Source organism: Myxocyprinus asiaticus, chromosome 38 (genome assembly GCF_019703515.2).
Source record: "Myxocyprinus asiaticus isolate MX2 ecotype Aquarium Trade chromosome 38, UBuf_Myxa_2, whole genome shotgun sequence".
Taxonomy (NCBI): domain Eukaryota; kingdom Metazoa; phylum Chordata; class Actinopteri; order Cypriniformes; family Catostomidae; genus Myxocyprinus; species Myxocyprinus asiaticus.
The window spans coordinates 40,586,553-40,730,731 of NC_059381.1; the positions used below are offsets into that span (position 1 = coordinate 40,586,553).

The 144,179-nt window shown below is 40.8% G+C and overlaps 1 protein-coding gene across 5 annotated transcripts; it reads left to right on the forward strand.

Moving 5' to 3' along the window:
- Nucleotides 1-13,793: 13,793 nt before the first annotated feature.
- On the forward strand, nucleotides 13,794-95,658 carry csf1rb (colony stimulating factor 1 receptor, b). 5 transcript variants are annotated; one of them, XM_051677948.1, is made up of 23 exons: nucleotides 13,794-13,929; nucleotides 16,409-16,531; nucleotides 18,917-19,177; nucleotides 27,735-28,019; nucleotides 28,131-28,264; nucleotides 29,841-30,003; nucleotides 30,105-30,300; nucleotides 30,706-30,827; nucleotides 30,914-31,022; nucleotides 31,131-31,324; nucleotides 31,421-31,533; nucleotides 31,619-31,745; nucleotides 31,862-31,963; nucleotides 44,788-44,898; nucleotides 69,159-69,321; nucleotides 82,353-82,432; nucleotides 82,509-82,615; nucleotides 89,395-89,436; nucleotides 92,753-92,875; nucleotides 93,628-93,739; nucleotides 93,893-93,992; nucleotides 94,094-94,199; nucleotides 94,883-95,658. In XM_051677948.1, exons 2-23 carry the CDS (start codon nucleotides 16,471-16,473, stop codon nucleotides 95,018-95,020), a joined length of 2,949 nt encoding a protein of 982 aa, XP_051533908.1. In that variant the 5' UTR covers nucleotides 13,794-13,929; nucleotides 16,409-16,470; the 3' UTR covers nucleotides 95,021-95,658. The 5 variants fall into 5 exon arrangements, with proteins under 5 accessions (XP_051533908.1, XP_051533909.1, XP_051533910.1 ...); XM_051677949.1 differs by having other exon boundaries at nucleotides 94,886-95,658; XM_051677950.1 differs by lacking the exon at nucleotides 89,395-89,436.
- The last annotated feature ends 48,521 nt before the right edge of the window (nucleotides 95,659-144,179 follow it).

The window sequence follows — 144,179 nt, forward strand, 5'->3', positions numbered from 1 at the left end:
ACATGCATACATTTGCATTCAGGCCAAGGGCCCATTGGCAGAGGTGGTGGACTTACCTCTTTCAAACTTCAGGAGTTGTGACTTAATTAAATGCGAAAAATGACTTAATTTGACTTTGACTTGAGGACCAAAAACTCAGAGCTTGACTTGGCGTGGATGACTCGACTTGACTTGAATTTTTTTCATGTTTTGTGCTTTTATTACTATTAATAAAATACTCTTAAATTAATACTGAGACAACAATGAATTGATACAAAAAAACAAAAAATGACCACGGGACCACTCATCCAAATTTTCTGTCATTTAAAATTCTCCATCATAATACAGGACTGAGCCTCGAGTGTCCATGCTTCTCATCTGAATCATGATAGGTGGTATACACTTGGACCCTGTTTACACCTGGTATAAGATGCATCTCAGGTGATCCGATCACATGTGGTCAGGCGAGACACATCGCAGTTTACAGCTGGTCTCTTGAATGCATCTCCTCCAATGGCAAAGCTTGGACCCAATTCAAACTTTTATCAGACATCACTTTAGCTAATTTTGTGTTTTATCGATTCAGATGTTCAACAGCACCCGTCGATTGTATGCACAATGTTGTTTAAAATCAAAATTCAGCTTTTCTGATAGATTTTTTACCACTGTGTTCACAAAGTGAGAACCATTATCTGAGGGTAATTTTTGGGGAATTCCCTCGTCAGGTGTTTAGCCACTGTCAGTGCATCTTGTCTCCTGCATGGAAAGCATTCAGGATATTTTGAAAACATGTCAATCACAACCAAGCAATATCGATAAACTTGAGCTGGTGTTAATTCAATCAAATCCATCATCAAATGTTCAAACGGCATCTCTGTTGTCGGGTGTGCAATCTGCAAGATGGCTGGCATCTTTCCAATATTCATTTGCATGCAAATAATGCATTTTGTGCTAAATTGGGCCACAAAAATTGAAAAGCCTGGTGCGTACCAGTATCTTTTAATCATATCAACCATACCTCCCTTAGATACATGGTCCGCACCATGCATCAACTTAGCCATAAATGGAAAAATTGATTTAGGTAAAGCTGGTTTATTTTCAGAGTCAATCCAAGTGTCTGTGGCAGAATGCATCCTGCAGTTTGCACGCCAGAGGATTAGTTCTTCCTCGGTAGCATTTTGCTGTAAAAGAGGTAAATTAGAGAAGTTAGTTAATGAGTCATCCAACAGGTCTGTCATCTGTTTCGAAACAATATCTAATACTGTAAGGCAATCATGGGGAATGCCGTTATCCACAGATGGTAAGAGTGCAGCCGGATCTAGAGTGTTGTAACGATGTTTAGTGACATTTTGTAAAGAGAAATAAATGTTCTGATATGTTAAGAATCTAGCATTAGACAAATGCATAGTGCATGCCGAAGTAATAATTTTATGCACATCATGTGGGACATAAACTTCCAACAGATGCATGGCAACCAAATCTGATGATGCTAATACAGCCTCTGTGGTGGCTGCTAAAGAATGAATGCATGGTGGTTGGCCACAAATAACCGGATCTAAACGTTTAGAAAAGTAAGCTAAAGGCTTAGATTTTTCACCATGCGATTGTGTTAACACAGCAGACAAGAACCCATTGTTCTCGTGTACATACGATATGAAAGGTTTACTATAGTCAGGATTTGCTAAACAGGGTGGAGTCAGTAAAGCAATTTTGAGCCTTTCAAAGGCAGAATCGGTCCATGTAACTAAATCCTGCATTTGTAGCGAATGCGTATGAGCCAAATCAGAAAGCAGTTGTGACAATACATCATAATCAAGTATCCAAGCTCGACAGTAATTCATCATACCAAAAAGGACATTACTTTTTTCTTTGTTCTCGGTTTAGGTAATGAGGAGATAGCACGAACACGGGATGGATCGATTTGACGGCCGTCATGAGAAATAATATGACCCAGATAATGTACTGATGTTCGTACCAATTGCAATTTGTCACGTGTACACTTATGCCATTTTCAGCTAAAAAGAGTAGCAAAGCCTTTGTGTCCTGCAAGCAGGCTTCTTCGCTAGGGCTTGTCAATAGCAAATCGTCGACATAAATGAAAAGTGCACTTCCAGCTGGAGTTTTGAAAGTTTCAATATTGCGCAACAATTGAGCCTTAAAAAAACGATGGGGAGTCGGTATACGCCTGTGGCATGACGTTCCACTGATATCTTTTATTTTTCAAGCAGAATGAAAACCAGCAACGGCTGTCCAGATGAACCAGAATCGATAAAAATACATTTGCCAAATCAATTACAGAAAAATAAGTGGAGTCTGGTGGAATTGTAGAAAGAATCTTTTTTTTTTTTTTTTTACTGCCAAAAGAGTACTAAAGACTGGGGAATGTGTACACAAAGAAATGGCACCTTTGTCCAAAAGAGAATCAATGATCTCAGTTAGACATTTTTCAGCTTCTTTAGAAAGCGGGTATTGAGCTCTATATAGTCTATGGTTTGATTTTGGAACCACCTGCAGGGGATGTGCATTTTTCATGCACCTGAGTCTTTAGCCCACAGACCTTGGGGTATGTCATCCAAAAACTAAAGTACATTGTTATTGCTGTCTGTTACTTCTCAACTATCATAATTTTTCTCTTGTCTGGAACTAACAACAGTAGCCATAATAAAATTTGGAATACGAGTAACTTGAAGTGAGGGTGAAAAATACATTTCACCTCTTTTTTCCCAAACTCAACATGCTAAAGCCTTCTATATAAAACTTCCCATGTTTTTCCATTCTCCTCCCTTTTTTGCCAGAGAAATATGGGGTGTGACTTCCTTGAAAAAGTTTTGTTGTTCATTTGAAAGCTGTACAGCAATACCTATGTATTTAACCCCCAGAAATATATCACCTAAAATCAAACATTCACTGAAAGTCCCAGGGAACCAATATTTTTCATACGACAAGTCTGGGCCCGTGTGGGAGAATAGACTGGTACAATGCAAAAATTCTGGTTACTCCCAATCAGTTAAATCCAATGTTGCATACAGCTGTTTATGAACATTGGGATCAGTTAAATTCCACAAATAAAAACAGCTGGAAATTATCTGTAGCGAGTAAAGGCCAATTTCAGTGCTTCTGATTTGCAAGCCATGGTCTGAGCAATCAATTTGAATATTCAGTCATCCTAACAGATCTCTGCCCATTAGATTCACTGGACAGTGCTCTGAGAGGAGGAACCTGTGTTTGAGTGATTTCCCAATTTTGCAACTATTGGTTCAGAAAAAATATTCAGTGAGTGGGAGACAGAGGCACCTATGGTTATGATCGAATCTGAGCTGTGTTTAAAAGGTAACTACCACAAACAGCTCAGTGTATGGGTCATTTTTCAAGTCATGGGTCAATTTTGGAGCTTGAATTATACATTGACTTTCATTTTCACATTGTTTACCAGTCCACTCTCCTTCCTCATCCTACTTTTGTTTCGAATTAATCACTGAGAATCTTAGGAGATTATATTCATGAATTTCCTGATTATCATCAGCTGCATTGTTCTGTGGACAACTTTTAGCGAAATGGCCATATTGGCTGCAAATAAAACAGGGCGCCCTTATCTCTACCTCGGCTGCTGCCTCGTCCTCGTCCCTGTCCTCCATGTCCAACACCTGAAATCAACTCACTGGGTCGTTGGCTCCGTCACTCAGCGTGAGCAACTGCTGTAACTAGGTGAGTGTCTAGTTTTCCGAGAAATCCACTCATCCAATTTTTTAGAGTGCTATTCAAATTTGGTCTAGTTGTCGTCAGTCACTCCACTGAGATGTTGGAGCCTGCCCATGGGATGCCAGGAAATGTGGTGGAAATTCACCTGTAAAATGTGTCAGGCCACTTCATTGGTAAAATTTAAGCAAAGCAAATCTTTATTCTTACTCACGAGCCCGGGTAGCCCTCCTACTACCAAAGTATACCTCAGAGAGCTACAAAGGTTAGTTCCAAAATACAGAATATTTATCCAACACAATCATGCATATTCATTTTTTAAAAGACAAAGAATCAACTAAATGATTGGTTAAATACAAAAAAGTAATTACCATAGAACCTCCTATCTTTCATCACCTTAGAAGGACAGGTTCCTGTCCTGAAATGCTATATTCTCAATCCACACTAGTCTTCCTCAGCACATTCCATAATAATAAGATGTTTTTCACTCTTCGGCTGTGTCCTCTGATAAGACACAGTTCTCTGCCTCCCTTTTTCTCTCTGACTTTCTCAGAGATGGCCATACAAAGAAACTTAAGTCGACTTAGCTACAAAAAGAGAAAACTATTTATCTAAGCATTTTAACATGTTTGGTTCATTTACAGAAAGCAATTTACAGTTAGTAAGAAATAATAGATAAGATGCGAAGCATAATGAGAATTAATAAAAATTAATTTTCCACACCTGTGACTATGGGTAAGTTTGTAATGGCATACTACCAAACTACTCTTACTATGTTGCTTTTAAATGAAGCGATCTGAGGAGCGTTTGAACAGTGGGTAAATTGGAATGTGTTAACTGATGTATTACATTCATACAAGCAGACAGAGGGTGTTCTCATACTGTAATCAATGAGGATCTATACCAGGATTCCCCAATTAGTTTTCACCAAGGGCCAAATTCTTTCAACAATACAAAGTCAAGGGCCACAGCCATCGATGTAATGATTATTTTTTTTTTTTTTAGTGCTGCTTCTATTATTATTATTATTGTTGTTTTTATTATTAAAAGAGTCACACATAAGTATTCTTATTGTTTTATTAGTTCTTTCAGTATTAGTAGCCTGTTTTATTTATTCAAATAATTATGAACATTTTGTTTGTATACAGATTCACAAAACTGTCATGGTCCTGTCACCTTGTCAGGTTGGGTTTCTGTCTGATGGGACCGTGGTATTTTTGTCCCTTTTCTGTCTCGTGTTTTGTGTACCTTCTTTGTGTGAATGCAAGGGTCCGGTTTTTAGTGACCGCCGTGTGTGAGTTACCGCCGTGCACTATCCAGTGACGTCACAGTCTGACGAGGACCATGGCATCATCGTCCTCTGTCTTGTGTTTCGTGTACATGCTTAGTGTGGGCGCACAGGTCCATTGTTGGTTACCGCCGTGCACCCTCCGGTGATGTCAAGGTCCTGTCACCTTGTCAGGTTGAGTTTTTGTCTGATGAGGACGATGGCATCATCTTTCCCTGTTTCTTTAGGTCAAAGCATGTTTATGTTTTGCCCTCATGTGTTTCAGGTGCGCTGGCATGCGGAATCAGTGTTTCCATGGGAACCCTGTTTATTTCCATGGGAATGCTGATCATGCCAACTTTCAGCTGCGAGCGGCACCTGCATCTTGTTTGTTTCCCGCATATTTAAATCCCCTCTTGTCATGTCAGGCACTGGATCGTTCAATGTGGTTTAACATTTATGTAGTTCAGTGTTGAATGTAGTCTAGCTTATGCTAATGTGTGTGCTGTCAAGCAACTAACCTTGCTCTCTGTGTCTAGTTAGGGCTGTCTCATGTATCTGTTGATTGCCTGTCTCTGCCCGCGCGTCGGGAGTGTGGTTACCTTCCAGCTTGCTGTACGACTGTCCTCGTCGCCCACAAATTGCCTGTCCTCGGCACCCACGAAGTGGGTAAAGAGAGATTGGTAAGCTTAACTTATCATTGAAATCTTGAAGAAAGATATTTTACATTGCAGAGAGGAGCGGATGGCTAGCTAACCTAAATATCAGTTTATTTCCGAGTATGTTTTCTGTCACGGTCATGCAAAAAGTTGCTGTATGTTTGGGAATGGCCGTTGAATCACTTTACATTTAGAGAGAAATGCTTGTTAAAAAGTAGTTAACTGACTCTAAGCCATGTCCAACCCAAACTGGGGCTCCTCTTGCTAACCATAACTAACGTTGCTGTACTTTCCCTTCACCTGTTGTTGTCTCGCTGTCAAACATGATGTGAGAAACCAATGGATGTGGTGTGAGTAAATTACCTCAGGAATTATTAAAAACCACATGGATCAATTATTGTCTAAATCCAAAAAATTGGGCTAAGAAATGCATGCTGGAAAGGCTTTAGAATCAATCATGTTAAAGCCTTTCTTTCTTTTCTTTCTTTTTCTGTTTGGATGGAAAATAACGATTAAATTAATAACTTGTTTTAAATAACTAAACAGTTTGATACGAACAGTATATGACTGTTCTTATCAAAAATCTTAAGAAGTGTGATAGGTCTACCCTTACTTTGTACATTGTTGTAGGAACTTTTGATTATTTTCTCAGTAGTTTTGAATCAATCATTCATATGAAAGATTTATATGTAAGATAGTTTCATATTGAAAGTTAACATTATAGTATGTATAACACTAACATTATGCACCAACTTTGATGTTGCATACCCCTCAAAAAATGTGTAGTAGTCACCCCCTGTGCACATCCCTGATCTTCCACAGACATACTGTATATAGCAGAAGTACATTGCCTGAAAATCTCAGTTTGGATTTAAATAAGCAGATACTTAAGATCCTATTATTGTATCGTTATTGCAGAGATTAGTATGTTTCAGCTGGCAACGAAGCCTTCTCATTTCTTAAACAACCATGTCGGAAGACATATCCTGTGGTCATGGAAAAGATGTTACTGTGTTTCAGAAGGGGCAAAATATTGGCCTGCATCAAGCAAAGAAAACAACTAAGGAGATTGCTGAAATCACTGGAATTGGGTTAAGAACTGTCCAACGTTTTATTAAAAACTGGAAGGATAGTGGTGAACCATCAGCTTTGCAGAAGAAATGTGGTCGAAAACAAATCTTGAATGATCATGATCAGAGATCACTAAAACGCTTGGTGAAGTCAAATCATAAAAAATTGACAGTAGAACTCATGGCTATGAATAATAGTTAAAGTAAAAGCATTTCCTTATGCACAATGTGACGAGAAGGATTGGGACTAAACAGCTGTGTGGCCACAAGAAAGCCACTTGTTAGTGAGGCTAATCAGAAAAAACGACTTCAATTTGTTAGGGAGCATAAAGACTGGACTGTGGAGCAATGGAAAAAGGTAATGTGGTCTGATGAGTCCAGATTTATCCTATTACAAAGCAATAGGCACGTCAGGGTAAAAAGGGAAGTGCATGAAGCGATGCAGCCATCATGCATAGTGCCCACTGTACAAGCCTCTGGAGGCAGTGTTATGATCTGGGGTTGCTTCAATTGGTCAGGTCTAGGCTCAGCAATTTTATGCGGCAATAAAATAAAATGAAGTCATCTGACTACCTTAATGTACTGAATGACCAGGTTATCCCATCAATGGATTTTTTCTTCCTTGATGGCACGGGCATATTCCAGGACGACAATGCCAAGATTCATCAGCCTCAAATTGTGAAAGAGTGGTTCAGGGAGCATGAGGTATCATTTTCACACATGAATTGGCCACCACAGAATCCTGACCTTAACCCCATTGAAAGTGCTGGGGTGGTTTGACTCTCCCGTCATCAATACAAGATCTCAGCCAAAAATGTATACAACTCTGGATGGAAATAAATGTTGTGACATTGCATAAGGTTGTCGAAACAATGCCACGATGAATGCACGCCGTAATCAAAGCTAAAGGTGGACCATATTTATAGGAGGTGGAAGGTGGAAATATTAGAGTATGCAACTTTTGTTTTGGCCAGGCAGTGTAGTAATAGTATGGGTAGTATGCCATTTTGAGGGGAGGGTCTCTAAAATCATGACGAAATACATAAATCACAATAGGTGTGTTTGACTTGAACAGCATCTCGATTTACCGATTGGCGAGATTTGCCAGTTGCAGTTGGGGAAGGAGTTGAAAAGAGAGCCGTCAAGCCGGAAACTTTTGTGCTTTCGTCATGTGCTGGAATGGCATCAGTCATGGCAGATCACGTGATGTTTGTTTTCTTTAGTGCAGATGAAGTGGAATTCAGATATATTATACAAAATTATCAGAAACTTTGTTCATTTGAAAGGGTTATGTGCTGTTTAATACTGTGCCTATTGTGTGCACGAGAAGAAAGTCCAATAAATGCCTATATTATTTTAATACCAATAAAAAAAAAAGTATTTTAAAAATGTTATAATGTTTTTTTTTATTTTTATTTTTTTTTTTGGAATAAACATGATATTACTATGATAAAAATAACATAACATGATATAAACATGATGTACTGTAATATTGGAACTACAGGTGTCCGAAACACCTTGGTAATGGCAAACTATAAACTAATATGGCAGAAGTAGTAAGAGTAGTATGTGTAGTATGCAATTGTGAACGCAGCCCATGAAACAGATGTCACCATTGTTATCGAAGATATCCAAGTAGGTATAGCTGCAGGCCGGAGGAAGTGCATACTAGACTGTAAGATTGTTTCATAAGCTGTGTATTCAATGGTTAAAAAATATATCCATTATATTAATACTGACTCTAGTTCTTGTCAAATCAGACAGAATTAAAGAAGTATGTTTCTGAGGAACAGATTTTACACAAACTTAAACTAACTGTGTTATTTAGAACCTATACCTAAAGTCTGTAAAATATTTTGTGTACATTTTCATATTTTTTTCAGCTCCCTAAAATATTTACCACTTTAATTTCTTAATGAGTGGTACTGGGGGCTAAAATGTTAATATAACATTTTTATAATGATGGGGATAAAATTGACAAAGTCAATTAAGGCTTATGTCTTAAGATGAAAACATTTATTAGTATTCTTGATCTTTTTATAGGTGTAATTAAACTTTTTTTTTTTCCAACTTCAGAGGCCAGTTATGTAGGCAGATGCAGACACGCTTCACTGAGCCGTGTTACATACCGTGTTGCAATATGTGTTAGCAAAATTTAACACTAATCACTCCAATGCAACACGTGACATCTGCGTTACATCTGTGTCTTGATTTCATCTTGATTTTAATGGAATAAATGGTAGAATCTTTAAGAAATCAAGATGTTAACATATTCAGTTAGACAAGTGAAGGATGCCAATAAACCAATTGAGACCATAAAACAATTGTTTTCTATGACTGTGCTGCCGCTTGGCATCTGTCAGTGGCGCCCAGATACGACTTCGGAGGCTGCCACGTACATAGTTTTCCATTAAATTACAATATGTTTGTCCCAAATTGTTATCAAGGGACATACTTACTTCACTCTAGGCTAGAAGATCCATTGTGTATAATCAAGTTTGAAGTTTGACAACTTTTATAAAGTATATATTGAAATAAAGTATAACAAATGCAGCAGTTTCTAATCTACATTTAAGCTTTTATACTTTTTTTCATACACCAACCTGCAAACTTATCGAGGCCACTGATTATTCTTTAAGTGCGAAAAACCTCTGCTACTTTTGCCTATCGTTCTGGATTTACTGTTGTGGACTGCCACCTAGTGGGAGTGCCAAGACACGACACACTTCAGTTGACTCTTGAGTAGCCTACAGAAATGGATGATGAAAAACTCATCAAGGAAGTGGGGAAATACCCTTAATTATATGCCACAAACCACACATTTTTCAAAGACATACTACAAAAATAAGGTGCGTGGAAAAAGTTTGCTGAGGTTACCAGATTTTTGTCGTCTTGACTATTAAGAGCCTAGGAGTCTAATGAAAAAAAAAAAAAGACTCAATGTAACACTGTAATAAGCCTATAATTGAAGTTAATAATGAAATTAGTGTAGCCTACACAAAAATATGTAGTAAGGGTTAGGCATCGTTGTTTTATTGAAAAAAAAAACAAAAAAAATTACACTGGTACAGCATAAGAAATGTTGACAATGCTAATTGTAATATTGGGCTACTGAATAATGCTAATAATGGATAAAAGCTAATAATGAATGAAGAAATTAGGTAAGAAGACATGAGATATCAAGGAAGTGATCAGTTCTTAAATCAATTAAATTTCCTAAAGAAATATTTACACTAACATTGTTGTGACCATTACACAATTTTATTCTGCCAAAAGACATGCTTCAGAGTTGAAATAAGAACAGAATTTGTTACTGACTATGTAGGCCTCCCTTGCGCCACAATTTCCACCTACAGTGGAAATGCTTTCCATTGATCCTGTTGGAGTATTGGTATTCAGCCGCCTCTCTACTTCCATGGGCTTGAGAAGAAAGTTGTGGAGGATGCACATTGACAAAATAAGGTTGTTTACTTTCTCAGGGTAAAGGTTGATCCTGCTATGCAGGATCCGCCAACGAGATAACAAAATGACAGATGCATTCTCCACCACATTGCGTGCTTGAGACAATCTGTAGTTGAACATGCGATGTTGTGTACTGAAGATAAATCCCGACCAGGGTAAGGCCGCATCAGTTAGGTTTTCAGTGGGGATGCTGCATTCCCAACAATGGTGAATGGCATGTTCCCCAGATGTTCTGCTCCTGCTAGTGGAAGATCACCTCCAACATTTTTGCATCTAGTGCCTGCGTAATGGCCGAGCCAGCAAAGACTCCCCAGTCGCTTGACCGCCCATAGTCCCCAATATGGACTAGACAGAAGCGATATTCAGCATCAACCACTGCCAGTAATACTACAGAGAATGTTTTTTTGTAGTTAAGTAAAGGCTGTCTGAATGTGGTGGGGCAAAGAGGAGAATATGCTTTCCATCGATCGCTCCTATGCAGTTAGGGAAAAGCCACCTAGCTGCAAACTTTGAGGCAATATTCCTCCACTCCTGCTTAGTAGGTCTTGCTAGATGTGTACCCATCATGTGGCTGTTAATTGCAGCACACGTGTACTTGATTGCTTAAGCCACGGTGCTTTCCCCCATACGATAGTGGAATGCAATCGTTCTGACAGAATTGCCTGTGACCAGATGTCTGTAAAACATAAATATTCATATTTAACATTAATATAAACATAATCTCTCCCTCTTCGCAGAAAATGAGTGCAGAATAAGATGGAAGTCAACAGGATTTAAAGGGGTCATGTCATGAGGAATAAAATGTTCCTTGATATTTTGACATATAAGAAGTCATTCTACTATAAAAACATACAGTAAATTTCAGAACTCATACTTAATCCCCAATGCAATAAAAGCATTTATTGAAACCAAGCTGCAAAAACGCCTTGTTTTCTACTTCTGTGACTCCCCTAAGTCACTAGGGGGCTCATTAACTCATGACTGCCTCTACAGATAAAAAAAACATCAACCCCTATTTTACATTATCACACCCTTGGCCCCACCCACTGGTGCTTTAGTTCAGAAACTGAGAGAGAGCAGGACAAACAGGCCTAGTGTGGCCTCTATTACTGAACACCAAAGGGGACCCATCTGGATATTTTTAATTAGTTTTGTATATAAACATGCACTAGACAGACGTCTTTGACTGTTGTCATGTATCTTGGGCATCTTTTAAAAGATGCCGTGTCAAGTTACAACTCTTAAAAGGAGAAGCCATTCGGTTTCATTCAGCTGCTGTGTCTCTTGTTGTTTTGAGCACAAACTTTTCTTTCATTTCTTTAATTTTTTTCGCTCTTCTGCACTAATTTTAATTGTTGGTGTATGTAAACATGCACTAGATGGACGTCTTTGACCATCTTGATGCATTTCCAGCAATGTTTATTTTAGTGCAGGATGATATTGGAAACTGGATGTGTGTGTGTCTAGTTCACACTGTGCTTTGGACTATGTATGTGCGTCATTTAGCGTGTCTTCAGCATATTTCAGCATGGATTGCATTACATGTAAACCCTGAAATTTAGTTTGATAAAGTTGTGGAGCATGCTCTTTCTCTTCTGTTTGAGTTTCAAATATGTCTGTATTTGAGGGGCTGCATGATATTAGCCAATCATAACAGTGAGCATTTACATTGAAGTTTAAAGGAGGTGCTTAGGCCATTTCAGATAGAGGGCCAGAGACAGGGTAGAAAATTATCATGTATTCCTTTCACTGTGAGGATGCCAGATTCCCCTTTATTTTGGACACCAATTCCCTCATTTACACTTTATTCCCCTTTTGAACATTTTGTTTATTATAATTTCTAATAAACGCCTCTCTGAGGCTTGACGTAACACCCACTATATCTGTCTCTTTCTCACCCCGCCACCATGGTGGAGAATGCAGGTACTTTTGTGGGCAGAGACGGCACAGTTGGGTAGCACCAGTGACATCACTTGCCCTCTGGTTCGCTGGTTAAATGGAAAGCCTGGAGCGGAGCAGAGAATCCAAGGGGACAGCCTCCCAACCACCAAAATCTTAGTGGCACTTAATAAGCATTTACGGTTGGTTGAGCCTGTCATGTTTAACCCGTTTTTTCTCTGTTTCCACCTGGGTGCGAGTGAGGGGGTGAGCTGGCCCGGAGAGGTTTCCCCTAAATACCCACTCTGACCATAGGGACTGGTTGAGGAAGTAGCATTCCTGTTTGGGTGACTAAAGTGTGTGCACCTCCAGCTCAGGCCAATGCTTTGGGGTGGGGGTTGGGGGGGCGAGCCGTCCTTCAGCCAGGCCCATGATGGGATATGGGCAGGAGAAGAGAAGAGGCACATAATTAATAAGCCTTGTTGGGGCAGCGGATGATGAGGCACACCTGAATTGGATGGAGCCTCATCAAAACTGCTATAAAAATGCAGAGCGCACCACTTCTATCTCCTTGTGTGCACACACTGGCGTCCTTGTAGATCCAGGAGCAGAGTGGGGAGGGTCCGGGCGAGTTAGATGCGTGCCGGACTCACACCCCTAGTGTGAATTAGATGCGACACTGGGGGATTGGAGCATGTGTCGTGGCTGATGGGCACGGATGCCGCTGCCCCACATGCCATGGACGATGGAGGGGAGCGCGTGCAGCCGCCGGACCCCACCCTGGATCCTACTCTGGACACTCCCCATTTTTTTGAGCTCTGTACCTCATGACCCTTTCTGAAAAAAACAACAACAAAAAAGACAGATATCGAGTCCTTGCAAGCTCCGATTGAACTAAAGAGACTATCCAAAACAAGGTGGGCCTGTCAGTATTCAGCCCTGTGGGCAATTAAAAAACTCTCACTGCAATTTGAGCAACTCTTACGGTCATAATCAGTCAGTCAAACGCCCAGCGAAAAATTGAAGCGAATGGAATTTATGCTCTCATTGACAGCCAATTCATGTTGCAGCTTATTTTATTTGAGGAGGTGTTTCAGGTCACAAAAGTTTTGTCTGATCACTTGCAGTTTCCAGAGCTGGACCTCGCATCTGCCACAGACCTTGTGCAGTCTGTCCTAGTTACTCTCTCGGAAAAGCGGATCGATATGGAACGACATATGGACCAGAGCACAGGCCCAGTGTGCAAAGGCTGGCATCACTACCCAGCTGCGTTCTGACAGGAGAGAGACGCAGCATCCACGCCACTTGCAAGATTTTGTTGTTGACACCCAGACAGGAGACCATCCACCTTCAAAAACCCCTGATAATATGCGTCAGCTGTTTTTCTACCCAGTCATTGGCCATCTTATCAATGAAATTAAATGCTGCTTTTTACCAGAATCATGTGATGTTTTAAAAGGGATATCTCCTTTGAACCCAACACAGAATTAATTCCTTCATTTGAAACGTCTGTCACCTGTGCCTTGGCACTATGGGATTACACACTAAAACTTGTCTGCTGAATTACACCAAGTGCGACGACTTCTGAACAGAAAAAAAGAACAGGGGGTGACTGCAAGTTCCACACTTGAATTTCTTTCCATACTCAGGCCATACTTAGAGGACTTCATCAATTTATACAGACTTCTGTGCATCTCTATTACACTTCCTGTCACATCATCATCATGTGAGTGCAGCTTTTCTTACTTGAGGCTTGTGAAAAACTACTGAAGAAATACCAGTGGAGACAATTGAAACAGCAACCTTGCAATGTTGCAATCAACTCCTCAAGAACGAAGGCCCTTGATGTGCAGGACATCATTGACCCATTTGCTATGAGACAACAATAGATGTATTGTCCTCTTGTAATCTGCTATTGGTGAGTAGACTGCTCAAATTGTTGTTTTACTATGGTAGCAGTCAGAGTACTATGTCATGTTGGCACTTTTTCTGTTCATGCTTTACTGCTGTAAAAATGCATGTTAGAATATTGCATTGAGTGAGCTGTTCTAACCATGTTGTGGCAACGTTTTACTGCCAATTGGTATAGAGGGTGAGGGACACTTGATGGTCAAAATGTTAACAGTAAATAGATAATATATGTAAGAACCTGCTGAATGAGTGTGTGTTTTCATAAATTGTATTGATTTGGCAGTATTATAGTTTACATTGGCAGTAGATAAGCCATATTACTAAAATTAGTAAAAAATTTGAGGCTATGGCCTGAGCTGGGCAAAGTGGAATACCATAGAGAAAAATCAATTTACGTGTGTTTTTATGAGCTGTATTTAAACAACGCTAGATGGCTGAAACTGCATGTTGTTTAGGTATGAGTTTATAGCTGCAGTTTACGCATTCAGTACCTACAATCCTGGAGCCGCCACTGCACCGTTCCCATTTTCATTCATAAAGTCTATACTTTAGTCAAAATGGCTTCACAGACTCACCATTGCATTGTTATTTTAGATAATTTTAAGATATCGCTCTATCCTTGTGCTCGTTGGATAATCAGCTGCACAATTAGACAAAACACAAGACATGCTGCATCAAGCATGTATGACATGCTGCTGCACAAACAGACATTACAAACAGTCCCCATGTAGCAGATCTAGGCATGTGCAGCTGGGGAGGTGGAGGGTTTCAGGGAAAACTCTCTGCGCGCTGCAGTGAAACCTGCTTATCTGCAAAACTGAACCATTTTCGTAATTGTAAGACAAAGAGAGTGACACAAGTTGATTGGCTACCCGCTTACAAGTCAAAGGACCAATCAGATTACCAACCAATTGGCTAAACATGTCACATGTGAATGAGCTGATTGGCTAACAGATAACAAGTTCAAAAAACCTATCAGCTTGCGCCACATAGAGTTGCATGGCTGAACTTTGGTCATTTATACAGTAGCAACATAGTTCTGTGAGACCAGTTGAACAACTCACAACACCGTTTATTTGCTGCTTCAGCTGCAGTCTGGACCTCTGCACAATAATTTACACCTGATTATTGAAACTGAAAAACATTAATAACCATTAAATGAAAACAATTAATGTTCTGCACTGTATGGTAAACTTGCCAGAGTTGAGGCAATTAAAAAATTGCTGCCACGTGGAGCACAGAGATTTTTGTTTACACTTTAAATTGTGTTAAAGTTATGAAAATAACCTGAAAGTATTGTCCTAATAACATTAAGATGTGGATTACCTATTGTTAATTCTGGAGAAAAACATACAATCAGAGTAATGATTCAGCTGCAGAAACTGTCATCTCTTTCAGATCAGTAATAGGGCACAATTGTCACAAAATCTGTTGCGACGACATAACATCGCTTCAAATAAAGTGTTTCTTGGGCCCTATTATATCCTTGTTATTATTTGGTTTCTTTCTAATTCATCTGGAATTTCCACTTACATTATGCTAACTGTTTAAAAATGAAGTGGCATTACTCAAATGCACCAAACAATTTCACAACTTTTTGGGGGAATAGAGGTTGGTTCTATAGGGTTGCTTTATTACAAACAAATATTTGTTTAATAGCCTGGATTTTGAAAATGCTTTTTGTGTCAAATTCATTAAATGTTATTTTCTGTAATGTCTTGCACTGATGTAATTTTTAAAAATGTACTCTGAAAACTAAGATAACAAACAAATAGTATTATGACAAACAGAAAAAGTAAATATAAGAACAATAAAAATAAAAGAGATAGTTTGCTATATGCTGGCCATTCTACAAGATTAAATTGTGTTGTGTGTGCATTTTGTACATATTTGGAAATGATACAGTGCGATTCATTATACATTATACTTTGGATTTTAGAATTCTGTGAAACCTTTATATAAACATAATAGTCATCTTCCCTGAAACTGTAAGAAATAGCAGCTATGTGTTCTGCTGGTTTTCTTTTTTTCCAAAATGTTGTTGCTTCATGTCTGATTAGCTAAAGGCACCGCATAAATCTATTAGATAAACACATAAATTAGACCATGATTTTTGAAATAAAGATTTGTTTGTTACTTAATATACAAAGTACCCTACAAAACAATTCAGTCCCATAACTACAGCAATTTTTTTTATTTATTCCAAGCAAATTTCTTCCAAGCTGTATTGTAAATGACAAAACCAGCAAATCACATGTAATACAATGATTTGGTTAAATATTTATTTACATTTTGGTCAAATATTATTGTTAATGTAGATAAATGCAAATAGTGCTTCATCCAAATTCAGTTTCATCTGGTGCATGGAAAAAACAAACTTTTCGTGACTAAATTAAAACTGCTTTCTCAATGAGCACAAAATGTAAAAGCCTAAAGAGGAAGTTAAAATACATGAGGTTTTTGTAAATTGTGTCATCACACCTCAGCCAGTTTCCCAGTCGTGTTCAGACAAGCAGACCTCAGTTTATACCAGCCAGAAGTAACAAAGATGAACAGAAGGATGCTCTGTCTTGCTCTTCTCATCGCTGTAGTGCCCTGTACTGCCAAAGGTATGTTAATTATTATCTCTTTACTAACATCTTTGATAGATGTATGCAATTAGACACCCTCTCCAGCATGAAATACTGTCTGAAATTAAATCAGATGTACCCCTGGTAGCCCTGATGCGCTCCAATGAAGGCTTAACTGCCAAAATGCATTGACTAGATTTTTAGCCTTTTTGTTTGCTTGCTTGTTTTGTTTGAAAAATATATTTGATCTTTGTTTGGCAAGTAATATATTTTTTTCAAAGATTTTTTATTTTTTATTTTTATTTTTTTTACTTTTTTTTTTTGAGTCAGTGTTATAAAGTACATTATAAATGATTTTTTTTTTTTTTTTTTTTTAAATATATAAAATATGATTTATAATCCTCTGTGGATAGCAATTTTAAAACATTGTTAAATGCAAAGGAATTGGCTATAAATGACTTTCTGTTGCACAGTGTCCAAAGCATTTTTCTTTTATCAGAAGGAACATTCTTTTGCATCACCATTCTGACATCTTTCATCAGTGCATTCAATGAAGCTAGACAGATTTTTTTTTAGTGCATTAACTAAATGTTATTTTACTTCATGTCAAAAGAGAATGAACCAAATGTGTGCATGGTAAGTAATATGTTAAGACAGGTGCATTAATTTAGTGGCTTTGAAGGCAACAGTATTGTCTGGCTTTGAACATCCAGTCCAACACAAAGCAGAAGTGAAAGTGGGAATGGGAAACAGACCACAGGGATGTGGCTGTGCAATGGGCCACCGGTGCAATGTGTTTCCTGAGGGACCCAATCAAAGGGGCTGCTTCTACAACACTTAAAACATTTTCCCCCTCATAAAAAGCCATTTCATGGCTTTCTCTCGTTTCCCCTTTTCTAAAGTTAAAAATAAAATTTGGGCCCCATCCTCAAAAATGTGACAAGACCCTGTGTTGTTGCAAAAACAGTGGTCCAAACATGTGTATTGCAATATCCGTTATTTCGCACTTCACAGTGGAAGTAGCCACAGTTAAACACTCCACTTTCAGTGATGTCCATCTTTAACATCACTAATCATAGGTAATTTTCCAATAATAAATATCCACTTGAAGTGTCTGTGAATTCATAATTGTCATTCAGATAATATGACGATGTTTGAGTAGAAATTTTGAAGCCTGCTATATGTGTACTCCCTTTAGCAAATGAAGAACTAATCAGCCCATATGGTATGACAATGAGTGATTTGGATAAGAAACTGATCCCCGAGGCCAGCGAGGGTCCATCACAGCCAACGTTATCTTCAGCATGCTGTGGATTAGACAAGCTAAAACATTCACTTTCCCAGCTCATCCAGGAAGAGCAGGAGAGCAGAGGCTGGTACAGTGAAATGGTCAAGGTCCTCAACCAGTTGGTCCAAGCAAACAAGGAGGTGGCTGGCGGTCAGGCAGAGGTCCTGAAGGTGCTTCGAGTCACGAGGGACCAGGAGGAGCAGCAGCTGATCCACCTGCAAAGCATGGCTCGACTCCAGAGTCTCCTAGTGGAGAACAACCAAGCTTTGCTGCTCCAAGTGTCTCGCATCACCACCACGGTGCAGGATGTGGCGAAGAGACAGCGCAAATAAATGCATTTTTATGAAATGTTATGCTTATATTAACACAAAGTCGCTGTCAATCATTATTAAAACAGATGAATAGGATTGATCTAGCAAAAAGAACCTCAACTAAAAAATGCATTGGCAACACAGCCTTACCTCTGAAGCATTTTGATGACAAGTTGTGCTTGTACTAACAAAGTTCCTCTCAAATATAATGAAAACATATATGAAGCAGATTGATCTAGTTAACCTAAGCTTAAAATCTTCATAAATTTGTACAGTTAATTAAATATGTTTCTGCGCTAAATTTACTCTTGTGTTTTTGTTATTCTCTCACATACTGTCAGGTAATCCAAAAATGTGCTTCATGTGATAACATCTAAAAATAACTTGTTTTATTAATATCAGAGATATTTAGTATTAATGAATCAATCTGACTTCATTAGGTAACCCCAAGGAAAGTAATTTTTAAGGGTCAGGTGGAAGTGAAAACTGCAAATTGTTAATTTTTACAGCATATATTGTATGACTCACAACTGAAAGCCTTTATAAATTGTTTTGTGGTATAAAAAAAGTTTATTGTTGGTTATGGCTCATCTATCTGTATTATTACCTGTTTTATGTGTTATTGACTAACAATGTATCCTTATTGAAATTACAATAAACGCAATAAATGACACTACCTTGTTTCAGCATCAAGAATAATTTAAATAAATAAATGCAATCAACCAGTCTCTCATCGTTTTCACATGAGCTGTTTCTCTTTCATCTCTTACTGGGTGTCTCTTGTTCTCTTCCACTTCTCTTTTGCTCTTCTGTGTGCTTGTGCAGATTTTCCTGCTCCAGTGATAAAACTGAACTCCACTCCACTCAAGCACTCTGAGGTGGTCTGGACAGCTAAAAGGCCTTTTAGTCTCAGATGTGATGGACAGGATGTTGTCACATGGAAGACCAGGCTCAGAGGACACCAGAGATTTGTCTCAAAAAATGTCCTCACTGTCAAAAACCCCAGCGCAGAGCACACAGGAACATACCGGTGCAGTTACAAGAACCAATCAGACCTTTACTCAGAAATCCACATATTTGTTACAGGTATGTGCATTATAAAATTGAGAATGATAATCTGGAGGTCAGCCCTAATAGAAGTAATGGAAAAAATACAGTCAGCTGGCCGATATCACAAAATAAATATAGTGACACTGAAGAGGTTTATTTTGCGAATAATGACCACTCGACAATATTCCACTTATTACACAGTGACTTAATGAATGAAAATGTAAGTGCAAATGAAATATTGATTTGAGTAATTTAAGAATTATTTTACAATGTGAGAAGACTGTGTGGTCTATGAAAGACATGAAATTAACATAGCCATGTGGGAGACAAAAAAAATCTGACCATATACTGCTGTCATTGACCGATCACAACTGATTATACTTAAAGGAATAGTTCACCCAAAAATGGAAATTCTCTCATCATTTACTCACCCTTATGCCATCCCAGATGTGTATGACTTTCTTATGAACACAAATGAAGATTTTTAGAAGAATTTCTCAGCTCTTTTGGTCCATACAATGCAAGTGAATGGGTGCCAAAATTTTTAAGCTCCAAAAATCACATAGGTCATCATAAAAGTAATCCATATGACTCCAGTGGTTAAATCCATGTCTTCAGAAGTGTTTTAATAGGTGTTTGTGAGAAACAGATCAATATTTTAGTCAATGTTTACTATAAATTTTACTCCCTGCTCAGTCAATCTCCACTTTAACTTTCGCTTTCACATTGCTCTTCTTGTGTTTTTGGTGATTCACATTCTTCATGCATACGCCCCCTACTGGGCAGGGAGAAGAATTTCTAGCAAAAATGGACTTAAATATTGAACTTTTTCTCACCCACACTTGTCATATCACTTCTAAAGATATAGATTTAACTACTGGAGTCTTATAGATTACTTTTATTCTGCCTTTATGTGCTTTTTGGATCATCAAAATTTTGCCACCCATTAACTTGCATTGTATGGACCTACAGAGCAGAGATATTCTTCTAAAAATCTTCATTTGTGTTCTGCTGAAGAAAGCCATACACGTCTGGGATGGCATGAGGGTGAGTAAATGATGAGATTTTAATTTTTGGGTAAACTATTCTTTTAAAGGACTAATTTGACTCTAAGAACAATGAATGGATTTATATTTCAACTTATCTGACATTTAATTAATATGGTAGTTTAAAAGCATCTACATAAGAAGTCTCCAGGTACCAGCTGAAATACTTTCATATGGCCCCACAAGTGTTAATGGTTTATTCTTAATTCCAGCCCACGCATCAGTTTTCACTTTCTGCATTTAGTTTGTATGTGTTGAGTTTGCTGGCTGGATAAAAACAAAAACAAAACATAAATAATGATCAGTGTAGTCTGATTCACGAACAAATTACTCTTTTGACCATAGCAGAAGAAAGCCGCTCACCACCACTCAATGCTATAGAGTTGCCACTTTGGGTGTGTTTGTAATATGTAAAGCCAGTGCGTATTGTCTATCATAGTTTTCAGTAAACAAGCAATAATATAATTTTATATATGAACATTTACAATTGGAAAAATAACAGCTTCATTTCCGAATGCCTAAAATATACAAACTGTATTGATTTATTACACTTTTGGTTACCCAGCCACAGTATTGCCACAATGAATGCAGGTAATCTTCATTTGAAGTCTGTCTAAAGTCAGAAATAATCATAATGATGTAATTTAAGCACTGAATCCAGCAGAAACATCAACATTATCATCAGATTTTGAAGTACTTATGACAGATGTCACTGCTTTCATCATCTCATAGTGATTGCCGTACGCCTGGCGTTTTCCTTTTCTATTTGCATAACGTTGCCTCAGCTTTTTTTAAGCCCTCGGCCACTCTCTACGCTTGTGAGTGAGACGCTCGGCTCCCATAGTAATTAACGACAACGACAGGGCATCACGTTTACCGGACCACAAACATCACAAACATTGTTTACCTGATTCAGCTGAGCTTTTGTGCAGGATATGCCAACCCTTGAAATAGTTTCACTGTTGCCTCATGTTCATTCTCATCTCAATTTACTGCTGAAACTCGCTATGTAGACTCTGCTCTGTATTACAGTACGTTCATACTACATCTCTGACTGTGTCACTTAATTGGCACTCAGCAACTCTAATGTATTAATAACATCAATGTAGGGAAAGATGATGGTATCATGGTTAGAGAAAAGTGTTCGGGGCGGCAGAAAAAATGCTGGTAGCCGCAAAAGTACGGGACTGTTTACCACGTTTAGACTGAATAATTACGTCTGACACACGTATGACTCCCCAAGAATCCCTACCAAAAATTCACAGAATAATTCAATATATTGATTAAAATGAGTGGTTTTGATATTTTAATGAATTGCAAGACAAGAGTAAGATGTTAGGCTCAATAATATTTAATTATATTATTATATATAAATCAAAGAAGAATTATATCTTACTATCAGTGTTGGACTGGCCACAGGGAGAACCAGGACTTTTCCCGGTGGGCCGGCCGCGAAACAGGGCTGAACACACCCTGAAACTGAAACGGACCACCATGTTATGCCGAATGGGCCGTGACTGGCTGAAGAGGGCCACAAAACAGCGCCGCGATATGCAGAAAAGGACAGCAACACCCCAAACCCACCCCCCTCAATTCGAACAATGTTTTTGAGTAATTTGTTATTTGAACCATTCTGTTTGGACCGTTCTAAGGAATCACTGTACCGCATGTCATCATCATAACTATTATTCAAGTCACTTCAAAATAAAAAGAGATTATTACAGTTATGATTTGTGAGACTTAATTCAGCAATCTATAGTTACTGACTGAGTGTTCATATGCTAACTTGAAGTAAGAATTACACATTCACAACAAATTAATAATAATAAATGATGAGGGGGGAAAAAACTGTACAAAAAACTAGCTGTGAGGTGAGTGGGGTTCAACCGGCCCTCGATGGAGAACTTCACCTAACTAGTGGCCCCCAGGTAATTTATTTTTAGTTTTTAACATTATATACAAAGCAAGGAATATGAACAATACAACAACAACAACAACGATAATAACTCAATTTAAGAAGAAAAAAAAAGGGTGGACTGGCATAAGCAAAGCATAGCCTAAAAAAAAAGGTTGCCACACAGCTCAGAAGAACGTATACCCTCCATTCGTATAACATGTAGCAGTTCATTCAACCAGGTTTTGAAGCAAGGGGAGTCAGATGATTTCCAGTTTAAGGGTGTGTAAACTACATTTGTAGTTCGGTTCTCTTGGTTATCTTGGTCCGGACCAAAAAAGAAAATGATACATTTAGTCCTGGTTCGCTCAGCATTCACACTGGCATTTTTAACACCGAAGCTAAAGATACAAAACAAAAAGCATAAGGATAAGGTCACAACCTGATTGGACAGCTTTTATGACATATATTTTGCAAAGGAACTTGCCAAACATCCAAAACAACGCTGGCTGCTTGTTTGGTGCGCACCAAGGTTCAGATGGCAACGTTCACACTTGTTCAAATGAACCGCACTAACAGAGCAAATGCACCAGAGTTCGTTTTAATCGAACCAAACCTGCCAAGTGTGAACACACCCTAAGAGTATTATCTTTTTTGCAAGGATCATACCCAGCAATAAGGATTGCTGTTGAGTACTTGGGAGAGTGGCCAAAGTAAGACCTTAAAATCACCAGGCCATGATCAGGCTTGATGTCCTTCTGAAAAACCTTTGAAAAATCAAATATGCTACTCCAAAAATTATACAGTTCAGGACAAAACCAAAACAAATGCGACAGAGAGCCCTCTGCCGCTTTACATCTGTCATATACTGGAGAAACAGAATTGTATATTTTACTCAGTTTAGTTTTGGAATAATAAAGTCTATGTACCACTTTAAATGGGATCAACCTATGTCTCGAGTTTACTGAACAGCATTGGATCCTGCCAAGACATTCATTCCAAGCCTCTTCAGACACTTCTAACACCAAAGTCCTTGGTCCAAGCATATTTTAGGTGATTTGTATTCACAGGCATCAAGAAAGCACTAAAAAAACGTGAAACCAAATGTCTAGAGCTTGGGTTTAAAAGAAAGCATTCATCCAATATGTTATTCTTTGGCTTATTGATAAATTGTGGGATGACTTCTTGGACATAATGCCTCACTTGTAAATATATAAAAAAAAAAAAAAAAAAAGGGAGACTAAATATCGACTGTAATTGGCCAAAGGACGCAAATTTACTATCTACATAGAGATCCACAGTGGATATTAAACCTTTATTTCTCCACACAAAAAACCCCAGATCCAATTGAGATGGCTTAAATAAGTGGTTGTGGGCGATATGAGTGTGAACAGTTATGTCAGGCAATTTAACATTTTACTTTATTTGGTTCAATATTTGTATTGAGTTTTTTAACAAAGTTATTTCCAATCAATTTTGATGAAGGCAACACTTTAGAAAAAAGTAGAACTTGAAGAGAAGATTTTGCCAGGGATATTGTTTCTACCTTAAGCCACAACGGATCATCTGTAGAGAAGGCTTCATTAGGAGTACCCTTCTGCCAGTTCTTTAGAGCCCTAGCATTTGCTGCCCAATGATACAATTTAAATACTGGGAGCCCTAGACCACCTGCATGTGTGGGTTTCTGTAAATACATTTTTGCTATGTGAGGAGTTTTGTAGGCCCAGACAAACAGCATGATAATTGAATCCAATAGCTTGAAAAAAGACACAGGTATATAAATAGGAAGATTTTGGAAAAGGCATTGTAACCATGGTAAGATAACCATTTTAATGGCATTTATTTTACCAACCATTGATAGGGGAAGTAATCTCAATCAAGCAATACTATCTTTTAGTTTATCTATAGGGCAAAGAGCGAAACTGGTTAGAACTTGTGCCGAGAGTGACATAAATTCACTCTTGGTCCAGTCGATAGTGTATTCGGATAGTTTGCCAAAGGCGTTAATTTAATTGAGCAGGTGGGGAATCGATTTGACTGGATCAGAGAGATATATTAAGAGGTCATCAGCATATAGACTGACCAGTGCCTCATTATTTCCGAACTCTATTCCATGTATATAAGGATGACTTCTAATCCCTACTGCAAATGGCTCCCAGGCAATATTGAAAAGGAGAGGAGACAGAGGATCACCTTGTCTGACTCCCCGATGCAACTCAGAAGGTTTAGATTTGTAAGTGTTTGTCAGGATAGATGCCAAGGGACATAAATTCAGGATTCTTACCCACTTGATAAAACGGTTTCCAAACCCAAAGCGTTCAAGCGCTTTTAACATGAATGGCCACTCTGTTTGATTGAAAGCCTTTTGAGCATCTAACGAAATGATCGCTGCTGGGGCTTCTTACCCATGGTCCCTATAAAGAAGCAACCGGACATTGCAAAAATAAAATCGACCAGGTATAAACCAAGTTTGGTCTGAATGTACTATTGCTGAAATATGCTTTTCCAATCTGTTAGCCAGCACTTTCATTATCACTTTTTTTTATTTATTTATTTTTATCAAAATTTAAGAGCGCTATAGGCCTATAATTACCTGGGTCAGTGTCATCTTTTCCTTTCTTTAAGAGTACAGAAATATTGGCTTTGTAAAATGAACTTGGAAGTGTATAATTTCTATAGGAGTCATTGACCATTCTCATTAGATAAGCAGCCAGTTTTAAGCTTTGTAGAATTCTCAGTCAAAGCCATCTAGACCTGGTGTTTTGCCGGACGGGAAGGACTTAATGGACCCCAGTATGTCAGCTTCAGAAAAGGAACTATCTAGCTCCTTCCTTGAGGTCTCACTTAATTGAGCGAGGTTGAGACTATTGAAAAACGTGTCATGATCTGCTTGACTGGCATTACAGTTTGAGTAAAATTCTCTAAAACATTCATTAATCTCTTTTGGATTCGTTACGATTTTAGTTGTCTTCGATTTGATTTTATGAATTGCTTGCTTTGCTTGCTCCCTTCTTAGCTGTCTCACCAATAATGTGTCTGGCTTATCGCCTAATTCAAAGTGCTTTTGTTTCAATTTAAGTAAAAGGCTCTCAATTACTTTACCTAGAATGGAATTGTATTCATATTTCAGCTTCAAGATCTTGTTATAGTCTTGTTGTGATCCAAATCTTCTATATGCCTGCTCGAATATTGGGAGTAGATTTTAAATTTCTAATAATCTTCTATGATTGCTCTTCTTTTTTGCTGCTTCAAAGGAAATAATATGACCCCTCATGATTACCTTAAGGGTTTTCCAAATGACTGAATCTGAGACTTGGCCATTATCATTAGACAAAAAAAAATTAGTCAAGCTTAGCCCCAATATATTTTTCAAAAGCTGGATCCTTATGTAGAAAAGGATTAAATCACCAGTGACAGCTCTGCTGCGGCAAGACATCCTTGAGTTGAAGCGAGATGGGACTGTGGTCAGAAATCAACATGTTGTGGTACTGAGTACCAACTATATTGGGTACAGGTTCAGAAGAAATCAATAATTGGTCAATCCTAGTATAGGATTTATGGACGTGAGAGTAAAATGAATACTCTTTATCTGTTGGGTGTTGCAGTCTCCAAATATCTACCATATTCCTGTCTTTAATCAACCTATTTAACATCTGTACAGAGGCTATAGTGAGAGGTGGCTTTGTGGACGATCGATCTAAATACAGGTCCAGATAGCAATTGAAGTCACCCCCAATAATAACATTTGCACACCCATATGGTATTATATCAAACATTTATTTTGAAAAAAATGGGTTCATCAGCATTTGGGCCATTTACGTTTAACATTGAGAGTTAATTCGTCCTGAAATCTTAACATATCTGCCATGGGAGTCAGCAATCATCGAATCAAGCTAAAATGAAGTACCCTTCCAAAAGAGAATTGCTACTCCCCTGGCTTTACTATTAAATGGTGCCTGATATACGTGGGATATCCAGTTCACCTTAAGCTTACATTCATGTCCAACAGCTATATGTGTTTCTTGAAGAAAGAGAATATCTGCTTTCAGCGATTTGAGATACGCAAACACTTTGCCCCTTTTAATGGGGTGACCAAGCCCTTTAACATTCCAAGATGCTAAAGTTAATGTAGTACTTCCTCTATCTGCTTCATCACTCCCTTTCATTTAACTATTGTTATATGAGATAAAACCACCATAAAAAAAAAAAAAAACATCACCTTTAACACAGTTAGAACTCCCTAATCCCTCACCAGTGCCTTAAATGACTTCCCCAAACGAAGCATTGTGGCTCCCACTAGCGACTAGACCTCTAAACACTCGAGGAAGTAGAATAACAACTTGTACTAGTGCTACCAACTAGTCTAATATTATAAAAGAAAGGAAAAAAAAAAAACATACAGAAAGAACAACTCCACATCCAAGCCTTATCTAGCAGAATGACATGAATGTACATTATATACAGCCACCAGAGTCCTATGCATCCAAAAAAAAATAAAGAAATACCAGTAATACCAGAATTTAATCCTGGTCCGTCACCGTGATTTATCTCAGTTCTTTATCCACATAAAGCTTGGCCTCCATGGGGGATGTGAACAACCTGGAAACTCCACTGTGGTTGATGCAAAGCTTAGCAAGAAAACGCAAAACATGTACCACCTTGAGCTCTTTCAATATCTGCATCATCTCGCTGATGGTTACCTCTGTGGTGTAATCCGGAAAAATGAGTACCTTGTGCCCATGGTAATCCAGCTGGTGCCCCCGTTGAAGTCATAGAATACGTTCTTTATCCTGATAGTAGTGAATTCGTGCAATAATTGCACGCGGCTTGGCTCTCTCTGAGGGCTTTGGCTGTGGAACCCGGTGTGCTCGATCAATGACTGGGGGATCAGAAAAGTCCTCGAAAAGTTGCTTAATCAAATCCGCCACAAACTCAGTCGTCGTCCTTTTTCAACTCCCTCCGGAATACCGACAAACCTAATGTTGTTGTGGCGTGATCGGCACTTGAGCTCGTTGAGTTTGAATTTAGGCATCTTGTTCTCCTTATGTAGGGTACTCTGAGAGGATTCCAGAGAGAGGATCTGAGCTTCATGATCCTTAGCCTGCCCCTCTACCATCTCGATTTTCTCACCCAGTTCCTGTTGCACTGTTTGCATAACTTGAAAAGTCACTTCAAGTTTATCAAATCTTTCATTAAGGCACTGAGAATCTTATCAGAAATCTTCTCTAACATCAGCGGCATTCCTTTTTCTTCCAATCATAGGCCATCCGCTCGATTAACCAGCGCCATATTGTCAATAGCACTGGCTGGCAACTGAGAAGATTTGGCACCTTGCTGCAGTTTTTTTGACGGCATTGACGAAAGTTGAAATTTTAACTAAAATATAGGACGCTATAGACTTTAAAATAACTTTTATCCCATTCAAAATGAATTAAAAGGCAATTAAGTTACAATTTTATTGACCTGGATGTGGAGAAGTTTGATGAACAGGTCTACCTCCTACTCTGCTCCATAGCGCCCCCAGATAATTTGAGTTTGACAATCCTGATCTACACTATGAATACAATGAATGCACAAAAGTAGGAATGCACACACAAAAATAATAATCAGTTATCTGTATCAGTTAAAAGTTCTGTATATTTCATTGATATAGATTCTGTCAGAGCCTTTACTACCCCTCAAATGCCAGTAATTATTACAAAAGAAGGCTCAAACTGCTTACTGGACTGCTTGGTAACAGAGCCAGCGGGTACTGAATTCTCACTCCAGATGATTAATGGATCTTCTGTTCCATCTGGGATGAATTATACTGTGGATCCCAAAAGTGGCATCCTTATACGAAACCTTCAGCCCAGCTATAGCGGCAACTATGTTTGTAGTGTGCAGATTCATGGAGTCCAAAAGATGTCTGAACTCTTCCAGATCACTGTCTTAAAAAGTGAGTTGTGACAAATCTTGTGCAATGTTTTTGATTCTTAGATTTTTTTAATTAAAAAAGAATTGTATGTTGTACCAGTTTAGCACAACCTATGCATTTTCTGTACTGCAGAAGCACAACAGCCACCATCTGTGTCACTTGCAGCAGATCAGTATGTGCGTATTGTTGGCGAAACACTGCAGATCCCTTGTTACACTGCAAACCAAGACCATTCATACAACATCTCCTGGAGTTCATCGAAAAAGGTGAAGAATTTGATCTAATTACAAGCATCAGACATCAAAGTTGGCATCTCAAGACCACATAAACAAGGCCTTGGTCTATCTCATTATTCTATGTCTTAGTCTGGGTCTCTGCTTGTGGTCTCTGGCAAGCAGTGGCAGTTCAAGACCATTTTAACTAGGGGAGGCAGGCTGTGGCTGGGTGTAGCCTACCTTTAGGGGGCATCTGTACAAGTTACTACAAGTCTGAAATTATGCAATGCAATTTTTGGAAGACAACCAAATATTTACCAAACAAATACTCTTGTGGGCATACACTTTTTCGGCAGTGCCATTCTTTCCAGAGCTGCACAAGCTGCTATTTGGTGAGAGTTCAGGTCTCTGGTGCTGCCACCTTTGTGGTGCTTGTTAAACCGGACACCAAGGTCTCTGCCAAGGAATCTGGCAGGTCTATGGGCAGCCCGGTGTATGTGTAGTGACATCCTTGGCTAAATTTGTCAGGAATTTGCTTGTCGCTTTCCTTGCCATTGTGAGTTAGGAAAGAGAGCGTGACACCTTCTTTGTGACACAGGATGGTTTTACACTATTTTTACTATTGAAGACGGCATAAAAAAAAAAAAGCGCGGCCAGTTTGCAATAGGCTTCAGATTGCCCCAAACATAAACCAGTCGAGCACAGACTCGTCACAAGAACCATCGCAATTTCGGTGGAAAAAAGATATTAGACAAGTGTTGTGCTGGGCCAAGTGGCCAGCTCAGACCCAATTTGTTGCCCTTTGTAGACGATACTCTGCATCTTGCAAGAGAGCTTGGATGCAGGACTTACTCCATTCACGCTTAAAGTGTACGTGCTGCCTTTGTCTGTGGGCAAACATCTTCAGTAAATTCCTGCATGGTGCTAGACGACTGAGGCCCTCTTGACCCGCTACCTGCTACGGTCTGGGACTTAGCGCTGGTACTTTACTTGCTTATGAGTCCCCTGTTTTAACCATTAGAACAGGGAAGCTTACGCTTCGGAAGATTAGGGTTAGGTTTAGTGGTAGGGGTTTGTATAGTGTGTCTGTAGGATTCTAAATAAACACAACAAACATGCTGCAGTGATGCCCCTTTACTGTTAGTATTTAATTAGTAGTGCAAATAGTATCTGCCACTGTTTGCACCAGGGTGCAAACCGCATCTGCCATTATTTGTACCTGGGGTGCAAATAATATTTGCCACTATTTGCACTGGGGTGTAAATGGCATCTACCTTAGAATCTGCCTTAAAATCATTCCTTAAGTCTGGGTGTGAGTTGCTTCATAACAGCTAAAGAAAATGTGTTAATACTAGTGATAAGTATAATTGCTGTGGAAAGAATTTCAAAACATTACCAAAAGTTTTCCATCTTCATACTTCTATCATACTTTTTCTATCAACACACAAAAAGAAAATAATAGAAAAAAGCCTAATTCAGAGTGCTGACAGGGAAAGACAAGTAGCAATATAATTTTAAATGGATTCATATTAAGGCTGAATTCAAAATATGCCAGATAGTTTTGAATACTTACAAAGACAATGTTTAGTTTAACATTATAATTTTTTTAATTTTTATTTTTTATTAGGTATTTAAACATGAAACAACCAGAGACGAAGAGTGTGACCACGTTTGCATTACTAGTGTTTTGACCATTCTTCAAGTTAACATGTCCGACACTGGGAATTTCACATGCACTAGCCAGAATGAAGCTGGAAAAAACAGCAGCACAACATCTCTCACAGTTGTAGGTAGGTTTCTTAATACTTTAGAGTAATATTCAGAAGATTTTTTTTCCCTAATGCTTTATTTAAACTTCAATTAAGCTTGTCATCTATGTGTCTTCTTTCAGATAAACCATATATTAAACTCAAACCTATCCTGCGCTCTGAATACAAGGTGAATGGGACAGATATTGAGGTGATGCAAGGGGAACTGGTTGAACTTAGTGTGCAAATTGAAGCTTATCCAGAAATCAAATGGATGTGTTGGAAAACTCCCAAATGTAACAACACATGCACCCATGCATTTCACAGGATTCTTAACAGGTTAAACAGCCTTATAGACTATTTTTGTCTGTGCTTAGAATTAAAGAGTGCAACAGTCTGGTTCTGGAAGTAAAAATCACATTAACTTTTTGATAGGGGAGTTGATTTTTAACTTATAAACCTTACAGACCTACCGTAAACTCAGAGGTTGTTAATCGTTTGTATATGCTTCTGTTGAAGCCATCATTCCATGTAATTTCAACTTCATTTTCACGTTTAATAGCGGAATTTGTGCTGAATAAACTACTTACTATATATTTTATGTGAATATTTTGAAAAAATGTAAAATATATTGTATCTATACTTTATATAATCAACAACTTTAAATCAATAGATTTATATATTTATATTTATATTTTTAAGTAGATTATGTGACACTGGCCATGTGTTTTTGATATTTGACAGTAACCACAATATATCCACTATCCTGCTGAGAAGAGTAAGAGCACAAGACTATGGTCACTACATCTTTGACTCCAGGAGTGCCAGTGTCAACGCCTCAATTATTTTTAGAGTTCACGTGTACCGTAAGTCCAACCATGTTATAGAGAAAAAAAGATCTCATAAATGCATGAAACCAATGTCTGATCATGGTTGTTCTTTCCCAATACAGAGAAACCCAATACTGTAATTAAGTGGGAAAATGGGATTTCAACTTGTGTTGCAACTGGTTATCCTACACCTAGAATTCAATGGTTCCAATGTAAAGAAGCCAGTGTTGTGTATGTGCTCTTTATATAAATTAGATCACAAATATGTATAGGTATATTTTACAATAAATGTGTGAAGATGCACTCTAATTTTCTTACTTTAAAATGATGGGGTGACAGGTGTAATTACAACAATACATCATCTGTGGAATTACTGGTGACCCAGTCAACTTTGGAGCACATCAAAGAGTTTGAACCAGTGCTGGTGGAGAGTGTGTTACCAATAACTAATGCAAATATTAATTTAACCTTTGGGTGTGTGGCTACAAACATTGCTGGAGAAGATCATGATACCTTCACCTTGAGAATTTCACGTAAGTCACTGAAAAAATTCAAATACCCTTGCAGTTCACCCACATTTAATGCATTTTTAAATGAGCTGTCATCTGACACATCTTTAATGTACATAGATGTTCCTGGAATTATATCAGCATGGTCAACTTCAGCGATGATCACAGCTATTCTCGTTGGAGCCTTCGCTGTGGTGACCCTATTGTTGCTTATCTTTTATAAGTATAAAGAGGTATCTATATTCAATTCAGTTGTTCTCCATTCACCACAAATGACAGTAAACAACAACTTTTCAATACCATGTTCTTTTTTTTCAGGCACACAAGTATGAAATACAGTGGAAAATCATTGAGGTGAACGATGGGAACAACTACACCTTCATTGACCCCTCCCAACTTCCATATGACAAAAAACTGGAGTTTCCTCGAAATAAGCTCAAGCTTGGTACTGTAGGCTTGCTCACAACAGTTTTTACATTTTCACAATGGTTTTGAATGATTACAAAATTTCTGTTATTTATCATAAGAAATAACCACTGCAACAAAAAATATTGATTGCAGGACAAGTTTTGGGAGCAGGAGCTTTTGGGAAGGTGGTGCAAGCAACTGCTTATGGGCTCAAAGACGAAAATGTTACTAGGGTGGCAGTGAAAATGCTCAAGTGTGAGTTCACTGCATATGATGACAAATTTGATGAATTTGGAGTGATTATATGTAAATTACACATATAGAATCTTTTCACTTAAGGTTGCAAAAGTTCAGTAATGAATTAGGAAACTATTTAATATGACAAAACTGCAACAGTATATTTGTCTTGTTTTTTAGTAAAATTTTCTAAACATCCTTAAAGCAAGGTAAATTTGCCTGATAAGCAAAACTGCACAAGATCAGGGGTGGTTCTGTTTATATTTAAACAAAACATCAATACATTATGACTGTATAATAATATTTAGCAAGGTAAAGTTTAATTTAAGTTGAATATTTATAAAATATTCCCTTGTGGTTCATAAGAGATCATCACAGTCCACACACTGTGCTAAAACGTCACTGGTGTTCAAGTGTTCAGTGCAACTGCCTTGCATGTTTTGTCTTAAACACTTAGTAAAAAAACAAAAAACATTTACACATTCTAAAGATTGTAAATTGTATGCATAACTTACACTTTAATTGAATTAATTCATTAAGGAATACTTGGACACCTCCAACGTTTTAGTGCAGCGGGTGGAATTTTTAGACGGTCCCTTACAAGTGCTAGTTCATGAAAGCCCATAGGAGCATATATAGGCATAATTCTCCAGCTACAACTAGCGTTGACCGTATGAGTTCAGTGTTTTATGCCTGTATGATATAGTCATATATTCTTTAACCTAATTGTGCTAATGATATACACTACCGGTCAAAAGTTTTGAAACACTGACAGAAATGTTTCTCATGATCTTAAAAATCTTTTGATCTGAAGGCGTATGCTTAAATGTTTTAAATTAGTTTTGTAGACAAAAATATAATTGTGCCACCATATTAATTGATTTCATTATAAAACTAAAATATATATTAAAAAAAAGTTTTTGAAATTGATGACTTTAAGTTACTTAAGTGAGTTAAGTTACTTTTATAGCACAATTTCCCACGTTATTATCACAAAACCGATCTGTATCTAATTTTCTGCCTTATTGAATGCACCTGATCCTAACTCATTAGAGATTGCTCTTATTTGGAAAGCATTCATTATACAATATTTTTTTGTGTGTGTCTGTCGGGTTTTCGTTTCTGGAACAACATACAATACACACTTGTTATTTATAATGAGGTATTTTTTTCCACTGTTTTTAATTTTATGTTTTGCACTGTACAATGCAAAAACAAGACAAATGTAGTGCAACAAGTTTGGCAAAACAAACAATGAAGCGACTCTGATGAAACAGCATACAGGAACAAAGTAACAGGTATAAAGAAACAGAAGCTAGTGTTATACAGGGCACACCGCACCAGCAATGGCAAATTTATTATGAATACCAGGGACTAGAAATGAAATGTTTTTCATTTCGGTTCATTCTGAGCAAAAATGTATTTATTTTTTGTTCCGGTTCAAAAGTTCTGCAGCCTCCTTTCCAAATGGTTACCAGTTAGAACAAAATTACAGTTAATAACGTTCTTTTTAAAATTACAGTACGCTGCACTGAGGGGTGGGTGAAATTCCAGTTGTAGCATTGCCAGTTCTCACAAGAAAAGCAAGCAATCTGGTCTTGAAAAACAAGCTCAATAAGCCACTTGCATCAAAATAAACAAACATTTGCGATTTTTCACAATATAAATCGTAACAAGCATACATTATATTAAGTCAAGTAATTTTTATTTGCAAAGCACCTTTCACAACACACATCGTTTCAAAGCAGCTTTACAGAACATCATGCATTAACAGAAAATGAAACTGTAATATATATAATGTCTTAGAGTCATCATTGTGTAGTTTGATAAAATACGATTGTGAATTGTGTTTAAAAATAAGTAATTATATAATAACTGTATTTAGAAACCCAGTGAGCAAGCCGAATGCGTCTGTGGCAAGGAACACAAAACTCCATAAGATGATGGTTAATGGACAAAAATAACTTTGGGAGAAACCAGGCTCACTGTGGAGCCAGTTCCCCTCTGGCTAACATCATGAATATAATGCCAATATTACTTAATTATGTATAGTGCAAGTCATGGTTTAACATTATCTAACTAAGTGTTAAGGGTCAGTATTTAAACAAAGATTTTGTAAGAACTGTAAGATTAATGACTAATGTCTTTGAAGTTAATCCTGGATTAACTGCAGAAGTTCACATAGATGCATTGTCCTTTGTTAGTTGGTTTTGTTGGCAATTAACTGATGCAGGCAGAGATCAGTGAGGTGCATCGCAGTTCAACCAGCCGGTAATTTTGGTGAGGTCTATCCTAAGTCCAAGGTTCAGGCAATGGCATATGATGTATCCCATGTCTTATGGTTTGAGTTGGCATCAGTTCATCCTCTGAAGTCCATCGTAATAGACTGAAGTGATGTTTGGCTGGCACCGGCTGCGTTTAGTCGTCATCACTCAGAGACACGTTGCAGTGGAGTCCAACATGAAGCAGAAATGAAACTGGATCCAGCTGGTTCTGGTGACCTCAGGATATGAATCCCAAGGTTGAGACAGGGATACAAATAGAATAATATTAGCATAGATGCCATTCAATTTATTGCAGAGTTATAGATCATGATCAGTGTTTCTGGTTCCGGCAGACCTAACTAAAGCAGCCTAATTGTGTGTTGAAGGATAAATTAGGTGTATGCCTGGCTAAATAGAGGAGTCTAGACTTAAACTGAATGAGTGCGTCTGCATCTCGAACAGTGTTAGGGAGACTGTTCCATAGTTTAGGAGCCAAATATGAAAAGGATCTACCTCCTTTTGTGGATTTTGATATTCTAGGAACTATTAACAGGCCAGAATTTTGTGATCGTAATGAACGTGATGGAATATAGCATGGTAGAAGGTCACTTAAGTACTGCGGAGCTAGACTAGTCAAAGCTTTGTATGTAGTTAACAGAATTTTAAAATTAATATGAAATTTAACAGGTAGCCAATGTAACGACGATAAAATGGGGTTAATATGATCATATTTCTTGGTTCTAGTCAGCACTCTGGCTTCTGCATTTTGAACCAATTGAAGTTTATTTATTGATCTTGCTGGACATCCTCCCAGTAATGCATTACAATAATCTAGTCTTGAGGTCTTGAACGCATGAATGAGTTTTTCAGCATCAGCAACAGAGAGCATGTGTCGTAATTTAGCAATATTTCTTAGGTGGAAGAATGCTGTTCTACAAACATTGGTAATTTGATTTTCAAAGGACAGACTGGTATCAAATATAACACCTAAGTTCTTTGTGTAACGCTCTTTATCCGACGGCACTCAAATCACCAGGCAGACACAAGGAACTGCGTTTCATGCGTTGTGTTTATTTCTGTAACACAAGGAGAAAATATTTCCTCTGGCGACACAGTGGGCATTTAGATGTATACACATGTATCTAAAAGAACAAAGAGAAATAAGAGATTCACCTGCATTTGAAAAGATGTTGTCAGCCATGTAACGCACATGATGAGCAAATTACATCTAAACTTCACAAAGCTGGTCATATACAATCACAGTCGACTAACGTATCGTTACACAATATCACTGAACTTTCAATGTAACATTATTTGTGAGATAAACATGTATTATGTTACAAAAAGAATCTCATTTTACCGGAGCACATTTTTACTTACCCCCTCTCAGCATGAGATACACTTCTCTGCCGGAGAAAGGAGAGTGGTTTCACAGATAAAAGGCAACCAACCCACTAATTACTTAATCTCGCCACCAGAGGTCCCACAACAATAATTAACTGAACAAAAACACAGCAATTTTGGTGAAAGTCATAACATTTACAGTAACATTTTTAACCCCGTTACATTTGCTGTAGAAGAGGATGTAACAGTACATCTATCTAGAGTCAAATTATATTTTAGCGGCTTGTTTTTAGAGGTTTTTGGTCCAATAATTAGTACCTCTGTTTTGTCGGAATTGAGTAGAAGAATATTAACAGTTGAGTACAATTTTAATTAAACCCGGCAGCATCAAATCTGTATTAATGCATCATATCTAACAATAATATAAAAAGAAATGTGTGTCCTTCAGGTTTAAAGCAAATGTTTAAATTTTTCAGGCAACATGAAGTGGTGTAGTTCAAAAAATATACTGTGACCTTTAGATTCATGAAAAAAATTATCTGAACAAAATTAACCATTTATAGCCGGTTTCCAGCATTTAAACATAACGTTTTCACTCCGGAATAATTGAAACTCACTTTGTTCCAGTTTTCGGTTATGTTCTGCTAAATATTTAGTTCTATTTCAGTTTTCGTTCCTTGAACCGTTTTTAGTCCCTGATGAATACATTTTAAAAACATAAAATTGGAACCCTTTTAAACCACCCCACTAAAGCCCAAATTAATGCCTTACCTTCAGTGAGAAAGGCTCTTACACACTAAGTTCACCACATCAATGCACTTGAACATAATAGTATATACAGATTAATACTGGTACTGTTGGGTACAGGTGCAGGAATAAATATAGCTGCGAGCAGCAATTAACGGGGTTCAAGCGGTTTGAGGCCTTTAAGCACATGCGTAAAAAGGTATTATGTTTTATTTAGCTAGCATGTAACCACCTAGATCATAGATGGAATAGACCATTTACAACCAATACAGGCAATTTACTATAGAAATACATGGTGTTTAAAGCTTTTTAAAGCTCATAGAGCCACCTATGGTCCGATCTCCATAAAAGTCTGCATGCTTGTTTAGAATCATATGTCACATGTGCTCAGCTAATTTCGTGAAGTTCTGAGTTTTTGTTTAGGAATTATGGGCTTATTTGTACACTTGTCCACGCCCATTTTCTAAATGACACTGTTATAGCTACCAAAGGGTAAAGGGTGTCCGATTTGTTTCAAATTTCTTACAGACCTCTAGGGCCAGGAGTCGAACAGGCTCACAGTTTTGTGCCGATTGGCCTCCGTTAACCTTGTCTAATAGGTGCTCAAACTTCATTGGCCGATGGCGGCCACGTTTTTGAGATATGCCAATGTCCTCATAGACAGTCATGGCACCTTGGACAAAGACACTGCGTGCCGATTTTCAACTCAATCAGACAAACGGTTGCGTAGTTAGAGCTGTTTTCATGTTTTTTTCCTGTTACAGCGCCACCAAGTGGCCAAACTCCGCATTTGTTTTTACTGTAACCTCAGATTGAGCTCATACACAAGTGTACTGAGTTTGGTGAAAATATCAGGTGATATATATTACTTGTGTTTTTTCACAACACTGCATTATATACAACCATTAACACCTACAAAAATCGTGGTAGCACCACCTAGGGGCCGATTTGTTTTAAACTTTGCACAACCCTCTCAAACCAAGAGTCAAATAGGTCCACCAAGTTTCGTTCTGATCGGTCATTGTTAACCTTGTGTAATAGCTGCTGAAATTTGATTGGCCGATGGCGGCCATGTTTTTCAACATACTTGAATGTCCATATAGACAATGATGGCAGCTGAGACAGTGTATGCACATTTTGAAGTCAATAGGATTAACGGTTTCATAGTTACAGCCAATTTCATGTTTTTTGGTTTTATAGCGCCACCATGTGACAAAACCGCGCCAACTTTTCTGGGCAACCAAAGATTGACCTCATGCCAAGTTTGGTGAAGATATCTCATTTCCTTCAAGAGTTGTAGCCATTTACGTAAAATTGGCCACTCCTACTTCCGATGTTTTTGCATACCGTGGCTACCTCGAGTCGAAAGTTCAAACTTTTTTTGATAACTTTTGATATTGAGACTCCATAGAATCGTTTGGCACTAGGTTGGTCCCGATCGGACGAAAAACCTAGGACTAGTTCACAAAAGTAGGTTTTATGAAAAATCCAAGATGGCGGAAAATTTTTATAGGCGGAAATGAAATCAGAGATAAACTTTTTGTTTGGTTTGAGCCAAGGATTCCAATGGTATAAAGCACTTGAGAACTACGACAAACAGAGTTATGAGCAGTTTCGCATTTTTGATTGCTGTAGCGCCTATTGACCATTATGGCCAAGTCGTGTTTCTGAGTAGCGAGCAATACTACTACCATCTGACCATGTTTCAAGTCTCTAGGCCTTAAGGTCTGCTCTGCCCAATCAGTTTTATGGTGGAATAATAATAATTATAATAATAATAAAAATCTTAACAATTACAATAGTGTTTCATCGCTAAGTGCTTGAACCCCTAAAAATCGTAATTACAATAGGGTTTCAGCGCTAAGCGCTTGAACCCCTAATACAAATCTTAACAATTACAGTAGGGTTTCAGCGCTAAGCGCTTGAACCACTAATAATAATAATAAAAATCTTAACAATTACAATAGGGTTTCAGCGCTAAGCGCTTGAACCCCTAAAAATCGCAACAATTACAATAGGGTTTCAGCGCTAAGCGCTTGAACCCCTAAAAAGCAAACGCACAACTAACCGGGAGAGAGAGAACAGAGTTGATCCTGCAGCTTCTTTTGCAAACAAAATGCAAGAATAGTTACAGGGAAATGCACTAAATAGTTTACAGGGAAGATAACAAACACAACGTCCTCTTTATGCACACCATTTATCAATCAAACACTTAACACGTGGTGCACCAATCACAAGGGAGACGAACACGTGCTCAATAACAGAGAATTGAGCTTAATATTAGCAACAGCATTCTCTAATAAGAGGCGCACACCAAGCGCACCCAAATCGCATAGAAACTGACAAACATAATAATGATTAAAAAAACATATTAAAGCCATCATATTGGTCACTTATAATTATGATGCATGCAACCTTTTTAAACTCATAGTAATTGAGATAGATAAATTTTAAAATTCACTTTTTACACTGGACCATTTAAAATGAACTAGTGAATTTAAAAATATGCTTAAAAATTCTTAAAAGAATCTTAAAGGAAATGGTGACCATTTACAAGACCTGTACATGCTGATTATATCCTACAGCTTAAATTCTAACCTAAAATATTGATGTAGCCTATCATTCATTTTACACAAGAATGTTACTGCATTAGTCATTCTAAAGAACAGCATGGCTTAAAGTTTGTAGGTAAAACCAGAATATTAGGGTGTTTTCACTAATTGAAACATTTGTCATGAGCCTGTTTGTTTATACAGTATATATTAAAATTACAATTTTAAAATGTTTACTCAAATTTGGTGAATCTTTGGTTGTCTTTAAAATATTGTATGTCCGCAAATATTAAAACAGCAAATTATATTTTTTATGTGAACATATAAAACATAATTTTGACCCCCAGTCAAAATGGTCTAAAACCACCCCTGCACAAGATACTAAGGTTTTTTTTTTTTCAGAGAATGTATCTTGAAGATGAGTCTATCTTGTGGCACATGCAGATTTTAAGCATAAACAAGTGAAAAGAAATTAAACAGTATCACAAGAATTTATCTTGTTTAAAGAAAAAAAAGTTTTGATATTTTTATTGGAAAACAAGAACAAACAATCAAGTCATTAAGAATATGATTTTTGCAGAGAAGTGAAAACTAGATTTGCATTCCCTGAAGTAAACAGCAGAGCTTACAAGCCAACAGTAGAACTGTGTTAGAGTTCCCTATCTGTCACTCACTTGACGTTGTGTCGATGTAGTGACACTAGGGGTCACTCTTAGGAGCCCGAGACACCTCTGGTCTTTGATAAAAGGCCAATGAAAATTGGTGAGTGGTATTTGCATACCACTCCCCCGGACATACGGGTATAAAAGGAGCTGGTATGAAACCACTCATTCAGATTTTCTGAGCCGAACGGTCGATGTTTACTGAGCTGACTGTTCATTCACCTCTGCTGGATCTGACAGCGCATTTCAGCAGCTTCTCCCTCCTCTGCACCGGTGCACTGCAGAGAAGGCCCCTGGGTGCTTCGGCAGAAAAAAAAGAGAGTATATTTTTCTAAAAGAGCATATTTCTCTAAAAAAGCGGCACACGCGGAATGTCTTTTTAAAGACGCATCTTTTTAAAGATGCCTTTCCGTTTGTGTATTATTCCTGATTGCGGTCGTTACCTCTCAACTTCGGACGGTCACGATCGCTGTCTTTCGTGTCTGGGCGCGACCCACGCGGAGACAGTGTTCGTGGATGGATCATGTACTTACTGCGAGAACATGACCATGGCAATGTTGCAGTCGCGGCTTGCTTTCTTTCGTAAGAAAGCAAGCCACCCCAGCGGCTCCCCGCCTCGGTCCTTCTACCTACGGATATGAGGCCAGTGCGGCTAGCACTGGGGGCGATTTGGGGACCCCAATGGGACCACCTCCGCCGGGTATTCCCTCACGGACCTCCCATTCCCAAGCATGCTCGTCTGCCCCGATCGGGCTTCCGGACAAGTCCGCCGGCTCGTCTCACAGCGAGTTCGACCTCTTGTTCAGAGCCCGCAAAGCTGATGAGCTCTCAAGCGCAGCACCGGAGAGCAGGCTCGTCCAGTCGGACGCAGAAGCCTCAGCTGAGCTCCCCCACTCGGGGACGGTTGCCTAGTCACAGGCTGATGTGGAAATGATGGACATGCTTTCCTGGGCGGCCGCGAGCGTCAGGCTAGAGTGGAACCCTCCGCTCTCCCCTGAACCCTTGTGGCTCCATGATTGGTTCCTGGGCTTGCGGCACCGCTCAAAGCAGCCACACCACGCTCCAGTACCTTTCTTCCCAGAAGTGCACGAGGAGCTGACAAAATCGTGGGAGGCACCTTTTACTGCCTGGTCCCAATCTTTCAGCTCCCCCGCCCTAACTACCCTTGATGGCGGGGTGGCCAGGGGCTATTCGGAGATTCCCCCTGTGGATAAGGCGCTCGCGGTGCACCTATGCCCACAGAGCGCCGCCACCTGGTGCAGACGCCCAAAGCTCCCGTCCAAGGCCAGTAGGTTCATGTCGTCCCTGATGGCCAAAGCCTACAGTGCCGCTGGACAAGTCACCTCCGCCCTGCACGCCATGGCTCTCCTGCAGGTCCACCAAGCCAAGGCAATAAAAGAACTGCAGGAGGATAGTTCCGCCCCAGCTCGGCAACCGACCTCGCTCTCCGGGTGACGAAGGTCATGGCACGGTCTCTCGGGCGGCAATGTCCACCTTAGTGGTCCAGGAGTGCCACCTTTGGCTCAACCTGGTCGAGATGGGTAAGGGAGACAAGGCACGGTTCCTTGCTGCCCCTGTCTCCCAGGTTGGCCTATTCGGCGACACCGTCGAGGACTTTGCCCAACAGTTCTCGACGGTGAAGCAGCAGACGGAGGCTATCTGGCACATCCTGCCCCGGCGCGGCTCAAGATCCCGCACCCTGCCTGCTCGTTGCAAAGGGCATCCCCCTGTGGTGACTGCACTGACTCCGCCACAGCCCATCCCTTCGGCCCGGCCCTGTCCTGGAGCCCACCACAGGAAGCAGATGCCACCCGTCTCACGGCCGGCTGCCAAGAACCCACGGAAGGCTTCGAAGTGCCCCTGAGATGGACGACCCGGGGACGACGAATCCCACCTTGGAGCTGGTAAGCAGACCACTCCATCCCCCAGTTGAGGGCCGGGAGGAGAATCATTTGTTGCTTTCTCATTTTATTTCGCCGCATGCCCAAGTGTCTGCGGTACCCAACAGTTCAGCAAAAGAGCGGTTTCCTTGTTCCCTGGGTCATATAACCGGTGTGCACGGCCGTCATCATGACCACTGTCCACCTTTTCATCCTTGCAGGGTTGGCGCTCCAGTGGCTGTCTCCCCGCCCCTGCGCAACCAACTGTGGCACAAATCCACCCCCGATGTGACAGTCTCGAGTCTCGGGTCGCGAGGATAGGCCTCTTCCTCCCCCATCGCAGGCTGTTCCGGGGGTGGTCACAAGGAGCCAGGTAAGTGCTTTGATGTCCCTAGACTCAGCATGGCCACAACATGGTGTGGCACCTCAGGCTCCGCCCCGCCGCAAGGCCCCACCTGCCGGTACGTCCGATGAGATTGTCCCTTTGGTCCCCCTCGCGCAGAGCTTGGATGCGTGGCTTGCGAATTCCAATCCGTCGCGATGGCTGATCCGGACCAGTTCACCAGGCATCCGCCCAGGTTCAGCGGTATCCACTTCACCTTGGTGAAGGACAAAAACGCTGCTACCTTGCGCGTGGAGATCACCACCCTCCTACGGAAGGGTGCGATAGAACCTGTCCCTCCGGCCGAGATGAAGAAGGGGTTTTACAGCCCCTACTTCATTGTATCGAAAAAAGGCGGTGGGTTGCAGCCAATCTTGGACCTGCTCTGGAATCACTGGCCCCTGGATGGGATGCGGAAGACCTAAGCAGTCTACCACCCATGGTGGTAGACACAATCACTCAGGCTAGGGCTCCCTCTACGAGGCACCTGTATGCCTTTGAGTGGCGTCTGTTCCCTAAGTGGTGTTCTTCCTGACGGGAAGACCCCCAGAGATGCGCAGTCAGATCGGTGCTTTCCTTCCTGCAGGAGAGGTTGGAAGGGCGGCTGTCCCCTTCCACCTTGAAGGTGTATGTAGCCACTATAGCGGCACACCATGACACAGTGGATGGTAAGTCCTTAGGGAAGCACGACCTGATCATCAGGTTCCTGAGAGGTGCCAGGAGGCTGAATCCCTCTAGACCGTGCCTCATTCCCTCATGGGAGCTCTCTGTAGTTCTTCAGGGTCTACAGAGAGCCCCCTTTGAGCCTTTGTAGTCAGCTGAGCTTAAGGCACTCTCCTTGAAGACTGCCCTCCTGACTGCGCTCACTTCCATCAAGAGGGTAGGAGACCTGCAAGCGTTCTCTGTCAGTGAAATGTGCCTGCATTTCGGTCCGGGCTACTCTCACTCTCTACTCTCAGGGGCGCCTCTCTAACAGACATTTACAGAGCAGCAGGCTGGGCAACACCCAAAACCTTTGTGAGGTTCTACAACTTCCGGGTGGAACCAGTTTTGTCCCGTGTAGTGGCATGCACAAGCAGGTAAGTCCGGGACAGCCAGCCAGGTGTATAGCTTGCACATAGCGCCTTTCACCTCCCCTGAGCTGAAGATGTGCACCATTAACTCCCAGTAGTGTTCACAAACTGTGTTCCCTAGTTGACTTCCTCCGAGCCCTGTGGCAGTCGAGTTTTCGGAGAGACTCGCTGCCGGCCCAGTACACGTGCTAACTAAATCCCTGTACTGGGGTAGGTGCTCCGCATGTGGCGGTTCCCCGTAGGTAACCCCATGCGACGTACTTCTTCCGCTAATTCGTTTCCCTGTTGGCAAACTGCATCTTCCTTGGGCAGAGGCCCCTCTGCTCCAGTCTCCATGCTTGTAGTAACTCCTCCCCCGTAGGGTAGGACCTAACATGGGACTTCTCCACATGGCATACTTCCAACATAGCTCGGCAAGACCATGTGACGTATTTCCACTTAAATACCCCCCCTCTCTCTGGGCGAGGTGTGGTCTCCGCAGTGTCCTCCCCTTGGGAGGGACACCCCCCAACTAGGCCTGGCTACTCTCACAGTCGGATAATCCCCCTTTTTTTTAGGGAGTGGAAAAAAAGAGGGGATAAGAGGCCACGACTGGGTTAGCCTGTCTCTATCTTTTGGGTAGTCGACTTGTCCCAAAGGGCTGTTCAACACTCATAACAGTGTTGGGGGAGGTTACGTGTCGGCCTGGTGCACTGGCTACGAGGAACACAGTGGTCTGCCGTCACACAACGCCAGTTCACGTAACACAGTTCAGCCAGTTGCAGCATTTTGTATAGGGACCCCTAGTGTCACTACATCGACACAACGTCGAGTGAGTGACAGATAGGGAATGTCCTGGTTACTTGCGTAACCTCCGTTCCCTGATGGAGGGAACGAGACGTTGTGTCCCTCCTGCCACAATGCTGAACTACCCGCTGAAATGGCCAGACCTTGCCTCGGCTCCTCAGCATAAAACCTGAATGAGTGGTTGCATACCAGCTCCTTTTATACCCGTATGTCCGGGGGAGCAGTATGCAAATACCACTTGCCAATTTTCATTGGCCTTTTATCAAAGACCAGAGGTGTCTCGGGCTCCCAAGAGTGACCCCTATTGTCACTACATTGACACAACGTCTCGTTCCCTCCATCAGGGAACGGAGGTTATGCAAGTAACCAGGACGTTTTGTCTGAATATTGTGTAAATGAAATGCTGCATCAGAGCAATCTTTCTGTTGTCAAGAATATGTCCTGTTCTCCGTCTGCATACTAGAATCAGTGAAAATGTTACACCTCATCAGCTATAGATTTTTAAATAGATTCAACAAAGACAAGACCAATCACAATTCAATATGCAAATAGATGTTTGAAAAAAAAGCAAAAAAAATCAGAATTCTGAATTGAAATATCACAATGAGGTCATCGCTGCAAATTAGATTTTGAAAGTCAATGGGAGATTTTTAAACTTTAATCTTACATTTCATATTATAAAGTTTACAAAAAAAAGCACAACCAAGACTAAAATGATCTACAAAATAAAGTTTGAATTGAAACTTCAAAGCATAAAAATAAACAACTGAAAAAGGAAGCATTAAAAGGTTTTTCCCTACCACAAGGCAACACTGGTTCAAAGGAGAACAGCAAGAACCAACTTAAAAACATGGACAGTGGTGTCTGCTGCCTGGTCAAAGCATTGCATTACTGATATATTACTGATTGAATTGTGGGCCTTTAATCATTTGTCTCGCTGAAATGTTATTCACTTTGACACTAATCCAATTAACTGACTTGTTAACCCAATTTATAAACAGATGTTTTTACCTGCTAATTCTATGTTTTATGTTATGTTTTTCTTCAGTTTATTTATATAAAAAAAGAAAACATGGTACAATGAAGAGTAAGTAAACAAATAGCAATATTAATAACAAAAACAGCAAATGCATTCTCTTCTGAACCACACAGCTAGTGCCTGCTTTGAAGAAAAAGAAGCACTCATGTCTGAACTGAAGATCTTAAGTTATATTGGACCACATGACAATATAGTCAATCTTCTGGGGGCGTGTACTCAGGAAGGTAAGTCAAAGTCAGCTTTATTGTCATATAAATTATTGTTATAGTGGAGAAAAATGAAATGTGGTTTCCAGGAAAGCTTATCAGTGTATACAACAAATAAAGCACTGTTTTTAGTGGTCTGAAGAGGCCACTGCCTTTTTTCTGTGACACAGCAGCAAAAGAGGTCAGTCTGCATGTGTACATAGACTAACAATTAAAAATATTGCTGATTGAACAAAAGAGCACGTTCTGTGCGAACAGCCCCTAAGGGGGCTTTCACACTGGCAGGTTAGTCTGAAACGTGGTTCGCATGAAAAATTTGTAATATTGTAATAAAACCAGGCCATCACTAAGGGGCAAAGGTGAACTTTCTTTCTGTAGGCCAACAATTACACTGCCAACACCTTTTATAATAACCTGGTAACAGGCATGGATTAACCACAGGGCCGATAGGGCTGTTGCCCACAGGCCTCTAAACCCAAGGAGCCTCAAGCTCTAAACCATTGTTTTTGCATGCATTAAATGTTTAATAAAAAGAAAAATATGCCTTAATGGCCTAAATATGTGCACGGTAACTTTTTTATGGTTAACCACAAGAGTTCACAAAAACAATGCAAGGTGGACACATGCATTTGTTATTTGACATTATTCTAAACAATTATGAAGCAATTTGGGTAAATATAAGAGGACTATTTTAAAGTCTGTTGTAAAAGCCACACTTCCTGCTGCCAGGTGGTGGCACTATGACTGTGACCAAAAATAGTCACATCCATGTGATTAGCCCCCAAGACTAAACATACATCTCAATTTTGTTCTAAATCACACATTGCACACAGAAGATATGAGATACTACCTCTTTCCCATTTTCCGCCATTAATTTAATGCCTCGCCATGGCAACACCGTTTGATATATCAAAGATCTGTTCACAATTTAGCATCTTTAATGTCTTGGCATAATATTGTCTAAATGTGGTCATGGTCTCATGAATCCCCTAGGAGGAGGATTTGGTTAGTACAAGAGAGAGAGAATAAAGTGGCGGCACCGAAGCTGGTTTTGCGATCGAGTTTATCACTCAGAGACGCGGTGAACGGCTCATAAACTATCCCGTGGTCTTTGGTTCTTTAATGGATAAACTCAGTGTGCCAGTCTCACCCACGATGGTGGAAATATACAACAGTCCAACGTGGTTTGACTACAACACAGCAAATCTCATTCGTGATAACAGTACGATACAGTAATACCTTGAGTATATTTAGCAGCAATGAGCGGACTCGGTGGTCTGTAAACTGTATAAGCAATAACCTTGATACACAAGAATAACACACTATGATAATCTATCTCTGCCCAGATGTTAACCTCTTACTTGAATCGCATGAGGACGTGGGTAGAATGTGTGTTCATCCATCGTTTGACTCCGACTCGGTTCCTTGAGGCTCGGGTGATGACGGGAGGCCGTTTCCTTGCTCTGTCGGCGGGTGGTACGGCTGCGGATTCTCGGCAGGCTGGCGGAGAAATCATCTAAGTCGACTCGGTTGAAGAGGGAAGAGAAATCTTCTTTCTTCACTTCTGCAGGCAAACGGATGAAGATGCGGATTGTTCGGCGGTCTCCTTCGGATCCGTTAGCATGTTCGGTGGAACACGGAGAAATCTCAACTTGTCCAGCGAGATTGTATGGCCACAGTTTCAAGTCATATGTTACTTCCTTGTGCAACGAGGCTACACCTGAGAGCAGCAATGAGCTGCGTCTACGCATGGCACGCAATGTTGCTGGAAGCAACGCCCAGAAGGATCTCAGAGGTTTTTCTACTCCCGATGATGTCATGGTTGAGGGCGCGTTCTGTCATGCACCTCATCCAATAGGAGTTGAGAGTTCGATCCTTTGGAATTTCACACATAGGTGTAAAGTGAGCAAGACTTCATGGGATTTGTAGTCTGTTTTGGACTCCCTTTGTTTGATTTTGGCGTGGTTGTTATCAGTAAGGTTTTATGACTGTGTGTAGGCCTCAGTCAGGCTTTACGACTGTGTAGGCCTACCTTTGTCTTATATCTGAATACATGAGGCCGAGCACCTGCTTGGTGAGAACTATATTTCTGTACCAAGTTTGATGACTATAGGTGAAAATGGGGGTTACAGAGGCCGTCTTATACACACCTTTTAAAGGGGTCACTACAGAGCCCCCCCGCAACTTTGGCCCAGTCCTAATGGTTGACGACTCTGAAGTGTGTGCAAAATTTCATGAAATTTTAAGCATGCCAAGTGCCACAAAAACATCCAAATATAGGAAGAAAGGAATAACAATTAATGCGTTGCTATGGCAACAGTTTAAAATATCAAGTATCCCTTTACATTATTTACACCAGCAGTGTCTTGACTTTATTCTAAAGAATTTTGAAGCAATTCATGTAAACACAAGAGGGCTATTTCAAAGTCTGTTAAAAGTGCCATACTTCCTGCTGCCAGTTAGTGGTGCTATAACCGTACCCCATAATAGCTGCATCAATGTGATCAGCCTCCATTACCAAACATACAGTGGAATTTTCATTAAAAAATCACACAATGCACACAGAAGATATAAGACACTTCCTGTTTACCCTTTTTCGCCATAAATGTATTGTTTCGCAATGGCAACACCGTTCAAAATATCAAAAATCCGTTTGCAATTTAGCATCTATAATGTCTTGGCATGATGTTGCACAAATTTGGTCTCAGTTGCATGAATCCCCTAGGAGGAATATTTAAAAGGTCACAGCCTGCGATTTTCAGAAAATCCAAAATGGCCGACTTCCTGTTGGGCGGAGCTATTGATTGTGAGAATGAAAGTTGTTTGGCTTGATTAGAACTATATATGTCTAAATTTTGGTGACTGTAGCTGAAAATGGGGGTGCTACAGAGCCCCCCTTACATGCCCATTTTCAAGGGGGTGCTACAGAGCCCCCCTTACATGCCCCCGCTGCAACTTTTCCCAGCCCTAAAGGCCAACTACTCTGATGTGTGTGCAAAATTTAAAGAGTTTTCATGCATGTTAGGTACCCCAAAAGAACCAAAAACCTTGAAATGAATAATAATAATAATAATAATTATAGCTGCAAGCAGCAATGATGGGCCCAAGCGCAACTGGTCCATTTCCATTTGCGCTATAAAGCCCCCCTATGTGTGAACTTTTACCCAGCCCTAATGGCCAAAGACTGTGATGTGTGTGCAAAATTTCATGAAATTTTAAGCATGCCAAGTGCCTCAAAAACACCCAAATATATGAAGAAAGGAATAATAACAATAAATGTGTTGCCATGGCAGCACTTAGTTTAACATCATTTTAACATCATTGCTTTGCCATGGCAACCCTGTTCGATATATCAAAATCTGTTCGCAATTTAGCATCTTAAATGTCTTGGCATAATGTTGTCTAAATATGGTGACAGTCTCATGAATCACCTAGGAGGAGTATTTAAAAGTTCAGAGACTGCAATATTAAAACATTTTTAAATGGCTGACTTCCTGTTGGGCAGACCTAATGACTATAATTATGAAAGACTTGATGAGAACTACATATGTACAAACTGTGGTGACAGTAGGTGAAAATGGAGGTGCTACAGAGGCTGTCTAACACACCCATTTTAAAGGGGGCACTATAGAGCCCCCTACATGCCCATGCGTGAACTTTTACCCAGCCCTAATGGCTAACGACTGTGATGTTTGTGCAAAATTTCATGAAATTTTAAGCATGCAAATTGCCTCAAAATACAAGAAAGGAATAATAACAATTAATTTGTTGCCATTGCAAAATTATTTAAGATATCAAATATCCCTTGACAATTTTAAATGCTGTTAAAAGTGCCATATTTTCTGCTGCCAGTTGGTGGCACTATGACCGTGACCCATAATAGCCACATCAATGTGATCAGCCTCCGTTACCAAACATACAGCTGAATTTTCATCAAAATCATACAATGCAGAAGATATAAGGTACTTCCTGTTTCACATTTTTTGCCCTTAATTTATTGCCTTGCCGTGGCAACACCGTTCAATATATCATAAATCAGTTATCAATTTTGCATCTTCAATGTCTTGGCATAATATTGCCTAAACTTGGTTACAATCACATGAATCTCCTAGGAGGAGTATTCAAACGTTCAGGGCCTGCAATTTTAAAAGAAAAATGCACATTCAATCCAAAATGGCCGACTTCCTGTTGGGCGGATCTAATGACTGTAATTTTGAAAGTTGTCCAGCTTTATGAAAACAAAATATGTAGCAAGTTTGGTGACCGTAAAAGAAACTAACCCCATCACTTTTGTCAAAAGGTGGCGCTATAGAGCTCCACAGCCACACCAATGTGTTAACTTTTGCCCAAGCCTAATGGCCGACAACTCTGTGTGTGCAAAATATCATTAAAATTCAAGCATGCCAAGTACCTCAAAAACGTGAATATACATAAAATGGAATAATGACATTTAATGTGTTGCCATGGCAACACTAGATATCAAGAATCCCTTCAGAATTTTACATCTGCAGTGTCTTGACATTATTCTAAAAACATTTGAAGCAATTCAGGTAAACATAAGAGGGATATTTCAAAGTCTGTTAAAAGTGCCACACTTCCTTCTGCCAGTTGGTGTCGCTACAACCGTGTAGCAAATTAGCTTAAAAGGGAATTATTTATAATTAATTATAACTGGTTATAATTAATAATAAATATTTAGATTAGATCTTAGAATTAACTGTAGCAGAATCGATATTACAATTACTTGATCTGTCCGTCCAGCGAGCAGACAATATAATTATTTATCAACTCTTGGAAGATTACTTTCCTGGCCAAGGAAAAATAGCCTTCCTACTTATACAGTGCTAGCAGTAGTTTAGCATGTAGCAAGGAGCAACATTCAGTGACTTTGAATTGTGAGTGGAACACAGAGACAATCAATTGTGAATATAAGGGATTTAATAAATGAAACTATAACTAACATACAAACAAACTAAGCAAAACATACATATATAGAATGAAGGAAAGTAAGGAAAAGAGAGAGAGAAGAGCAGAGAATGGCAGTATTTCACGTCAGTTAACCACAACCTAAATGAGAATCATCAGAGGCACAATTCACCTTAAAAGGGGTTCAAACTTAAACGCGCATCTAATCAGTTGTAAATGGTTACTTGCATTGGTTTGTTGCTGAATAAGAGTCTTGATGCGGTAGACGAGGTTCTCGACGATTTCTTTAGGAGTGAGTTGAAGAAGTCCACAGCAAATCCACAAAGTTACTTGAAGGTAAACACTGCCAAAAGGTTAAACTCAAGAGAGAGTTTTGGAGTGTGTTGGTCTCAAGAAGAAGAGTTTTGAGCGATGATTAGTCTGCACTCTGGAGTTTTGATAGCTCATTGCCGCACCCATTTTGTGGGTGGAGTGGCCAATCAGAGGCATGCATTTTGAGCGGGAGAAACATCCTTTGTCTCCGTTTATGGCCCATTCGCATTTTATTGCTGATCTGGACCGCTAGTGCAGCTTTTAATTCAAAACATAATAAGAATTGTTCGATGCATTTCACGATCACATGGTGTACATTATTGTGTGAGAAATAAAGGGAAGATCATTTTGATACCAAGAAGGTAACCTCCGGACGATATTAAAGCAGAGATACACTCATACACTTGAATATAGGCATTTAACGTCCAACTAATACAAGTAAAGGGTTTTAACTAAGTTAATATGATAGGGGAATATACATACAACACATGCATATAGCAGATACATTTATAACTGCTTACTATGGCCTAAATGGAGAAAATGTCTTTAGGTGTGTGTGTGACGTGTATTGGAATTACTGGAGACAGACAACTGCTCTGGTGCCTGGCACAAGGGGGTCACCCCCCTTTCTGTGGAATGTGTTTGAAGCTTGATGGAGACACTTCAGAGGAGACCTGTTTTAGCATCCTTTTGATAGTGATAAAGACCATCTGCAATTTAGCACCCATATAAATGTAAACGCGGAGGCCAGGTCAGTAATTTATATGCAAATGTCAAAAGGCTAAAAGGTTTTTTTTCAAACAAAGTGTAATTAGCCATCACTGATCTTACACAGACGTTACAGACTCCCCCTTTTTGGCTGAAGATGCTCTGAATTGAGACATCATCAGACAACAGTGGATCATGATGGTTAAATGGCAGGTGGGTGGTGAAGGCCGGATGGCAGGTGGATCCTGATGGTTAGATGGCAGGTGGATCATGAAGGTTAAAAGGCAGCAGTGCACCTGTTCATGGACATTTGCACCCCGTTGACTCTGTTAAACAGGACAAAGGCAAGGCTGAGTGTCAGGGTGTACCCAATTGCTGTGGCGAGGCTCGGCGCCCTCTAGGGCAAGTTCTGAACTCTGATTAGTGACAGGATAGATTGTGGGGGGTTTTCCCATCTTTTCAGAAGCAGTTCTTTGTTTGGCATAGGCCTTATGGCTTAAGTCTCGCAGCTGTTGGGTGGACATAGTCCGTGGGCAAGCCAGAACCCCCAAATGGTGACTCACTGTTGGGTGCAGGTTCCGGAGGAACAGAGTTTTGAAATTGAATTCTTCTTCCATTCCTGGCTCATTCCGTGCTCCGAAGTATGCTTGTCTGAGCCTGTTGTAGAAAGACTGCGTAGTTTCCTGTTCCATGGCCGTAATCAGCCCTTGCTCTGATTCTGGGTCAGAGAATTCTTTAATCAAAGCCTGCTGCAGTTGCTGGTAATCCACTTTGACTGTTTCTGGCTGTCGGTCTAGAAAGCTCCGGACTTCACGGCTGGCGGTGATTCTGAGCAGGTAGAGTCTATCTCGTGTGGTAACATTGGCAACAGTTTGCAAGTGAAAATCAATGTCTTTTAAATAGTCGTGCACATCGTGGCCTCCTGCAGGGCTTGGAGTGAAAGTGGGAATGTTTCTAGCCAGCTTATCCAATTCTTTAGATGACACACCGTGACTGGAAGACAGCCTTTGGAAAGGCTCCCACCCCCTTTCTGCTGCTGGGGGTTCTGGGATGCTGGCAGGTGATGTCTTGAGCAGTGGGCTCTCTTGTCTAGGAGGTATCAGTCTACTGGTTAGGGGAAATTCTGTGGTGTGCATTTCCCTTTCAGAGTCACTTTGCAGTCTATATGAATATTTAAGCTCTCGGTGAACTGTGTCACGTTCTTCTTTCAAATAGTCTCTTTGTTGGGCCAGGGCACTGACTTCAGCCCGGGCACTTTGCAGGTGGCCCTCACAGGCCTTGGCCCTGGCTTCTCTTTCTTTAAGTTCAGTCGCTGCTCTCCTCAGGAGAGCCTCAGCTTGCTGGAGTTTTTTACTCAGCTCCTCTCTGGTGTCCTTTTCCTGCTGCTCTCGTCATGCTGTATCTACACGGAGATCAGTCAGGGCGTTCTGGAGTCTCTCTACTTCCTCCTGCAGCTCTGGGTCCTTTTCGTCCGCTGTCCTGTGCTCGTGCTGAGTCTCCGAGGTTAGCTGGTCCAGTTGACTCTGAGCGCGCATCCAGTTTCTCTGAGCTTCCTCAGCCTGGAGCTTCAGCGCTGCTGCTTCCTGTTCCTGGCGGGAGATGCTTGCTTCACTCAGCTTTGCCTGGCCGAGGAGGTTATGGGCCAGTGACCCGACGATCTTGGCCAGCTCTTTGTGGCTGTAGTCCTGTGTCGGATCGTGGGCCATCAAGGTGCTCAGGTTGTCATCTAGCTGTTCCCGGCTCATGTTCTGCAGGTCCCCGGCGGCTTCGGGAATAAGGGTGCTAGTCAGGGCACTCAGCCAGGTCTCTAGTCGATCCCAGTGGGCATCAGGGCTGGATGATCGAGACATGTTGGCTCACTGGTGAAGAGAGAGAGGGAGAGAGAGAGAGGGAGAGAGGGAGAGAGGGGGAGGGACAGCACACAGGCCAATGCAAGTTCTTATAGCGTTAGCAGGCTACAATTATAGTAATTTTTATGTTCTATGCTCGGTCTGTTTGATGGATACAAACAGTTAACGGAGGGTAGACTTGGCACCTGTTTTCTCAGCCGTGAATGGCAAGGTGAGTCTAATTGTTGTGGGGCACCGGAAAGGATCTAACAAAAGATTGTTGACGGCGTGATCATCTAAAGACTTTGGCACCTTGGGTCGTCAATCTATTACTCGGCTTTCTCTGATGATTCTCAAAGGTTCGGTCTCTTAAAGGTTGAGGAGAAACCTGATTTTGGGGTTTCGCTAGTTGGAAGGGTCAGTATTCTATGGGTTAGGCTTAGTGATGGATCAAGATGATCCAGTCGGGATCCCATGGCAGCTCACTGTGATCCGCCGTGGGGGCCACCGTCGCTTCACCAACTAAGCACTAGAGGGAGTGTTACCTATAGGTGCACACAAATGGCTAGAATACAGAGATTAATTTTACATTTAAATTCAAACACTGTTTGAACTAAATTTAAAAGTGGGTGGCTAAGGCAAGAGAGAAAGAGGCCTGCATAATACAGAATGATAATAATAATAAAAAATAAAAAAAATATTAAAAATAAAAAAAAAAATTAAAAATTACAAAAAAAATTACAAAAAAAAAAAAATAAAAATTTTAAATTAAATTTTTTTTTTAAAATAAAAAAATAAAATTTAAAAATTAAAATAAGAAAATAAAAGGAGAAAAATAAAAGTTATGATAATAAATTAAATTAAAACAAACCAAGGAAGAATTGGAATAAGTTTTTTAAATGCAATGACAGGGCTAACCAAGGAAAACCCACCTACTGAGAATGGCCACAAGGTGGCGTGGGTGAGCCACCCAAGGTTCAGAGGAAAACAAAAGGGTAGAGGTGAAATTTGAGAAGTGCTAGACACTTAACTAAACTGCCCTCTAGTGTTAATCAAAGGTACTGTGATTAAATCTGAGCGCGTCTAGTGTGATTGCTCTCGCTCTAGCGGCTGATTTACTGCAACGATCACAAGTACAATGCAATTTGATCCGAACCGAATTTTAGTTTGTGCAAATTAACTGCACAAAGGTGTGTGGCAGGGTTTCTTCGCTGCCTGTTACACAATAACAATTATAACAACAGGATTTCTTCGCTGTTATTACACAAATTATCAATTATAACAACAGGATTTCTTCGCTGTTGTTACACAAATAATCAATTATAACAACAGGATTTCTTCGCTGTTATTACACAAATTATCAATTATGAACGACAGGATTTCTTCGCTGCCTGTTACACAATAACAATTATAACAACAGGATTTCTTCGCTGTTATTACACAAAATGATCAATTATGAACGACAGGATTTCTTCACTGCCTGTTACACAATAACAATTATAACAACAGGATTTCTTCGCTGTTATTACACAAATTATCAATTATGAACGAACAGGGTTTCTTCGCTGTTATTACACAAATTATCAATTATGAACGACAGGATTTCTTCGCTGCTTGTTACACAATAACAATTATAACAACAGGATTTCTTCGCTGTTATTACACAAATTATCAATTATAACAACAGGATTTCTTCGCTGTTATTACACAAATAATCAATTATAACAACAGGATTTCTTCGCTGTTATTACACAAATTATCAATTATGAACGACAGGATTTCTTCGCTGCCTGTTACACAATAACAATTATAACAACAGGATTTCTTCGCTGTTATTACACAAATTATCAATTATGAAAGACAAGATTTCTTCGCTGCCTGTTACACAATAACAATTATAACAACAGGATTTCTTCGCTGTTATTACACAAATTATCAATTATGAACGACAGGATTTCTTCGCTGTTGTTACACAAATTATCACTTGATCAAGGGTTTTAAAACTCTCATTTACATACCAATTAGATATGATTAGATTTGAATTAGGCACCCATTCGTACGTTAATGGTTAACCCGAGAGAGTCACGATCATCTAGTTGAATGAAATTTGCAACACAAATAACTTCAGTCTAGCGATACAATCACCTAAGGCCTTTAAAAGATGATAAGAGGAGCATCGCTCAAATCCATCTTTATCGCAATGAAGGAAGTTTTCTTCGTTCCAACAGGCGATTTTGATAATATTAAAATGTACTGCAAAGAGGTTTCTTCGTCTTTACAGAACGATTTTTAATATTATGAACTGCAGTTTACTTTTACAATTACAATTAACAGTGACTAAATGTTAGACAAATAGAGGCTGTTAAAAATACAGTACTGGAGGTGGCTTTAACCATCCAATCAAAAGAGTGAGTCCGCGTTGCGGCTTGTCTCACTCTGAGCGCGCATAATACAAAAACACAAATAAATTGATACTGAGTTTTGTCACAAACAAAGTTTGAATGTGCCCGCGGTTCTCCACCATTAATATATGTAGCAAATTAGCTTAAAAGGGAATTATTTATAATTAATTATAACTGCTTATAATTAATAATAAATATTTAGATTAGAACTTAGAATTAACTGTAGCAGAATCGATATTACAATTACTTGATCTGTCCGTCCAGCGAGCAGACAATATAATTATCAACTCTTGGAATATTACTTTCCTGGCCAAGGAGCAATAGCCTTCCTACTTATACAGTGTTAGCAGTAGTTTAGCATGTAGCAAGGAGCAACATTCAGTGACTTTGAATTGTGAGAGGAACACAGAGACAATCAATTGTGAATATAAGGGATTTAATAAATGAAACTATAACTAACATACAAACAAACTAAGCAAAACATACATATATAGAATGAAGGAAAGTAAGGAAAAGAGAGAGAGAAGAGCAGAGAATGGCAGTATTTCACGTCAGTTAACCACAACCTAAATGAGAATCATCAGAGGCACAATTCACCTTAAAAGGGGTTCAAACTTAAACGCGCATCTAATCAGTTGTAAATGGTTACTTGCATTGGTTTGTTGCTGAATAAGAGTCTTGATGTGGTAGACGAGGTTCTCGACGATTTCTTTAGGAGTGAGTTGAAGAAGTCCACAGGAAATCCACAAAGTTACTTGAAGGTAAACACTGCCAGAAGGTTAAACTCAAGAGGAGAGTTTTTGGAGTGTGTTGGTCTCAAGAAGAAGAGTTTTGAGCAATGATTAGTCTGCGTTCTGGAGTTTTACTAGTTCATTGCCGCACACATTTTGTGGGTGGAGTGGCCAATCAGAGGCATGCATTTTGAGTGGGAGAGACATCCTTTGTCTCCGTTTATGGCCCATTCGCATTTTATTGCTGATCTGGACCGCTAGTGCAGCTTTTAATTCAAAACATAGTAAGAATTGTTCGATGCATTTCACGATCACATGGTGTACATTATTGTGTGAGAAATAAAGGGAAGATCATTTTGATACCAAGAAGGTAACCTCCAGACGATATTAAAGCAGAGATACACTCATACACTTGAATATAGGCATTTAACGTCCAACTAATACAAGTAAAGGGTTTTAACTAAGTTAATATGATAGGGGAATATACATACAACACATGCATATAGCAGATACATTTATAACTGCTTACTATGGCCTAAAATAGAGAAAATGTCTTTAGGTGTGTGTGTGACGTGTATTGGAATTACTGGAGACAGACAACTGCTCTGGTGCCTAGCATGGGGGTCACCCATTATGGTGTGAGAAATAAAGAGAAGATCATTTTGATACCAAGAAGGTAACCTCCAGATGATATTAAAGCAGAGATACACTCATACACTTGAATATATGCGTTTAACGTCTAACTAATACAAGTAAAGGGTTTTAACCAAGTTAATATAATAGGGGAATATACATACAACACATGCATATAGCAGATACATTTATAACTGCTTACTATGGCCTAAATTGAGAAAATGTCTTTAGGTGTGTGTGTGACGTGTATTGGAATTACTGGAGACAGATAACTGCTCTGGTGCCTGGCACGGGGGGGGGTCACCCCCCTTTCTGTGGAATGTGTTTGAAGCTTGATGGAGACACTTCAGAGGAGACCTGTTTTAGCATCCTTTTGATAGTGATAAAGACCATCTGCAATTTAGCACCCATATAAATGTAAACACGGAGGCCAGGTCAGTAATTTATATGCAAATGTCAAAAGGCTAAAAGGTTTTTTTTCAACAAAGTGTAATTAGCCATCACTGATCTTACACAGACGTTACAACCGTGACCCACAATAGCCACATCCTTGTTATCATCTCCCATTACCAAACATGCAGCTCAATAGACCTTTTTCACAGACTGTTCAATATATAAAAAATCCATTCACAATTTAGCATCGTCAGTGTCTTGGCGTGATGTCGCTCACATTTGGTACCTGTAACATGAATCCCCTAGGTGGAGTATTTCAAATTCTAGAGCATGCATTTTTCAAACAATCCAAAATAGCTGACTTCCTGTTGGGCAGAACTTATGACTGTCAGTGCGAAAGTTGTCCGGCTTTATGAGATCTATATATGAACCAATTTTGGTGACTGTAGGTGAAAATGGGGGTGCTACAGAGCCCCCCATACATGCCCATTTTCAAGGGGGCACTACAGAGCCACCCCTGCACGCACCCCTACAACTTTGCCCAGCCCTAATGGCCGACGGCTCTGATGTGTGTGCAAACTTTCAAGAGTTTTCACGCAAGTTATGTACCCCAAAAGTACTGAAAACCTTAAAAAGAATCATAATAATAATCCTTAGAAGAACAATAGGGCCTCTGCACTTTCAGTGCTTGGACCCTAATTAGCAGGGAACAAAGTGCACAGTGAGCTAAGGGTCTAAATAGCACAACAGATTTTCAAATGATAAAATCACATTAAAGTCGAACACAAATATTCTCAGTCACTGACTGCAACATAGTAGGCCTTTTTATAACCAATGGAAAATGCGTAATTCTTCCAGGGCAGGTTTACATTTCTGTGAGGCAGCGAATGCTCATATTGTCATGTGAGTTACTGCTGCGGTTTATTAGCCTCTTCTTGATGGTTTGATTTTTCGATGATTTGGCATTGAACTTGTTCTATTATTGTTTGATTTTAGTTTGGTTCACAAGAGCAAAAGGGGAAAAAAGCTTTGGCTCACCTTTTATCAAGCACATAATAAAAGATAGATGCAGCGCAATGAATGATGAAACAGAACACATGTCTTGAGATGCATTTATAAATATTGAAGTTCCATTTAAAATGTTAAAAAAAATGCGGCGGTCCTGCGCGGGACACTGAAAAAAGCGAGATGCGGCACAATGATCAAAGACGTCCGTCCAGTGCGTTTACATAGAAAAACAATTGAAAAACAGTGCAGACGCATGTGTGAACAGCCCCAAACTCACCTACTTGAAACAAAAAATGACCCAAATCTGGCCCAAAAGCCAAAATCCAAACGTTTGTCAGGAATTGTCAGACTTAGATGAGGTTAAAGACCTCTACACATAGCCTAGAATAACCGAATAGTAATCTAGGTATTTGAATACAGGCGCGTCTAACAGTTAACCGAATTCCGACTATCTGTGCACATCCCTATTAATAATGCATGATTTTAATTTGGTTCATAATTCAGAAGTACATATAATTGGCCATGTAAGACATTGCTCATATTTTTCACTGTAATAAGTCCTACAAAGTTTTTCAAACTTTTCTTCTATTTGAAAAATCTGCCAAGCGTCCTGTAGAGCGTATAAGGTGAACATATTCACGTAAAAAGTGCCATGCAGTATAATTATAGCCTAATATATAGGCTATATATATATATATATATATATATATATATATATATATATATATATATATATATATATATATATATATATATATACAGTTGAAGTCAGAAGTTAACATACACCTTAGCCAAATACATTTTTTATTACAATTCCTGACATTTAATCGTAGAAAATATTCCCTGTCTTAGGTCAGTTAGGATCACTACTTTGTTTTAAGAATATGAAATGTCAGAATAATAGTAGAGAGAATTATTTATTTCAGCTTTTATTTCTTTCATCACATTCCCAGTGGGTTAGAAGTTTACATACACTTTGTTAGTATTTGGTAGCATTGTCTTTAAATTGTTTAACTTGGGTCAAACGTTTTGGGTAGCCTTCCACAAGATTCTCACAATAAGTTGCTGGAATTTTGGCCCATTCCTCCAGGCAAAACTGGTGTAAATGAGTCAGGTTTGTAGGCCTCCTTGCTCGCACATGCTTTTTCAGTTCTGCCCACAAATTTTCTATCGGATTGAGGTCAGGGCTTTGTGATGGCCACTCCAATACCTTGACTTTGTTGTCCTTAAGCCATTTTGCCACAACTTTGGAGGTCACTGTCCATTTGGAAGACCCATTTGCGACAAGCTTTTACTTCATGGCTGATGTCTTGAGATGTTGCTTCAATATATCCACATCATTTTCCTTCCTCATGATGCCATCTATTTTGTGAAGTGCACCATTCCCTCCTGCAGCAAAGCACCCCCACAACATGATGCTGCCACCCCCATGTTTCACAGTTGGGATGATGTTCTTTGGCTTGCAAGCCTCACCCTTTTTCCTCCAAACATGTTAGATGAGTGCTCAAGAATCATCTGTATGTCAAGCCAGAAAAATGTGAGTTTCACGCCACTAAGGTGCAATTCTTGGCCACATGCAAATGTATCCCAACAAGGTCAAGGCAGTCTGAGTGGCCCACTCCCACCTCAGTCAAGGAGGTCCAGCGGTTTCTCGGCTTCGCAAATTTTTATTTAAAATTCATCAAGAATTTCAGTTCTGTGGCAAAACCTCACTCAACACTCACCAAGGCAAGTAACACCCGTTTTCAGTGGAACCCTGAAGCCGAGGTCGCCTTCACCAATGTCATGTATTTATCTGTAATTCCAGTGTTGTCCACTAAATGTCCCTAGTTCTCGTTTTTTCCCTTTGTGTCTTGTTTTCCCGCCATTTCTGTTAATCATGTCATTTATGTTACCGGTGTCTTGTTATGTACTGTGTATTTAAGTTGCCTCGGTTCCCTTGTTTGTCACTTTGTTTTTGAATGTGCCAGCCTTCAGTTCCTAGTGTTGCTCTTTTGCCTACCTTGTTTCTACGTGGATTGTATTCTGAGTTTCTGTTGGATTTAGTAGATTTTTGGATATTTCTTTCCCTTGTGGATTATACTCTGTGAACATTTGCTTTTTTGTTCTCTACTTTGGATTTTCCTCTGTGCTTTTGCTGACTCTCTTTTTTGGAACATTTGAATTTTTCATGAAACTTTTGGATTAATTTTTACATGCTGTGTCCATCTCCCTTTCCGGGTCCACTTAACTGCTCCATAGCTCAATGGAAAGTCAGTTCCACTCCTGCACCGGAAACCCAAGTTTGAGTCTGGCTTGTGACAACTTGTCTACCAGTTTCCTCCAGCATCTTCACAAGGTCCTTTGCTGTTATTCTGGGATTGATTTTCACTTTTCACACCAAACTACGTTCATCTCTTGGAGACAGAATGTGTCTCCTTCCTGAGCGGTATGATGGCTGCATGGTCCCATGGTGTTTGATGCCGGCACGTCAAGCTCCTGGATAGTGACGAAGAGTTCACATTTTCCTCAGAAGAAGAGCGGGACTCTGACGATGAATGTTTTTTGCATTCAAAATGCAAAGGTAGTGTAGGTCTAAGTTTTTAAGTAAAGTCTTTATGTAAAGAAAATGTATAGTCAGATTACTTCTTTTAACTTAAACTTGATTTTGTGAATAAGCTACAAACAATACATTCAATCATTAAGTCTCCTCACATTCATTCTCTCTCAGGGGAGGGGTCTTTGTCTCCTCAGGTGGGAATCACATCAATATTCATGATCCTCCATGCCTCCTTGCATATGGCCTTTCTAACACTAAAAGTGTCTTACAAAAGTTAAATGACTATATTGTTTTGTATGAATGAGTGATCAGGATGGTTTTCACATCATTTTGTAGCAAAAACTCTAGGCTACAAGATTCTCAAAAGTCTTGTGAACAAATGTTTAGTATGTGTTATATGGCCTTATTTCAGTGACTTAAAATATTTGTTTTTTCAAAAACCATGCATAAACATTATTTTCTCAAAGATACAAACATGTACATGTTGCTCACATATTACTGTAGCACAGTTTGTGCTGAATACAGTGTTATCAAACTTTAGCCATTAATATATTTTTAACCAACTGAAAAAAGCACAAATGTCAAGGCATGTCAAAACTTCTCCAGGGCCCAAAACACCCTCAGACCCCAGAGGGTTAAAGGCACAGTTAACTTGGTGAATGTAAACTTCTGACCCACTAGAATTGTGATATAGTCAATTAGAAGTGAAACAATCTGTATGTAAACAATTGTTGGAAAAATGACTCGTGTCATGCACAAAGTAGATGTCCTAAACGACTTGCCAAAACTATAGTTTGCTAATATGAAATCTGTGGAGTGGTTAAAAAATGAGTTTTAATGACTTCAACTTAAGTATATGTAAACTTCTGACTTCAACTGTATATACACAGGATGGCAAAAGGTCCGGCAGTTTATTATTTCTTCATTTATTTTATTGAGTTTACTTGCATGCAGACATATAAATTGTAGTGTACTATAGGTTCGGTTTGAATAATTTTGATTTGCTTTTGTGTCTTTTCAATAATCTCTTGATTATTTTAGTGTACTGCACCCAGAGGGGCTGAGCTCAGCGTGAGTCGCGTGGCAAAAATAGGCTCAACGGCGAAACTATCCGCTCACTGCCACGTCTGGGACGCTTCACCTCACACTCACGCTTGCTGTGTAAACGGTGTCATCTGTTAATATGGGTGCCGAAACGAAAATGCGCCGCTCACGCCTCGCTCACAGAGGATGTGTGAACCCGCCGTTAGGGGCAAGTGGGGCTGAGCCGCACCAGAGGTGACGCTTTTGTGCAAAATGTGCATTATCATGAATTTATTTTAAGAAATGATATAATGATATTTCCTCATCTTAATAATAATGTTTTTTAATGTCCATTATACAAGAAAAAAGTAGAAACTATTTCAATAAATTCTATTACTATTGCGGTCTGTTGTGCTAAAGACATTTAATTGTTCTCATTTGCTATGCATGGGGCTTGCCCATTGTCCTCAATGTTAATCAACAGAGATCTGGAGAACGTCAAGCACATGTGCAATGAGACTTTAATGATGGCCTCAGGGGCTCTTTTGACTTTGCCCCTGAGCCAATCAAATGCTTTGATCATATTTATGACAAGCTGTTGACATGAGCTTCGGAGATGACTGCTCTTGAGTGCAGACCTGCATAGTGAACTTCATTGGTAAATTTTAAGAGCTAAATTTATTCTTATTTGTTGCTGGTTGGATTAGTTAAAGCGCACCACTCATCATTTCAATGACTTGCATGCCATTGCTTTGAGGAGTCGTGTTGTTGATGCATTGATTTATTTTAGATTGCAATAACTGCTAAATATTCAGAGTCTGTTAGTTTTGATTAGTTTTGTTATGTTGTTCATGCGAGATAATACGCACAGCCTTTGATGACTTGCCCATTTATGGTTTTCTTTCACTATCGCTTGAGCATTATGACAAGGATGTGTATGTTTTAGTGGTGTTTTGTGCTGAGATTAAATTATTAGGGATGTTTGTGTGTGGCATCATGTTCAGGTGGTGCTAGAAAAAAAATCTTTATCCTTCACTCTCTGTAAAATTTCTGTCATGATCTATTTTTATCCTTCATACTAGTTTTCATTTTAAAAGTACTAGAGCTTCATTCAGGGGTGTAGCATCCATTCTATTGGCATATTCATGGCAGTAGGCTAATATGGTCGATTTTTTGACTCAATGTGCTTAAGTGTTCTGAAACCAAGAGTTCTGGGGAACGTTCTAGGGTGAAACTTCTACCTGTCAATCAACCGCTGCACTGAAACAAAACTTTGCCAGTTAAAGCGCATACATACCTGCACAAGTTTACAGAACTTTTTCATTGTCCCTGTGTGGAGGTGAGGGCGTGGTCGAGCGCCCGTCTGGGGAGAGAGAGAGAAAGCGGTAAGGACATCCATCTGAGATTAATTGTGACTAATTACCATTTCTACAGTGTGTTCACAGTGAGAACTGTGGGAGATAAAAGATAGCCTAGTCCACAGAAAGAGGGAGAGAAACCCACTAGAGACTGTGTGTTCTAAAGAGTGTTTTGTTTGAATGCTGAAAAGCCAACCTTGATGTGTGTATAATGAAAAGCCACTTTGTTGTAAGCTGAAAAGTGATTGCTACATAACAAGAATTAAAAAGTTGTCTCACGTGGACTGTGGAAACCGACTCCCGCTTCCTCCTTAACCGCCATACAATGAACTTTGTTACACCCTGATTTGAACATAAAGTGCCACATGAGAAGCACATCTCTGAAGCTCAGTTAATACAGTTACTGCACTTAAATAACTGACAATTCTGCTCTGATACTGTATATATGGCTGAAATGATGTGCCACTTTTTTCTCACTTTCTTTTTGTTATTATGCATTTTTGCGCTTTGTTATCATGCATTGATGTATGCAGTAATTAAATCGGAGACCCTCTAGGCCTCTTCTCAAAATCCAAACACAAAAGAGACACATAAAACCAGGTGTTGATGGTGCCTGTTAATAAGTTTGGGCATAAGTAAAAGAAACAAGTTCAGGCAGCGGTGGCTCAGCAGTTAAGGCTTTGGGTTACTGACCAGAAGGTTGGGGGTTCAAGCCCCACCACCAAGATGTGACTGTTGGGCCCTTGAACTAGGCCTTTGACCCTATCTCCAGGGGTGCTGTATCATGGCTGACCCTGTGCTCTGACACAAGCTTAGCTGGGATATGTGAAAAAAAGAATTTCACTGTATATGTGCAAATGTATAATGTGTGACAAAATAAAGGCTTCTTAACTCATCGTAATACCAGGGAATAAACAGGGCACATGCATACAGCGGGAATGTGAGAAACAGAGTCAAAGTCAAAACTGGTGCACTAGGTTGAAATGTTTTTCTTGTTTCTTTTTTTTTTTATGTCAGGTTGACAGACAGCATTTGGAATTATCTGTCAATGTTTCAAAAATCTGTAAAATCGGGTTTAGTTATTGTTTGTGCCCCACCTGAAATTATGACCCTGAGATGCCACTGCTTTATACAGCTCTGGGGGAAAAAAAAGAGACCACTCCAAATGTTCAGTTTCTCTGGATTTACTATTTATAGGTATGTGTTTGAGTAAAATGAACATTTTTGTTTTATTCTATAAACTACTGACAACATTTCTCCCAAATTCCAAATAAAAATATTGTAGCATTTATTTGCAGAAAATGACAACTGTTCAAAATAACAAAAAAGATGCAGTGTTTTCAGACCTAGAATAATGCAAAGAAAACAAGTTCATATTAATTTATAAACAACACAATACTAATGTTTTAACTTAGAAAGAGTTCAGAAATCAATATTTGGTGGAGTAACCCTTTCAATCACAGCTTTCCACCAGTCTTTCACATTGCTGTAGGGTGACTTTATACCACTCCTGGCTCAAACATTCAAGCAGGAATTCAACAGACACTGGAATGGAATTGCTGCCATACATGTAGAGATGCTGATTTAAAAAACATTTGGAGTAGTCTCTTAATTTTTTCCAGAGCTGTATATGTATATATTATACATATACAGTGTATATATATATATATATATCGACCCGCATTGTGACAGAATCTGGAAGAGTGAGAAACCAGACCAATGCTGCAGGGGGCACCAGGAACAATCGCATTAGGATTTGTACCGCTGCAAATGTGCCCAGTATGAACACCACCTAGGTCTATCTCCGACAGATTGACAAACACAATTGCAAAATGGATTACTATGGAATATAGGCCAGTAATAGGCTTATGTTCAAAGATATGGAAATAAAACAAAATAATGACTTCTAAAGCCACTTTTATATTGTATATTTAAAGGAATAGTTTACCCCAAATTTAAAATTCTCTCATCATTTACTCACCCTCTTGCCATCCTACACTATATTGCCAAAAGTATTCGCTCACCCATCCAAATAATTGAATTCAGGTGTTCCAATCACTTCCATGGCCACAGGTGTATAAAATGAAGCACCTAGGCATGCAGACTGCTTCTACAAATATTTGTGAAAGCATGGGCCGCTCTCAGGAGCTCAGTGAATTCCAGCGTGGTACTGTGATAGGATGCCACCTGTGCAACAAGTCCAGTCGTGAAATTTCCTCGCTACTAAATATTCCACAGTCAACTGTCAGTGGTATTATAACAAAGTGGAAGCGATTGGGAATGACAGCAACTCAGCCACGAAGTGGTAGGCCACGTAAAATGACAGAGTGGGGTCAGCTGATGCTGAGGCGCAGAGGTCGCCAACTTTCTGCAGAGTCAATCACTACAGACCTCCAAAGTTCATGTGGCCTTCAGATTAGCTCAAGAACAGTGCGTAGAGAGCTTCATGGAATGGGTTTCCATGGCCGAGCAGCTGCATCCAAGCCATACATCACCAAGTGCAATGCAAAGTGTCGGATGCAGTGGTGTAAAGCACGCCGCCACTGGACTCTAGAGCAGTGGAGATGCATTCTCTGGAGTGACGAATCACGCTTCTCCATCTGGCAATCTGATGGACGAGTCTGGGTTTGGTGGTTGCCAGGAGAACGGTACTTGTCTGACTGCATCGTGCCAACTGTGAAGTTTGGTGGAGGGGTGATTATGGTGTGGGGTTGTTTTTCAGGAGCTGGGCTTGGCCCCTTAGTTCCAGTGAAAGGAACTCTGAATGCTTCAGCATACCAAGAGATTTTGGACAATTCCAAGCTCCCAACTTTGTGGGAACAGTTTGGGGATGGCCCCATCCTGTTCCAACATGACTGCGCACCAGTGCACAAAGCAAGGTCCATAAAGACATGGATGAGCGAGTTTGGTGTGGAAGAACTTGACTGGCCTGCACAGAGTCCTGACCTCAACCCGACAGAGCACCTTTGGGATGAGATTATGGGATTAGATCAAAGACTGCGAGCCAGACCTTCTCGTCCAACATCAGTGTCTGACCTCACAAATGCGCTTCTGGAAGAATGGTCAAAAATTCCCATAAACACACTCCTAAACCTTGTGGAAAGCCTTCCCAGAAGAGTTGAAGCTGTTATAGCTGCAAAGGGTGGGCCGATGTCATATTAAACCCTATGGATTAAGAATGGGATATCAATTAAGTTCATATGCGTCTAAAGGCAGATGAGCGAATACTTTTGGCAATATAGTGTAGATGTGTAAGGCTCTGCCACCTGCAAGGCTCAAACCAGCAAGCTTAAACTTAACAGCCCTAAAGATTTAGTCACTTCACCACACCACCAAACTACTTAAAGACTATTTGTGTAATTTTTTTAGATGTTAGAAATCTTCCTCATATCCCAGCCTTACAGAATAGTTCACCTAAAAATGATGATTCTATCATCATTTACCCACCCTTATGCCGTCTCAAACTTGTATGTCTTTCTTTTGTTCATGGAACACAAAGATATTTGAATGGATATATGATGTCTGTTTGTCCATACAATGCAAGTGAAAGGAGACCAGGGGCTGTATGTATAAAACGTCTCAGAAATCATCTTAAGAATAGCCTTAAGCTTTGACTTAAGTGTCAAAAAATTCTTAGCAAAGAGTAGGACTTGTGTTAAAAGTAGGAGTTTTTATAAAGGTGCTAAAAGCAACTTTCAGCAAAGTCTAAGACTGATTCTTAAGTGTTGACTGAGGTGACACTTAAGTGTTGTGAAATAAGGACAACAATGATGTTGACCCAAAATGGCCACCCTCAAACACTGAATAAGCCAATAGTGAGCCTTCAAGGGTAATATGTCCCAGCTGGTATGACACCATTCATTCATTCATGATTTAATACAACACATTATAAAACAATGTTTTGATAATAGGTTATTTTCTGTTGATTAATTATTTGATTAATCAAATGAGAAGCCAAATTTAATTTCATGTATTTTAAACATTAGTCCACATATTGCTGAATGTTGTCATCAAACAATGTGTAAATTGAAGGCAACAAAAAATCAAAATGCAAAATCTTGCAATATAATCACATATGCATTTCATATGATGAAATGATAATAAAACAAACTGTTGTAATCCCATTGCAGCTACATGTAAGATTTCTGTTAAACATGGTTCCATTTTGGCAGAAATTTGACATTCAACATATCAGCAATATTTCATCATAGCACACCATTTGGTTGAGTGGCATTGGCGCACACTCCATGAAGTAAGCCTATTTTTTGTTTAATTTATTTATTTTTTGGCCTATTTGAAGTAATAATGACTCGCTTGATGTTTTGTATAAGTTGTTTTGCAAAACAATGGAAACTTGCATGATTTTGAGTTTATAATATTTAGAAATAAGAATAAATCAGTAAAATGTAAGTTATGAGCTAGGGTTAAACGTCTCTCAAGTACATTAAACTGCAGAAGGAATCTGCACCTGAAACCCCACACAAAACTATGAGCTTATTAATTGTTTTATATAGTGTTTGTGTTTGGGCTTTTTTAGATGTAGCTCTGTACCATTTTTTAAATGTCTTTTTTCCCATAGAAACACATTTTCACTACTGTAAAGTGGTGTCACTGACGGAGGTTGCAGCTAATCATAATTGAATTCATTGTTGATTATTTTCATCATTGATTTTGATAATTTAAGTGATATTTAGATTTTATTAATTAGTTGTTTCAGCCCTCTGAAAGTTTAGGTATGTAGCCCATCACATTTTTCAAATGCTTAATTCAAAACAATGAGTTTCAATGTATTAATGAAAAAATGTGCTGCAATTAAAAAATTATATTGGTGGAATTCATTTCCCTCAAATACAAAACCCATTTGCCCAAATTCCACTTTCATAAGTCCAACACATTGTTCCTTTGTTGTAGAGTGTGTTGTCTCCATGGAACACAGTCATTGTGCTACTCCTAACTAGGTTAGGATACCTCTCCAGCACTCTTAAACAATTTAGGAGCTGAGACCATGTCTTAACACTTATGAACTTTTATGAATCGCACTTATTCTTAAGTCAAGGAATAAGAGTAAAATGACATCATTTTTAGAATTTTGACACACTTAAGACTCAAATTTTACTCTAAGTGGCTTTATACATACGGCCCCAAATTTTCAAGCTCCAAAAAGGAAGCGTAAATGTAATCCATACTGCAGTGGTTTAATCCATGTTTTTCTAATTGATTCAATCGATTTTGGGTGAGAACAGACCAAAATATAACTAATCTTTCACAATAAATATTGCCATAGCAGTCTCCTTGGTGACAGTCTAACTATGACTGCGGCATAGGTCTGGGCTCTATAGCAGCTTCAATTGGCCAACAACCACCCATTTAGGCAGGAACAGCCATGTAACTGACATGTAAAACAACCAATAACAATTGGTTTTGTCATCAAGGGGTGTTTAGGGGTGGGGTTATCGAAGATATATCATACCATAATAATAGAAAAAATTATTTATATAATTGTGCGCGAAGCACAGCACAGAAAACCTCATTATAGAGAATTTCACAGACATAACTTAGTAAACAAAGCAGAAAATGTTCTGCTTTACTTTCTGCTATGTGCCTCAAATGAAACTCTGAATATCTTTAAAAAATTTGATGTCAATAACCTGGAAAACTTGGGCAAATTCCGTGATTATTTCGTCCTCAAAAGTGCTCATTCTCTCAACGCAGAACCTTGTGAACACAACCCCTCTTCCAGGCTGACTGATAAAATGTTCCGTGTGCTTCTACTCGTGGAACTACCATCGAACCAGCCAATCAGATTTGCGCTGAGTTGATCAAGAAGGCGTTATCCAGTGTTCTGTGTTACAAGCATCAGACAGTTAGAGAATGGACTGTGGGTGGTCTGAAAGCGTGCCATCTGAGGCTGAGACTACCTTGGCAATGATGATTTCAAGCTCGATTGCACTTCCTAGCGGTGGCAAGATTGGACTATAAGTCAACTAATATAACACAACTATAAGTTGTAGGTTGATTTCACCTAGTGTAATCGTTAACACTGCTCTGTGGCACTATTAGAATTCTTCTGTTTGTTGGCTCGCCAAGCCCGACAAAATGACATTAGCTTAGCAGGACTATCTGTTATGCAACCAATGTAAGATGGGGGAAGTAATATGGAGTCTCAACTGTTAGCTTTCTAAAGCTACCTTGATTATGTGTGTAGTCAGAGGGACTCATGAGCAGTAAACCTTTTATTTTGGGTATGTCATTTACCCCGTTCCGCACCAAAGTGAGGGTGCCAGGTAACAGGTTAAATGATTATTTATGCAAATCCGTTTGATGATGCTTGTGTCACAAAACATATTCACTTCAGCTTTAAAATTAAAAAAAGCCAAAGCAATTTGTACTATAATTTTGATTTTGGTCTGACATAGGCCCAATGCTGATGATAACAGAGTACTGCTGCCACGGTGACCTCCTCAACTTCTTGCGACAAAGAGCAGAAACATTTGTGAACACTGTTTTAGGTGTTCAAAGTTTCCCAAAGGATTTAAACCTCTACAAGAATGTAGCAGTTCAAAGGAGCTGTTCTACAAGGTATGTTCATCTCAATCTTCTGTCCCGTGTAAGACAATTAACAGACATATTTTTATTTTTATTTTTTATTAACAGTAAAAGTTATTTTCTGTTATTGTTATGTTGGCTTGAACTCATCATCCTTTTTTTTTATACTTAAGGCTTATTAGGGTTTTTAAAAAATCAAATATGTTCTTCATGTGGTAACATCCATATTAACTGGTTTTATTCCAAATCTGACTAAATTTTCCTGAGGTTACACCAACACATTTACACACCTATTAGTTTACACCAACAAAAGTCATTTTGGGGTATTAAATCAAGTTAAAATAGATTATTGAGGTAGCAGTTGCAGGTTACCACTTTTTTCAGTGCATGTGTTTGCAGTCTGTATAGCCAATAGACTTATGTGCAAACAAATAGTATGCATCTTGGATCACTTTCATTGATCTCTATGAAGTTTAATATCAGTAAGATATCTAGTCTAACCAAAGACATTATTATTTATTTTATTAAATTCAGTAATATTTAATCATTTTTGGCACCTCAACAAGATTACATAGAATTTCTGTGTTTGCCAGTATTTCCCCACTATTTTTACAAAAACAAACTCCTAGACATACTGTATTAGCGGACGTTTCTGCCTTAATTTAGCACTTTTGGACCAGACAGCTCCAGTAAAAAAGCAATAAATTTCAATTCTACTTAATAACAATTTATCTACGTGCTAGTTTGGGAAATGTGTAACGCCATAAATTAAATAACATATATGTTAAATAAGATCTCTAAAGTGTAAGTTGCAACATTATCGGGAAACCCACAATAACAAAAATGTTAACCTAAAAAGTGTACTTCACGTGGTAACATCTAAATTAACTGGTTTTATTCAGTTCAAAAATATTAGTTAACATGTCTAGATCAGTTTGAGTACACTATATTCAGTGTTGGGGAGTAACAGAATACATGTAACGGGAATACTTTCAATAAAAATTAATGGTGGATCATAATTTCTTTTTTAGTAGCTGACACTATGGGAACTGCTCCCAGGAGTGACGATCTCTGAAGCCCTTATGGGATCACACAGATCTCATTGGCAGATGGTCCCTGGTGCTCCGCCCCTTATGCATGCATCTAAACAGGAGCACAGCAACATTTTTGTCAGAATTTTTTGAGTAAAGGGAGGAGCCATCTCTGTCACATAACAGTGAGAATTCAGTAGTGCGAAAAGTTACACAGTGTCCCCCTCCTTTCAGGAAACAAGGTTACAGTCGTAAACGAGACATTCCCAATAAGGTTGGTCAGTTCGACGCTGCGTTGAAGCAAACAAAGAGCTGATCAGACAGTCTAGATTGACTCGTTCGGGCAATATGTACATGCCCAACGGCCTTACAGGACAAAGCATATGCAGTCTCTTAGCATCATCTGACTCAAACAGAGGAGGAGAGAATGCTTACAAGGTGACAACCTGAGCTCTGAATGGAGTGACCAACTCTTTGGCACATAACCTTCCCTGGGCTTGAGGACAGCTTTAGACAAGCCCGGTCTGAACTTTAAAGCTGGTGTCACACTAGTAGACTAGACTCTGAACAACTCGATTTAGGTGGGGAGTGTCACACTAAGTGACTGTTGTTGCTGATCTTTCCTTCCTAGTTGGTAAGCCTGTCACACTTACCAGTTAAAATAGGAGGGAAGATGTTACACTTAACGACTGCCTTTGACTTTTCTCAATGCTTCACTGTCATGCCCCATTTTTGCAGCCAATCTACCTCAAGCTTTTGAATACACAATATTTTTCAATATTACTCCAAGAGTCTGCAGCATCTGCAATGTTAGGTTGTTTTTTAAAGACATGTTCTATTGAGAACACATGGCAAAAAAAATAGCATCCTTTTCTTTCACACATTTATTGTCACACTGTGCAAAGATCTCAGCACCAGTGTGTAATCTGGTAGAAAGTCTCTTCAAAACTTTCAACTAACTACTCAAAAGTATATTATAGTACCATGAACTAAAATAAAACAAAAGTACAAACTTGTAAGGTATGCATATTTATACATATTATTATATAAATGGAAACTACAATATATTCATATAATCTTAAGCTGTATACAAATATAAAGCTTATGTTTACGTTATATGAAATAATATAAGACCCAAGTACTAAATGTAAAAGATTTTACACATTTATTGTCATGCTATGCAAAGATCTGGGCAGCAGAAGTTTTTTCTTTTAATGGTCTGTCATGATATTTATTGGTCTGTCAAAGAGCAGTAAGCTTCTTCTCAAAATGCACCGTCCATGAGCACTTTCCAGATGCCATGCTTTTTTTTTTTTTAGAGAAAACAAATTGCTACCATCCTTCAGGAAAAAACACTCTTTTATGCATGAACTGCAATCATTGTTCACTGCCTTGGTGATGTGTACCCGCCCACCCACAGCATGTGATAATTTCATACAAGCCTGATGTGTTTTTTTTTTTTCAGTTTTCAAGCCATTAACTGAACAGGGAGTCCCAACGGTCAAGTGATTAACACATCCCACTGAGAGACTAATGCGTGCCCCATCTCCCTCTGCCTGGCCGGTGATTATGTTAATGAAGCTAACACCTGAAAATAATTGGAAAAATCAGCTAGTGAGATGCCGGCTTAAGCAAGAGTCTTTGACCAACAAGGTCTGAAGGTTCCCAACACATTTGACTGAAGCCGAAGCGAGTAGCAGCAAAATCTTCAGGGAGAGTATGCATAAGCTTACCGTGTCTAGTGGCTCAAATGGGAAACCCATAAGCACATTCAATAGCATCACTTGGTCCCATATCAGAACGGTAGGGGGTGAGAGGACCTCAGTCGTGTAGCTCCACTTACTGACCAAACTACGTTTTTCCACTGACAAACCACCCAGAGGGTTGTGGCCTGTTGTTATGAGAACAATATACACTTTAAGCGTGGATGGAGTATGGTGCCGAGCACTGGCTGCGACAACCCCTGAGTTTCAGACAAGCCCCATTTAGGGGCCAGACATGAAGTTTCCACAGCTCCAGCTGGAAATGCCAGATCGTGCCTAGAGCTTGCGAGAGCAGATCCCTCTTCAAGGTAATTTCCCAAGGGGAAGCATCCAACAACTCTACCAGCTCTGTATAAACCAATGGCAGTCGGGCCACTCAAGCGCAACCAACCACATGGTTTACTTGTTTTCCCTAACCTTGCACAGCAGTTGGTGTAGAAGGTGAGGGCAAGTCTGCCCCAAAATTCAGGTGACCGGAGACATGCATCACAAATATATTGACAGCACATCAGATAGCCAACCATAGCCAACATCTGTCGAGATAGCAAACCCCTTAACAATTTATGTTCATCCAATTGACTTTGAGGCCCAAATGCTCCAAGTGCATAAGCAACAGGTCCCTGTGCTTGCACACCAGTTCCTCCGATTGTGTTAAAAGCAACCAATCATTGCGGTAACTCAAAAGATGGACACCACTCAGCCTCAGCAGAGGGACCGCTGTATCAACACATATGGTAAATGTGCGGCAAGCCAGGGACAAGCCGAAGGGCAGGACTTTGAACTGGTATGCAGTCCCCTCAAAGGTGAAGCTCAAGAATGGCCTGTGGCAAGGGGCTATTTTTACATGAAAGTACACATTTTTCAGGTTTATTGACATGAACCAGTCAAACAGATGGACATAAGACAAAATGTCTGAGTAACCATCTTGAATGGAGACTTTTTGAGTGTCCAGTTCAAGCACCTCAAGTCCAGTATGGGCCACAGCCCACCATCCTTCATGAAGCGGCCTTAACGTCACTCGACCATGCCACAACTAGAGGATATACTGAGATCTCCCCAGTTGAAGAGGTAGTTGCAGCCTATTTGTGCCCCTTCTCTTCCAGGCTGGCGTGGAATTCTAAGCTGCCATCCGTTCAAGCCATGTAAGCTTACGTCTACATTAGTAGGTAAGATTTACACTGCAGTAGGCAGGGCTGGTTCGGCTTTGCACATCATGCCGGTCTTGCAGGCCAGCCAAACTGACCTACTGAAGGACATGAATGAGAGCAGCCCAGAGCCTTATCAAGAGGTGCGTCACGCCACGGATTTGAAACTCTGGCCCACCAAATAACTGTCCAAGCCATTGGCAGATCTATGGGGAGCCTGGTGTCCATCAAGCGTCATATCTGGCTTATGTTGTCAGAGCTATGATCCAGTGTTTGAAGAGTTTCTAGCCAGAGGGTAGCATTACAGCAGCCGTGTCAACCCTATGGGTTTATTTCATATGAGGCCTCTCCAGGGTTGGGTCAACTCGAGAGTCCCTTCTCACATGTGGCGACACTTTCATTTACGTCATTAGTGATGAGCTGCTGCTTAGCCGCGCTAGCTATTTGCAGAACACCCATATACTCTCAGGAGGGCATTGCACTCTACCCAGTGGTCAGTTGCAAAGTTGTCACGAAGGACGCATCCAACACAGGCTGGGGAACCCTGTTTGACGGTTGTCTGGCTTTCAGCACCTAGACAAATAAATCACTTGGAACTGCTTGCAGTACTTTTAGCTCTGAGAGCTTTCCAGTCAGACATGCAGGGCTTTCATGTTCTCATTGGTACTGACAATACTGACATTGTGGCATACATAAATCGCCAAGGAGGGGTGCAGCTATTCCTGATGTTGGATCTCAATATGTGCAGTGCACGTCCCAGGTCACCTGAACTGACTTTCAGACTTTTTTTTTTGTGTCAGGGCATCAAATTAGGAGAGTAGAAACTTCATCCTCATGGTTAATAGCTGCACCCCTCCTTGGCGATTTATGTACGCCACAACGGCAGTATTGTCAGTACCAATGGGAACATGAAAGCCCTGCATGTCTATAACTTAAATATTTCTTTCCTCTCTTCCTAGATTTTGGCTGCGAAGGTGGGTTATTCTTTCTTATGTTATTAATAATAATAATAATAATAACAGTTGAAAGTATAAAAAAAAACATAGAATTCAACATTTCAGACAAACTAAAACAAATCAATTAAAATGAAAGAGTACAAAGATAAAATATAAAAAACAATTAAAAGAAATGTAGGGAAAACAAAAGTAAAAAGATACAAACTGAATACATTGATAATTAATAATAATAATAAAAAAAAACATAGATCAATCAAATGCTAGTTTAAAAAGATGTCTTCAAATGCTTTTTAAAAATGTAAATGCTTGATGCTTGTCTAATTTCAACTGGTAAAACTCATAATGGCTAAAAGTAGCTTCACTAGATATATTAAGATTTACATTACAGTATGTAAGAAATTCTGTATTGGAAGACCTCAAACTGTGAGTTGGAACATAATTTGATAAACAGTCAGAAATGTATGACGGTGCTCAGGCATTAAGTGCTTTAAAAACCATTAAAAGAACCTTAAAATCAATCCTGTACTAAACAGGTAGCCAATGTAAATTAGCTAAAATTTGTGTAATGTTATCTCTGTTTTTGGATCTTGTAAGAACTCTGGCTGCAGTCTATCTATACAACTCTTAGGTAAGCCAGTATAAAGTGCATTACAATAGTCAATACGAGAAAAAATAAAAGCATGAATAAATTTTTTCTCATCATCAAATGAAACAAAGGTCGAATTCGTGCTATATTTCTAAGATGATAAAAACAGGTCTTCTTAACATAATTTATATGAGACTTAAAATTCAGATCACAATCTAGAATGACACCAAGGTTCTTCACCTCTGTTTTTGACTGCAAAGCCAGAGTACCTAGTGTAGTTTCAGTTCTTTCCCTCTCATGTTTTGAATCAACAATAAGAATCTCTGTTTAATGTTCATTTAAATGCAAAAAGTTTGTGTTAATCCATAAAAGGATGTTGGACAAATATTCAGACAATCTCTTTAATGCTTCTATTTCATTGGGCTCTACACAGATATATAATTGAGTGTTGTCAGCATAAAAATGATAGTTTACCTCATATTCATGAATAATGTTACCCAACGGCAGCATATACAATGTAAATAAAAGTGGTCCAATAATTGACCCTTGTGGAACACCATATAGTATGTCATGTTTAGTAGAGGTACTGCCACCTAATATAATAAAATAATGCCTCCCAGTAATGTATGATCTGATCCTATTTAAGACAGTGCCTGAAAACCTTTGAGGTTCTCAAGTCTGTTAAGCAGAGTACTGTGATCTACAGTATTCAAGGCTCCACTTAGGTCCAAAAGGACTAGGACTGATGCATTCCTCTCATCAGTACTCAGTCTAAGATCATTCACAACTTTTAACAATGCCATTTCAGTGCAATGACTGTTTCTGAAGCCCGACTGATACTTCTCACACAAATTGTGTTTATCTAAAAAGTGATTGAGCTGTTTAAATAAAAACATTTCTAAAATCTTGCTTAAAAATGTTACATTTTAAATTGGTCTAAAATTATTGAGAACAGTAGGATCCAGGTTGCTTTACTTAAGAAGTGGTTGCACAACAGCACATTTAAGGGCATTTGGAAAATTACCAGTTTCTAAGGAGCAATTTACAATATCAAGACCATCATCAATCAGGCAGTCTGCGACTTCTTTAAAAGATGTTGTGGGAAAAGGGTCAAAAGAGCACGTAGAGCATTTTAATTGTGATATTATTTGCAAAAGCTGCTCTTTATTAATTGTCCTGAAGACGTTCATTGTAAATTGAGGTGGATTTTCTTTTTCTTCAGGTGCAATGTTACTACAGTGCATAATATTGGATCTGATATGAGCTATTTTCTGATTGAAAGATAAAGCAAATTCATCACAATTCATCATACAGGGGGCTAAAGTAAAGAGGTGTGGTAATTTAAAAGGTGATCTATAGTAGAAAAAAGCACTCTGGGATTGATACTCTTCTCATTAATAATCTTGGAATAAAATGTCTGCAGTTCAGAATGTACAGCATTGGTGTAGTACCGAATCTGATTAATTAAAATTGGCAGAAAACTAAATTAACTGTTCACCGCGAAGAGACGGTCCGCTCTGCGGCATTCTCTCTTAAAGTGACAAGTGCGCTCATTTCTCCAAGGCATTTCTTTAGTTAAACTTTTCTTTTTTCTTTTTACTGGAGCTATAGCATCTAGAATTGATTTAAACAAAATATTGAATCTATTAACTTTTTTATGTACGGTAAGCATTTCATTGTATATTGACTGACTTTGGCAATGTTTGTAAATATGGTTTAACATGAATGTGTTAAGATAACGTTTCTTAATTATTCTCTCTGTGGGGGCCTTTACATTATCGACTAAAATGTAAAAAAATAAGCAGTACTGATCTGAGACTGAAAAGTCAATTGTATCATTTACAACAATAGGAATTCCGTGTGAAATATCAAGATTTAATGTATGCCCTAGATTGTGTGTTGTTCCACTGATATTGTAATGAGTGACTGCTGAGATGAGACGGGAGACGCTGGATCTAAATGCAGGCTTTTAATGAAGATGTTAATAGTGAAACAAACAGACATGAACTCATAAAGCAACAAAAAAAAAACTGAAAAAGAAATGCAAAACCAGAGGGTATATATACACACACAAGGGCTAATGAGGGAATGGAAAACGGGTGAGAACAATGAGGAACAGATGGCAGTGATGAGGGCAGTGCATGATGGGAAACGTAATCCGGGGGAAACACTTCAAAATAAGAGTCATAGGAAACACAAGGGAGACAGATTGTAACATAACCCCCCCTTTAAGGGGCGACTCCTGGCACCCTAAAGATAGCTGAGGAGGGCAGGAAGATACAGGTGAGGAAGGGGACCCGGAAAATGACCAGGTGGCCAGGGAGGAGACCCCAGGGTAGAGACTGGGTCCGGAGGTCTGGGAGGCGGCCTCAGGGCAGGGACTGGGTCGGGGGGTCTGGGAGGCAGCTATAGGGCCGGGACTGGGTCAGGAGGCCTGGGGCGTGGCCACAGGGCTGGGACTGGGTCAGGAGGCCTGGGGGGTGGCCACAGTGCAGGGACTGAGTCAGGTGGTGGAGCCGCAGGAGGAGGGGCGGGTAGAGCCGCTTAAATAGGAGTCTCTGGAGGAGCGGGCGGAACTGCTGGAGGAGTCGTCTCTGGGGGAGGGGGTGGAACCACTGGAGGAGGAGCCTCTGGGGGAGAGGGCAGAGCCGTGGAAGTCTCTGAGGGCGGAGCCATGGAAGACTCTGAGGGCAGAGCCAGGACAGGCTTGACGAAGGCAGGCGGAGCCAGGAGAGGTTCGACGAAAGAAGGCAGAGGAGGCTCGAGGGGATAGGCCATGGAAGGCGGAACCCTGGGAGGCTCGAGGGGCGAAGCCATGGAAGGCAGTGCCCTGGGAGGCTCGAGGGGAGAAGCCATGGAAGGCGGAGCCGTGGGAGGCTCGACGAGAGCTGGCAGCGACTGGGAACAGACCTCCGTGGTCGTGAGCACTGGCAGCGACTGGGGAACGACCTCCGTGGTCGTGAGCGCTGGCAGCGACTGGGGAACGACCTCTGTGGTCGTGAGCGCTGGCAGCGAATGGGGAATGACCTCCGTGGTCGTGAGTGCTCGCAGCGACTGGGGAATGACCTCTGTGGTCGTGAGCACTGGCAGTGACTGGGGAATGACCACCGTGGTCGTGAGCATGGGCAGAGACTTGGGAGAAGGTGTCCCTTTCCTTCTCCTCCTTTTCCGGACAGCTGGGAGCGTAGTCACGGGAGCAGGCGAGGCCACAGGCATTGGCTCTGGGACAGTTGAAGCTACAGGCATGGGCGCTGGCTCTTTGGCCGTGGAGGGCTTGGAGCAAAGAGCCATGGATGGCTTGGAGCAAGGAGCCATGGAGGGCTTGGATTTATATATATATATACACACACAAGGGCTAACGAGGGAATGGAAAACAGGTGAGAACAATGGGGAACAGATGGCAGTGATGAGGGCAGTGCATGATGGGAAACGTTGTGCGGGGGAAACACTTCAAAATAAGAGTCCTAGGAAACACGAGGGAGACAGACTGTGACAGATTTGTAAAAAATAATATCAATCGAGTTTAAAAGTTGTACAAATTCTGCTGCTTTGCAGTCAGTGCAGTCATCAACATGAATATTAAAATCACCAATAATAAGAATCTTGTCTTAATTAGTGACACACAAAGTTAAAGTTCAGAAAACTGATAAACACAGGAATTATGCTTAGGAGGGCGATATATATTTAATAACAGTATTGATGGATTTCCTGACAATTCCATCGCTAGATACTCAAAGTAACTAAAATCACCAAAAACAACTTCCTTACAGCACAAAGACTGGTTAAAAATAGCGGCTATCCCACCTATGTATAACCTGGAACAAACAGTCTAATTGTCGCTCAGATATAATATCATGGATAACAAAAGTTTTACTTCGTAGAGACCTCACGTTGAAATATGCCATATTTGGTTTATCTTCACTTTTCCGAGTACATGTGGAATTTGAGTCTTTCAACATTACATGTTTGAGATTCATCTTTCTCATATGGTTAGACATTTTAGTGTGATCATTTCTACAAGTGACAACAGTTTCAATATTACTGACGACAGTTTGATATCCCTGTCTCGTTATAACACTTTTCAAGATATTGTCACTTACAGGGATGCTTCTCACTTGTCACTAACAACCAAAGGCATTCATAAACTTGTCTGACAAATAGTGTGCACCAGTTTTCCTAGGATGCAGGCCATCAACGTGATAAAATCATGCTTGACCCCAGAAGTTATTAATAAAATCCAAGTTCTGCTTGTTGCACCATGTTGCATGCCAGATATTTAGTGCAAGAAGTCTACTAAAATATTCATTACCTCGTTTGTAGGTCGGCAATTGTCAAGAGATTAAAATCTGTGTATCCGATGTTGTTTCCCGCACAGTGTCAACCAGCGTGCTGAAGTCCTTCTTTAAAATTTCAGATTTTAAATTCAGATGAACAACAGCTGCCCCAAAATTCATGGCCTGATTCAAGACAGCAGGTATTTGGGCAGCAACATCAAGCACTCGTGCACCAGGAAAACAGTGATTTGTGCACCTTTCCATGTTTTGTGGCTACTTTCACATGCCAAATGATGGAACTGCCGATGATGACAGTATCTCGGGGTGGACACAGAGGGTGCAAGTCTGGAGAGCTGAGGGTATGGAGTGGCTTGTATCAATTGCTGGTGGCAAGATCGAACGTTGGTTTCCGATGTTGTTATAACCAGGGACCATTGTAGGATGGGGCAGGGATGAAGCAGTCTTGGGCCGTCTTAATCCGATGTGTTGTTTGATCGCTAGGGCTAAGACTCCTTGCATAGACGTTGATGCGGCTCCAGAGTCCTCACCGGATCCTGGTGCAATCACATGTCATGATGCATCAGCAACAACCCAGGTAGCCTCCAGCAGAATCTTCTGCTTACGGAGTCGGTCCTGCTTCTCCAACAGTCCCTGTATTTTTTTTCTCCAATGCCAACAGTTCAGTCTCGATCGAGCACATCTCGAAGTCATTTTCCTCATTTGAGCGCATCTCCATAGTTCATTTGTTTCCCTCAGCTTAGCCACATATTGTTGTATAAAATAGTAAAATGTCTGAAAAAATTAATAAAATATGATAATATAATGAAATAAAATACAATGAAATAAAATACATGATAAAACCAACTAAAAAGGAATAAGAAACAACTTAAAAATAAAGCGTTAAAATAGAATAAAAATAAAACATAGCAGGGATCAATGCTCAAGCCGCACCGTGCAGCATGCAGTCGTATTGCACACAAATTGCAATATGGAGTTAGGATGAAAATAAGGTGCATTTCAAACTGTTCTGAGACCAGTGCAGATGTGACCATATTATCTTTCTCTTCTGCATATGAAGATTTGTTATTTAATGGCTCACTACGCTCTCAGCTTGTGCCATTTTATGACCGTTCTGTCTCTTCCTTTCCCACTGTGTGTGAAGTAGAGCTGTATAGAATGTTTCACTACCCGAGACAGCTAGTGTCATTGTTAGGCTATACTACCATATGTGGTTATTTTTCCCCTCTTCCTTCCTATTTTTCAAAACAAAGGGGAGTTCTTTCAATGCTCTTTACTACCTTATTGGCTAGTAGGCATTGTGCACATTGTGCGTGCAAATCAGTAGCATGGCATTATGGTATTGGATACCCATAGCGTCAGCTAACTGATGCAGTGTCAAGGTGACCGACTTGAAAGGGAATGTCTCGCGTACGTTGTGTATGCTCGCCACATTCCTGGTTTCTCGCTGTTAAGAAACAGAGAGATGAGCTATCCACCCTTCAGTCGAAAAATCCTGATGAAATGGCACCGTGCTGCAGTCATATCATATCATACATCATATGTCCGTGATGATACGCAAACAGGGGGCAGAGTGCCAAGCCTATTCTAAAAGAGTTAAGTGATTGTCACTCCTGCAAAAAGCTCCCATAGCGTCAGCTAACAGCTACATCTCATCCGAAGGATGGTGCCTTTTTGCAGTATAGTGCAAAAAACTCTATACTGCAATTTGCATCACTATACTTGAAGGTTAGGACCCACACAGGCTGCAGAGTCTCCCCTGCTGGCCTCACTAACACCTCTTCAGAGATCTTTTGCTCTTCAGAGTTCCCATAGCGTCAGCTACTGACTCTATTTCAAAGTGACCGACTTGAAAGGGAACACTTTTTACAGTGCAGCCTATGTGGTTCTCATTCATTCTGACAAGCAGTTCAAGGAATAAATCTGATAAGCAACCAAAGCACTAATCCTTATTTCTTTTTTTCTTTTTCTTTTTTACTTTATTATTTTTTCTTGAGGTTCACTTATAATGTTAGTAAAAGATTTTGCACAAAACAGTAAATGACTTTTTCCCACCCTGTTTTCTATTTTCAATTACATTGGGGAGGGGATCCCCCTCGACTGTTTCGCTGCTTAAATATGGAACAATTGGCATCAATACGGGGTGTCCTGGCAAATACAAGACCGATGAGACAGCAGCCACTAGCGTGTACTACACAATTGTCGTTTGTTGCACTCCGTGCTATGAATTCTTCTTACATAATAAAATAATTTAATCTCACATCAATATTTTGTAAGCAATTGTGTATTTCTTTGGTAAGTAACCATGTAATAAACATGATCTGCTCTGCGTTAGAGACCTGATCATGGTTTATTTTCAGCCTCGTTTTATTTTGCAACAGAAATTGCTGTCAATACAGTTCCTTACAAATCAAACAAACACGGACAGAGGATACAGTAGTATTCAATTTGTCATTCACCAGCATTACTATCATAACGAGATAGCTGGCACTGCTCCAGCTTTCAATATACATTTCTTTGCAAAGCCTGAATCATAATTATTCTCAATAGAATCCTTAGAGAAATATGCTGAACAAAGGTTAGTCCTCATTCCTAAAGTTGGGATCCTTTAGAAGGCAGTACAGAGATGCAGTTTTTCCACAACCAGGAACACAACAAAATCTGCGGACCTTACTCAACATCTTTATATTTTTGTTGGTTAAAAGTAAACTATATTAGCAATAGTACCACTTATAGAGTTGAAGCACCTTAGCCACTCTTTCAGTTCATGGTGACGTATGTTGTGGAGGTGGGCATATTCACCACATTCATATGTCACTATTGGGCTGATTTAAAAACAAGTAGTTTTTGCAGGGTGGAAACAATAAATGCTCTTTTCAGAAAGGAGAGAATGTTTTGATTTCTGAAACTTACAGTATGTTTTATAATACAACGACCTCTTATCAAAATATCAAGGAAATATTGATTCCTCATGACATGACCCCTTTAACTGAGATTCCTACCTGCATTACATTATGCAAAGTTTGGTAATGTTTCACAATACTAAATTATATATTGATGGATAACTAAAGATTATCTGATTATTATCATTGGCATGCAACATAGTCAGCAGTGCCATATTACATCACCCATGCCATGCCACAACAGGCCCACTTTATAGATATCCCTCAGTCAATCAGTAGCATCCATCTGGCCAGCAAAGTAACAAAAGCTATAATATCTTTTGTAGAAGCTGTGAGTATTGGCTCCTTTATTGTCACTAATTTAAACTTTCTCTCTTTCTTGTGGCAGTAAAAATGGGGTCACTCACTCTGTCTCAGACAGCTACCAGGACGCACAATCAACACAACTGTCAAAAGATTTTAGTCAGGGTATGTGCTAAAAAGCTATCTTTGAAATGACCTGTTATGGAAATCCTTATAATTCTTGGACTTTCCTGACACTTAGGATCCTGTAACAGAGGAGGAGAGGACACATGGGCATTGGATAATATCGATTTGCTGAAGTTCTCCAAACAGGTGGCGCAGGGAATGGACTTCCTTGCCTCCAAAAATGTAACATTTCTTGGTTATGTATAGGCAATGTTTTATTACATATGTGTATTATGTCTTAAAAATGTTGTGGCAGCAAAAAGCAATAAAAAAGCAGCCAAAGTGCAGGACATATTTGTAAGCTTCAAGCGCAGAGGCACACCGCATACACAAGATAAATTCTGTGTCAAAATCAAATGTAGGGTTTTGCAAGTTTTGTGGTTTGCAGTACTGTCTAATTTGATCTGTAGGTCGGGTGAGTCAACGGCCCCGTGAGTAGCCTTCCGTTAAATACTGGACATTTTTGGCAACATTATTTGATATAATTGCATTTTTAATAAAGATGTTGTTTAATAATTTCCGAGGTAATTTTAATATGATCGCTTCTTTCTGTTAAATAGCGGCAGAACAGACAAAGGAAGGAAAGTGTTAGCAATTTTTTTGACTGATGAAAAAACAAGAAAGAAAAACGTCCTGGTTACTTTCGTAACCCCCGTTCCCTGATGGAGGGATTGAGACATTGTGTCGATGTAGTGACACTAGAGGTCACTCTTGGGAGCCCCAAACACCTCTGCTTTTTGAAAAAAGGCCAATGGGAATTGGCGAGTGGAATTTGCATGCCACTCCCCCGGACATATGGGTATAAAAGGAGCTGGTATACAACCACTCATTCAGGTTTTGTGCTGAGGAGCTGAGACAAGGTCCGAGCCATTTCAGCGGGTAGTTCAGTGTTGTGGCAAGAGGGACACATCGTCTCGTTCCCTCCATCAGGAAACGGAGGTTTACGAAAGTAACCAGGACGTTCCCTATCTGTCACTCACTCGATGTTGTGTCGATGTAGTGACCTAGGGGTCCCTATACAAAACACCACAACTAGCTGAACTGTGTTACGTGGACTGGCGGTGCGAGATGGGCAGACTGCTGTGTTTGAGTGGAAATACATCACATGGTCTTACAGAGTCTTTTCGGAAGTATGTCATGTGGAGAATTCACATGGTAGGTCCTACCCGAGGGGGGAGGAGTTTCTACAAACATGGTGACCGGGGGCAGAGGGGCCTCTGCCCAAGTAAGACGCAGTTTACTGACAGGGAAATGATTTAGCGGAAGATATCACATGGGGTCACCTACAGGGAACCAGCACATGTGGAGTGGGCACCGCGGGTGGTAGGCCACTTAGGTCTTCCACGTCCCGTCTGTAGCAAATTAGCTTAAAAAGGGAATCATTTATAATTAATTATAACTGGTTATAATTAATAATAAGTATTTAGATTAGATCTTAGAATTAACTGTAGCAGAATCGATATTACAATTACTTGATCTGTCCGTCCACCGAGCAGACAATATAATTATTTATCAATTCTAGGAAGATTACTTTCCTGGCCAAGGAACAATAGCCTTCCTACTTATACAGCGCTAGCAGTAGTTTAGCATGTAGCAAGGAGCAACATTCAGTGACTTTGAATTGTGAGAGGAACACAGAGACAATCAATTGTGAATATAAGGGATTTAATAAATGAAACTATAATTAACATACAAACAAACTAAGCAAAACATACATATATAGAATGAAGGAAAGTAAGGAAAGGAGAGAGAGAGAGAGCGAAGAAGGCAGTATTTCACCTCAGTTAACCACAACCTAAATGAGAATCATCAGAGGCACAATTCACCTTAAAAGGGGTTCAAACTTAAACGCGCATCTAATCAGTTGTAAATGGTTACTTGCATTGGTTTGTTGCTGAATAAGAGTCTTGATGCGGTAGACGAGGTTCTCGACGATTTCTTTAGGAGTGAGTTGAAGAAGTCCACAGGAAATCCACAAAGTTACTTGAAGGTAAACACTGCCAGAAGGTTAAACTCAAGAGGAGAGTTTTTGGAGTGTGTTGGTCTCAAGAAGAAGAGTTTTGAGCAATGATTAGTCTGCGTTCTGGAGTTTTACTAGTTCATTGCCGCACACATTTTGTGGGTGGAGTGGCCAATCAGAGGCATGCATTTTGAGCGGGAGAGACATCCTTTGTCTCCGTTTATGGCCCATTCGCATTTTATTGCTGATCTGGACCGCTAGTGCAGCTTTTAATTCAAAACATAGTAAGAATTGTTCGATGCATTTCACAATCACATGGTGTACATTATTGTGTGAGAAATAAAGAGAAGATCATTTTGATACCAAGAAGGTAACCTCCAGACGATATTAAAGCAGAGATACACTCATACACTTGAATATAGGCATTTAACGTCTAACTAATACAAGTAAAGTGTTTTAACTAAGTTAATATGATAGGGGAATATACATACAACACATGCATATAGCAGATACATTTATAACTGCTTACTATGGCCTAAATAGAGAAAATGTCTTTAGGTGTGTGTGTGACGTGTATTGGAATTACTGGAGACAGACAACTGCTCTGGTGCCTGGCACGGGGGGTCACCCCCTTTCTTTGGAATGTGTTTGAAGCTTGATGGAGACACTCCAGAGGCGACCTGTTTTAGCATCCTTTTGATAGTGATAACGACCATCTGCAATTTAGCACCCATATAAATGTAAACGCGGAGGCCAGGTCAGTAATTTATATGCAAATGTCAAAAGGCTAAAAGGTTTTTTTTCAAACAAAGTGTAATTAGCCATCACTGATCTTACACAGACGTTACACGTCCAAGGGCCAGACATGGAGATCCCAGAGGTCTGGTCATGGGAGCCAGATGGTGCCCGTCCCTGAGAAAGAAGGTCCTTCCTCAGGGGAATTCACCAGGGGGCTGTTGCGAGGAGCGTAAAGTCTGAGAACCACATCTGGGTGGGCCAGTAGGGTACTACAAGGACGACCTGCTCCTCGTCCTCCTTGACCTTGCACAGGGTCTGTGCAAGTAGGCTCACTGGGGGAAATGCATATTTGCGTAATCCTGGGGCCAGCTGTGTGCCAGCGTGTCTATACCGAGGGGTGCCTCGGTCAGGGTGTACCAAAGCAGGCAGTGGGAGGATTCCCAGGAAGCAAACAGGTCTACCTGTGCTCTACCGAATTGACTCCAAATCAGCTGGACCACCTGGGGGTGGAGTCTCCACTCTCCCCTGAGCATAGCCTGTTGTGACAGCATGTCCACCGTGGTGTTGAGGTTGCCCAGGATGTGAGTGGCTCGCAGCGACTTGAGGCACTGCTGACTCCAGAGGAGCAGACAGCGGGCGAGTTGTGACATGCAACGGGAGCACAGACCGCCTTGACGGTTGATGTACGCTACCATCGCCATGTTGTCCATCCAGACCAACACGTGCTAGCCCTGGATCAACTGCCGGAACCTCCGCAGGGCGAGCAGTACTGCCAACAACTCGAGGCAGTTGATGTGCCAATGCAGCCAGGGGCCAGTCCAGGAGCCGGTATCTGTGTGCCCGTTGCCTACGGTGCCCCAGCCCGTCTTGGAGGCGTCCGTCGTAACCACAACACGCCTGGAGACCTGCTCTAGTGGAACCCCTGCCCGTAGAAATGCAAGGTTGGTCCAAGGGCTGAAGAGGCGGTGACAGGTTGGCGTGACGACCACGCGATGTGTCCCGCAGTGCCATGCCCATCTCGGGACTCGAGTCTGAAGCCAGTGCTGAAGCGGTCTCATATGCATCAACCCGAGCGGTGTGGCCACCGCTGAGGATGCCATATGCCCCAGGAGCCTCTGAAAAAGTTATTTATGTCCGGGGGAGTGGCATGCAAATTCCACTCGCCAATTCCCATTGGCCTTTTTTCAAAAAGCAGAGGTGTTTGGGGCTCCCAAGAGTGACCCCTAGTGTCACTACATCGACACAACGTCGAGTGAGTGACAGATAGGGAACATTTAGTTGACCATTCTTAACCATCTTTACGTGGCTTCACTTTCTCTGCTGTGTGTATGTAGATGTGTGTTTATGTGTGTGTGTGTGTGTGTGAGAGAGAGAGAGAGCTCTGTGACCGTGAGAACAGGCACTTTTCAGTAAAGAAACAATGTAATTGTAACTAATGGTGGATAAAAATAATCATAACGGAAATATTGTGAGTGATGGATAATATTTATTTGTAGTGCATCTTCTGATTGAAACACGCAGTCTGTACCATGTGGTGGCCTTTTTTATATTTGTGACATAAATAGTTCTGGAAAATGTGTACCAGCTGACACATTTTTATAGGTATATAATTTTAACCGATATATCGATGTATGAGCGTAATCCCGGAACAGTGCACAAACACTCCAACCAATGAGGGGACAGTTTGCTTACATATGACTTTAACACAATTTTGGTCCGTTTTTAAATGTTACCTTGTGAAAGCGAATCAAACCAAGTACAAAATGCAAGATTGTTACAATTTTAGTCTCTGTTTCTGAAAAAAATCAAGCGAGCTACAAGTCTGAAAATGCCCTAAGAAATGTACAGTACATTGAAATCAGGGGTGGCGTTTGCATATTTGCCTAATTAAGATGTAGTTTGCTCGTCACTTCAGCCTGTGTCGGCCTCATTTTTCAAAAGCATCTTAAGCCCAAGTATATCATAGAAATGACCATAAGAATCATCTTAGAATTATGGACAGTTTCCCAAAGGTATCCTAACTTGAGTAAAAATGGTTGTAGATCTAGTGTTCTGTAGTGATGACATATGACTTATGCAGACACCTGCAGGACAATTGCGAAATTATGCCTCATCCAGTTTAGTTCAGTTAATGTCTTAAACTTTATGCACTTTATGCAGATGTATACAATGTGACCATGATATTTTAATTTTATTTATATTTAAATAGAATATAATTATATAGGTCAACTTATATCAGTGAACCTAAATAGGCCTATTTTGTTTAATCTAATATATAATAATATATAGTTTAAATTAATGCATAAAATAGATAAATGAAAGAAAAAAAAAGTTGTTGGTTGTGGTTTATCCAAGGGTTTTTGGCCACACCCTAGGTACAAAATTATAAAACGCCACCGATTGAAATGATCCGATATACTGTATCATGAGAGTTACAGCATTACTTGAGTTTTTGATTTATATATTTAATATAATTAGAGGAAACCTCGATTAACTTGGCCAGAATGGGTGCAGTCAATATTTTCACAGTTTAAGTAGATTTATAGCACAAATTATGACTTATGCTATTCGCAAATCCTAAAACAGAGAATATGATTGGTTGTATAATATCACATCCCTGCTGAAACTAATGTTCTGATTGGTTGCTCCACTGAGTCAGACTGTCTATCTTGCCAGTGTCTTCAGGTCAGCGCCCCCCGCCACTTTGTGCATTTACAGAGAATCTCTGTACAATTTTTAAAATAAGAAAAAACACAAATCACTCAGCGGTGCTGCCATAGCCGTGTTTTAAAAGTTAAGGGTCGAAAGCCAGCTTGTTGGTATGGCGGCCTTTGGTTACGTATCATTACCCAATTTAGGTGGGCATACGGTGTGTTATTGCGAATGCACTAGACTACACAACTGGTTTGTGCTCTGTGGTTCAGCTGGGTTGCATAGTTAACACTTTGTAACACAGTGTTTAGCTGTATGCAGGGCTTGACATTAACTATTTGGCTCACCGGGCACTGTTGCTAGTGGTGTTCCAAAGTCACTAGCAACTGAGCATTTTCACTAGCTCACAAAAAGTTAGTAAAAAGTAAAGATAACTGGAGACTGTAACTGCATGCATTTCTTTGAAAATTTAATTTTAACAAGAATGATATGAGTTTTGTGTGAAACCACGCTTCATTCGCCCCGCTCAGATGTGAATGTTAGTTAGAAGAGGGCTATTTAATTCTTATAAAGCACTGAATGCGAAATTAATACAATTAAATTTGAATCGGCAGCGGCTCGAGTCGCCTGACATTCACAGTATTTTCAGTGCAGGAAAACCCCTGAAAAAATCACCTGCCAAAGTGGTTAGTAAATGTGATCGGAGTAACCACCACAGCCGATTTTTACCCGCATTTGGCAAGTGTTAATGTCAAGCCCTGGCTGTAGGACTATGTGGAAGATTACTGCAAGAGGTCATTTGGTATGCAAAAAGTGGCGCCTCGCCTCTAGGGCTTCAACCTTCCAATTTACACATTAATTTAAATTATGGGAAACAATGAATCAGTTTAATGTATCTGCATCTTGTTTATTTTCATACACAGCCAATAGAAAAAGAGTGAAAAAGAGTTGCTCACTGTGGGTTTGTACGGCACTATTATATACTCTGTAAAGCTGATGTGGAACGATTTATATTGTAAAGTACTAAACAAATATGTTACATTTTAAATAATTACTTGAACTGGTCCTACTTTATATTAGGTGTCCTTAACCTACCTATTTACTATCATTAAAATACATTCAATACAAGTATTAATTGTGTAACTATATGTTGTTTTGCAAAATTCTTACAAGATACACATTTGCTGCTACTGAGGTTGAGGTAGGGGTAAGTTTAGGGGCATAGGGTTAGGGGTTCAGGGTAGGGGTTGAGGTTGAGGTTGAGGTAGGGTTAGGATCAGGGGTAAGGTTAACAGTGTAACTGCAGATGTAATTAAATGCAGGTCCTTTAAATGTAAGTACAATTCAACAACATATGTATATAATAAATACATTGTATCAAATGCTTAAATACATAGTAGTTAAAGACACCTAATATAAAGTGTGTCCCTTGAACTTGTTTAATCAATTTTTGCTTGGAATTACATAGATAATGATTCATGGACAGACCCCATTCAAATTCAGAATTTCCTTATCAACTAATAAATAGCTATACAGTTATATACCTTATGATTCAGCCATGCTACCTACTTTTTGGTGTGCCACCTTAAGATTTTTACTGTTCCCCACCCAGCAACCCCAGTTACATTTTCTTGAGGCACCACTGGATGCAAATGTACGTATATTTGATTTCATTCATTCTAAAAAAATAAAACAATAAACAAATATAATTAAAATTTTTATAAATATAAAAACATACTAAATATTGTTTGGCATTAATAACATCAACATATTTTCATTAGAAATATATATATATATTTCTAATATATACTGTATATGTGTGTGTCTGTGTGTGTGTGTGTGTGTGTGTGTGTGTGTGTGTGTGTACACTGGGAGGCCAAAAGTTTGGAATAATGTACAGATTTTGCTGTTTCGGAAGGATATTGGTACTTTTGTTCACCAAAGTGGCATTCAACTGATCACAAAGTATAGTCAGGACATTACTGATGTAAAAAACAGCACCAACACTATTTTGATCAAATCTAGACAGGCCCCATTTCCAGCAGCCATCACTCCAACACCTTATCCTTGAGTAATCATGCTAAACTGCTAATTTGGTACTAGAAAATCACTTGCCATTATATCGAACACAGTTGAAAGCTATTTGGTTCGTTAAATGAAGCTTAACATTGTCTTTGTGTTTGTTTTTGAGTTGCCACAGTATGCAATAGACCAGCATGTCTTAAGGTCAATATTAGGTCAAAAATTTCAAAAACAGAAACAGCTTTCTATAAGAAACTCGTCAGTCAATCATTGTTTTGAGGAATGAAGGCTATACCATGCTTGAAATTGCCAAAAAAAAAAAAAAAAAAAAAAAAAGATTTCATACAAAGTTGTACACTACAGTCTTCAAAGACAAAGGACAACTGGCTCTAACAAGGACAGAAAGAGATGTGGAAGGCCAGATGTACAACTTAACAAGAGGATAAGTGCATCAGAGTCTCTAGTTTGAAAAATAGACGCCTCACATGTCCTCAGCTGATTGCTTCATTGAATTCTACCCGCTCAACACCAGTTTCATGTACAACAGTAAAAAGAAGACTCAGGGGTGCAGGCCTTATTGGAAGAATTGCAAAGAAAAAGACACTTTTGAAACAGAAAAATAAAAAGAAAAGGTTAGAGTGGGCAAAGAAACAGACATTGGACAACAGATAATTGAAAAAGAGTGTTATGGATCTTAACCCCATTGAGCTTTTGTGGGATCAGCTAGACTGTAAGGTGCGTGAGAAGTGCCCGACAAGACAGCCACATCTATGGCAAGTGCTACAGGAAGCGTGGGGTGAAATGTCACCTGAGTATCTGAACAAACTGACAGCTAGAATGCCAAGGATCTGCAAAGCTGTCATTGCTGCACATGGAGGATTTTTTGATGAGAACTCTTTGAAGTAGTTTAAGAAGTTCTGAAAAAAAAAAAATTCAAATTGTAATAGTACATTTTCACGTTATTAATGTCCTGACTATACATTGTGATCAGTTGAATGCCACTTTGGTGAATAAAAGTACTAATATAATTCCATAAGAGCAAAATCTGTACATTATTCCAAACCTTTGGCCGCCAGTGTACAATTGAAGTCAGAGGTATATACTTAGGTTGAAGTCATTAAAACTCATTTTTTAACCACTCCACATATTTCATATTAGCAAGCTATAGTTTTGGCAAGTCTTTTAGGACATCTACTTTGTGCATGACAAAAGTACATTTTCCAACAATTGTTTAAAGACAGATTGTATCACTTTTAATTGACTATATCACAATTCCAGTAGGTCAGAAGTTTACATACACTTAATTGTGCCTTTAAGCAGCTTGTAAAATTCCAGAATATGATGTCAAGCCTTAAGACAATTAGCAAATTAGCTTCTGATAGAAGGTGTACTGAATTGGAGGTGTACCTGTGGATGTATTTTAAGGCCTACCTTCAAACTCAGTGCCTCTTTGCTTGACATCATAGGAAAATCAAAAGAAATCAGCCAACACCTCAGAAAAAAAAAATAATAATAATAATTTGGACCTCCACAAGTCTGGTTCATCATTGGGAGCAATTTTCAAATGCCTGAAGGTACCACATTCATCTGTACAAACAATAGTACGCAAGTATAAACACCATGGGACCACACAGCCATCATACCATTCAGGAAGGATTCTGTCTCCTAGAGGTGAACGTAGTTCGGTGCGAAAAGTGCAAATCAATCCCAGAACAACAGCAAAGGACCTTGTGAAGATCCTGGAGGAAACAGGTACACAAGTATCTATATCCGCAGTAAAACGAGTCCTATATTGACATAACCTGAAAGGCTGCTCAACAAGGAAGAAGCCACTGCTCCAAAATCACCATAAAAAAGCCAGACTACAGTTTGCAAGTGCACATGGGGACAAAGATATGACTTTTTGGAGAAATGTCCTCTGGTCTGATGAAACAAAAATTTAACTGTTTGGCCATAATGACTATCGTTATGTTTGGAGGAAAAAGGGTGAGGATTGCAAGCCGAAGAGCACCATCCCAACCGTGAAGCATGGGGGTGGCAGCATCATGTTGTGGGGGTGCTTTGCTGCAGGAGGGACTGGTGCACTTCACAAAATAGATGGCATCAGGAGGAAGGAAAATGATGTGGATATACTGAAGCAAAATCTCATGACATCAGCCAGGAAGTTAAAGCTTGGTCGCAAATGGGTCTTCCAAATGAACAGTGACCCCCAAACATACCTCCAAAGTTGTGGCAAAATGGCTTAAGGACAACAAAGTCAAGGTATTGGAGTGGCCATCACAAAGCGCTGACCTCATTCCGATAAAAAATCTGTGGGTAGAACTGAAAAAGCGTGTGCGAGCAAGGAGGCCTACAAACCTCACTCAGTTACACCAGTCTGGAGGAATGGGACAAAATTCCTGCATCCTATTATGAAGCTTGTGGAAGGCTACCCAAAACATTTGACCCAAGTTAAACAATTTAAAGGCAATGCTTCCAAATACTAACAAAGTGTATGTAAACTTCTAACCCACTGGGAATGTGATGAAAGAAATAAAAGCTGAAATAAATCATTCTCTATACTATTATTCTGATATTTCACATTCTTAAAATATAGTGATCCTAACTGACCTAAGACAGGGAATGATTTCTACAATTAAATGTCAGGAATTGTGAAAAACTGAGTTTAAATGTATTTGGCTAAGGTGTATGTAAACTTCTGGCTTCAACTGTATATATATTCTTCAAAAATGTACATTTTGTGTTTCACAAAAGAGAGAAGGTGATACAGGTTTGGAACAACATGAGGAAATGATAACAGAATTTACATGTTTGAGTGAACTATTCCTTTAAGGGTGGCAAGCCGTGGTCTACAGCATGACGGATTATGAGGGAGATATATTTATGTATTTATGTGAAGTTATTCTTGGTATACTATCATTTTATAATGAACACGTGTTTATTATTAGTGTATTCACAGAGATTTGGCTGCAAGGAACATTCTGGTGACTGACTGCCGTGTTGTCAAGATATGTGATTTTGGCCTTGCACGAGACATCATGAATGATTTAAATTATGTGGTAAAGGGGAATGTAAGTTACACTGAGCAGATTCATTTTCTCTTTATTCTATATTCTTTTTATGAACAGTTTAACAGTTAAGAATGTCATTGTGCACTCACATTTAACTTCATTATAATGTTCAGAAATTATCTCCTGAATTTATTAGTTTTCCCAACACTGTTAAAGACATTATTGAAACTCAGCCCATTTATTTAGGCTATAGTTTTTTTAAATAGCTTGATAAAAGTCAAACCCAGCAGTTAACAAAATGGAAGAAAACAATAACAGATCTGCTTTGATTATGTAATTTGTGGAAAGTGTTGTAGATTTTGGGCAATCAATTTAGTTGGACTTAAAACATGATTTGGTCAGCAACAGATGTCATTCAGATGGACTGACAGACCGAGCGGCATTGAACGAGACTCTAAACTCAAACACTGAGGGCCATTTTCGTACCCATGTTAGGGGCATGGCTAAACACTATGGCCCTGATTTACTAGGATCCCAAATAACGGGTACTAATTTGCTTGTGCAATCTTACCAAATTGCGTGTGGTGGCTGGTGTATTATGGGTGACTTACTGAGAAAAAACATTAACATTTAATCTTTTTTCACTTTTTTGTCTGCCTTGTCTCATTTTTTTCTGTTTTCAAATGATAGAAGTTTGTAAAAGTTTTTTCATTTTTTCCTTTCAATTGTATAACTTATTTCATAAAAAAATATTATTCTTACAGTATGTAACAGTTTATTTGTGTATATATTTTGTTGTATTGGTTCTGCAGGCACGACTCCCAGTAAAGTGGATGTCACCTGAGAGCATTTTTGAATGTGTTTACACAGTACAGAGTGATATCTGGTCATATGGCATCCTTTTGTGGGAGATATTTTCCCTGGGTAAGCCATCATGAACTTTTAAAAACCTATTAATAAAAGAAGTAAATGATTAAAATGAGCAGAAGATACATTTAAAAATAACAGAAATTTGATGGATTGAAATAGATGACTGTTCATGAAGGCATTATGGTGTTTTTGTTCTGTTTCATGTAGGTATGAGTCCTTACCCCAATGTTGTGATTGATGCACGATTCTACAAGAGGATTAAAGATGGTTATCACATGTCACAACCAGATTTTGCACCTCCTGAGATGTGAGTTTAAAGCATTTCTAAAGTAATGAGAGAAAAGAAACTAATAAATATACTGTATAAAGCAAATCAATAGCAAGTGACTTAACTTTAACCTCCTGTAGGTACACAATTATGAAAATGTGCTGGAGCCTGGACCCAACTCTGCGACCCACCTTTGACAACATCACAGAGCTTATTGCAAAGTTATTGCCAAAGCAAACCAGTCAGGTAACTCACTAGACCCATTTCAAAACATAAAAATATCAACAAATTATTTATAATCAAATTATATATACAAAACAGCTAGTTTAGTAAATAAATGCATTGTTAAAACATGGAGCCTCATTCATGACACATTGAGCAGAACTCATTTCTGTGAAAATTGTTTGTAAAAACCATTCTTTTGTAAATTATCATATTGTTTATGAATTGTTGTGAACTGTTTTACACAGAATTTTGATTTCCTTATGAATGAGGCTGACTGATTTATCATTAAAGCATAGTCCATTTTCAATCTTTCTTGTTAATCACAGTACCATATCAACAACTCCCCATTACATGCATGTTTCCCATTTCAATATACTACTCATATTAACAAGCATCAAGTCAGCAGAACAAAGTGCAGGACACTCGCACACATGTGTGATGGCTACGAGCACAGAGGCAAAACTCATACGTAGCTCTATGGGAAGACAAATTCTGTGTTTAATTGAATTTGGTCTGCACTTCCCACTGGGTCTCGCATATTTTGTGTTTGTTAAACTGAAAATGCACAATTAAACTCATTCTAATATAATTGTAGCAAAACTATAAATGAACCAAAATTCCAGCAACAACATGTTGTATCATTTAAAGTAACAAGGTATAAGTTCAATATTAATATTTAGAAAGTAAAAGCTTCTTATCTTCAGCAGGTCAGTGAGAACATGTATCAAGAGCTTCAGAGGGAACTGATGGCAAAACAGTCCAGCTCAGCCAAGGTCTGTCCAGAGTCACTCAGCAGAGAGGAGGTCCAGCCTTTAATGATGAGCAGTTTGACTGACATTTGAAAATGAGACAAGCCCTTAAAAAATGTGTTTAATTTTGTCATGTCTATATTCAGAACTAGAGCTAATAAAACAAGTAGAATTTGTAAATACTGCAATGTGTAATCTTTACATTGATTACTACACATGACATCATGTTTCTTTAATAGCAGATCCTTTAGATTTTTAACCAAACTATCACAGCTAACACATTATCAAGCTAACATCTTTCCCATTGTAACTCTAAGTATGTTTATTCTTCCTTATTTACCTCTTTTTGTGCATTTTGCATGCAGAAACTGTTTTCTTTTCATGCTTCACTGATTGTTGAAAGTGAATTAATATCTGTGATTGTCAGTTTTCATTGGTGTTAACTTGGAACTCCCTATTTTTAGTCCTATCTGAAATCAAGAGTAAACTACTGTACCATTGTAAATATTCAAATTCGACAAAGACAACATTACTAAATGAAGCTATGCAACCTAATACAGTACATGTGGTTAAAGTACAGTACAAATATTAAATGCAAACATGAAATATACAGGCTACCTAAACATGCTAATTATACAATGTAACAATGTACATTCATTTATATAATGCATGTTGTCCAAACAAATGTCCAAACAATAAACAAGTGTTTGAATAAAGGCAGTATATAACCACTCATTGTGTATTGTATAAATACACTAATCTAGCAAGTAAGTTCATTTTAATACACTTAAATATCTTCTAGATTAGTTTTCCCCTCCTTTGAAATATTTTGAAATGATTGGTTTGTTTATGTTCATTCCTTCTCATTTGTCTTGCCTTCATCTAGCACTGCCCTCCTTAGTATGATTATCATGTCCAGTTTATCTTAATATTAGTGGTATTAATAAATGATATATTATAATTATACATTAATTGCTAATGGCAACAGATTGTGGAGCAAGGTGAAATTCTGAAAAATAAAAATTTGCCCCTCAGCAGTGATGGAAAAAGTTCCATACTTAAGTAAAAGTACAGAGAGATACCAAATCAAATAACTTGTATTGTCACACAACCATATACACAAGTGTGATAGTGAGTGAAAGTCTTGGGTGCAGTTCCGAGCAACATAGTAGTCATGACAGTGATGAGACATATACCAATTTACAATAAACAGATTTACACATAACAATTTACATATCTAATATACACATAATTACACACAACACAATATACAAATAATAATATACAATGTACAGTATACAATACACACAATATAGAATACACATACACACAATATTGAACACACAATATTATACAATATAAATAGTATTTATACAATAAAAATAGTATATATAGTATATATAAAATATACAGTAGGTTGTATTGTACTGTATTGACATTCAGGCTGTCGGTTGATAGTCAGTTGCCAGTGTGTTGTTAAGAGAGAATATAATTTATGACAGTCCATTGTAAAATTAATAAAGTGCAGTGCTGATGTATATTGATTGTGAGAGATCAAGAGTTCAAAAGTCTGATTGCTTGGGGGAAGAAACTGTCATGAAGTCAGCTGGTGCGGGTCCTGATGCTGCGATACCGCTTGCCTGATGGTAGCAGTGAGAACAGCCCATGGCTTGGGTGGCTGGAGTCTCTGATGATCCTCCAAGCTTTTTTCACACACCGCCTGGTATATATGTCCTGGAGGGAGGGAAGCTCACCTCCGATGATGTGTCTGGCAGTTCACACCACCCTTTGCAGGGCTTGGCGGTTGTGGGTGGTGCTATTGTCGTACCAGGCAGTGATGCAGCCAGTCAGGATGCTCTCTACAGTGCTGGTGTAGAACCGTGTGAGGATGTGGTGGTTCATTCCAAACTTCCTCAGCCGTCTCAGGAAGAAGAGGTGCTGATGAGCCTTCTTCACAATGGCCTCAGTGTGGATGGACCATGTGAGTTCCTCAGTGATGTGGACACCGAGGAACTTGAAGGTGCTCCATTGATGGTGATGGGACTGTGCTCTCTGTCTTTTCTCCTGAAGTCCACCACAAGCTCCTTTGTCTTGCTGACATTGACGGAGAGGTTGTGCTCCTGACACCAGAGTGTCAGAGTGTGCGCGTCCTCTCTGTAGGCCGTTTCACCATTGTCAGTGATCAGACCTACCACCGTTGTATCATCAGCAAACTTAATGATGGCACTGGAGCTGTGTGTTGCCACACAATCATGTGTGTACAGGGAATACAGCAGTAGGCTGAGAACACAGCCCTGCAGGGCTCCAGTGTTGAGGGTCAGTGATGAGGATGAGTCCAGGATCCAGCTGCACAGCGAGCTGTTTAAGCCCAGAGCCCGGAGTTTCACATAAAGCTTGGAGGGCACTATGGTGTTGAATGCTGAGCTGTAGTCTACAAACAGCATTCTCACATAAGTGTTCCTTTTTTCCAGGTGGGAGAGAGCAGTGTGTATTGTAGATTCAATGGCATCATCAGTAGAGCGGTTGTTGCAGTAAGCAAACTGCAATGGGTCCAGTGATGGAGGCAGCACAGAGCAGATGTAATCTCTGATTAGTCTCTCAAAGCATTTGCTGATGATGGGGGTCAGAGCAACAGGATGCCAGTCATTTAAGCAAGTGATTTTATATTGCTTTGGTACAGGCACAGTGGTGGATGTTTTAAAGCATGTGGGGACCACAGACAAGGAGAGGGAAAGGTTGAAAATATCTGTAAAAACACCAGCCAGTTGGTTCGCGCACGCTCTGATGACATGGCCCGGAATGCCGTCATGACCCGCGGCTTTACGGATATTCACCCGTCGGAAGGATCGGGTACATCCGCTACAGAGACGGAGAGTGAACTAACCTCTGTAGCTTCGGCCGCTAGAGGTCTCTCCGTGAGGGCGGTGTTATTTCCCTCGAAACAAACATAAAAAGTATTTAGCTCATCCGGGAGAGAGGCAGCAGTGTACACGGCGGAGTTTTTATTCCCTTTAAAGTCTGTGATGATATTAATTCCCTGCCACATGCTTCTAGAGTTGGTGGTGTTAAACTGTCCTTCAATCTTGATCCTGTGCTGGCGTTTTGCTGCTCTGATAGTTCTGCAGAGGGCATAACTGGTTTGTTTATGCTTCTCTGCATTTCCGGAATTAAAAGCGGAGGTTCGTGCATTAAGAGCAGCGCGAACATCGCTATTAATCCATGGCTTCTGGTTGGGGTAAATCTGTATTGTTTTGGTCGGAACAACATCCTCTACGCCAATATATATACCATACCAATATACTGTAATACTTAATGCATTTAATGGAGTTCTAAATTAAAGTTCGGGAGGAGCTTGTCAAGTTAGCCCTGTCAATCACAATTTAAGTGCAAATAAGCAGCTGCTTACCTCACTCCCATGATGATTCTTCCTACATTTGTCCAATTTACCCAAGACATGCTTAATGGCTGCTTACTCAAAGCTCAAACTGTCACTAGCTGTTCACCTCATCAAACAAGTTGTTCCTCAACTCAAGCAGTGTTGCTGTCTAACATATTTTTTTATTTTTTTCAGCTTTAGCAAATGCTGCTTTTTACATTTCTTTTTTACATCTTTTTTAGATTTTACATATTTCTTATCCCAAAGCAGCCTGTAGTGAATGGCTTCCTCTGCACATGCCAGCTCTGGGCTTTATATCTGTGCTACGGTTACCTTTCTCTGTTCAGCCTGTCTCATACCTTTTCTCAGTAAATTTTCTCTCAAGTTACATTCTAATTTATCCCAGGGCGGCTTTCCCTCAAGCAGAAAATCACACTCCACCACACGCCCGTGCTCACACACACACTCTGAAGTTGGATTTTAGTGATGCACACAGCACTATTACAGTTAAAGAAGTAGCCCCTCTGCCTTGGGCACCAATCTCCTGCAACAAAATAAAATAAATGAAAATAACACAGCCAGTTATTACACCTGTTTATCTGGCCTATTGGACAGCACTTAAATCTCAGTGCAACTGCAGCAATTAGGGCCTGAATATGTAGACACATCGAAAATATAATAACATCAGTAAAGTACTACATTAGAAAAAAGAATGATTTCAAGATTTAAAGGAAATTAATAATCAAAATACTGGACACATGGAAAAGGACGACCGAGTGCATCGACACATACCAAGCAACTCGGAGGGTCCAAATTGACATATGACCAAAGCGTATAATAGTGTTCAGTAGATAAGATAGTATTGGGATAAATGGCTGCAAAGCTTAATGATACCTAAACACTCCTCATAGAGGAATGCAAAGCTTTACACAACTGGCACAGCTGAAATTAGACCAAATTGGCCCCAAAAAACAAAACAAACTAATAACAAACTAATTTGCATACCACTCCCCCAGACATACGGGTATAAAAGGAGCTGATATGCAACCACTCGTTCAGATTTTCTCTTCGGAGCCGAATGGTCGATGCTCACTGAGCTGAATTCCCATGGCTGTTCATTCACCTCTGCTGGATCTGATGGTGCATTTCAGTGGCTTCTCCCCCCTCTGCACTGGTGCACTGCAGAGAACACCCCTGGGCGCTTCGGAAGAAATAAAATAGTATATTCTAAAAAATAGTATATTTCTCTAAAAGAGCGGCACACACGGAACGTCTTTTTAAAGACGCGTCTTTTTAAAGATGCCATTCCATTTGGTTGTTATTCCTGGTTGCGGTCATTATCTCTCGCCTTCTGACGGCCACGATCACTGTCTTTCGTGTCTGGGTGCTGCCCACACGGAGACAGCGTTCGTGGATGGGTCATGTACTCATTGTGAGAACATGTCCATGGTAACGATGTGGTCGCGGCTTGCCTTTGTAAGAAAGCAAGCCATCCCAGAGGCTCCCCGCCTCGGTCCTTCTACCCACGGGTATGAGGCCAGCACGGCTAGCACTGGGGCGATTTGGGGACCCCAATGGGACCACCTCCACCGGGTATCCCCCCACGGACCTCCCATTCCCCAGCACGCTCGTCTGCCCCGATCGGGCTTCCGGATGAGTCCACCGGCTCATCTCACGACGAGTTCAACCTCTTATTCGGAGCCCACGAAGGTCAGACGTGGAAGCCTCAGCTGGGCTCATCCCTTCAGGTGCGGTCGCTCAGTCACAGGCTGACGCGGAGATGACGGACATGCTTTCCCGGGCAGCTGCAAGCGTTGGGCTAGAGTGGAACCCTCTGCTCTCCCCTGAACCCTCGCGGCTCGATGATTGGTTCCTGGGCTCGTGACGCCACTCACAGCCACGCCCCGCCCCAGTCCCTTTCTTCCCAGAAGTGCACGAGGAGCTGACAATGTCATGGGAGGCACCTTTTACTGCCCGGTCTCGATCTTTCAGCTCCCCTGCCTCACTACCCTCAATGGTGGGGCGGCCAAGGGCTATTCGGCAATCCCCCTGGTGGATAAGGCGCTCATGGTGCACCTATGCCCGCAGAGCGCCGCCATCTGGCGCAGGTACCCAAAGCTCCCGTCCAAGGCCTGTAGGTTTACGTCGTCCTTGACAGCCAAAGCCTATGGTGCCGCTGGACAAGCCACCACTGCCCTGCACCCCATGGCTCTCCTGCAAGTCCACCAAGCCAAGGCGCTAAAGGAACTGCACGAGGGTAGTTCTGCCCCAGGATTGATGCAGGAGCTGCGCTCGGCGTACGATGTCACTCTCCGGGCAACGAAGGTCACGGCGCGGTCTCTCGGGCGGGCGATGTCCACCTTGGTGGTCCAGGAGCACCATCTTTGGCTCAACCTGGTCGAGACGGGAGAGGCCGACAAGGCACGGTTCCTTGGCACCCCCATTTCCCAGGTTGGCCTGTTCAGTGACACCGTCGAGAACTTTGCCCAGCAGTTCTCAGTGGTGAAGCAGCAGACGGAAGCTATCCAGCACATCCTGCCCCAGCACGGCTCAAGATCCCGCACCCCGTCTGCTCGTCGCCAAGGGCGTCCCCCTGCGGTGACTGCACTGGCTCCACCGCAGCCCGCCCCTGCGGGCCGGCCCCGGCGTGGAGCCCACCGCAGGAAGCAGACACCACCCGTCTCACAGTCGGCCACCAAGAACCCGTGAAAGGCTTCGAAGTGCCCCTGAGACAGGCGACCCAGGGACGATGAAACCCGCTGCTCTGGAGATGGTAAGCAGACCACTCCATCCCCCGGTGGAGGACCAGGAGGAGAATATTTTTTTTTTTACCTTTGCATTTAATTGCGCCGCACGCCCAAGTGGCTGTGGTACCCAAGAGTTCAGCAAGAGCGGTTTCCTTGTTCCCTGGGTCACATACCCAGTGTGCACGGCCGTCATCACAACCACCGTCCAGCACTCCATTTTGGAAGGTTTGGCACTCCAGCGGCGGTCTCCCCGCCCCTGCATGCCCAGCTGTGGCACAAATCTGCCCCCAATGTGACAGTCTCCACGGGTCACGAGGACAGGCCTCTACCTCCCCCGTCCCAGGCTGTTCCGGGGGTGGTCACAAGGAGCCAGGTAAGTGCTTCGATGTCCCTGAACTCAGCATGGCCACGACACGGTGTGGCACCTCAGGCTCCGCCCCGCCGCGAGGCCCCACCCGCCAGTACGTCCGACGAGATTGTCCCCTTGGTCCCCCTCGCCCGGAACTTGGATGCGTGGCTTGCGCTTTCCAACCCGTCGCAATGGTTGGTCCGGACCGTCCGACTCGGCTACGCGATTCAGCTCACCAGGTGTCTGCCCAGGTTCAGCGGCATCCACTTCACCTCGGTGAAGGGCAAGAACGCCGGTACCTGGCGCACGGAGATCGCTACCCTCCTACGGAAGGATGCGATAGAGCCTGTCCCTCCGGCTGAGATGAAGAAGGGGTTTTACAGCCCCTTCTTCATTTTACTGAAAAAAGGCGGTGGGTTGCGGCCAATCTTGGACCTGTGAGTACTGAACCGGGCTTTACACAGACTCCCGTTCAAGATGCCGACGCAAAAACGCATTCTAGTGAGCATCCGGCATCAAGATTGGTTCGCAGCAGTAGACCTGAAGGATGTGTACTTCCACGTCTCGATTCTGCCTCGACACAGACCCTTCCTGCAGTTTGCATTTGAGGGTCGGGCATATCAGTACAAGGTCCTCCCTTTCAGCCTGTCCTTGTCCCCTCACGTCTTCACGAAGGTCGCAGAGGCAGCCCTTGGTTAAGTGGTTAATTCTTTTGGGCAGTCGACACGTATAACAGCATTGGGGGAGGTTACGTGTCAGCCTGGTGCGCTGGCTACGAGGCACACAGTGCCCACAGTGCGGCGTTTCGTATAAGGTCCCCTAGTGTCATTACATTGACACAACGTCGAGTGAGTGACAGATAGGGAACGTCCTGGTTACTTGCGTAACCTCCGTTCCCTGATGGAGGGAATGAGACATTGTGTCCCTCCTGCCACAATGCTGAACTACCCGCTGAAATGGCCGGGACCTGGTCTCGGCTCCTCAGCACAAAACCTGAATGAGTGGTTGCATACCAGCTCCTTTTATACCCGTATGTCCGGGGGAGTGGTATGCAAATACCACTCGCCAATTTTCATTGGCCTTTTATCAAAGACCATAGGTGTTTCAGGCTCCCAAGAGTGACCCCTAGTGTCATTACATCGACACAACGTCTCATTCCCTCCATCAGGGAACGGAGGTTACGCAAGTAACCAGGACATTTTAGGATCTTTATCCCAAACAGCGGTGGCCCAATGGAGAGCTTTGCCTGTAAGCAGTGACATCATAAAAGCACATTTTCTGGCATCTTGATCAAATGATTCAGGTTGATTTGAGAAATATACTTTCCATTGTCATAAAAAAAAACTTGGCATTTTTCAGCAGAACCATCAAACTTATCAGGTAGAGCAAAGCTTACCGGTTTAGCATGGGGAGCTGGCAGTGAGTGAATGTACTGTGTCAAACATTCGTTGGCAGCTCATAGGTTGTTTAGCTGGTCTTGGTAACCCCTTAATACCTCGCACTGGTGCGCGAATGTGACCTGGAGCTGTGAAACTTCCGCTGGATCCATGTTAGGCAAAGTATTCTGTAACGAACTGGCCATGGAGACGGTGTTAGGATCCATGTGCAGGAAGTTTATTAAAATACACAAGCAAACAATCCAAATCGGCAGGCAAATAGAGGTAGTTGTTAAGCAGGTGGTATAATCCAATAAACCAAAAAGACAGTCCAACAAGGCAAACAAAACAAAGGGGTATCCAAAAGGCAGTAAATCCAGGAAAACGGGCAATGGTCATAACAAGAGAACAATCAGCAATGGCAATGGAAAAACGCTTGGTAAGGCAGGGTAAACTGGCAATACTTCGCAATGAACAATTGAACAGCATGGTATTTATATAGTTCAAAACAGGAAGTCACCAAAGAAGAAACGGTACAGAGTTAGTATTTGGGAGAGGGCTCCTTCTGGTGGTTGGTAGGAGGGGTAACAACCTTGGATGTTATACATAACGCACTCTGAAGAGCGCCACATATTTTACATGGTCTTAAAAGCTGCATTCTCTTGCAGAAACCTAGGTGTGTTAAACAGCTTTCTTTGAATCTCTTAAACAGTGTTTGCTTTTACGTGACGTTTCAGAACACAACCTTCTGCAAACCATGGAATATACCATTTTCTTAAGTGAATGTAATTATAACATGGCTCATCCTGGTAAACGCCTGATAATTGTAGCTGCTTTCCGATTCACAGGCTTCCTACGCAGCCTTTACTGCTCCGTACTCTCCATACACTGAGCAGGGAATGTCTGTGTAAAATTAGCATCTCCTGATAAATATGTTAATTTGAAATACCTCGCAACGTTGCATAGACACTTGAGTCATGCAGATTGTCGTTCTGGTGACATAGTCTATTTAAAAAAAGATAGAAATTACCAAGCTTTCATATATAATCATGTTTAACACCCTCAAGTGTATCTACATAATATGTTATTATTTAAAATAATATGTCAGCATGACAGCTGATACAGTATTTAATACAAACATGATTTGTTTTATTCTATCTGTTATGTAACCTCATCGTAAGGACTGTTACGGTCTCATTTCACGCTTTATAACCATGAACAAATGCACTAGAAGCCTCCATGAAGTGAATACACAGAATAAAACATTGTGCCGAATTCCTATTTTGAGGGGCAGTGGCTTAAACTGAGAAAAAGTTTCTTGATACACCACCCCCCTGTGCACATCCCTGCATGTCAGGATAGAAACAAAGCTATAATCTCAGACTTAATTTTTTTTTCTAGAATTTACTTGGTTCTTGGATGGATTTTTATGCTATTATTTTGCTTTAAACTTCAGATACCAGCCAAGATTATCCCCTTGATCAGTGTATTTAACTTTTCATGCATGGTGTCTACAGTGGTCAGATCTTTTTTAAAGCTATCTTTTAAAGATCTTATTAAAATCTTCAGATTTTTATGAATAGAGCTAAGAGTTCCAGTCAAAAGATTTTCATGATCCTGGTTCATGGAGTTTCAGGTATGCCATTTAATATTTTAATTTCATATTTTACTCCTTTTAATAGGTCATTCAGTAGTTCATATACAGTATATTATATATGTATGTGTATGATTATTACTCAGATGATCCAAAGGTTTAACCCAACAATATAATTTAAAACATTTTGCTTGTTTCTGTCCCAGCTTTTCAAGTGTAAGTATGAAAACTATGTCCACTAAAGATAGTTTATATCTCTTCCTTCTGTTTTGGCCTAGTTGTTGCTATAGTGGCTGCGCTATACTCTTTTTAAAACCTGAAAAAGCACCCCATTCGAATCACAGCATGCACTCTCCCTTTTCAAAGCATAAGGCACCACGTTTTATTCTAATCGCATGCTCTCCCACTCAAAATGCAGTGTGGGGGGCCTGGGTAGCTCAGCAAGTATTGACGCTGACTACCACCCATGGAGCCATAAGTTCAAATCCAGGACGTGCTGAGTGACTCCAGCCAGGTCTCCTAAACAACCAAATTGGCCCGGTTGCTAGGGAAGGTAGAGTCACATGGGGTAATCTCCTTGTGGTCACAATTAGGGGTTCTCGCTATCAGTGGGGCACATGGTAATTTGTGCATGGATCATGGAGAGTAGCATAAGCCTCCCGTGCTGTGAGTCTCCGCGGTGTCATGCACAGTGAGCCATGCGATAAGATGCGTGGATTGACTGTCTCAGAAGCGGAGGCAACTGAGACTTGTCCTCAACCACCCGGATTGAGGTGAGTAACCGCGCCACCACGAGCACCTACTAAGTAGTGGGAATTGGGCATTCCAAATTGGGAGAAAAATGGGATAAAAAAAATGCAGTGTGAGCTCTCCTGTTCGAATGAATTTTGTCCGGAGTCCTATGACTCGGTTCCTGAACACAGCTAGGCCTCCTGCTTTATCGCAGTGCCAGCCCTTTTCATTCAGGAATCTCGCTGGCTCACATGTCTGGCCACTCGACAAGCCCCTTCCACTTTGATGAGTAAGGCCTCTTTTGTTGAGACTTGGCATCCTAACGACGCAGGGATCCTTCAATTCAATTCTACGACCCAAACTACTCCCACAAGAGATCTATACTTTCAAGGTTTCATCTGGTTCTTGGGAGCGCTTGCAACTCATCTCTCACTTTCCCCTCCCCAGTCCTGTCCCACAGGCAGACCCTTGAGTGAAGCTGCCTCTGTAAGCTGCAATGGCCAGGTCTTTTGTTCGCACTTCTTCCCCATGGTGCGCATTGAGTGGGGCCAGAATTGTCTTATTAACATTCAAACTTTTATCATTACCTCCACAGGCGTGTCTGCATATGTCTACCATTCCTTCCACAGTATTTCGTTTCTTATTAGTTGTTTACTAGTGATATGTGATGTGCTTCTCTCATTGAAATAAGATCTCCACCATCTTTGTTTTAGAGCTTCTCTATTTTATTTGTTTAGGTTCAGGTTAGACGACTGATAATTCAAACCCTAAATGCTAGAATTGTTTAAAGCACAAGGTGCTTTCCACAAGTGCAAGAATTTACATATTATTGCTATATTATCCATAAATGTTATAAATGCAAGTTATGTATTTATATTTTACAAACTGCACTTCCAAATTATTTGTTTTCCTTACTGGAGTGTGCACACAACTATTTCTATTCCCTCAACAGGTGCTCACAGTTTAAGTTTCAAACATTATTCTTATAGAAGTGAATCTACAGGTTTCCACACCTTACCTGATATATCAGCAGACTCTTTCAGCCACAGGTGCACATTGGGATCTTTACCATTCCTTTTGCATGTGTTTGTAGACTTGTGACGTTTCTTCACAATTGTGTCTGCAGATTCTCTATTGCTTCCTTCACAGAAGTCACACAAGAGTTTTACTTAACTAATTTGCATAAAGCACCAGTGATTCATCTCCCTCAACACAGCAGTACCTTCACTCTGCTCCTCAGGAGCATCTCCTACTGTACTGTCTCAACTATTTTGCTGCCGCAGCAATACTCTAACACTGCCTCCTACAGGAATCCCCCTTTTACCCTACTACCGTAACATTACTTTCATTATGCTCCCACAGGAACATCTTTAATATTGGCTCAACTACTCCACTGTCGCAGGAGTGCCTCTTGCTATTGTCCCCACAGAAACACTTTAATACTACACACTGAGCTGATCAACTGCTGAAGCAGTGCTTTCTCTTTTAGCTCCAGCAGAACAGTCCCCACCACAGTCGTAGTGCTTTCCTCCTCCCTGCCAATTCATGTAGTTAAAGCAATTATTGCAAATGCAATTCATTTCTCTTTTGCTCTGCTTACATGCATTTTTGGAGGGTTAATCACAACTAAATACACCCCACTTTTTCTTGCCATAACCAACTACTACTTTTTGTACACACTTGTCAATAAAACAATCATGCATGTGAACTGGTTAGTTGGTCAGACACAGGGCTTTCTCTCCCCAAGTGTGATTTTACACTTTTTGGGAGGAATTTAGAGCTCGAGCCGAGCCACATGCTCAAGCACCTCATGCTCGAGCCCTTCCTTTAAAGACAGCTAGCCAAATTTGTTTACCCTTAGCAGTCTGTTTACCATTTTCACTTCAAGGGCTAGGTGGACATGCAAACTAATGAAATGGAGCTCTAAACAAAGATTATTTTCACATGCAAATGAGCTTTGCAGCAAACTTGCAGCAAATTATTCATTGTGGTCAAAGGTTTTCTGCAGGATTACCACTACTTGTGAAGAGCTGCAAACTTCTGGCAAACATTTGCAGTGAATCTCAAGCTAATTTGCATATGAAAATAAGGAGTGGCAAATCTGAGACAAATTTGTGTCAAGTTTGATGCTAGTTTGCAAAAACTCTAGATTGTTTGTAAGGTAACACCCATGAAATGATATCAATAAAAACATCAAAGAATTGCTTTTGGTCCATGCCAAGAACCAGGAAAAGTGTATACAGGTCTGAAGTAGGCACAAATATTGCCAAATATGACTTTCGCGGACAGTGTTGGGGTAACATGTTACAAGTCACGCGTGTTATGTAATCAGATTACTTTTTTGAGTAACAAGTAATGTAATATTTTTTTTCATTTTAGACCATAATATTGGAGCTACTTTTTAAATAAAGCATTGCATTGTTTCTGTACACCTCTACTTTCCCTGTATTGTGAGAAATCAGGAGTAAAAGTGTGCAAACTTCTGGGAGGAGACATAGTGCATGATGGGCATTGTTGTTCTATAGAGTGTGAGGCCAGAGACTATTTAGCAGAGATGAGTCACTTCTATTTAAATGAATGGGAGAAATTTGAACGCCCAACCAAGAAGCTCTAGCACCCAACGTCAATGGATGTAGAAAGGAAGTCCCACTTGCAGGTAAAAGAGCCAATCACCTTTTAGATACAGACATTGCCTGTTAATCAACTCGCTAACATGCATGCGCATTAGCTTTACAACCCGGGAAAATTGCGTGTTTTAGCGTAAGGTCAACATTCGGTTGAGTGAAACACAATTGATTCATGTGTTAATACACACTGCATAAAAAAAATCAGTAAATGCGTTTAGGCAGAGGGATTAGTAGACTGTAATGTACATCACCGTAAACATCTCTCATTCAGAAGTTACAAATGTTTTTGTGTTATTTTCTGATCAGATTTGGTCACAATATTACAAACAGTCTTACTGTAGATGATTACATCTGTATGAATGTAAGAGCTGCTTTTAACTCATGAAGAATACACAGAAATCGAGTCACATGACGTGCTCATGGACCTAGTCGCACTTGAGTAGAGATCCGTACACTTAGCCCCTTTTCTGCCAATTATTTGGTTTTATTTCTAGTTTTCTTTGACAATTTTACTTTACTAGATGGCACACAGTCATAAATTGCTGGATTCATCACTGTCAGCTTCTCCAAATAAAAAACAGTCCAAAGCAACAACCATGAGTGATATGGATGACAAAATGGCAATCACTGTAGCACGTTTTGAGGACATTTTAAAATCCGAGCTGACAGCGATGCGGAGTGAATTTGCCTCTCACATGTCTCTTGTCCAGTCGCTATGTTCTAAACTCAATCTTCTTACAGGTGAGATGAGAGAACAAAAGAAAGTGGTTGCAGATCACGATGGGCGAATAGTCGCGCTTGAGCAACAGGTGGTGGATTTGCAAGACCGCAGCAGGCACAGCAATTTACACCTGGTTGAGGTGCCTGAAGGATCTGAAAAAGACAATCCTATAGGTTTTTTGAAATGATCGCTACCAGTGTGGCTGCCTTCTCTGGCAGGTAGGAAGATTGAAGTGGAAGGAGCACATTGCGTATATACAAGGGCCTCCTCAGACCGCGCTAAACCGCAGATATTTCTCTTTAAATTTTTGCGGTAAACGGATAGGGAGCTCATTCTGCGGGCTGCTAGACTTCATGCCCCAGTGAAAACAAGCAACGGAGCAATGCTAACCTTCTTTCCAGACTTTTCTCCCGTGACTGCAAAAAGAAGAAGTGTGTTTACACTGATTCGGAAGGAAATGAGAGAAACAGGTATCCAGAATTGTCTCCTCTACCCTGCAACACTGAAGGTCATTCTGAATCAAGGAGAACCTAAAATTTTATACTCCCCAGAGGAAGCAAGACATTTTTTTCAGATGCCTTTCAGACACCAACCCCTAGTGAACTGCAGCCGAATGGTCGCTATGGTCTCTATATTCGAAGAAGGGATGCTCTGACTGGTTTGGTGACTGTTTCTTTCATTCATGACATTCAACTTGTTTTTCTTCTTATACCACAATTATTGAAAGTGCTTATTGGGCGTATTATGTTTTCTTATTTTTTATTGTTTCGGTTGCGGCCAGCTTGTAAACCCTATAAAAAAAAATAAAACATTTTTTTTACATTTATTTATTTATTTATTTATTATTTGCTAGTCATTATTATGTTAACATGGGGCCAGTGTCGGTGCTTCAATTTTGTGCAGGTCTCTGTTGGTGCCACAGATCTTGTTAGGGTGGGGGGGGCTGACAGATCAAGGTTTGTCCTTTGCCTGATCCGCCATAGTTCATTGGAATATGGTTCTTATGTTCCTCTGAGGGGTTTGGGGAAGGATGGGGGGTGGTTTTATGGTACTTTATTTTATTTTGCAGCATTTCCATCTGATACCTATGACTGATCTTAATATTTTAAGTTGCAATATTAATGGTATAAACGGCCTCCACAAGCGTACAGGTTTTTTGGATTTCTTACGAAGAAGTCAGATTGATTTAGCTCTTGTGCAAGAATCCCATTTGAAGGAGGAGGATGTAGGCAGGTGCAATAATAAGTTTTATGAAGTGGTATCTCATTCAGCTACTGATACTAAAACTAAAAGTGTCTTGATATTGGTGCGGAGGACTTTAAATGAATCTATTTTGGATAAAGGCTGTGATTCAGATGGTAGAATAACGCACATAAAATCAGTGGTGGAGAATCCCAAGCTCTTTGCTCTAACATACTCTGACAATGTATCTCAGTGGATGATCCATGAACACTTTGGAATGTGGTTAAAGGCTTTATAAGGTATTACTCAATCTCATACGCCTCTTTCCTTAAAAAAAAAACACCACAAAAAGGTATCTGAGCTTGAATTGCAGCTTCAGAACTTAGAGCGAGCCAATCAACATTCTTTCTCTGACAATACACTGAGCAAAATCATGGCTATTAGGATGGAACTTAACTCATTACTGAGATTTAGGGCTGAATTTCTGATTCAAAGATCCAGGCAGATCTACTATTTTTAGGGGAGTAGACTGAGTCACCTTTTAGCTCTGAGATTACGTAACAGTGAAAAGTTTGCTAACATATCTGCTGTGAAATCCCAATCTGGGGACATTATGACAGATCCCAAAGATATTAATACCGCTTTCTGTTCTTTTTATTCTGATCTTTATACTTCTACCTGTGGTGGTGAGCCTGATTCTTTTACACCCTTTCTGTCCAACCTTGATTTACCTTGGCTGTCGGATTTGGATTCTGAACAGCTAGCCAAACCAATCTCTCTCCAGGAGCTGGAGTCCGCAATCAGGTCTACGAACAAGGGTAAATCCCCTGGCCTACATGACATACCAGTCGAACTGTATACAACGTTCTGGTCTGACTTAGGCCCTCTAATGTTGGATATGATAAATTTTTCAGTTGCTCAAGGTTCATTTCACCCATCTATTAACAGAGCTATTATTTCTCTCCTTTTAAAGAAAGACAAAAATCCGACTTCCTGCCCCAGCTACCAGCCATTTTCTCTGATTGGAACGGATGTTAAGTTGTATGCCAAAGTGCTGGCCCGGCATTTGGAGGGATTTATGACTAGGTTAGTTCATCATGACCAGACAGGATTTATTAAATGTCATTACGCCACGGATAATTTGCGCAGGTTATGTCATATGGTTAATTCAGCAGATATGTTGACCTCCCCTTCTGCAGTATTATCTCTGGACACGATGAAAGCTTTTATCGGTTGGAATGGAACTATTTATGGGCAGTCCTAAGCCATCAAGGTTTAGGATTGAGCTTTATAAACATGATTAAAGTGCTGTATGCCAATCCGGCAGCTGCGGTTCTCACGGGTCCGGTCTGTTCTAATCTTTTCTCTATTCGTCGAGGCACTCGTCAGGGTTGCCCTCTTTCTCCTTTGTTGTTTGCTCTTTCCTTGGAGCCCTTAGCTCAAGTGGTCCAGCAATCTGAAACTATTTCACCCTTAGTTATAAGAAACACATACCATCACATTTCATTGTTTACTGATGACATCTTATTGTTTTTGAATAATCCGTCTCACTCTATCCCACTGGTGTTGAATTTATTTGACCATTTTGGATCCCTCTCTGACTCCCTGTCCACTGCTATCCTGGTGGTTCGCTCCTTTAAGTACCTGGGGATAGATATTTTTGGAAAATTGGTACCATATATCGGTGATTAAAATGAATGTTCTTCCTCGTATTAATTTCTTTTCATCTATGATTCATCTATCTCCACCTGCTGGTTATTGGAACAAACTTGATGCGTGTGTTTCTCATTATATTTGGGATGGGAAACGTCCTCGAATCAAGCTGCTTACCATACAGTGCTGAAGATCACAGGGAGGTCTGTCTTTCCCCAACTTTAGACTATACGCTCAAGCCTTTACCCTCAGCCCTTATCAATCTGGTTTGATCCTGATGCTTCGGTGTCATGGAGAGCAATTGAGGAATTTATCATCTCTCCATATGAACTGAAGCATCTTGTTTTTTTCGGGGGTCCCACTTAGGCAGTGTAAATTACGGTTTGGTCCTATTGTAACTCATCTCCTCTCCACTTGGAGGGATGTCGAAAGGCAATCGCAACGAGTCACAATCTGGCACAGTCATTTGTCTATTTTTCACAATAATCATCTTTTGTCAGGCAATGTTCCCTTTCACTGTCTGCAATGGGCACGCAACAAAGTAATTACTTTGGGTGATATCTATGATGATAATGGCCTTAAATCCTTCCAGAACATTAAAGCCCAATATAATTTACCAGGTACCTCTTTTTTTAATGTTTTTGCTCTATTAGATCGGCCCTGCAGGCATATGGGGTGCCTTGGGACTCCCAATTACCTACTCATCCTTTACGCAAACTAATTCTTTCTTCTGAGGAATCTCCCTCTTCTGCTTCAGTTATATATCTATACCTTCTTGAACATTCCTACAAACCCTTGTCTATTATAACTGTTTGGGCTAAGGATCTTAATGTTGATGTGGATGATTTATTTTCTGATCAGGTATGGGAGATGTTTAAGCTGTCCACAAAGAACCCGAATCACCAAATGACTCATTGGAAATTACTACATAGGGTGTACTTGACTCCGTTAAAACATTTCTATATGAATCTGTCTCCCTCTCCTAAGTGTAATTTATGTTCTCAAGGATCTCAGGGCACGTATTGCACTTATTCTGGGAGTGTCCCTCAATTTCTCACCTTTTTGGACCCAGCTCTCACAGGACTTATCATATCTACTGGACACTGATTTATGTTTGACTCCACGCCTTTTCTTCTTGAATGACTTTTGGGATCTTACCTTATCCATTCAACAAAGAAGTTTACTGTTGGCTGCCCTCACAGCAGCAAAAAACATGCTAGTCAACCACTGGAATCATCCTCACACAATGGACAGACGAACATGGACTGTGTCTTTACTAGATATTATATCGATGGAACTCTCAACCTCTCGTATACATGGGTCCCACGCTAGACTGTGAATATGTGGTATGCTGCTTTTGATACTGTGTCAACTTTTTTATCATCTTTGTAAACCCTTATCTTCTTTTTATTAGTTTTATCTATACATTTATTTATGTTTGTTTATTTAATTTGTATCTAGCCCTTTCATGCATAGTGGTCACTACAGTGGACAGTTATTCAAAACCTGTTTTCTTGTATATGCATGGGTTTTGATGGTCTAGTTGCACATCAGCCACTTCAGTGGATGCTATTGCATCATCCCATACACTGCCACCCATTGGCCAGCCGTTGTAAGTACAACAACATTTTCTCAAATCCAAGATGGCCGACGGAGTGCCAAAAATGCTGGTTAGCGCAGGAATATCTTGCCAATCCTTCTATAGAAGGAGACCCTCGCAGGTAAATAAAATTTTGTAACATCAAGTAAGTACTAAGGAGTAATTCAATTGTAAAATTTTTGAAGTATTGCATTTATTTTGGGAGGAAATTACAATTAATCATCTGTCCACTAAATTGGACATCATGCATCACTGGCTATATGTCAACTACAATTCATTCTATTACTGTGACATTGTTGTTCTTGAAAATACTTCATCTGCAGTAACTTTTTGGGCTGTAATCAATTGATTTATGTTTTTTTAGAATGTAACTTGCAGTTTATGTGTCAAAAACAACATTTTGTGCAGATTATATCCATTATGTGAGTAACAGTTAGTGTCTTTATATTTTTTTAGATCTCAAGTGCAGTTCGAGATAGAAAGGCCTACAAGATAGTGGAGCAATTACCATCAGAGTCAAGTGAGGATGATGCTAGTGGCAGTGATGAGGAATGGTTGCCAGAAAAAGGATTAGGAAATGCTAGCAGTAGTGTTAGTGGAGCTGAGGATGCAGAGGGAGTTGAGGATGCAGAGGGAATTGAGGATGAAGAGGGAGTTGAGGATGCACCACCTGACAGAGCTCAAGGACAGAAAAAAAGCATACATGTCTGGAAAACCAAAGACAACCAGTTTGAGGGAGACTTGCCTTCTTTTTTAGGAGAGTGGAAAGTTAATGTTGAGGGAACAGAACCAATAGATTTCTTTATGCATCTATATCCCGAAGATCTGATGAATGATATAGTGCACAATACAAACCTGTATCTACTCCAAAAAGGAAAAGAAAATCTGGCCTTGACAAAAAACGAAATGAAGACATTCTAGGAATCAATATGGTCATGTCATACCTCAAATACCCAAGATCAAGAATGTACTGGTCATCAGAGGAAGGGCTTCGTCTTGATTTGATAGCAAATGCCATACCAGTGAACAGATTTGAGCAGAATCTGAGATACATTCACTTTGTTAATAATTACTTACAGGAACCAGAAAATGCTGATAAGCTCTTCAAAATCAGACCAGTGTTAGATGCACTCAAGAAAACCTTCCAATCAGCAGTCGATCTGGAAGAATTTCAATCGATTTATGAGCAGATCATTCCCTTCAAGGGCTACCTGTCTCTCAAGCAGTACATCCCCCCCCAAAAAAAAGATGTAGTCATGCTCCTCTGTGATGACATACAGCAAAATGTAATTACAAGGTGTTTTTTGACAATTTCTTCTCCACTAGTCCACTTATTCAGGCATTGCAACAACGGGGCATCTATGGCACTGGCACATGCAGAATCAACAGGCTCCAGGGAGCACAACTGAAGCTGAAGAGTGAAAAGCAACTCAAAACAGAAGGAAGAGGAGCTTGCTCTGTTGTCAGCAACGCTGAAAACATTACTGTCACAAGTTGGCTTGATAGTTCAGTGATCCACATGGCATCTTCCTGTGTTGGCCAGTCCCCACCAGATTTGGCCCAGAGATGGAACAAGAAAGAAAAAAAGATGCTCAACATCCAAAGGCCGTTTTCTGTGAAGCTGTACAATCAGCATATGGGAGGAGTAGATCTCATGGATCAATGTGTAGCAATGTATCCCCACAGATGCAAAAACAAACGGTGGTACATCCGAGTGTTCTTTCACTTCTTGGATGTGACCACTGTGAATGCCTGGCACCTCTACAGAATGTCTGGATTGGAAAAGAAGGATCTTCTGCATTTCAAGGCATCTGTAGCTCGTGCGCTAATCAATGCAGTTTCCATCCAGACACCCACAAGAGCAAGACCAAGTGCCAACCCACCTCCTTTTAAGTGCAGAGCAGTGTCCAAGGCACCCCCTGAGATCAGGTTTGGCCCTGGAAACCACTGGCCCCAGCTCACTGAAGCAAAAAATGCAAACAGATGCCATGATGCTGCATGCACACGAAAAACCAAGTACATCTGCATGCAGTGTCTTGTAGCTTTGTGCCCTGGGTGCTTTGTCAATTTTCATAGAAGATAGACTTGGTGAACTGATGTACAAATCAGTAAAACTAAAAGAGACTATCAGTCTGAATAACATCTGAAAGAGAGTATTTGGAGAGCCAATGACAATACTTTTGTTATTTCTGTAGAATGAAAAAACTTCTTCATTGAAAAAAAATATACAATTCAACAGGGAGAGGTAGGGAGGGGCTAAAGAGTCAAGAGCGAGGAATAGAATGAGGGAGGAGACAGGAGCAAGGAGTAGAAAGAGAGAGGGGACAAGCTGAAGAGTCAGGAGCAAGGTTCAATGTGTTTGCATTGCATAAGAAGATGTTAAAATATGTGACACATTAGTTTTAACAGCATAATATATCATTTTGTTCATTGGTTTGCTAAGTCCTTATTTCTTCAGTTTCTTATTTCTTCACAACCCAAACGCATGCTGTCCACATGAGTGGACATATAAAAAACTCTTTGAAAAATGTGTGTATAAAAAAAATGATGTTCAACTTTATTTTTGTATGCCTAAAGAGGATTAAAAACAATTGGGAAAAAAATCCTGACTAAGGTTGTCATAATTCATGCATGAAAGGGCTAGATTCTGTGTATGTATCTTATTTCTATATCCTTGGAGTCTACCAGGGGTGGGATAGGTTTGGGGTGGGTTCTAGGTTGTAGGGTTGCTCTTTGTTTTGTATTCTTGTTTTTCTGTATGTCAAAATGAAAACTCAATAAAACAGTTGTTTTAATTTGAATAAATTTCAAATTACACTTCAAAAGTGTAAATTTATTGAATAAAAAAAGATATAACTTTATTAAAAGAAAACAGCAGTATAACTTTTTCAAGATTTATAAATAGAGACAAATCTTCTTAACATAACCCTTGAGTTGCAAAACTCTCGCTAGACACTATAACCATACCACTAGAAACATACACGCTCTCGTGAGTTTCCAAAGCTACCCTTGGTTACGGGTTTAACATATACTGTACCATGTTTTCTGCATGCAAGCAGATGAGTCCATCTTTGGAGCCTGAAACAACAGCATTAGTGACTGAGCATGCAAGTCCTGTACACTGATTTTTTTATGATGACATTTGATACAAGGTTTTTACACATAAACAATTCTATCAGAAAATTAATAAATGTCTTTGTTTCTTTTGAAAGGGCGGGTTTACCTCTGTCTCTTTAGTCTATTGATGAGTTGAATACATTCACTAGTAATTTTTATAATCAAAAGGTAATCAACATGTTTTTTAAACATGCACATTTATTCAGGTTATTTTATAATCATGAATGTTGCAGGTCATTTGTGTATTTGTCCTCTGAGGTGTGACTGAGATTCTGACCCATGTCAGGAATGCCATAACAGTGCTTAGTCATTTAGCCTGGCTCCCAGAGAATGAATATACATATGAGTTGTAATTAATTCATTGATCATTGATCAAAGTAAGAGTTTTATTGTGTTTAAGCTTTAGACTATTATCACATGTATTTACTGACGAAATTACATTCTTAGCATTCATCACTGAAAGTATATTTCTGCCTAACGCTCTATTGCGTTTGGACATATTGTTTTCTCTTCATGTTTGTTCCAGCTGGATAAGGCATGTGTTCCAGTTGAGGTTTGACTCAACCTTGGCGGAAAGATAGACTATGTTGTGTTCTGTCTAATGATTACATTGTAGGAATTGTTTGGAGTTTTGAGAGTCACATGAATTGAAGCCAGAGGAACTGAAGAGAAGAGCACTCTCAATTTATTATTCACCTCTGACCCTTATCTGCTGACCAATTAAGACTTTGTGGTTTTCAGCTAATCAATGTTATGTTTCTAAATAACATATTTTGCGTAGATCAACAGTTCACCATGTTTGGATAGTTTCTGTAAATATCTGTATGGTTAACCTATCAGAAGCCTGCAAGCCTGTAAAGATGACATCATCTCATTTGCATTTGCCAATAATTGATAGCCGTTTTTGTATTTTAATTTAGTTCGAGGTTAGATCCTCAACACTTTTTCTTTTTCTGTCTTTCTGTTTGCCTTCGGAAATGTGGAGAACTTTGTTTCAGTAAACACTCTCTCAACTGACTGAAACTTTACTTTGACTCCTGGTCTTCATTGTTCATACAGATCTCTCTAATGGGTATAACTGTGTTACCCAACACTTTGTTTATTTATGATAAACCTAGATATAACAAACACATTCTAATCTCTGCTGTAGAGTGCACACATTTTTTATCATTAAAACCTGTTGCTGCATTAAGGCTGATAAGCTATGTTTTGCTTTTGTATAGGTGTATGCATGTCAGAAATACAGCAGATAATTCATCCTTCTTCAGTAAGAGTAGCAAGTCAGAAACCAGCTGACTCTTGAGGCACAGGAGAATGATAGGCAGTGTGAGCTAGAGAAGGTAAACCACCTATCACAGATACAGTTTACTTCCTTTTACTTCTCTGTAAGAGTTATAAATAATTTGGCCCACTCTGATAAAGTGGAGAGGTTTACATGGGCCTTCATAACTAGTTAATAGGACTGATTGATGGGAATCCTCATTAAAACCCATTTATCAAAAGTAAAGTAAGGTGAATTAACACTTAAAAGTCTTACTTTCTCAAGCTAAATGACCTGGATCAAAAGTTAGATATAGAATGGGAAAAAATATCTAATTCAACCCAGTAGCTCATCAATAAACACTTTCACTGAATCTTGTTCCATGCAATGAAAATTAATGTCAATTAATTGATAGTTTATGTATTCCATTTCAAGAGTGTAGTCCATCAATAAACAAAGGTGATGCAGGCAGAGATCAATCAGGTGCATCGCAGTTCAACCGGAAGGTCATGTCGGTGAGGTTCGGTGGGGTCCATCCTAAGTCCAAGGTTCAGGCAGTGGCATATGAAGTATCCTATGTCTTACAGTTGGAGTTGGCATCAGTTCATCCTCTGAAGTCCATCATAAAAGACTGAAGTGATGTCTGGCTAGCAACGGCTGTAGATATGAATCCTGAGGTTGAGACAGGGAAACAAATAGAATAATATTAGCGTAGATGCCATTCAATTTATTGCAGAGTTATAGATTTTGATCAATGTTTTTGGTTCCGGCAGACCTAATTGCGATTTGATGGATACATTTGGTGAATGCCTGGCTAAATAGATGAGTCTTTAATCTAGACTTAACTGAGTGAGTGTGTCTGCGTCCCAAACTTTGTTAGGGAGACTATTCCATAGTTTTGGAGCCAAATAGGTAAAGGATCTACCTCCTTTTGTGGATTTTGATATTCTAGGAACAATTAACAGGCCAGAATTTTGTGATCGTAATGAACGTAATGGAATATTACATGTCAGAAGGTCACTTAAGTACTGTGGAGCTAGACCATTCAAAGCTTTGTATGTAGTTAACAGAATTTTAAAATTAATATGAAATTTAACAGGTAGCCAGTGTAATGATGACAAAGTTGGGCTAATATGATCATATTTCTTGGTTCTAGTCAGCACTCTGTTAGCTGCATTTTGAACCAATTGAAGTTTATTTATTGAACTTGCAGTACATCCTCCCAGTAATGCATTACAATAATCTAGTCTTGAGGTCATAAACGCATGAATTAGTTTTTTAGCATCAGCAACAGAGAGCATGTGTCGTAACTTAACAATATTTCTGAGGTGGAAGAATGCTGTTCTACAAACATTGTAAATCTGATTTTCAAAGGACAGATTGGTATAAAATATAACACTTAAGTTCTTCGCTGTAGAAGACGATGTAACAGTACATCCACTGAGAGTCAAATTATATTTTTTCAGCTTATTTGTAGTTATTTGTAGGTTTTTGGTCCAATAATTAGTACCTCTGTTTTGTTGGAATTGAGGAGAAGGACATTTCTGGCCATCCAATCTTTGATTTCATTGATACACTCTGCTAATTTGGAGAATTGTGAAATTCTGTCGGGTTTAGAAGAGTTATAAAGTTGGGTATCGTTGGCATAACATTGGAAACTTATTCCACGATTCCTGATAATATCTCCCATGGGAAGCATATTTAAGGAGAAATGGGAGAATGGTCCTAAAACTGATACCTGTGGCAGTCCATACCTTTGTTTTATTTGACAATTCCTCGTTTACACATACAAAGTGGTAGCGGTCTGATAAATAGGACCTGAACCATGCTAATGCAAGTCCATTAATGCCTACACTGCATCCGGAAAGTATTCACAGCACTTCACTTTTTCCACATTTTGTTATGTTACAGACTTATTCATTCCAAAATGGATTAAATTCATTATTTTCCTCAACATTCTACAAACAATACCCCATAATGACAACATGAAAGAAGTTTGTTTGAAATCTTTTTATTTATTAATAATTTATTAAAAATAAAACACGAAAAAAAATCACATGTACATAAGTATTCACAGCCTTTGCCATGACACTCAAAATTGAGCTCAGGTGCATCCTTTTTCCACTGATCATCCTTGAGATGTTTCTACAACTTGATTGGAGTCCACCTGTGGTAAATTCAGTTGATTGGACATGATTTGGAAAGGCACACACCTGTCTATATAAGGTCCCACAGTTAACAGTGCATGTCAGAGCACAAACCAAGCCATTGTTGGGCCTCATGTATTCAGATAGAAGACAAAGGCAGGCCTAACAGTCATAAAAAACATTCCTCAAGCCCCCTCCTTCTAAGTCATAAATCTTACTGATAAAAATCGCGCCAAAATCAAACAAAGGGAGTCCAAAACAGACTACAGATCCATGAAGCCTTGCCCTCTAAAGGATCGAGCTCTCAACTCCTATTGGATGAGGCACACAACAGAACGTCCCTCAAACATGACATCATCAGGACTTCAAATAATTCTGAAATGCTTCCAAAGTGGCTTCCGGCTACTTCGTTCACCGAATACGGACGTAGCTTTTTGCTGCTCTCCGGTGTAACCTCGTGGCATAAGGAAGTAATGTCCGACTTGAAACTGTAGCCATACAATCTCCATCTTGCTGGACGAGTTGAGATTACTCTGTGTTCAACCAAACACTCTAACGGATCTGAAGGAGACCGCTGAGCAATTCGCATCTTCATCCGTTGGCCTACAGAAGTGAAGAGATTAAAGATTTCTCTTCCATCTTCAATCAAGTCGACATTTCTGAGTTCTCCGCCAGCCTGCCGAGAATCAACAGCCGTACCGCCCTCTGAGAATCAACAGCCGTACCGGCCGCCGACAGCGCGAGGAACCGGCTCTAGTCATCACACGAGCCTCAAGAAACCGCGTCAAAGTTAAAGGACGGAGGAAAACACATTCTACCTGTGTCCTCATGCGATTCAAGTAAGAGGTTTACGTCTGGGCAGAGATAGAATATTATAGCGTGTTATTCTTGTGTTTCAAGGTTTTTGCTTGTACAGTTTACGGACCGCCATGTCCGCTCATTATTAATACTCAGGGTATTAATTATCACGAATTTGTTTTGCTGTATTGTAGTCCAACCAAATTGGACTGTTGTGCATTTTCGCCATCGCGGGTGAGACAGCAACTGAGTTCATCCATTAAAGAGTCAAATAACAAGGGACTTTTACGAGCCCCGCTCGTAAAACCGCGTCTCTGAGTGATGAACACGGCTGCTTCATCTCCAGCTATCGCGAAATCAGCTTTCGGGCTGTCACTTAATCATCTCTCTCTCTCTCACTAACCACACTGACACACACACACACACACTGTCACACACACACCTTATGTGTTATAGGATTATTTTTATTTCCATATCTAATCATATCACTGTTTAGTTTGTAGTTGTAAGTCGGAAGTTTATTGACTGCATTGTATTAATTATTAATTGATATTACTGCATAAATAAACTTTGTTTATATTACAAAGAGAAGTGTTTTGGTTTGTTTTGCATACGCCTGTGTCGTGCTGACGGGATGTCAGTGCTCGGATTCAAACCTTCATTCATTGTTTTTTTTATTCGTAAATCGATATTCTTCGGATGTCGATTTTCCTAAGAAAACAATCTAATATTGAGACTGTTTTAATATTCGGTTATTAGTCCCTGATTTCAGGGTGGTGCCCCGTCAATGTTAATCCTTATTAATATTCTATTGATTTTTGATAATTGATAATTATCTTTGATTGAATTAGAATGATCAATAAGCTAGTGTTAATTTTAATGTTTCATCGATGTTAACAATTGATAAGTGTTGATTTTAAAGGATTAAAAAAGCTAACATTGATTCTCATCAATGTTCTATTGATTTTAATAATGAATAATTATCTTTGATAATTATTAATTATTGCTAATAACCAAACTTGCTCCTAAACGTAGCACACTACATTTACTGGAGTCCCATATGAGGTTTTAATGAGTTAGATCCAATTAATTAATTTAAATATTGATTAATAACTACAGAAATAATTACCAATTATTTCTGATAGTAACACTGATCTAAACAACCAGTAAAGCCCTACATCATGAAGTCCAAGGAATTGTCTGTAGACCTCCGAGACAGGATTGTATCGAGGCACAGATCTGGGGAAGGGTACAGAAAAATTTCTGCAACATTGAAGGTCCCAATGAGCACAGTGGCCTCCATAATCTGTTAATGGAAGAAGTTTGGAACCATCAGGACTCTTCCTAGAGCTGGCCACCTGGCCAAACTGAGCGATCAGGGGAGAAGGGCCTTAGTCAGGGAGGTGACCAAGAACCCGATGGTCACTCTGACAGAGCTCCAGCATTTCTCTGTGGAGAGAGGAGAATCTTCCAGAAGAACAACCATCTATGCAGCACTCCACCAATCAGGCCTGTATGGTAGAGTGGCCAGATGGAAGCCACTCCTCAGTAAAAGGCACATGACAGCCTGCCTGGAGTTTACCAAAAGGAACCTGAGGCACTCTCAGACCATGAGAAACAAAGATTGAACTCTTTGGCCTGAATGGCAAGCGTCATGTCTGGGGGAAACCAGGCACCGCTCATCACCTGACCAATACCATCCCTACAGTGAAGCATGGTGGTGGCAGCATCATGCTGTGGGGATGTTTTTCAGCGGCAGGAACTGGGAGACTAGTCAGGATCGAGGGAAAGATGAATGCAGCAATGTACAGAGACATCCTTGATGAAAACCTGCTCCAGAATGCTCTGGACCTCAGACTGGGGCGAAGGTTCATCTTCCAACAGGACAACGACCCTAAGCACACAGCCAAGATAACAAAGGAGTGGCTCCGGGACAACTCTGTGAATGTCCTTGAGTGGCCCAGCCAGAGCCCAGACTTGAACCCGATTGAACATCTCTGGAGAGATCTGAAAATGGCTGTGCACCGACGCTCCCCATCCAACCTGATGGAGCTTGAGAGGTCCTGCAAAGAAGAATGGGAGAAACTGCCCAAAAATAGGTGTGCCAAGCTTGTAGCATCATACTCAAAAAGACTTGAGGCTGTAATTGGTGCCAAAGGTGCTTCAACAAAGTATTGAGCAAATACTTATGTACATGTGATTTTTTCTGTTTTTTATTTTTAATACATTTGCAAAGATTTCAAACAAACTTCTTTCATGTTGTCATTATGGGGTATTGTTTGTAGAATTTTGAGGAAAATAATGAATTTAATCCATTTTGGAATAAGGCTGTAACATAACATAAAATGTGGAAAAAGTGAAGCGCTGTGAATACTTTCCGGATGCACTGTACATAATTCTCCAGCCTATTTAAGAGAATGTCGTGATCTATGATGTCGAAGGCAGCACTAAGATCTAAAAGCACTAGAAGTGAAATGCAGCCGCGATGAGATGATAAGAGCAAGTCATTTTTAACTCTGATAAGTTCAGTCTCTGTACTGTGATGGGGCCTACATCCTGAAGGAAATTGTTCATATATATATACCATTTCTTTGTAGAAATGAACATAGTTGAGAGGACACTGCCTTTTCTAGTTTTTTCAACATAAATGGGAGATTTGAAATCGGTCTATCCTTAGGACATGTCCCAAGAAACTTAAAAATGGCAGTTATCAAACCGCTAATTAAGATGCCACACCTTGATCCTGGAGAACTGGCTAATTATAGACCGATTTCAAATCTCCCGTTTATGTTGAAAATACTAGAAAAGGTAGTATCCTCCTAAATATGTTCATTTCTACAGAGAAATAGTATATATGAACAATTTCAGTCAGGATTTAGGCCTCATCACAGTACAGAGACTGCACTTATCAGATTTACAAATGACTTGCTCTTATCATCTGATCGCGGCTGCATTTCACTTCTAGTGCTTTTAGATCTTAGTGCTGCATTTGACACGACAGATCACAACATTCTCTTGAATAGGTTAGAGAATTATGTTGGCATTTCTGGAGTTGCATTAGCATGGTTTAGGTCCTATTTAGCAGGCTGCTACCACTTTGTCTATGGAAATGAGGAATTGTCAAACCAAACAAAAGTAAAGTATGGAGTGCTACAGGGATCAATTTTAGGGCCTCTGCTTTTCTCCTTGTATATGCTTCCCCTGGGAGATATTATCAGGAATCCTGGAATAAGTTTCCACTGTTATGCCGATGATACCCAACTTTATATTTCTTCAAAACCTGATGAGATTTCACAATTCTCCAAATTAGCAGAGTATATCAATGAAATAAAAGATTGGATGGCCAGAAATTCCTTCTACTCAATTCCGACAAAACAGAGTTACTATTTATTGGACCAAAAACTTCTAAAAATAAGCCGCTAAAATATAATTTGTCTCTCGATGGATGTACTGTTACATCATCTCCAACAGCGAAGAATTTAGGTATTATATTTAATACCAATCTGTCCTTTGAAAATCAAATTATCATTGTTTATAGAACAGCATTCTTCCCCCTAAGAAATATTGCTAAATTATGAAACATGCTCTCTGTTGCTGATGCTGAAAAACTCATTCATGCGTTCATGACCTCAAGACTAGATTATTGTAATGCATTACTGGGAGGATGTCCAGCATGATCAATAAATAAACTTCAGTTGGTTCAAAATGCAGCAGCCAGAGTGCTGACTACAACCAAGAAATATGATCATATTAGCCCCATTTTATCATCGTTACATTGGCTACCTGTTAAATTTCATATTAATTTTAAAATTCTGTTAACTATGTACAAAGCTTTGAATGGTCTAGCTCCACAGTACTTAAGTGACCTTCTACCATGCTATATTCCATCACGTTCATTACGATCACAAAATTCTGGCCTGTTAATAGTTCCTAGAATATCAAAATCCACAAAAGGAGGTAGATCCTTTTCATATTTGGCTCCTAAAGTATGGAATGGTCTCCCTAACACTGTTCAAGATGCAGACACACTCACTCAGTTTAAGTCTAGACTAAAGACTCATCTATTTAGCCAGGCATACACCTAATTTATCCATCAACTCACAATTAGGCTGCCTTAGTTTGGTCTGCCGGAACCAGAAACCAGAAACACTGATCGTAATCTATAACTCTGCAATAAATTGAATGGCATCTATGCTAATATTATTCTATTTGTTTCTCTGTCTCAACCTCGGGACTCCTATCCTGAGGTCACCAGAACCAGCTGGATCCAGATCCATTCCTGCTTCGTGTTGGACTCCACTGCTACATGTCGCTGAGTGATGATGACTAATGCAGCCGGTGCCAGCCAAACATCACTTCAGTCTATTACGATGGACTTCAGAGGATGAACTGATGCCAACTCCAACCATAAGATATATGCCATTGCCTGAACCTTGGACTTAGGATAGACCTAAGGTGTGAACTTCTGCAGTTAATCCAGGATGGACTTCAAAGACATTAGTCATTAATTTTACAGTTCATACAAAATCTTTGTTTAAACACAGACCCTTAACACTTACGTAGTTTAATAATTTTAAACCATGACTTGCACTATACATAAGTAATATTGGCATTAAATTCATGATGTTAGCCAGAGGGGAACTGGCCCCCACAGTGAGTCTGGTTTCTCCCAAGGTTATTTTTCTCCATTAACCAACATCTTATGGAGTTTTGTGTTCCTTGCCACAGTCGCCTTCGGCTTGCTCACTGGGGTTATAAATACAATTATTATTTAATTACTTAGTTTTAAACACAATTCACAATCGTATTTTATCAAACTACACAATGATGACTCTAAGGCATTATAGATATTACAGTTTTATCTTCTGTTAATGCATGATCTTCTGTAAAGCTGCTTTGAAACGATGTGTGTTGTGAAAGGCACTATACAAATATAAATGACTTGACTTGACCTCAATAGTCTATTGGCAACATAGAAATTATGACAAACTGCGTGCGCTGCAGTGGCGTGGGGCATAACGGCAGTGCCTTTTCGACCCGGGTTCGATTCCGCATTTGTCGCATTATTTTTCAAATTCTGTTTCCTGTCTCCACTTAATATTTATAATGAATATAAAGATTGTTTTACTATAGTAATATTGGATAACATTTTATATTACGGTGTCCCTTTTACAGCGTAATTACTCTAGTAAGTGCAAAGTACTAAATAATGTAATAACATGAAACAACATATACTTAATATGTAATTAAGTTAAGGAACAGCATGTACTTACACATATAATTATGTATGTGTAATAGACAAGTATTATTTCATATGTGTAACAGGCAAGGCTTGTTACATACCTATTTGTGTAATAGGACGATTTTGTTACATACGTGGAACAGACAAATCTTGTTACAAAACAATGGTGTTTGGGCTGGTTTTGCATGGTCAAATACTATCACAATTGTAAAAAAAATAAAATAAAAAAAAAAATCTACATGTGATTTCCACATAAATTATTCTAAACAGCATGGGTCTATTGTGTGTATGAGCATAAGTCATGTTGTGTTAAAATTGTTTTACTGTTTAACTGTTACATTTAGCTCCAAATAGAAATTATATCTGAAGAAAAAAACAATAAAACAAAAAAACAAAACACAGTTACTGATATTAAGTATATAGTCCTGCTCTGAACTTCCACCAGCCTGTCAGTCTAGACACACAGAGTCAAAAACTATAACATGTTAGCACAACATTACACAGCAGAATGCATGCAATGGCTTCATACTCTTTTTAAAGTATTATGCCCCATAAAGTGTGTTAAGATGCATTTCATCTTGTCATTTCAGTCTCCACTGGCAGTGTCTGAATACACTGCAAGTATGACAATAAACATCGTAATATCAATAACGCATTAAAAATAATTATATGTGTATCTACATACCTTAACTAACTGTGCTTAAGTTTAAATTAACTCACTAGTATACAGCTCAATAGATGCTAATACAATATTTAAGTGTACGATTAAAATTACGATTACATAAAAAATGTCAAATAAATTAACTTTTATCCTGCAAACCACACCTCTGATTGATTTCACAAACACTTTCTCTTTTTTTTTTTTTTGCATCCATTTAAAAAGCTTAAATAAGCTTATTGTCTTTTTGTTGTAGGACCCTTTTCAAACATCCACGTTCGCGATGCAGAAGTCGTCATAGTTGGCTAAACTTGAATGGCGGTGAATGGGGGACCACAGCAAATTTTATTTTTCCTTACACGTTTGCTCCAACAGCAAAAGAAAAAAAGAAACAATTACGCTTTTTATACTGATTTGTATAATATCATCTTTACATTTTCACTGATGAGAATCTTCCAGTTTTTCAATGCTTTAGTTTAGCGCCGACACCTCATTCAACCACTTTATCATGTGACCATTCTAATGATGTTGCATGGAATCCTGGACATCACCTGTGGAAAAAGAAATGCATTATAGCCAAATGTTTTCTCTATTTCAATACAATAATGTCTACTAAGAAAGATGTTGTTTAGTTAGTAGCCCTACTATATGTTTTATACTAAAACATGGTTTTACCATTATTTAATTGTTAATTAGTGACAATAATTAATGTTGTCCTAACAGTATTGTTTGGTGAATATGGCAAAAAGGCCTGTTTCATATTTTTCCCTAAAAGAAAAAAAAAAGTATTGCTGTTTATTTTAATTCTTGATTTGATAATAAATTATAATTACAGTAATTTTAGAAGCATAAATTAAAGGCAGTACAACATACACTACCAAGATTTAACTGTTTAAATAATATAAAATTATTTTGTGCATTACTGTAGAATTAGATAAGACACAATTATCATGAAAGTGCAAACATTCTTTAAGGTCTTAAAAAAAAAAAAAAATCATATTGTTTATGCTAAATATATACATGTGTGTGTATATCTGCCATTCCCAACACAGTAACCATTTTATGCTTAATTTGAAGTACACTTAAGTACAGTCTAGATACACTTTATTTTACAGTGATTAATACTATGCAATTTTGAGTAATTCTAATGTAATTATGAAGCTATTACATGTATTCAGTTGTGTATTAGTGAGTTCATTTAAACTTAAGCACAGCTTGTTAAGGTATGCAGTTACACATGAAGTACACTTGAGTACAGCCTAAATCAGGGGTATTCAATTAAAGTTACAAGAGGTCTGGTCTCTACATTTCCACGGTAACTATGCTGACTAATGACAGCACATCTGTCCTAATTTAGATGTGACTGAGATGATGCTAACTCTGGCTCTGATTAATTTCCACAAAATATAAACAAAAATGTATTTGTTTATTATCAATAGGCTCGAAACATATTGATTAATAAAGCTAATATTAGATGGGAAAAAAAATTTCTAGTCTAAAGGCGCTCTGGAACCATGATAAATTGTCCTGTCACAAACCTTGCTTAACTGAACTGTCTGAGTCATGTCAGACCCATAAAGATTGTTTCACTTTGCTTCATTTTCACTGAAGCAAAAGTGTGCAGTGCGTTTTAGCGAAATATGCCGGTATCCATCTGTAAGGCTGGCACCAGGATGTCTATGCCCAAAAGGCATCATTTCCGGTAAAAGTCAAAGAACTCTGCGAGAACCAATGTCATAGAACTCTTTCACAAATGCTGAACTCTACACCTGAATATCACCACATGTGATAAATTGCAAATCGCCTTGCTGCCCCCTCTTCTCTCTCCCCCCTTCTCCCCTTCAACAGCTCAGGACCAATACAAAGACACAAGATTTATATGTAAAAATATAACAAATACCATGAAAACAAAGAATGCAACTGTATATGTTTGATATCATTTAAGAGGTCTCTGTGTGACTGGTATAATGGTCTCTTTTTCATGTTGGTATAACTAATGGTGACAAAGTTATAAGGTCTTTGCCAAATACTGCATAATTCTGGAGGTCTATCTCCCTCCTTGACCTACAATTTAAATGATCTTCTGTATGTTAATAAGGTTAAACCCCAGGAAGCCAAGAACCCATTCACCCCCAAATTCTCATTGTTCAAAGGATAATACCATTTGGTACACAATGTTTTCTGTCTGGATATTTAAGGAGGGTTGGCAAGGAGCTCGGGTAGTCTGTAGTCAGATATCTCACACAATTGCTGTGTGTAGTTTTCCATTGCCAGGTATGTTTCTTTGACTTGTCTTTTATTTTTAGGAATGTTTGTTTATTCTGATCATGTGTGAAATTGGCTTTGATTGATTTTAAAACGTACGTTTTAAATCCTACCAGGCAAATAAATTGTTACTTTTTGATTTATTTTGTATTCCTCCTAAATTATTTATCACCGGTAGATTTGAGGGATGCCTTTTGTTACCACAAACTTATGTCCAGGATAATGATCATTACTGGAGCTTATGAATAGGAGAAAACCACGTAAGACTACCAGTCACTGCTTATCACCGTCTTAGCAAGTTGTATGAAACGTGACTAAATAAAACTATCATCTGGTTATGAGCAAGCAGTAGGAGGCCGAACCAGATGATATTAGTAAACCCTGCAATCGCTGACTATGAACGGGACTGCCAATTTTTATTTTGTGAGATCTACGCAATTAATCGGCCGGTATATGACTCTGAGCGACAATCGGGACCCGAATGAAAGGATAATGAAAGTTAGGATGATTCAGAGTAATCAATAACACATGTGAAATTAAAATTATGCAATAAACATTAACTAAACTACATCACATATAACACAGAACACCCCAAAGTACATAACTGATATTAAAAATAAGAAGAAACATAACTATTCCCATAAAATATAATGAAATTTAATGGGTCATGCAGGGAATTCTGGGAATGCCCAATTACTGTTTTTTACCGTAATTTTAACAATAATTTACTGTAAAACCTGTAGTAAGGACTGTTAAGAGACGGACCAGTGAAGCAGAGCTGGAACTACAAGCCTGCTTTGACTGCACTGATTGAAGTGTTTTGAGGCTGCAGCCACAGACCTGGATGAGCTCACAGATACTGTGACATCATATATCAGTTTCTGTGAAGATATTTACATTCCTTCTAGGACATATTTAACATACAACAACAACAAACCATGGTTTACAGCAAAACTCAGGCAGCTTCGTCAGGCCAAAGAGGATGCTTACAGAATCGGGGATAAAATCTTGTACAATCAGTCCAAAAACAGACTGACAAAGGAGATTAGAGTGGCTAAAAGAAGCTATTCTGAAAAGCTGAAAAAACAGTTTTATTTATTTTATACCGTGTGTTTCCCCTGTTTGTTTGCTGGTTTATTGTTTGCTGTACCACTCACATTTGTCTCCTGTTTAGTGTGGAGTTGGTTATGCTTTTCTCGAGGTGGTGTTTACCCTACAGATCGCCATTGCCCTGTTGGTCGCTCCCGAGGAGGATTCCTTGGATTATCTACCTGCGTGTGAGGGAGTTTGAGTCTTGGGCATTGCTTCACATCTCACCTATCTTCGGCGGATCTTTCCAGACTTCCACTACAACACCTACTGACAAACACACTCTCCTTGCCCTCCTGGCTTTATTATTTTGAGCTTGACTTGCCTGGCGCTGAGCACTCTTTGTGTTAAATAAAAGACTGACATTTATCTTCTCTGCTCTTGGGTCATATTTTCCCCAGCGCTGTGACAACTGGCTGACAATCTGAATGTGTTTTACTGTAGACTTGAAAAGCCCAGTCACACACCCGCTCCGACCTTCAGAGCACACAAACATATACACCTCCTGAAACCACCATCCGCTCCTTTCCTGCTACTCAACCTGCACTTAAGATCTGTGAAGAGGATGTGTGCCGGGTCTTCCGGAAACAGAAGAAGCAGACTGGAGCAGTGTGAAGTTCCCTGCTGCTTCAAACACTCCATAATCATCCCGTCCCAAAGAAACCCAAAATCACAGGACTTAATGACTACAGACTGTAGCTCTGATGTCTGTGGTTATGAAGTCATTTGAAAGACTGGTGTTGGTCCACCTGAAGGACATCACTGAACCCTTTCTGGATCCCCTGCAGTTTGCCTATTGAGAAAACAGGTCTGTGGATGATGCAGTCAGTTAGGGTTGAAATGATTAGTCAACGTTATCGACAATGTCAACAATAAAAAATTGTTGACAAATATTTTCGTTGTTGAATAGACATTTGATCTCATTTAAAGTAATGTGAGATCATATGAAACTCTAATGATGATGCACGAGAGCAGCACTGCAGTTCGTGCCTGACTGAGGAGAGGAAGAAAACACAGACAGCTCACAGTCCAGATGCACTCTAAACTTTCCAAACAGCTTCAGGTGATGTAGATTGGAAATTATGAGGAAATTATACAAAATTACAAACTAAGAAAAATACAGAAGCACACTCGTTGTGGAATAAGACGAGAACATCATGGTTACTTGTGTAACCTCCGTTCCCTGATGGAGGGAACGAGACGTTGTGTCGATGTAGTGACACTAGGGGTCACTCTTGGGAGCCCAAGACACCTCTGGTCTTTGATAAAAGGCCAATGAAAATTGGCGAGTGGTATTTGCATGCCACTCCCCCAGACATACGGGTATAAAAGGAGCTGGTATGCAACCATTCATTCAGGTTTTATGCTGAGGAGCCGATATAAGGTCCGGCCATTTCAGCGGGTAGTTCAGCGTTGTGGCAGGAGGGACACAACATCTCGTTCCCTCCATCAAGGAACGGAGGTTACACAAGTAACCATGATGTTCCCTATCTGTCACTCACTTGACATTGTGTCGATGTAGTGACACTAGGGGTCCCTATATGAAACGGCACAATTGGCTGAACTGTGTTACGTGAACTGGTGGTGTTTGGTGGGCAGACTACTGTGTGCCTCATAGCCAGCACACCAGGTCGACACGTAACCTCCCCCAACATAGTTATGCGTGTCGAACGGCCTTTTTTGGGGACAAGTCGACTACCCAAAAGATAGAGACAGGCTTAACCCGGTCGTGGCCTCTTTTCCCCTTCTTTTTTTCCACTCCCTAAAAAAGAAGGGGGATTATCCGGCTGGGCCACCAGGTCTAGTCGGGGGGTGTCCTTCCCAAGGAGAAGACACAGCGGAGACCACACCTCGCCCAAAGAGAGGGGGGGATATTTAAGTGGAAAAATACTACACATGGTCTTTCCAACCATGTGGAGAGTCTTCAAGGTAGATCCTGCCCAATGGGGGAGGAGTTACTACAAACATGGAGACTGGGGCAGAGGGAAACGAATTAGCGGAAGATATATAATCGCATGGGGTTAGCCTTACAGGGAACCACCACATGTGCAGCACCTACCCCAGAACAGGGCTCTTAGTTAGCGCATGTACTGGGCCGGCAGCAAATCTCTCCAAAAACTCGACTGCCACAGGGCTCAGAGGAAGTCAACCAGGGAACAAACTTGTGAACACTACTGGGAATTAATGGCAAACATCTTCTCATGTGCTCAAAAGGAGGTGGAAGGTGCTATGTGCAAGCAATACACCCGGCTGGCTATCCCGGGCTTATCCGCTTGTGTTGTGTGCCACTACCTGGGATGAAACCGGTTCAACCTGGAGGTTGTAGAAACTTGCACAGGTGTTGGGTGTTGCCCAGCCCGCTGCTCTACAAATGTCTGTTAGAGAGGCACCCCTGGCCAGGGCCCAGGGAGCCGCTACACCCCTGGTAGAATGGGCTTGTAGCCCTACCGGGGGTGGCATGTCCTGGGCGACATATGCCATAGTTATGGTATCAATGAGCCAGTGGGCGATCCTCTGCTTGGAGACAGCGCTTCCTTTCCGCTGTGCACCAAAGCAGACAAACAGCTGCTCAGAGATTCTAAAGCTCTGCGTGCAATCCAAATAGATGCGTAAAGCGTGCACCGGACACAGTGATGACAGGGCTGGGTCTGCCTCCTCCTGGGGCAGGGCTTGCAGGTTCACCACCTGGTCCCTAAAGGGGTGGTGGGAACCTTGGGCACATAGCCTGGTCGGGGTCTCAGGATCACGTGAGAGTAACCCGGACCGAACTCCAGGCATGTTTTGCTGACAGAGAACGCTTGCAGGTCACCTACCCTCTTGATGGAAGTGAGCACAGTCAGGAGGGCAGTCTTCAAGAAGAGTGCCTTAAGCTCGGCTGACTGCAAAGTCTCAAAGGGAGCTCTCTGTAGACCCTGAAGAACTACAGAGAGGTCCGATGAGGGAACGAAGCGCGGTCTGGAGGGATTCAGCCTCCTAGTGCCTCTTAGGAACCTGATGATCAGGTCATGCTTCCCTAAGGACTTATCGTCAACTGCGTCATGGTGTGCTGCTATGGCGGCAACGTACACCTTCAAGGTGGAAGGGGACAGCCTCCCTTCCAACCTCTCCTGCAGGAAGGAAAGCACTGATCCAACTGCGCATCTCTGGGGGTTTTCCCGACGGGAAGAACACCACTTAGCGGACAGACGCCACTTAAAGGCATACAGGCGCCTCGTAGAGGGGGCCCTAGCCTGAGTGATCGTGTCTACCACCACAGGTCTTCCACGTCCCGTCCAGGGGCCAGACATGGAGATTCCAGAGGTCTGGTCGCGGGTGCCAGATGGAGCCCCGTCCCTGAGAATTTAGATCATTCCTCAGGGAATTCACCAGGGGGGGCTGTTGCGAGGAGCATGAGGTCCGAGAACCATGCCTGGGCGGGCCAGTAGGGTGCTACCAGGATGACCTGCTCCTCGTCATCCCTGACCTTGCACAGAGTCTGTGCAAGTAGGCTCACTGGGGGAAAACGCATATTTGCACATGCCAGGGGGCCAGCTGTGTGCCAGCGTGTTTATGCCGAGGGGGTCTCGGTCAGGGTGTACCAGAGCGGGCAGTGGGGAGGATTCTTGGGAGGCGAACAGGTGCACCTGTGCTTGTCGAATCAACTCCGAGTCAGCTGGACCACCTGAGGGTGGAGTCTCCACTCTCCCCTGAGGGTAACCTGTCATGACAGCATGTCTGCTGTAGTGTTGAGGTTGCCCGGGATGTGAGTGGCTTGCAGTGACTTAAAGTGATGCTGACTCCAGAGGAGGAGACGGCAGGCGAGTTGTGACATACATCGAGAGCGCAGACCACCTTGGCAGTTGACATATGCTACCGTTGTCGTGTTGTCTGTCTGAACTAACACATGCTTGCCCTGGATCAACGGTCGAAACCTCCGCAGGGCGAGCAGAATTGCCAACAACTCGAGGCAGTTGATGTGCCAATGCAGTCGCAGACCCATCCAGAAGCCGGCGGCTGCATGCCTGTTGCACACAGCGCCCCAGCCTGTTTTGGAGGTGTCTGTCGTGACCACAACATGCCTGGAGACCAGTTCTAGAGGAACGCCTGCCCGTTGAAATGAGATGTTGGTCCAAGGGTTGAAAAGACGGTGACAGACCGGCGTGATGACCACGCGATGTGTCACGTGGCGCCATGCCCATCTCGGGACTCGAGTCTGGAGCCAGTGCTGAAGCGGCCTCATATGCATCAACCCGAGCGGGGTGGCCACCGCCGAGGATGCCATATGCCCCAGGAGCCTCTGAAAAAGTTTCAGTGGAACCGCTGTTTTCTGTTTGAACACCTTCAAACAGGCCAGCACTGACTGGGCACGCTCGTTCGTAAGGTGTGCCGTCAAGGAGACTGGGTCCAACTCCAAACTGAGAAAAGAGATGCTCTGAACCGGGAGGAGCTTGCTCTTTTCCCAGTTGACCCGAAGCCCTAGTCGGCTGAGGTGTGAGAGCACCAGGTCCCTGTGATGCGCACAATATGTCTCGAGAATGAGCTAGGATTAGCCAGTCATTGAGATAGTTGAGAATGCGAATGCCCACCTCCCTTAACGGGGCAAGGGCAGCCTCTGCAACCTTTGTAAAGATGTGAGGAGACAGGGACAGGCCGAAAGGGAGGACTTTGTACTGATACGCCTGACTCTCGGACGCAAACCGCAGGAAGGGTATGTGTCGAGGAAGGATCGAGACGTGGAAGTACGCATCCTTCAGGTCTACTGCCGCGAACCAATCTTGATGCCGGACGCTTGCCAGAATGCGTTTTTGCGTTATCATCTTGAACAGGAGTCTGTGTAAAGCCTAGTTAAGTACTCACAGGTCCAAGATTGGCCGCAAACCACCGCCTTTTTTCGGTACGATGAAGTAGGGGCTGAAAAACCCCTTCTTCATCTCGGCTGGAGGGACAGGTTCTATCGCGCCCTTCCGTAGGAGGGTAGTGATCTCCGCGCAAGGTAGCAGCGTTTTCGTCCTTCACCAAGGTGAGGTGGACACCGCTGAACCTGGGCGGACGCCCGGCAAAGTGAATCGCGTAGCCGAGTCGGACGGTCCCGACCAGCGCTCGCGACAGACTGGAAAGCGCAAGCCATGCGTCCAAGTTTTGCACAAGGGGGACCAAAGGGACAATGTACCGGCAGGTGGGGCCTCGCGGTGGGGCGGAGCTCGAGGTGCCACACCACGTCTAGGCCGTGCTGAGTCTAAGGACATCGAAGCACTTACCTGGCTCCGGAACAGCCTGGTATGCAACCACTCATTCAGATTTTCTCTTCGGAGCCAAACGGTTATGCTCACTGAGCTGAATTCCCACGACTGTTCATTCACCTCTGCTGGATCTGACGGCGCATTTCAGCAGCTTCTCCCCCCTCTGTACTGGTGCAATGCAGAGAATGCCCCTGGGCGCTTCAGGAGCAATAAAAGAATATATTTCTCTAAAAGAGCATATTTCTCTAAAAGAGCGGCACACACGGAACGTCTTTTTAAAGACGCGTCTTAATAAAGATGCTTTTCCGATTGTGTGTTATTGTGGCTGGAGACCGCTGCTGGATCGCCAAACCTGCCAAATAGAGTGGTGGACGGTGGTCGTGATGACGGATACGTGACCCAGGGAACAAGGAATCCACTCTTGCTGAGCTCTTGAGCACTGCAGCCACTTGGGCATGCAGCGCATTTAAATGCAAAAGGTAACAAAAGATGGAGAGAATCGTGTCCTGTCGGCCTCACCCATCTCGACCAGGTTGAGCCAAGGTGGCGCTCCTGGACCACTAATGTGGACATCATCTGCCCGAGAGACCGCGCCATGACCTCCATCACTCGGAGAGCGAGGACGGTCGCAGAGCGCGGTTCCTGCATCAATCCTGGGGTGGAACTACCCTCGTGCAGTTCCTTTAGCGCCTTGGCGGGCTTGCAGGAGAGCCATGGCATGCAGGGCGGAGGCAGCTTGTCCAGCGGCACCGTAGGCCTTGGCCGTCAGAGATGACGTAAACCTACAGGCCTTGGATGGGGGCTTTGGGCACCTGCGCCAGATGGCGGCACTCTGCGGGCATAGGTGTACCGCAAGCGCCTTTATCCACCGGGGGATTGCTGAATAGCCCTTGGCCACCCCACCATCGAGGGTAGTGAGGGCAGGGAAGCTGAAAAGATCGGGACCGGGCAGTAAAAAGTGCCAGCTCTTCATGCACTTCCGGGAAGAAAAGAACGGGGGAGGGGCGTGGCTTTGAGCGGCACCACAAGCCCAGGAACCAATCACCGAGCCGCGAGGGTTCAGGGAAGAGCAGAGGGTTCCACTCTAGCCGACGCTCGCGGCTGCCCGGGAAAGCATGTCGTCATCTCCGCGTCAGCCTGTGACTGGGCAATCATCACCGAAGGGAGGAGCCCAGCTGAGGCTTCCGACTGGACGAGCCCGCTCTCCGATGCTGCGCTAGAGAGCTCATCACTTTCGCGGGCTCCGAATAAGAGGTCGAACTCGCTGTGAGACGAGCCGGCAGACTCATCCGGAAACCCAATCGAGGCAGACGAGAGTGCTGGGGAATTGGAGGTCTGCGGGGGGATACCTGGCGGAGGCGGTCCCATTGGGGTCCCCAAATCACCCCCAGTGCTAGCTGCGCTGGCCTCATACCCGTGGGTAAGATGACCGAGGTGGGGAGCCTCTGGGGTGGCTTGCTTTCTCACGAAGGCGAGCAGCGACCGCAACGTTGCCATGGACATGTCCTCGCAATGAGAACATGACCATCCACGAATGCTGTCTCCACGTGAGCAGTGCCCAGACACAAAAGACAGTGATCGTGACCATCAGAAAGTGAAAGATAATGAGCGCAACCAGGAATAACACACAATCGGAAAAGCATCTTTAGAAAGACGCGTCTTTAAAAAGACGTTCCGTGTGTGCGGCTCTTTAGAGAAATATGCTCTTTTAGAGAAATATATTCTTTTATTTCTCCCGAAGCGCCCAGGGGCATTCTCTGCATTGCACCAGTGCAGAGGGTGGAGAAGCTGCTGAAATGCGCCTTCAGATACAGCAGAGGTGAATGAACAGTCATGGGAATTCAGCTCAGTGAGCATAACCATTCGGCTCCGAAGAGAAAATCTGAATGAGCGCTTGCATACCAGCTCCTTTTATACCCGTATGTCCGGGGGAGTGGCATGCAAATACCACTCATCAATTTTCATTGGCCTTTTATCAAAGACCAGAGGTGTCTCGTTCTCCCAAGAGTGACCCCTAGTGTCACTACATCGACACAACATCAAGTGAGTGACAGATAGGGAACCGCCATTTCGCTTTTGCTTAAAAACTTGTATGTCAGAGCATCTTTAAAGGAAACACCTGCTGTTATATCTTTAATTCATCCTTTATTAAAGTTAAAATAATAAGGAAGCAGGTCACGTAAATAAGTAAAAACTCCAAAACTGCCATATCTCTGTGCGGTCAGCACCGTTTCTATGAGTCACGTGAAGTCACCCGATCAATCTCACCTAGGGACAGATTGACACTGCACCCGGCTGATGCACAGTCTGGCGCGGGGACGCTTGTCCCTCGCGCACGCTTGCTGCAGCTAGATTATTACGTGATTGTGCATGATGTGGCGAATCATAACACATATGTTGCTGTGTGTATCTTATCAGGAAGAAAATCTGTGATACGCAGCTCTTTTAAGAAGAGTTTGTTGTTTGTGAGTTAAAGATGAATCGAAATCATGTGAACAAAAAGGTGAGAGAGGGTAATCCTAGCCCCATTATACACTACAACAAAATCCATTTTTAATTTGTTGTTGTTTTGGCTTGTTTTCCAATATAAATATCTAAAACTCCTTTAAAACAACGTACATTTACTTCAGCAGATATACTGCAGAAGAAAAAATTGTTATCAGAGAATGTTGAATATAATATTAAATATTATAAAATATCTAATAATACTTAAAACAAGATACAGCAACATATAAGATATTTAGACTTGCTTTTAGAGAATATATCTTGAATATAAGTATATTTTGACTTCACAGCTGTTGGGGCTTCGTTCAGGAGCAGGTTTGGTTATTAGCAATAATTAATATTTTTCAAAGATAATTATTGATTATTAAAATCAATAGAACATTGATTAGAATCAACATTAGCTTATTAATCCCTCAAATCAACAATCATCAAAGATAACTATCAATTATCAAAATCAATAGAATATTAATAAGAATTAATGTTGCGGAGGCACCACCCTGGAATCAGGGACTAATAACCAGACAGTATAGCAGTCTCAATATAGGATTGTTCTCTTAGGAAAGTCGACATCCGGAGGACATCGACATTCAAAGAGGGAACAATGAAGGCTTGAATCCGAGCATTGACATCCCCTGCCAGCCCTTGGCACAGGTGCTTTCAGAACAATACCAAAACACTTCTCTTTAAAGTATAACAAAATTTATTGATGCAGTAATATCAATTAATAATCAATACAATGCAGTCGATAAACTTCCGACTTCCAACTACAAACTAATCAGTAACATGATAAGATATGGTAACAGATAAGCCTATAATACATGAGGAGGGTAGGTGTGTGTGTGTGAGTGGGTGTATGTGTGTGTAAGGAGAGAAGGAGGGCACAAAATGGCGGGCGTGGCTCTCGTGGAGACTGCGTCACGTGAGGTTTCTAGCCAGAGAACGTGGCCGCGAATGTGGGTGAAAAGACTGGTTAATGACGTCTGCCCGTTTAACACATGTCTCCGCTGGTACAATAACTTAGGGACAAAGCTGGGCTCTATCGCCAAGTTATCTGTTCACCAAATGTGTGTGTGGGTATGTTTGTTAGGGGTTGTGTGTGTGTGCGGTTAGTACGAGAGAGAGAGAACAGGGTGATGGCACTGAAGCCGGTTTAGTGATCGTGGGAGGGATGGCAACCAATAATTTTATCACTCAGAGACGCGGTGAACGGCTCGTAATCCGTCTGCTGCAGCCTTTGATTCTTTAATGGATAAACTCAGTGTGCCATCTCACCCGCGATGGCAGAAATGCACAAACAGACCAACGTGGTTGGACAACAACACAGCAAATCTCATTCATGGTAACAGTAAATTACAGTACTAACTAGAGTATTATTAGCAGCAATGAACTATACAAGCAATAACCTTGATACACAAGAATAACACACTATAATAATCTATCTCAGTCCAGATGTAAACCTCTTTCTTACGTCACATGAGGACTTGGGTAGAATGTGTGTTCGTCCGTCATTTGACTCAGACTCTGTTCCTCGAATCTCAGGTGATGCCAGGAGGCTGTTTCCCCACTCTGTCGGCGGGCGGTACGGTGGCTGATTCTCGGTGGGTTGGCAGAGAAATCAGAGAAGTCAACTCATTTGAAGAAGGAAGAGAAATCTTCTTTCTTCACTTCTGCAGGCAAAAGGGTGAGACGCGGATTGCTCAGCGGTCTCCTTTGGATCCGTTAGCATGCTTGGTGGAACACGGAGAATCTCGGCTCATCCAGCGAGATAGAGATTGTATGGCCAAAGTTCAGGTACGTACGTTACTTCCTTAGGCAGCGAGGCTACACCTGGGAGCAGCAGGGTTGCAACTAGACGCGGCGAATACTGTCACTGGAAGCAAGGCTTAGGAGGAATCTCCAGGGTTTTATACTCTCGATGACATTATGGTTGAGGGACATGTTTTGTAATGCATTCCAATAGGAGTTGAGAGTTCAATCCTTCAGAATTTCATACCTAGGTGTAAAGTGAGCAAGGCTTGATGGATCTGTAGTCTGTTTGGACTCCCTTTGATTGATTTTGGCACCGTTTGTCTTTGAGTGTTCCTACAGGCCTCAGTCAGGCTTTATGACTGTGTGTAGGCCTGCCTTTGTCTCCTATCTGAGCACATGATGCCTAACATTCCCCCCTTTAGTCTGAAGAGTTGGTTGTTGTCCAGCGTATTTAGAGCAACTGAAGGGCCAAACAGTTCCTGTAGGTTCACAGTAACCTGTGGGTTACGCCGTCCATGTCTTCCTGATAGAAAATAAAACAGTTGCACAGTCCATACAGTTCACAGAGTTCACAGAGGCTTTATTGTCTGTGCAGAGACTGAGGCACATCTGGGCATAGAACTTCTAGCTAAGTCTAAAACTACATTCATCACACATAAAGACAAACATTCCAAGTTATAGGTAGGCATAGCATTAACCGCAACACAATCTTTTGCTGTTCTTTGGTCATAACCCAAAATCATAGTAGAACCTGACAATGGATACTAGGACCAAAACGCTAGAGGAAAGGAGTTAGAGGAAAGGAAAGGAGGGTTAGAGATTAAATGGCTTATCCTTGGAAATGATTATGGTTAACCTGTTGGATGGGCTCAGACTGGTGTGTAAAGTGCGGCTGTACGAGAAGGAGGGAGTCCAGTCTGGCCTGTAGGTTTTGAATGTACCTGTACATGGCGTGTGCAATAATTGCCATGATGATCCAACCACTAAGGAGGAGCCCGAGGGTGACTAGACTGATAGGGTGTTCTTGGTAAGATGACGATCTGCTTATGTGACTAGGAAATATAGTGGTCAAGCCAGTCGGTTTGAGACTGAACTTCATTCATTTCATCCCTTCAGCCTGAAGCTGCTGTTGAAGGGTGTCATCAATGGTGAGGTTTTGACCTCTAAATGCATCCATGATCTCAATTTCCACGTCATGTTTGTCGACGCTGAGATGATGGAGGACAATATTGTCAATGTGCACGGTGGCTCCTTGGGGAACCGTTAAGAACACCATCTGGGGGCCTGGGTAGCTCAGCGAGTAAAGACGCTGACTACCACTGGAGTCATGAATTCGATTCCAAGGGGTGCTGAGTGACTCCAGCCAGGTCTCCTAAGCAACCAAATTGGCCCGGTTGCTAGGGAGGGTAGAGTCTCATGGGGTAACCTCCTTGGGGTTGCTATAATGTGGTTCACTCGGTGGGGCAAGTGGTGAGTTGTGCGTGGATGCCGTGGAGAATTGCGTGAAGCCTCAACACGCACTATGTCTCTTCGGTAACGTGCTCAACAAGCCACGTGATAAGATGCACGGGTTGGTGGTCTCAGACACGGAGGCAAGTCACTACGCCACCACAAGGACTTAGAGAGCGCATTGGGAATTGGGCATTCCAAATTGGGGAGAAAAAGGGGAGAAAAAAAGAACACCATCTGGTTTGGTAGCGTTAGTTTAGTGGCTGTACCATGGCGGTCGAATGATATTAGAACTTCAGTGGCTGGTGTGTTAATGAGCCAGCAATTGCCTTCTCACTCTACCTTTGTCTCTATCCCTTCATCTTTGAAGACATGCTACCTTGACACTTTTGTTCAAGGTATTCGGCTCTTAGGCTGCAGAGGTAGTTAGTCACCTCTCTAACAAAGGGGTTGCTTGGACAAACCTAATGAATTTTCTTTTGTTTTTGTACATATGCTTTGGCTAGGGATAAGGTAGAGCGAGGGGTCCTCATCATGGTAGGTGAGAGTTGGTGGTGTTTTGAGGTGAATGTGTGTGTTACCTCTCCTAAAACCAACATTTAATACAGACTTTAGTCGGTATATATTCTGCCTTTCTATGATGGGTAGATTGAGGATGAATCCTATTTTGAGGTTCTGAAGATTTACATAGATTGGCATTGCACTGCCAAGACTATATGCTATGTGTATCTGTGAAGGTTGCACAACGGAGGTAGTAGCAGATCTAAGGATTTGTTCGACAAGGTCTAGGGAGACCAGGTAAGCTGAAATCCTTCTATCACTCAGACTGTTGACTGAGGAGCTAATTTCCCTGATGAGATCCTGCATTAGATCTCTAACGATACGCACATAAGTTATGTCTTCTTTGACAACCTCTGACAAAGTCCCTAAAGCATGCAAAGTGTTATTGAAAAGAGCAGAGTGCCGATTTACAGTGACTATAGTACCCTGAAGGGTTTTACCCAGGCCCTGTAATTGTTCTTGTTGGAGGAGGAGTCTCTGTTGGATTTCTGGCATTTCCTCATCGAGTTCACCCATGTGCCTTTGAAGCGCACTGATGCTGACAGAGTTGACAGCTGAGAGGCCAGTGGGAAACAGTGACCCGATTGCTGATGCCTCGGCAAGCAGGCCGCTGAGAAATCTTTTTGTTCATGTCTGGAATTTCTGCAATTCTTCAAGGGTGTGAACAGTTGTCTGTATGGCACATTCGACTGTGTCATGCATTTGGGTTCCGCTTAGCCTGCCTTCAGTCAACCGATGTGTTTGCGGTATACATCCCAGGTATCTAAACGTACGTAAATTCTCTGGGTGTACAGGTTGCAACAGGTGATCAAGAGGCCAGGTGTTCCTTGTAGGATGATGCCGGTTGGCGGGCTGGGCTCGACTACATCACTGGTTAGGGCAACGCTTAGGCTGAGGAGAATGCCGAGGATCCACGAGACTTTCATCTTGAAACAAACCCGAGTTTATTACTGTATGAAATTGGAGAGGTGCTAGGAGAATCAGGAATCTGATTCGAGTGGACCCATTTGTATGCCAGTGTTTGGCTTGGTTTTGAGACCCTGATGTGGTAGGCTACTGGTGAGAGCTTTCCCACTATCTCGAAGGGGCCTGACCAACTTGATAGGAACTTTTTAGAGATTCCTGCTGGTTTGTTGAACCTGAAATAGAGTACCTTGTTGAGTACTTGGTACTCGGGGTGAGACGCTCTCCTGTCATAGTAGGCTTTGGATCCCTTGACGCTGGCTTCCAAGTTCTTCTGGGCCCATGCGAATGTGGCCCGAAGATGGTCGCGCAGGTCTGTCACATATTGGTGCAGCGTATAGGCAGTTGCAACACTGACATCTTTGGGGCAGTACACAAAGGTGTTGCAGAAGGCTCATTTCTCTTCCAGTCATCATTTAGAACGGCGTGACTCCTGTGGAGCGGTGTGGAGTAGATCTAATGGCCATCAGCACCAGGGGGAGTTTCACATCCCAATCTCTGCCATTGCTGTTAACATACATTTTAAGCATGTTGCTAATGGTGCCACTGGCAAGTTCGACCTGTCCAGATGACTGGGGATGATACGGTATGTTGACTTCCATGCCCATGATTTCGTACATGGTAGTCATGACGCTTGAGGTGAAATGGGTGCTTCGATCCGAATCAATGGAGAGGGGTGGCCCCCAGCGGCTGAAAATATGGTTCAGCAGCAGGACTGCGGTTGTTGTGGCTGTGTCGTTAGGGGCAGGGAGGAATTCCAGACACTTGGTGAAAGCGCAGGTAACTGTGAGGAAGTACTTGCTACCTCATAAGGACTTGGAGACTGGTCCAATCCAATCCACCTGGAGGTGGGACCACAGGAATGTGATCCCTCGGTTCTGGGGTGGGTCCCGATCCAGCAGTCTGGATGGCTGGAACTGGCCACAGACCAGACACCCTTTGACATAGGAACGGGTGTTGTGGGCCATTGATGGCCAGTAAACAACTTGCTGGAGGGTCTTAAGGGTGGTCTTGTAACCCCGGTGGCCTCTGACAGGGGAGTCGTGAGTGTGGGCTAATATCACCCCCCTATGATCGGTTGGGACAACCCAGCGAGCAGGTCCCAGGTCGGTTTGGGTATAGACCAACAAACCTTTCTCCAGTTTAAGACGTGGCTGGTTGTCATGGAGAGCATGTAGCTCCTCCGACTCACACGGTGGGGTTTGAGAGGCCCCTTGTGTTGCAGGGTTTGCTACTCGCTGCCAGACGGTTTGGATGGCCGGGTCTTGCTCCTGCAAGTTCTCTGTCCCAGGTGCAGAGTCTGTGGGCAAGTCTGCAGGTCTTCTCACCTTTCTTTTGCCTGCCGATGGGTGATTGCGTTTACCGTACATTTTTGGGTAATTGGAAGCCACTCGTCTTGGAACTCCCAGGTCATGCCCTGTTACACGCTAGGTGGCTAGGTGGTTGGCTTCGTCATTACCATCTTTGTCAGGTTTGGGAATGACCTTTGACCTTTTTCCAGTACACTGTCATTCCCAAGTCGGTCACAAGTCGGTCGTACAAGAGTTTTATAAATCCCATTGTGAGTGTGAGAACCAGGGTATGCAACATTTTTGTCCATACGCAATGTTTATACATGAGGCCCCAGGTCACTTGTTTCTCTTGTGAGGTCTGGCAACACTGCAGCTGGTATAAGGGTGATTATGTGCACAAAGTGCAGCCATTTTAAAAAGAATGTTATTAACCATTCTTTTATTTTGTTCTAACAGTTACCATTTGAAAAGAAGGCTATGGAATGCCAGAACCGAAAGGAAAAACAACAGTTTCTGCTCAGAATGAAACGAAATGAAAAACACTTTGTTTTTAGTCTGTGAGTAAAAGTGTTTTAATGAAATAAGATAGCACTGTGTGGGCAACAGTGCAAAAAACGAAGTGTTTACTGTTAATCTGCTGTTTTACTCATGATTTGTGTGAAAGTGAATAAAACTCATTGCTGTCGTAGAGCCTCTAGTGTTCATTTCACCAGAAAACTGCAACGACAACGAGGCTAGTAAAAGTGTTTTTGCAAAACTTTAGTTATGGTAACGTTTATACTATGATACCAGGTTATGTATTTTTCCTTTTTTTTGGTGCATTTCCTATAACGTATATGTCACAGTAGCCTATTAATATAATTAGATATTATTATTGATATAAATAAGAGACTATATATCTATATAAATATGTATATTCTTATATATATATATATATATATATATATATATATATATATATATATATATATATATATCTT

Excerpts from the sequence above, each read along its gene's own strand:
- csf1rb (XM_051677948.1), top strand. The coding sequence starts at position 16,471 with ATGAACAGAAGGATGCTCTGTCTTGCTCTTCTCATCGCTGTAGTGCCC. Across the intron at positions 19,178-27,734 it reads AATCCACATATTTGTTACAG|ATTCTGTCAGAGCCTTTACT; the intron begins GTATGTGCATTA and ends TCATTGATATAG. Across the intron at positions 82,433-82,508 it reads GTCAAAAGATTTTAGTCAGG|GATCCTGTAACAGAGGAGGA; the intron begins GTATGTGCTAAA and ends CCTGACACTTAG.